General features: G+C 36.6%; 1 protein-coding gene and 1 non-coding gene across 5 annotated transcripts; one reads left to right on the top strand and one right to left on the bottom strand.

Annotated features, from left to right (window-relative positions):
• Nucleotides 1-19,676: 19,676 nt before the first annotated feature.
• On the bottom strand, nt 19,677-102,100 carry Cep162 (centrosomal protein 162). Of its 4 annotated transcripts, none has more exons than XM_020188071.2 (27): nt 101,820-102,100; nt 100,864-100,953; nt 98,942-99,053; nt 89,944-90,090; nt 89,468-89,651; nt 87,477-87,544; nt 82,484-82,602; nt 80,771-80,801; nt 80,152-80,268; nt 75,537-75,728; nt 74,900-74,981; nt 71,230-71,503; nt 69,699-69,960; nt 64,149-64,282; nt 63,564-63,791; nt 62,910-63,050; nt 60,890-61,002; nt 58,902-59,007; nt 54,431-54,557; nt 52,755-52,918; nt 51,909-52,013; nt 46,597-46,809; nt 42,254-42,909; nt 39,688-39,829; nt 37,346-37,444; nt 21,832-21,966; nt 19,677-21,263 (listed from the first exon to the last, which is right to left on the bottom strand). In XM_020188071.2, exons 2-27 carry the CDS (start codon nt 100,918-100,920, stop codon nt 21,054-21,056), a joined length of 4,218 nt encoding a protein of 1,405 aa, XP_020043660.2. In that variant the 5' UTR covers nt 100,921-100,953; nt 101,820-102,100; the 3' UTR covers nt 19,677-21,053. The 4 variants fall into 4 exon arrangements, with proteins under 4 accessions (XP_020043660.2, XP_073934768.1, XP_073934748.1 ...); XM_074078647.1 differs by having other exon boundaries at nt 19,678-21,263; nt 75,537-75,731; nt 100,864-100,971; XM_074078639.1 differs by having other exon boundaries at nt 19,678-21,263; nt 75,537-75,731.
• Nucleotides 102,101-111,773: 9,673 nt separating this feature from the next.
• On the top strand, nt 111,774-111,880 carry LOC141416160 (U6 spliceosomal RNA). The gene has a single exon (XR_012441009.1). It is a non-coding gene; the product is annotated as a U6 spliceosomal RNA (small nuclear RNA).
• Nucleotides 111,881-127,598: the final 15,718 nt, after the last annotated feature.

Raw genomic sequence — 127,598 nt, 5'->3', positions numbered from 1 at the left:
ATGTCTGTATTTCTAAGTCTGTTCATGATGACTTAGGCATTCCCAAGATACGTGCTTTTTCTACCACACTTACCATTTCCATCTAAGTGCTGAGAATCATTAATCTCCATACTTTTTTATTTTCAGTTTTTTCTTTATTGTGCTGGGTGGGGGTACATTGTGGCATTTATAAAGGTTGTTACAATGTATCAAATATGTCATACTTGAATTCACTGTCCACTGCTCCCTTTCTCCCCCATTTCCCCATTCCTGGCACTGGTTCAATAGTTATCATTTTTGCATTTACATACATGTGTACACATTATTTATGCTGTATTTATCCTCCTACCCACTTTCCGCAACCCCTCTCCCCTTGCAGGACTTGTTCCACCCTCCTGTTCTCCGATTTTGTAGAAGAAAAAAGATAAAAAGAAAAACATGATGTATTTGCTACTTGGAGATAAAGATAGCTACACAGGGAGTTTCCTTATGTTGTTTACGTGCATATATTTATTACAACCCTAATTGTTCATCTCCTCCAGTCCTCTTCACTCCTCCCTAATCTTCCCATGGTGGCCCCAGCCAGTTGGAGATTTCTATATTCATTCCTGTACAGAAAGCACATCAACCACATTTAAGTTTTTGGTTTCCTTCCCTTGCCCTATTCCTCCTTGTGCAACCTCCCTTTAGTGTGACCAGCATCCCATAATATTGCTGCATTTATTTTAGGTTTGTATTCCACATATGAGAGAGAACATGTGGCTTTTGGTCTTCTGAGCCTGGCTACATCCATACTTCAGCAGACTGAGGGTCTGCTTCATGCAATGTAGGGAGTTTCTGTTATGTGCCGCCAGCCTTTGCCTTTTGCCCAATCCCAAATTTTTTTGGTATTTGTTACAGTAACTATAGGAAATGAATATTGTTGCTTTTTGCCTCAAGTGGAGGTGGGGCTCAGGTGGATGCTGTGCACACGGTGAGTTGGCATCACAGCTGAGGAGACTTGAGGCAACCCCATGTCTTAGTAATGGGCTGCAAGTGAATATGCCTGAACTTTGCTCCAGCAGACGTTGCCTTTTTCATTCTGGACAGTAAGCAAGCCTGCCCTCTGCTCCAGAGAGAAATGAGATCTCCATATTCCAAGGCTGGTGCCTTGCAAAACATCATTGAATAGGCAGCTGAGACAAAAGCTTTCTGTGTCTCTGCTCACAAGACAGAGGTTCCTGGAGAACTGTCTTCCAACTTAAAATGATCAAAGAGTGTATCATGTAAGTCATCTGTGATCTTTTTTTAAAGAGACAACTTCAAACAAATTCCAAAAATAATTTAAGGTGATTTTTAAAATGCCTAAATTTCTCTTTTTGAGGCGTACAGTCACCTTAGGTTACATTAGGTGGAGTTTTCAACTGAACTAAACAGAACTTTTTCAAAGGAAGAAATCCAGATGGCCAAAAAACACATGAAAAAATGCTCACCATCTCTGGCCATAAAGGAAATGCAAATCAAAACCACACTAAGATTCCTTCTCACCGCTGTTAGAATGGCTATCATCAAAAACACCACCAACAACAAATGTTGGCGAGGATGTAGGGAAAAAAGAACCCTCAACACTGCTGGTGGGAATGCAAGCTAGTACAACCACTCTGGAAAACAATATGGACTCTTCTTAAAAAACTAAACATAGATCTGCCATATGATCCAGAAATTCCACTCCTAGGGATATAACCCAAAGGAATGCAACTCAGGTTACTCCAAAGGTACCTGCACACCCATGTTTACTGCAGTGCTATTCACAATAGCCAAGTTATGGAAACAGCCAAGATGCCCCACTACTGATGAATGGAACAAGAAAATGTGGTATTTATACACAATGCAATTTTACTCAGCCATGAAGAAGAATGAAATCTTGTCATTTGCAAGTAAATGGATGGAACTAGAGAACATCATCTTAAGCGAAGTTAGCCAGGCTCAGAAGGCCAAAAATCGTATGTTCTTCCTCATATGCAGACTTTAGACCTAAAACAAATGCAGTAGTATTATTGGACATGGGTCACATGCTAAAGAGGGGGCACATACAGGAGGAATAGGGAAAGGTAGGAAACCCAAAACTTGAAAGTGTTTTACGTGCCCACTGCAGAGGAGCTAATACAGAAACCTTAAAACAACAGAGGCCATTATGGAAAGGTGACCGGGAAGCAATGAAGAGGTCTGCAGAGATGAATCAATTCGGGTTGTAATACACATGTGCATGGAAGCAATGCTAGGAATCTCTCTGTATAGCTATCCTTATTTCAAACTAGCAAAAACACTATGTATTTCTTACTATTGTTTATGCTTTCTCTGCAATAAAATTGGAGAAGAAGGCAGAACAGGTTCTGCCTCAAAGCGAGGGTGGTAGGGGAGAGAGGGAGAAGACAGGGGGTAGGGGGGGAGAAATGGCTTAAACAATGTATGCATATATGAATAAATAAAAAAATTGGTGGATTTTTGAGCATAGCTCAGTGGTATAGCACTTACCTAGCATGTGCTAGGCCCTGGTTCAATCCCCAGCACTTTGAGAAAAAAATTTTTTCCCTTATGAAGTTGCCAAGATTACCAAAACATACATTATATATGAGAACTGTTTTATTACTGCTGAAGTACAGTCTTATGGATAGGACAATAATCCATCAAGCCATCTGGAAATGGTGTAGAGGAGTATCCGAGTCTTTATGTCTAGATCAGACTTTTAGGTATCTTGAGAGAGCTGTCCTCAGGCGGCCTACAGTCAATCACTGCTGATTCTTGAGGCAGACATGTTTGAGGTATGCAGAGAATATTCCTGTCCTTTTAGAATTTGGGGATTTTGAAAAAATTTTGCTGTAAACTTGGGGTCTTAGGGTAAGGGCAAGACTTGACAAGTTAATTTACAACAGTATAGCTAATGAGAAAACTTCAGAGAAGTATGCCTGACTTGGGAGTCATGTGTTTGCATGGAAATAAGTTCCATGACCTTGAGACATCTGTAGATCACAACGTTCAGAGATCCTGGGGAGAGATGTATTTATACCTCCAGGAGGCTTCCCATCTGCTCTCAATGAAGCAAAGGCTTGTCTTCTATTCTGCATCTTTCTCCTGTACATAAGCAGAGAAATGACTTTTCTCCATTCCCCACCAAGGATACAGGTTTTGTAGGTGTGGATGATTTTGCCCTACTTTCATTGTGTTTCCTGAGGGTAATGACTGGGATGTAGGGGCCATGTGGCTATGGTTTGCTTTTTAAAGAAGAATGAGAATCTGATCTGACCCAGGCCACTGCCATCACAAGAGAGTCAGCTCTCCCAATAACTGTTATGCAGGGAGTCTTAGATCACCTTAGGTGCATTCAAAGTAAAATTAAGAAAGATGAATATGGAAACTTCAACAGTGCTATATTTCATTGCACAAAAATCTCTTTGGATAGAATAGTGTCAAGTGTCATTGTAGAAAAGTTTGTACACAACAGTTTGCTTGGATAACATCCTCAGAGCTTAAGAGCTGTCAAAGTGAGGTTGGAGGCAGCAGACTTTGGCTTTAAGTGACATGTGTGAGGAGAAACTGCATGGTCAAAAGAGAATTACGGTAACAATGTCTTAGGTCAGGTTTCACAGAAGCAGAGCCTGAGATGAGAATTCTTAGTGAATTGATTTGCTGGGAGGGAACTATCAGAAAGGGAGGCAGGGAGGCAACCTAGGTGTGTGTGTGTGTGTGTGTGTGTGTGTGTGTGTGTGTGTGTGTAAAACTAGCAAAAAATCATCTCAGCTGTGATCTCCACTCATTCTGATCTCACAGGACACTCTGCAGCATAAATTGCACCACACTGTCAGAACCCTCTTGTGGCCAGGGGCATGCCTTTCTGTCATGGTAAACTAGGTTCAGCTTTGACCTAGGGCAACTCTGAGAGAAGGGAACACTAGACATCACCCCCCAGCAACTGGGAATGGGCATGGGCTAGTAAAGGAATCTGGGTGGGGCACAGCAAACAGTGGGTGACATACAATGACCTTAAAGCCCTATGTGATCCATGTCTCCCCATGTCTCCATTACAGGAGATGGAGATGTGGCCTCTCCAATAACTTATGCAGGGAGTCTCAGTAAACCAAGAGAATCTACATTTGGGATGAGCCATTTTTCCATTAGGGAACAGTGGGATTAACTCATGAACTTGGCATTCTGGCTTTAAGTTTCCTCTGTTGATACTACACCTGATGTTATCTTCCATGAAAGAAGTCTCCCTGTTCTTTCGTTGGCACATAGTGTGAGAAGCTAATCGTCTCACTCCAATCAGGCATTGAGGTGGGTGATGTCTGAATTTTGCTTTTTAAAACAACTTTGAGGTATTCTTCACAAAGTAATTTTTATATATTTAAAGTATACAATTTAATACATTTCGTCAGAGGTATATACTCAAGAAACCAACCATCATATCACAATCAAGACAATGAACATATCTATCACCCATAAAAATTACCTAATATTCTTCCCTTGAAACCATGGTTCTGCTTCCTGGCACTATATGTTGGTTTGTATTTGAAGCTATTTGTATGAAAGAATCATACAATATCTAATAAGTTTTACCTTGCTTCTTTTGTGCAGCATAATTATTTTGAGACTGATCCATGCTGTCTTGTGTAATAGTAGTTAATTCCTTTTTAGTAATATTTCATTCTATGGATATATGTAATTTGTTTATTCATATATTTGTTGATGGACATATAGGTTATTTATAATTTTGGCTATTATAAATTGAAACTGCTATGAATATTTATTTATAAGTTTTTGTATAAACATATGATTTTATTTTTTATGTAACTAGAAAAGCAATGCCTTGGTCACATGGTAGACAGGTGTTTACCTTTTGAAGAAACTTCTAAACAATTTACCATAATGGCTGCACCATTTTAAATTCCTCAGTGTATATGGATTCTGGTTGCTGTCCTTCCTTGTCTTCCTGGTGTAGGAGAATCTCGTGTGGTTTTCAACTGTTTCTCTAATAACTAATGGTATTCAGCATCTTTTCCTATTTTTCATCTGTGTATCTTTGGTGAAGTGCAGTTTCAAGTCTTTGGAACACTGTATTATTGGATGTTTGTTTTGTTGACCTTCTGGAGCTCTTTATATTCTGGTTATAAGTCCTATCAGATATATAATATACAAATAGTTTCCCTCAATTTTTGGTTTGTCTTTTCACTTGTTTAATAGTGTCTTTGAACAGCAAAAGTTTTTCATTTTGGTGAAGTCCAACCCATAATTTTTAAAAGAAGGCCAGGTTTTCAGTGTCTTATCAAAGAAAATTTTTATGAACCCAAGTCCATAAAGGTATAAAGTTTATGATCCATTCATCTTTCTCTATATGTATCTATATAGTTACATATATCTTACCTATGTCTATCTACTAACAAGAGGTCAAAGGTCATTATTTTTGCATATGGAGATCTAAGTGTTCCAACATATTTGTTGAAAAGATCTTTCTCTACTGAATTGCCTTTGCCTCTTCATTGAAAATCAGTTGCCCATATATGTGTTGGTCTGTTTTTGGACATTGTATTCTCTTCCATTGCTCTCTACTCATTTTATAATTTGACACTTCTTGATTACTGTGGCTTTATAAGTTTTCTAACTTTGATCTTTTTATTTAAAAGTCTTGGCTATGTGGCATCCTTTCCATTTCTCTGTGAGTTTCAGATCAATTTTTATTTTCTTCCTAACATTCTTTTCTGCCCAAGTTCCACCCATTTCTTTTTTTTTTATTATTCATATGTGCATACAAGGATTGAGTCATTTCTCCCCCCTGCCCCCACCCCCTCCCTTACCACCCACTCCACCCCCTCCCTCTCCCCCCCACCCCTCAATACCCAGCAGAAACTATTTTGCCCTTATTTCTAATTTTGTTGTAGAGAGAGTATAAGCAATAATAGGAAGGACCAAGGGTTTTTGCTGGTTGAGATAAGGATAGCTATACAGGGCATTGACTCACATTGATTTCCTGTGCGTGTTACCTTCTAGGTTCATTCTTTTTGATCTAACCTTTTCTCTAGTTCCTGGTCCCCTTTTCCTATTGGCCTCAGTTGCTTTTAAGGTATCTACTTTAGTTTCTCTGTGTTAAGGGCAACAAATGCTAGCTAGTTTTTTAGGTGTCTTACCTATCCTCACCCCTCCCTTGTATGCTCTGGCTTTTATCATGTGATCAAAGTCCAATCCCCTTGTTGTGTTTGCCCTTGATCTAATGTCCACATATGAGGAAGAACATACAATTTTTGGTCTTTTGGGCCAGGCTAACCTCACTCAGAATGATGTTCTCCAATTCCATCCATTTACCAGCGAATGATAACATTTCGTTCTTCTTCATGGCTGCATAAAGTTCCATTGTGTATAGATACCACATTTTCTTAATCCATTCGTCAGTGGTGGGGCATCTTGGCTGTTTCCATAACTTGGCTATTGTGAATAATGCCGCAATAAACATGGGTGTGCAGGTGCCTCTGGAGTCATCTGTGTCACAGTCTTTTGGGTATATCCCCAAGAGTGGTATTGCTGGATCAAATGGTAGATCAATGTCTAGCTTTTTAAGTAGCCTCCAATTTTTTTTCCAGATTCACCCATTTCTTAAGCTCCAACTCCAAAGTTGCACCTCTCGTCCTCAAGATCCAGGTAAAATGAACTGAATTTCTTTCTTCTGTACTGTGTTCATACTTCATAATATTCTTATTGTATTTATTCATATTTTACAATGTATGCATGTCTGATCTTTTCTACCATATAATAAACCTTTCAAGATTAGAAATCTTCACCTACTTCCTCTCTCGTCTAGAAAAACCTAGTTTTATACTTTGTTGTAGTGGCCTTGTACTAGTAGAAGACAGCTAGCTCATTTCCTGCATAACAGACTTAGAATTGCTTAATCTATTGTTTGATATAGCCAGGGTCTCTTGGTCTTCATTATTTCTATTGCTACTACTGCGCTTTCAAAGAATAATGCATTATTTCCTAAATATCAAAACATACTTGAATTGACTTCTGATGATAATTATATGCAGCTGTGTCTCAACAATCTCTTTGTGGTTGACATCCTTTCTCATCATGTACTCTTAGGGGAATGTCATATCAATGACATTTGGCTACCATGGCAACAGTACATCAACTTAGGGCTACTATATTTCCAGCCCTATTCTAACCCTCCTTTTTAGGCACCTATTTTTGTGCCCATGCTCTCTACAAACCTGCTATCCTCAGGAAGAGTCCCTGAAGGGAAGCCCTGTGGATGCAATTGCCTTATGACTTTGTGGACAGACCTAGTGGGTGAATTAGTCAGGGCTATTGAGAGTATTAGAACCAACAGAATATATGTAGATATGGACAGATTTGTTGCAGGAATTGGATCACATGGTTATGAAAGCTGAGAAGTCCTATGATACACCATTTGTAAGCTGGAGAACCAGGAAAACCAATGACATAGTTCAGACCAATTCCTAAGGCTTGAGACACAGAAGGGCTGCTGGTGCAGGTCCTAGAGTCCACAGGCCAAAGAACTAAGGTTCTTATGTAGTAACAGGAGAAGGTGGCTGTCTCAGTTCCCATAAAGAGTTAATTTGCTTTTTTTCTGCCTTTTTGTTCTATCAGGGCCTTCCTTAACCACTGGGATGGTGCACTCCCAAAATGGGTAAAGATGGATCTTTCTTGCTCAGTCCACTGATTGAAATACCAGTCTCTTCTGAAAATAACTTCATGAACATTCCCAGAAATAATTCTTTACCAACTATATGGGTATTGCTTAACTCAAAGTGACACCTGGTATTAATCATTAAAGTCGACCTCTCATCAACTTGGCACCCATATGCATTTCCTTATATCGTATCTCATCTCCAAATAATTACAATAGTCAGGTCATAGTTCCAGAAGACATGATATAATTATCCTGTGTAAAACCAAAAATATACTAACCTCATCCCCAGAGAGGAGGTAAAGAGAGGACATGAAGAGAATTATGTTTACTTTTTCAATATCCTAGAACTTCAAAACTGAGATGCAAAATTAACAATACTTAATACTGATATATCATATGTTACATGCTAAGAAATAAGATATGAGGAGGATCCAAGATGGTGACTAGAGGGAGGAAGCAGATAGCATGAGCTCCATAAATCAAAAATCTTGCTGAGACACTGGAGCCATACTTGGCAAAAAAAAAAACCACCAAGAAGAAAAACTCCGACACCCTGAACCCCCAGCCCGTACAAAGCTTCTCCATGCCATGTTACACTGAGAAAACAGGAGGGCTTCTGTGCTGCCAGATGCTGGCTCCAAGCCTGCTGGGAGACACAGACCAACAGGTGAGCAAATAAGCAGCACATGGTATTTCCACAGCTACACGTGAGATAAACTAGCATAGGTCCCCTTGGATAGACAGACCTCCGTCCCACAGAACCCCCCCCAAAACTTGATAATAAACAAGGAACTGAAAAGGACACCTAGCAGAGGGGGCAGGGTGCACTTAGCACACTGGAGAAGGAGGGAAAGGCAAGGAGCTGAACTTCACACGAACTTTCAGTAAACAAAGCCTAGAAAGGCAGACAGGCTGACAATAGGCAGGTGATGAACTGCTGCCTGAAATAGGGCAGATAGCAGTCCACAAAGCTATCTTCTGACCCAACCACCTGGTGAGACTATGACAGAGCTACTGATTAAATACCAACACCAGGACTGGATGCTGAAGGAGTAAAACCAGAACTAATAAGACTGAAATTCTATTGTTCCTGAACCTGTAATTTTTTTTTTGTTCTCTCTAAGTGTTTGTCTTCTTCACTGTTTGTTTGTCCACCATCTCTCCCTGTTGATTTCTTTGGTTCTTTATTTTTTTTTCTCTTTCATTCCTGGTTTCATTAGTTTTCCTATTGTAAGTTAGCTAATACTAAATTACACACAGACCAGGTACAAAAACAGCATCAAGTGGAATGATAGAAAGACAAAAAAGGGACGGAAACCATTGTCCCCTCAAAAATAAGTTAGTACAGGATTCAGAGGGAAATGAAGAAAACAGATACCCAGTTCCAGACTCCAACAAAACAAAGATAGACTATCCCAAGGAACCCAACGAAGCCCACAAGAACACACTGAAAGAAGAAATCCTGCAAGAAATCACTGAGAATATCATGGAGATGTTACTAGACAAGGTCAACCAAAACATACAGGAGGCACTCAAGAAATTCCAAGACAATAAAAATAAAGAATATGAGAAGACACAAAAACAAATAAATGAACTCATAGGAGTCCTAAATAAATACCAAAGTGAAACAGAGAACACCATAAATAGAGAGATAAGTGAATTAAGGATGAAAATTACAATATTAAAGAGGAAGTGACCCATGATATGGAAAACCTCAGAAAAAAGAATGAAACAGAAATACAAAATACAATGGAAGGCCACTCCAGCAGACTAGAATAAGCAGAAGTAAGAATCTCAGAACTTGAAGATGAAATGGAAATTAAAGGAAAAACTGAAGTACTATTACTCAAATAAATAATTCAAAATCTGTGAAAGGAATATGCAAGAACTCACTGACTCCCCTCAAAAGACCAAAACAGAATCACAGGCATTGAAGGAGAAGAAGTGCAAGCAAAAAGAATGCGTAATATATTCAACAAAATAATAACAGAAAACTATGCCCATTCAGGTACAGGAAGCCTTCAGGACACCAAACAGTCTTGACCAAAATAGAATTACCTCATGACATATTATCATTAAAACAAGCACTGAGAATAGAGAAAGAATATTGAAGGCTATGTAAGAGAGAAAAACCAAATAACATACAAAGGTAAACCCATCAAAATCACAGCAGATTTCTCAATGGAAACATTAAAAGCAAGAAGAGCATGGAGTGAGGTATTCTGGGCACTGAATGAAAATAACTTCAATCCTAGGATACTCTACCCAGCAAAACTATCATTCAAAATAGATGGAGCAATAAAGCTCTTCCATGATAAGCAGAAACTAAAACAATATATGACCACAAAGCCACCACTACAAAAGATTCTTCAAGGAATTCTGCACACAGAAAATGAAAGCAAACAAAACCATGAAAGGACAGGCAGTATCAAACCACAGGAGAAGAAAAGGCAAGAAAGTGGAGAGTAACATTGATTCAGTTACACACAATCAAACCCTTAAACAACAAAGACAATCAAATGACAGGAATCACCACATACCTATCAATACTAGCACTGAATGTTAACAGACTTAATTCTCCCATCAAAAGACACCATTTGGCAAACTGGATTAAAAAGGAAGATCCAACAATCTGTTGCCTACAGGAGACACATCTAATTGACAGAAACAAGCACTGGCTGAATGTGGAAGGCTGGAAGAAGATTTACCAAGCCAATGGTCCCCAAAACAGGCAATACTTATCTCGGACAAAGTAGACTTCAAACCTACATTGATCAAATGAGATAAAGAAGGACATTCCATACTAATAAAAGGGGAAATACACCAAAAGGAAATAACAATTATCAACCTATATGCACCCAACATCAATGCACCCAATTTCATCAAACATACTCTGAAGGTCCTAAAAACATATATAAACTCCAACACAATGGTAGTGAGAGACTTTAATACCTCCCTATCACCAATAGGTAGGTCATCCAAATAAAAAATCAATAAAGAAATCCTAGATCTAAATCACACCATAGATCATATGGACCTACCTGATGTCTACAGAATATTTCACCCAATCCTGCACAATACACATTCTTCTCAGCAGCCCATGGAACCTTCTCCAAAATTGGTCACATCTTAGGGCACAAAGCAAGCCTCAGCAAATATAAGAAAATAGAAATAATACCATGCAACCTATCTGATCACAATGTATTATAACTAAAACTCAACAACAAAAATAATAGCAAAAAACATGCAAACAGTTGGAAGCTGAAGAACAAATTGTTCAATGAACAAAATGTTCATTGATGAAATAAAAGAGGAAATTAAAAGGTTCCTGGAAGTAAATGAAAATGAAAACATGATCTACCAGAACCTATGGGACACAGCAACAGCAGTCCTAAGAGGAAAGTTTATAGCCATGACTGCATATATTAAAAGGACAGAAAGATCTCAAATCAATGACTTAATGCTTCATCTCAAACTCCTACAAAAACAAGAACAAGCAAATCCCCAAACAAGCAGAAGGACAGAAATAATAAAAATAAGGGCTGAAATCAATGAAATAGAAACAACAACAACAAAAAACCACACACACAAAGAATCAATGAAACAAAAAGTTGGTTCTTTGAAAAAATAAGTAAGATTGACAGACCCCTGGCAAATCTGATTAAAACAAGGAGAGAAAAAAACCCAAATCAGTAAAATCAGATATGCAAAAGGGGAGACAACAACAAAAACCATGGAAATCCAGGAAATCATCAGAGACTACTTTGAGAACCTATATTCTAATAAATTTGAATATCTTGAAGAAATAGACAGATTTCTAGATACTTATGACCATCCAAATTTGAACAAAGAGGACATTAATCACCTGAATAGATCTATAACACAAAATGAAATTGAAGCAGCAGTAGTGTCCCAAAAAAGAAAAGTCTAGGACCTGATGGTTTCTCTTCTAAATTCTATCAGACCTTTAAAGAAGAACTAATACCAACCCTTGTTAAACTGTTCCACAAAATAGAAAGGGAAGGAACACTGCCTAACTCATTTTATGAAGCCAGTATTACACTCATCCCAAAATCAGGCAAAGACACCTCCCAAAAGGAGAACTATAGGCCAATTTCCTTAATGAACATTGATGCAAAAATCCTCAAAAAAATAATGGCAAACCAAATTCAACAACACATCAAAAAGGTCATTCACCACGACCAAGTAGGCTTCATCCCAGGAATGCAGGGGTGGTTCAACATACAAAAATCAATAAATGTAATACACCACATTAACAGAAGCAAAGACAAAAACCACTTGATCATCTCAATAGATGCAGAAAAAGCCTCTGATAAGATTCAACACCACTTCATGATAAAAGCTCTAAGAAAACTAGGAATAGAAGGAAAGTTACTCAACATTATAAAAGCTATATATGCCAAACCTACAGCCAACATCATACTTAATGGTGAAAAACTGAAACCATTTCCCCTAAAATCAGGAATGAGACAAGGGTGCCCACTATCCCCACTCCTATTCAATATAGTACTAGAATTCCTAGACACAGCAGTTAGGCAAGAACAAGAAATAAAAGGAATATAAATAGGTAAAGACACTGCAAAGAAACTGTCAAAATATCCCTATTTGTAGACAGTATGATCCTATACCTTAATGACCCAAAAAACTCTACCCCAAAACTCCTAGACACCATAGACAGCTACAGCAAGGTGGCAGGATACAAAATCAACTTACAGAAATTATTACCTTTTCTATACACTAATAACAAACAAACTGAGAAAGAATACATGGAAACAATTCCATTTACACTAGCCTAAAAATAATCAAAGACCTAGAAGTAAACTTAACAAAGGATGTGAATGACCTCTACAAGGAGAACTACAAACTCCTGAAGAAAGAGATCAAGGAAGACTACAGAAGGTGGAGAGATCTCCTGTGCTCATGGATTGGTAGAATCAACATAGTAAATATGGTTATACTACCAAAAGCAATCTACATGTTTAATGCAGTTCCCATCAAAATACCAATGACATTCATCACAGAGTTGAAAAATCTACCCTTAAGTTCATTTGGAAACACAAGAGACCTCGAATAGCCAAGGCAGTACTCAGCAAAAAGAGCAATGCTGGAGATATCACAATACCCAACTTCAAACTATATTACAAAGCAATAGCAATAAAAACAGCATGGTACTGGCACAAAAACAGACATGAAGACCAGTGGAACAGAATACAGGACCTGGATATGAACCCACACAACTATGCTCATCTTATTTTTGACAAAGGCACGAAAAATATATGATGGAGAAAAGACAGCCTCTTAAACAAATGTTGGGAAAAGTAGTTATCCGTCTGCAAAAAACTGAAACTAGACCAATGTTTATCACCCTGTACTAGTATCAACTCAAAATGGATCAAGGACCTTAATATCAGACCAGAAACTCTGAAGTTGGTACAGGAAAGAGCAGGAAACACTCTGGAAGTAATAGGTATAGGCAAAGACTTCCTCAATAGAACCCCAGCAGCTCAGCAACTAAAAGAAATGATGGACAAATGGGACTCCATAAAACTAAAAAGCTTCTGCACAAAAAAAACAAATGATCTCTAAACTGAAGAGACCACCCACAGAGTGGGAGAAAATATTTGCCAGCTACACATCAGACAAAGGACTGATAACCAGAATATACAGGGAAATTAAAAAACTAAACTTTCCTCAAATCAATGAACCAATAAAGAAATGGGCAAGTGAACTAAACAGAACTTTCTCAAAAGAAGAAATTCAAATGGCCAAAAAACACATGAAAAAATGCTCACCATCTCTGGCCATAAAGGAAATGCAAATCAAAACCACACTAAGATTCCATCTCACCCCTGTTAGAATAGCTATCATCAAAAACACCACCAACAATAGGTGTTGGCGAGCATGTGGGGAAAAAGGAACCCTAATCCACTGCTGCTGGGAATGCAAGCTGGTGCAACCACTCTGGAAAAAAATTTGGAGACTTCTTAAAAATCAAAACATAGACCTGCCATATGATCCAGCAATCCCACTCCTGGGGATATACCCAAAGGAATGCAACACAGGTTACTCCAGAGGCACCTGCACACCCATGTTTATTGCAGCACTATTTACAATAGCCAAGTTATGGAAACAACCAAGATGCCCCACTACTGATGAATGGATTAAGAAAATGTGGTATTTATACACAATGGAATTTTACTCATCCATGAAGAAGAATGAAATCTTATCATTTGCAGGTAAATGGATGGAATTGGAGAAAATCATCCTGAGTGAGGTTAGCCAGGCTCAGAAGACAAAAATCGTATGTTCTCCCTCATATGCGGACTTTAGATCTAGGGCAAATACAGCATTGTTGTTAGACTTACGTCACATGACAAGGGGAGAGCACATATGGGAGGTATCGGGGTAAGTAAGAAACTCAAAACATGAAAGTATTTAATGTCCCCACTGCAGAGGAACTAATACAGAAACCTTAAAGCGACAGAGGTCAATAAGAGAAGGGGATCAGGAACTAGAGAAAAGGTCAGTTAGAGATGAATCAACTTGAGTTGTAACACATTTGCACATGGAAGCAATGCTAGGAACCTCCCTGTATAGCTACCCTTAACTCAAGTAGCAAAAATGCTTTGTCTTTCTTATTATTGCTTATGTTTTCTCTTCAACAAAATTAGAGATAAGGGCAGAACAGGCTCTGCCTGGAAGCAAGGGGGGGTGAGGGGGAGAGGATGGGGCTGGGGTCAGGGGGGAGAAATGGCCCAAACAATCTATGTACATGTGAATAAGTGAATTAAAAAAAAGAAATAAGATGAGAAAAAAGATATTTAATTTAATACATGTACATAGACACACATTTGTAATAAAATAGTGAGGTAATGCTCTGTAATCAATCGTGTGGTCACAGCCAGTACTTAGAACCACCTCCTACTGCCCATTTGTTTTACCTTTGCTTTTAGCAAGCACCTCAGCTGGCAATGGTTCTTACCTGGTAGGAAACCCAAATCTTCATTCCTATAGGGTCAGGGCCATTTGTAGCCCTTCTGTATTGGGTTGTAATTTCCCATTAACCTTAATCCCTTGGCATGGTAATTTTGAGGGAGTCCTGAAGGAATCTCTTGTATCCCAGACAGATTCACCATATTTCCTGTATGGAGTAATCCAATTCTCCTTGGTAGTTAGAATCAATCACCTCAGTCAACACCATGACTACTTAGCCTGTTGACTCAGAGGAGGAATTGTCATTGTTGTGTCTCCTGGTAGAAATATTCCTGCCTCTGGAACTAAGGTCTCTAAGCTGCTACCAGTAGGGTTGAGAAAGTCACTTCTGACAAAAAAGGCTCATCAGAAGACCAACTGGGCTGTGTACAGCTGTAATCCCTGCACCTGAGAAGCTGAAGCAGGAGTATAGCAAGTTTGAGGACAACCTGGGCTACACAGGGAGACCCTGTAAAACTAAAAAGGGATGGGGATAAAACTTACTAATAGAGTACTTGGCTAGCATGCATGAGACCTGGGTTCAATTTTCAGCACTTTCAAGAAAAAAATAAAAAAACGAGGGAGAGAGAGGGCAAGAGAGAGAAGGGCTATTCAGGATTTAGGAGCTCAGGGACCCTAGCTTCATCAGTGTCTTCTCACATACTCCCATCCCTAATGACAGGATTTCATTCTTTCCAGAGTAATATCTGCATTCTGATTTTAAATTAACAATAATTGTATATATTTATGGGGGTACAATGTGATGTTTATATACATATAATGGAATGACAAAGTTAAACTAATTAGTATCCCTCACCTCAATTATATTTTGGGGTGAGATATTTGAAATTTACTCTTTGTGATTTTGCAATATATTTGAGTATAAGTCAGCATGCTTTGCAATAGGATAATGTTATCAAAGTTTGCCCTTGGTGCAAATACCACAATTATCTTTTTAATTGTTTATGCATTGTTTATGCATACATTTCCTTTATCCATTTGTTACTGTACATGCAAGATCTTTTGATTCACTGACAGTGGAAATGAAATCAAACCAGAGTATGAATGCTTTATGTGAAAGTTTAACTGGAGGTTAGATTCAGGGAACAGGAAGTAGGGACAGCACTGATGAATAGACATCAGGTTGGACCCACAGACAAGAGAGTGGAGTTTTCATTTTTTTGTACAGGGTTTGGGAAGTGTGGCTTAAGTTCTGTTAAATTTTTTAGCCACGGCCACCAGTATTTTTAAATTAGCATATAACAGTTGTACAGAGGGGTATATTGTGATACTTACAAAAGTGCTTACAATACATCTTAGACTTACCCCCTCCATCTTTCTCCTTTAACCCTTCTCCTCCTCCTTTGTAGAACAATTTTGACATGTTTCATTGTTCTATTTTCATAATGAACACAAAATACTTTCACCATATTCACCCTCTCCTTATGTGCTCTTCCCCTCCCATTGGTACTCACCCCAGGACATGACCTGCTTTACTTTGCTACCCTTTTTTTTTTTTTTGGTTATACTTGAACTCAGGGCCTCACACTTGCTAGGGAAGGTGCTCTACAAGCTACTCCACCAGCCTCTGTTCCCACCCTCCTTTTTTGGAAGTTTAAGCAAGGATTTATTTTAGTATAATAAGATAAAGCATTGACAAAGGGGTGGGGAAGAAAAGAGAGGGAAATATTTCCTGTTCCCCATGAAGGAAATGGGAGCAAAGATTCCCCCCATATTTAAACTTTTTTTGATAGTTTATGGTAATTTTACAGGGGGGTTCATTGTGATGTTTCCATATACCCATGTATTATATTCTGCTGTAGCTATTAATAAAATGCATGATGGGGGAATGACAAAAACACACACAATTTGCTTTTAACAATAAAGGGTTTAAGGGGCCTGGTGTACTTATTACAGGATCCTTAAATCTCATTCTCTCATTTAGTTTAATTTTGGAGACACTGAGTTGGAGGCATCCTCATTTTATTGGTGCACTTTTTTCTGGTGATACTGGAGTTTGAACTTAACACTTGCTAGGCAAGCACTCTACCGCTTGAGCCACACCCCTAGCCCCTTTTTACTTTATTTAGTGTGGGGCCGGACTCAGACTGGAATCCTCCTACCTCTGCCTCCTGCATAGTTGGGATTACAGATGTGCGCCACCATGCCTGGCCCTTGTACTGGTAAGATTGCTTAGGAGAATGAAGAGGCAAGAAAGAACATTCATTTTTTAAAGTAGGAAATAGGCAATGGTCTAAGGCACGATTGTGTGGGGGAAGTGAGGGGATAAGAAAAAGCACATACCACAGTTTTAATGGATAAAAGGTTTTGAGTTGAGGCTTTTGGGCCTACATGTGCCCTTGTCCCCACGAAGGTCCCTGCCTGGTTCACATTTTTATCCATTGGTAGACACTTAAGTACTACTGTGAACAGTGCTGCAATGATCATGGGAGTGCAGGTATCTCTTCCACAGACTGGTTTTATTTCCTTTGGATATATATTTGTAGTGACATTGCTGGCTCATCTGGTATTTCTATTTTTGGTTTTTTGAGGAACCCCTACACCACTTTCAATAATAGCTATACTAGTTTATATTGCCACCAACAGTGAGTGTATTGAGTTTCCTTTTCTTCACATCCTCCTCAACACTTGTTTCATCTTTTTGGTAACTGTCATTCTGGGTGTGAGGCAGTAATTCAGTTTTAATTTGATGATTAGTGATGTTGAACATTTTCTTGTGAACCTGTTGGCCATCTATGTCCTCTTTTGAGAAATGTCTATTCCTGTGCTTTGCCCACTTTAAAAAAAACATAGGTTTTCTTGCTCTTGAATGGAGTTCCTTGTATATTGGGTCAGATGCATGTACTGCAAGTACTTCCTCTTATTTTGTGGGCTGCTCTTCGTTCTGTGGTTTCCATGATATACAAAGAAGCTTTTAGTTTGATGCATGTCTGTTTTCTTTTGTTGCTTGTGTTTGAGGTCATTTCTTTCCCCTTCCCCTGCAAAAAATTATTGTCTAGGCCAATGTTATGAAGCTCTTTCTTCTATTTTCTTTAGCAATTTTAGCTTCAGTTTTTACATCTGAGTTGATTATTGTTTATGAGATGAGGCCCTCATTTCGTTCTCATTACTAAGGCCCTCATTAGTTATCATGTGTAGATAACTACTTTTCTATGTCCTATTTACTGAAAAGACTTTACTTCTCCATTATGTGTTCTTGGCACCTTTACTGAAATTTATTATTATATTTGGCTCAGCACTGGGGTTTGATTTCAGGGCCTCACACTTGTTAAACAGGCACTCTTACCACTTGAGCCTCTCCACTGGTTTTTTTTTTTTTTTTTGTGATGGGTTTTTTTCTTAAGAATAAGAGTCATGGGAACTATTTGTCCAAGGCTGGCTTCAAACCACCATCCTGCTGGTCTCTGCCTCCTGAGTAACTAGGATTACAAGCATGAGCCACTGGTGCCTGACCCTTCATTGAAGATTATTAAAGCTAGGTTTAATTTTTGAACACAGTCTTGTTTCATTGGTCAGTTTATTTTTATGCAAATACTATGCTGTTTTGTTAATTATAGCTGTGTAGTATAGATAGTGGGATGCCTTCAACTTTGTTTTTTTAACTCAAGATTTCTTTGGCTCTTTGGGGTCTTTTCTGGTTCCATTCAAATTTAGGATTGCCTTTTGTATTTCTGTGAGAAAATGTCATTGAGATTTTAACAGGGATTGCATTAACTCTGTAGATGCCTTTGGGTAATGTGGACATTTTACCAGTATTCTCCCAACTCATGCAGTTTATCTTTCCATTTATGTTTTCTTTCATTTCTTTTATCAGTTTTACAGTTTTAAGTATATGAAGCTTTGGCCTTGGCTAAATTTACATACTAGCTATTATTGCACTTTTGGTTGCTATTGCTCAATGCTTCTCTTTAACAATAGATACTCTTTGAGGCTGGGAGTTCAATTTTTTTTTGTAATTCAGCTAATTCTATGATGAGAACTTGTGTTTGTTTTCACCAGTTTCAGCCTTGTGGTTACAGGAATCAGGATTCTCCCTCTGGGTACACCTAGAAGCCCTCAGGTTATTTACGGAGTGCTTTAGTTAGGAATTCAAATCCTTAGCTCATCCTTTTATTATTTTTACTAGCAACATTAGAAGCAACCGCCATTATATTCTATCAGTCAGTATGTTACTTGCCTCCTGTACATGGATGATCAGTAGTATTCAATGAAGATATTTTATATAGCTCTGTAAAGAGTTCATACCCTGGCTATTAAGACCTCAGTACTACTGTAAATAGTCTTTAGCCTTTTTAAATATAATCAGATTAGGTATCAAATTCCAGAAACCCCAATACTAATTCAAAAAACCCATGCTGAAGATAATCCCATTAGAACCACTCACAGCACCCAGACTTGTATTTCTCAGGGTTCTCCAGAGGAACAGACTAATAGAAGATAGATAGGTAGGAAGACAGGAGGGTATTATGGAGGCCATATCCCATGATTGGCTCTCTGTGAGCTAGAGAATCAAGGAATTCACTGGCTTACTCTAAGTCAAGGGCCTAAGATTTAGGCCTGAGAAACTGGGTAGCTGCTAGTGTAAGTACTGGAGTTTGAAGGCCCAAGAATCTGGGTTCTGATGACCAAGGGCAGAAAATGGCTGTCCTAGCTCCAGAGTAGATTTGCCTGTTCTCTGCCTTTACCCTCTATCTGGACCCTTCTCAACCATTTGGATGGTCCTCTCCCACACTGGGTGAGGGCAGATCTTTCTTAGTTCACTGATTTAAATGCCAATCTCTTCCTGAAACATTAAAGACAAACTTAGAAGTAACCGATCTGGATATAGCTTAACCCAGTAAAGTCAACACCTAAAATAAGTCATCAGATTTGTAGAGGAGTAACAATTTTTTGAGCTTAAATTTCCACAAAATCTTCCTATTCAAAAAGCTTTATGAATTCATCTGTGTTCTCATCCCACCCCTTCCATTCCACCCAAAGCAATGACTAAGGAATGAGATATAATTTCTGGGATTTTTAGTTATAACAAACATTTCTGATAGTACTTATGGATCTTTAATCTGTAGATAGAACTAAAGATCTGCCATGTGTATAGGTTATTCCAAAATAGAATATAGAATCCTCATCAAAATTGGCTATCTCATTTCTGTTAATAAACATTTGATTCTGCACTCATCTCCATGTTTTAGAACCAGCTATGGTTATGCTTAGAAGGAATGGCTCACAAACAGTCAAAAACACAAATGGAAGGACAGGTACAGCTATATATTTAAAGGTGTAGATAAGACACACAAAATCACAAATAATAAGTTATTTGTATTATAACTTAAAATTTTCACATTAAAAAAATAGCAAACTACATTTTTGCTGTCATCTTAGGAAGGATACATTAAAAATATTGGACATTAAGACAATAAAGCTTTCTTATACTTAACAACTTCCATTCCTCACATCTATTGCCCAGTTTCATTAAGAACTAGTTCACCTGTCCCTTCCAAGGTGTTTTGCCGTGTAATTACTACTCTAGAATTGCACTTACTGGGATGTGGTGATTGAGCACCTGGAATGTGGCTAGTCCAAATAGAGATGTGCTATAAATACAAAATATGTTTTGAAGACTTAGTATGAAAAAAATGTAAAAACTCAATTTTCATAGTTTCTTTTTACTTTTTTAAATGTGGCTGCTATAAATTTAATTTTTTTCTAATGGGTACATATTACTTTTTCAATAGAAAACACAAAACATATTCCGTTTATAATTTGAATTGCTGAAAATTAGGACTGTTATTTAAGAGATAAAGCCTAAAACAGTGGCTGTATTAAATTCCCTTATTATTTATGAAGTGTATTTTTCACCTTCTCCCTAGAGGAAGGAGTGGAGATTTCCTAGAGAAGTGACAATTCTCCTCCAAATTACTGAGGAAGTGTTATAAGTCAGCTGATGGTTGATGAACTTGTCCACACCACTGGGCTCATATTCTACCCATCTCCATGAGAAAGAGACCCTTTTCCTGTCACAAAGAAAATTAAGAGTACACATTTGGTCAATACTAATGTGGCTGAATCTTGTGCAATTTTCTTTTCTTTTCATTCTAGCGTACAAGTTAGATTCTTTGCAAAAAATCTTACTAGCTATAATTACCTGACATTAAGGAACCTATCTGTAAATCATTTAAAATGTGACTAGTTAATGGTTTTCAGTAAAGTACGTCAGGATGCTTCTTTTTCCTTGTTAAGAAAAATTTATTTTGAAGTGTTGCTTTGGTGTTTGCTTCTGGCAAGCCACATTGGAACACTTATTTTTCAAAAGCTGTCCTTCTGATAATGGCACAATTTCATCCATCTCTAGGCCTTTCTATGAGGTCATGCAAAATCCCAGTTTCTAGTAAAACTCTGGTGCATTTACTCCATCTGTAAAAGTAATGGGCACAACCACCCCCTGCCGGTGCAGCTCCCGAAGAACATCTAATATGGAATCCAGTTCTGTGCGGAACTTGTCCAGCTCACGATTCTTTAACTGTGCAAGTCTTTTCCATTTCTCAATTTCCTTGTTTTGCTCAGTTTCTACTACTTGGTGTGTTTGCTGTATTATCTGCAAATACAAAAACTCAACATTACTGTTGTAGTTCAGTGGGAACAAATTAACATTTAACCATCTCCAAGAGCTAAAGTGGAGCATGCTAATGGGGAACTCAGTCAACCATAAGGCTCTGTTATATGTAGCATTTTCTGTTTTCAAAGGGTATATAAATTCACACTGTTTGTTATGGGCTAAATGTTTATATTCCCCCCAAATTAGTATGCTGAAGCCCTAACCCTAATTAAATGTAGGAAACACATGATCATCTTTTAACATATTTTGTATTGGAATGAACAGAATATGGAACATCGTTCTCAAAGCCCTGTTCCAGGGTGAGATGTAAAACTTGGGCACCAATCGTTAATTAAAAATAAGGTACAAGCCTTTTCTCTCTAAATGTAAGGGAAACCAATGTATTCAAGATTTAAAGTCATTTAAAAGCTATAAGTTGATTTTTTAACAAGATCAAAATGTAATAGGAATAATCTAAGACATAACTTCTGATAGAGATATCAAAATTATAGCAAATTAAAGGCACTAAAGAACTGTGAAAATATGTAAATGTGCTCTTTTACTTTACCTGTTGAAGTTCCTGCTCTCTTTGTTTATGTCTCATTTCCATCTGTTTAATTTTCTGTTCTAATCCCATGAAATGTTTCATCTCTGGTGTATGGTTTTCTTTGGCCTCTCTCAATTCTTCCAAGAGTTTTGAAATCTAAAATTGAAGTATGAATTAAAAAACTGTAATAAATAATAAAGTAGTTTTTTTTAAATAGGTAATCTTGAAAAACCAAGAACATTTGTATAAAATTTCTCTAGATAAGTAGCATCTGGCTTGAGTCATTGCTTCCATCACTATATCCAGGAAGTAAAGGCTCATCTTAGCTCTGAGCTGACCTAGCTGACCTTGCATTCTAAGGGGTTCTGGATGACTAGATCACCTCCTTCCTCCCAAAACGAAGTTTGGCTACAAGGTATTTGTTAATAAAGTGATTACTTTTATGATTAAAAACTACACTTAACATCTAACACAGTACAGTGGTCCAATGCTATATAGAGTTCAATGAATATATATCCCTCTTTTAAAAAAATCCATTTGGTTAGCCTATATGTCACGTGGTGAATTTAATCCAATAATAATTAAAGTTATTACTGACAGGTTATTTTGGTAATTTTCTGCTTGTTTTGTACATTGTTCCTCTCTACCTCTCATTTATCTTTGTAATTTGGAAGTTTCTGTCATGATAAAGTTTGATTCTCTTTTGTGTTATCTGTCCACCTAGTACAGTTTTGTACATTTGTGTGTTTCACGTTTGTGGTTATTATCCTTTTGTTGTTTTTGTGCAGAACACCCTTAAGCATTTTTTGTAGGGCTTGTCTAGTGATAATGAATTTCCCCAGTTTCCCTTATTTGGAAAGACTCTTTCTCCTTCATTCTGAAGGATAGTTGTGTTGGGTATAGTATTCTTGGTTGACAGTTTTTTTTCTTTTGGGATGTCAAATATATCAACCCACTGTCTTCTGAGAAATCTGTTATAAGTATAATGGGCCTTCCCTTACTTGTGACATGATGTTTTTTCTCTTGCTGTTTTTCTTTGAATTTTCTCTTTGGTACTTTTTAATATGCCTTAGTAAAGATTTGTTGTTGCTGAATCCAGTAGGGGGCTTTGAAGTTCTCCTATGTGGATGTCAATTCTCTTAGAAGTCTTTAGCTTAATAATTCATAAAATGGGTTTTAATACCTTTAATCTTATGTAATTTCCATAATGTGAACATTGGTTCTAACTTAATGGTGGTATCCAGTATGTCTCGTAGGCTTTCTTCATTCCTTTTAATCTTTCTTCCTTTCTCCCTTTTTGGTATGCCTGGGTTGAATCAAGACTCATCCTCAAATTTACAGATCCTTTTTTTCTGCCTGTTATACTGTCTGCTGTAAACACACCTAATTAATTTTAATTCATTGAAGTCTTTAGCTCCAAAACTTCTCATTGGTTCTTTATTTTTATTTCTTTGGTGAATTTCTCATTCTTTGTACTGTCTTCTCTTGCATCTTACCGAGTTTCCTTAGCATCATTAGTCTGAATTCTGTTTTAGACATTTCATAGATTTGCTTCAAACTGAGATCTATTTCTGGAGAATTACTACATTCCTTTAGAGGTATAACATCTCATGTTTCTAACATCCCCACATTGATGTCTGTACATGTGGTATAGTAGTTGTCTCTCCCAATTTTACAGAGTAGCTTTTGTAGATAGAGTTTTTTTTTTTTTATTTGAATGGGATGTAGGGTGTCAGTTGGGTAGATGCTTTGACTTTGGTTATAGGCAACCTAAAAATTGTAGCCATTGTGATTTCTTTGGCTGTAACTATTTTAGCAGTGTCTAAGAGTCCCTTAATAGTGTAGACTACAGAGGTTCATGAAAGTAGTTGTACACCTCTGCAGTAGGTAATGTGTCCTCATACTTCAGAGATGAACAACAGTGGCACTGGGGCTTGTGATGGCAGCAGCCGTGGGGTGGGATATGTAGAAGACTGTCCCATGGAGCAAGCACCGGTGACAAAAAGCATTGTAGCACCATCCTGGAGCCACAGATGTGAAAAGGGATCTTACCCAGGTCCCTCAGGTTGAATGTGGGAGGTACCTAAGCCTGCAAAATCTGCAGCTAGAGTTCTGGTGCTGCAAGATGAGAAGGGACCTTCCCCAGGTCTATCAGGTGGGTGATGCTGAAGTTTGTGAAACTGGTAACCACAGACTTGAGGTTGTGAGATGCAAGGGGACCTTCCCTGAGTCCCATGGGAGCAATTGTGGGTAGTGCTGGGGCTTGTGGCACTGTTAGCTGTGAAACCCAAATGGGACCTTCTCCCATTTGAAGAGACAAGTGTACATGATACTGAGGCTTTTAGTACCAGTAGCTGTGGTCTCAAGGCTGTGAAGGAGGCCTTCCATCAGTTCAGTGGGTGAATGTAAGTTCTGCTGGGACTTGTGGCTTTGGTTTCCACAGTTCTGGAGATACAGGATAAGGATGGAAATGTTCCCAGCACTACAGGAAAGTGCTGATGGGTTGGCACTTGTGATGTTGGTAGTTATATTCTTGGAGCTGTGGGACATGGGTGGGACCGAAGGTTGTGGGTTGCGGAAGAGACCTCTTCTAGTTCCAGTGGGGTGAGTATAGGTGATGCTGGGGTTTGGGCACTGGTTGCTAATTTCCTGGAGTTGGGGCTGGTGGCAGGGCCTCTTGTATCAGCAGCAACAGTTCCAAGGCAGTGGGCTGGAACTCGTAGAGAGATCTTCCCTAGTTCTGGTATGGAGAGTGCAGGTGGTACCATTGGTTGGGGACATGGTAGTCAAATTCTAAATGCTGCAGGACATGGTTGAAACTTTCCCCAGCTCCTGAGAGTCAGACACAGTTGGTGCCTGTGCTTTTTGTACCATAAGCAGCGATCCCAAGGCTGTGGACTGGGAAGAACAGCTTCCCTAGTTACCATGAGGCAAGCAGGTGGTAGGGCCCACAATGCTGGCTCTGGCAGCCTCTGGTCCTGAAACTATAGGACACCGAGGTTCTCTGTCCTATGCAGCATGTACTGCCACTGAGCTTCTGGCAGGGTCAGGGGGGTTGGATGCTGGCCCCTAAGGCAGGATAGTGTTGAACAGTGGTTGTTGTAGTAGTCTGGCTTCTTGGGGTACAGGGAGTGCCACTACGAATTCCTTCTTTGAAGTATAGCACTTCTTAGACGAGTTAGCTCTCCAAACTGGACCTAAATCTTGTGAGGACAGTGTAATTCTCCAGCATAGGGTCTGTGGCTAGATGGGGGCCATCTATATTTTCCCATTTACCTTCTTCTGCCATTATGGAAATCCCCCTTGGCCTAGAAGCCAGGGTTGAACTTGTAATCTGCTTTGTGCTCTGGGCTTTTCCCATCACTTCTTTGCTTATTTCCAGAGTTCTCTCCCCTTCCACACACTGAAACACGGATTTTCCTTTGTTGCCCTGTTTCTTCTCTGTGGCAGAGTTGTAGGCAGAGCACCTGTACTAAGCCATTTTGTGGTGGAAACTTTAAGAGGTGGAGCCTAGTGGGAGGTCTATGAGTTACTGTGGGGTATTGCCTTTGAAGGGGACTCCAGTCTCTTCCTTTCTTTCTTTTTGCTTCCCAGCCATAAGGACAGCAGCTTTGCTCTACCACATGTTCCCATCATGATGTGTGGCCTCGTCACTTACATAAGCAGTGGGGCCAAGTGATCATGGACTCAGGCCTCTCAAACTGAGTCAAAATAATCTTTTTCTCTTGATAAGCTGACCAGGTCGTAGTTATAGTAAGAATAGCTATAGTCAAGAATTTAAATCCAGACCTTACCATGAAACCCACTCATGCCACTGTTTGATCATAAAATGAAAGCAGTTGAGTGTTGGAGCCAGCAGTGGCATCTGACCTTGTAAGAAAGCTCCAAGGAACTGGGGCAAAAGTTTCAGACCAGACCTTGCCTGTGTTGAGTTGGTATCTGGCCTTGTGAGAAAGCCAGACATCCAGAAAAACAGTATTCAAGGTTCCCAGATGGCTTTGTGTCCCTCAGATGTAAATAAGAAAGTTACGTTGACTGTGTGCTTTTCCTGCTTCTCTGTTCCCGTTTTAAAGGAGACATAACAAAGAGTTAAAGTTAACTGTGCTTCCTTGTACTAATGTAACCTTGACATGTAATACTTGGCATGCTTTTTCTGACCAAATGCTCTCTGTGTAAAAGGAGTTTATAAAAAGCAGTGTATACTTCATTAAAGCAGTTATTGAGCAGGACTCAGTAGTTCCCTCATCTTTTTACAGCTTTGGTCACCCAGGTTCTGCTGGTAAACGGCATACAGTTGAGTACAGAATATTTGAGATGAGTTATAAGAATTGTGATACTTTTTCTGAGTGAGCCATGTTAGATGTCAGTCTTGAATGGTTTCTAAAGCTTTTGTTAAATATTTATATAGATTAAAAGTAAATAAAATCCCACAAATAAAAAAAGAACTAGTAAAACGCATACACTAACTGCAAAATACAAAAATAATTATGGCATCAATCCTCTCAGCTGTATTTAGAGAGTCTACACATATTCATGTCCTTTCCCTGTAACTTCAGGGTGAGAAGAAATAAATGAACTGATGCTTTTTGCAGTCAAGTAGGAGTGCAAAAACAAGAAGACTGATAATCTACAATGAATGCTTAAATTTTCTGGTTAGAGTATTACAAACCCTGAATGATCTGGAGAATGCATGTCTCAGTTTGTAGCAATTGACTAGAGGCCCACTAGAGGCTAACTAAGTCTTCACCCCATTGCAGCAGACGATTTTAAATGGTTATGTCTTGAAAACATTAGAGGAAACAAACGCCTGAAACAAAATGCAGAGTCTAGAAAATTTATTCCTTACTTCCATAATTAATGTATTAAGTGGGAGCTGGATCACTTCCCAATGACATTGAAAGTATTTGCTTCAACTATGCTGAAAACAAAGTCACACTGCTCTGTTTTCCAACAGTTCTGTAAGTTATTTTAAGAGCACACAAGCAGCTAAACAATGCAACAGAATTCATCAGTTAAAAATCTATTGTGTGTTTGCATTTGTGGACATGTAGTGAAAAGGTACAGGGGTTTTTGGTCCTTCTTTCAACAAACTAGAAGACAAGATAAAATGCATGAAATAGTTATTTTCACACACAGGTTAGATAACTACAGGACTGTTATTCCTGAAAGAAGGGAGTTCTAAAACTGCCCAGTTTGGTTTGTTTGTTTTTTCCTGGAAACAGTTTTGAAGTCAATAGAATATAGTCTGCCCAATTCTTGGAGCTTACTAGGGAATGGGAATAATTCACATTCCCATTAGCCTAAGAAGGAATGTCTCATAATATACAAGACATCAGGGAGAGTCCACAGGTGGTTAGCATTAGTAGGAATAAATTACCCTTGTTAAAGTAGTGATTATAGTGTGTACAGTAGTAATTAATTCCATTAAAGGCAGGTTTTCAAACCAATAGGCAGTATCCTTACCTTTTTTTCAAGATATGGTGCTTTAGTTTTACAGTAACAAGGCTTAAAAATCATGTGTTGCAGCTATTTGCTTTGAATGGATTAGTGCTGCTATTTCATGTGTAGCTTAGATATTTTGAGAGTGGGCTGGTATAAAAGCAAACTTGACCCTCTTTGTCTTACCTTTCCACCTTCTGACATGGATAATCGGCATGAAGGTCTGCACCAGATACAGGCACCATGCTCTTGGACTTCTCAGCCTCTAGGACTGAGTCAAATAGATTCACGTTCTTTCAAGATTGTCCTGTCTCAGCTATGCTGTTACAGCAGCAGTAAACAGACCAAGCAGCTTTTCTATTTTCAAGTATCTTGGTTACCCACTAAGAACTCTCTTATAGCTTATTGTTAAATTAACCTTGATTTTTATCCTGCAAACATGAACACATACTTCTTTTTATTGCTTGTCTTAAAAACTTTACTTCTGGCCTTTCAACCACTAGACGAAGATTTTAAAAACTGATGGCTGCTTAATTATAGAGTGGTTTTACACTGATCTTTTCATAATGAAATTAACTGTTTATTGGTATGATTTAATAAGTCATTGAGTAATAATAAATGGTGCATGCTCTTTAAAGAATAGTATGCACAAGTTTACTGGTTTTCATATAGACCTATTTCTTATAATGAGGATCCAGCATGACTGTCATAGCTGCTTTATTTCTTAATCAAATTAAATAGTATTGAAGGAAACTAAAATACACCTGTTTGACACTTCTTAACTGAAGGCAACTAAGTATCAAAAAGAAGAAATGCTCTATCTTCCACCTTTTTCTGGCTAAATACAGGCTATAAATTCTCTTTTGCTGTAGACAACCTGATTTTTATCAAACGTGAGAAGGCACCAGAGGAATCTGAAAGCAAATCCAACTCTATTAGTTTCTTCCTATATGTTTACCTTCCACCAGGGTTCCTCACCTTTAAAACCTTAAAACTGATTTCCTTTATTCTACATTTTCTATACAAATTTATTCTTCATTGAAAATACTATATAAGCCACAGTTCTAAAGCCACTGCTAGAGCTGCTTTTCTCTTATTAACCTGACATTTGTTACAGGAGCCTGAACTAACCAAAAAGACATGGAGTGGAGAAAAAAATTTTTCTTTGCCCTCCTTGACATTTTCTGGAAGCCCAGATATGACTTACTGGAAAACCTCACTCTCTATTGAGCCAGTAAAAATTGGCAGAAGTTGGTAAAATGTAACAATTCTCACCAAAGTCAGATCTCTCTCAAGGAAGGCAAATGTTTTCCTTGTCCCTTCCTTTCCAAGTTCAGATTGGAAGGAGGAAAAAAATAATGTAAAAATTAGTTGGTTTATACTGTCTCTAGATGATTTGGTATTGGGTGGTTATTGATCATTAGCATCCCAGAGAGGGTCACTGTTTTATCTTTTTTGTCATTTGTCACTAGAATCATAGCATAGAACACAAGACACACAGGTCTTATAAGCCTGCTGAATTTATAGTTTAGACCAACTGGCAAAAGAAAAAGAAACTGCAAAAGGTTATGTTGTGAGAACATGGCTGCTGTGACCAGTGAGGACACTCTGGTCTCAAAACAAAATACTTTAACTTCCCTTTCCCTGAAAGATTTACAAAAAAGCACACCAGCCTGATCCTTAGGACAGAGTTATACAAATTTCTTGTGTAAGTGCTTACAATTATGAAACAAATCTATAGGTAAAATCAGATGAGAAATAATGATGTGTCTTCCTAGCCTGCCTCTGCTTTTAAAGTTCCAATCTGACATTCGTTTCAGCAAAGCACACTTTAAAAAAGAGCCTAGTTATTCACTAGTTTTTATTGTTTTTATATTGAGAATCAAGCCAAGTTTAATGAGAGTAGGTTTATTTTTTAAAACAAATTGGTTAGTCAGGCACTGGTGGCTCACATCTATAATCCTAGATACTTAGGAGGCAGAGATCAGGAGGACTGTAGTTCAAAGCCAGTCTGTGCAAGTAGTTCACGAGATTCTATCTTTAAAACACCCAACACAAAGAAGGGCTGGTGGAGTGGCTCAAGGTGTAGGCCTTGAGTACTCCAAACCCCAGTACAGTACCACAAAAAAAAAAAAAAAAAAAAAAGGTTGACTACAGAAATGGTGAAAAGAGAATCAGTAGGAAATTATAAAATACCCTTGTGGGTATCAGATTCTAGTTCTCCAGTCTTTAAGGTTTTGCTATTTACCAGTGCCATGGCCTGGATACTAAATTCTAGTTTCCTCCAATATCAGTGTATAATTCACCAACCTCTTATTTCCAAATTAGTTTTTACCCTTTTGGTTTGAAATCACTGAAAATTAGCTTTTCCCTTTTCCTGAAGCCTTATCACACTGAAACTAAATGGCTTGATATAAACTCTGAACAACCACAACTCACATTTGGACAACCTTCATGTCTTTTGCTGTGGGGTCACATGGATGTTGGGAACCAAAGCCACAGTCTGACAAGGTCATTGTGGCTTAGCAGAATTCCAACAAGGTTGGAATCTGCAGGTGCACCATGTCTCTATTACAGTGGAAAGGAACGCTAAATGGTTTCCCTTGACTGAAAAGAAGTTTATACTTAGTCAGGGACACTGGCAGTAAGAATGCAGGGTGGCCAAAACAGAAAGGTTGTAACTAGGTCAGGGTGTTTTTGATGTTTAAGTCTCTTCCTCTTTTGTATAAAGCTTGCTGAGAAAAATGAAAATTTGCCAGCTGGTCATCAGCCTTCTGCCCCTCTCAATATGTGTCTTGTCTGTTCATTCCTTCCCTGAGCCTGTTCAGGTCAAGGACCTCTGCAATCCTGGCAGGTGGCACCCAAACAGGGACCCGAACAGAGGCTTAAGGTAAGGAAGGCTCTGGAGGTGCAGGCAAACATAATTTCAGTTTCATTTTCAAGGATACGGAGCAACATCGATAGAGAAATGGGCCAACAAGAAAGTAAGGAGAGAGTTCTCTTTACAGAAAGTTTATGTTCAGTGTTGTGAGTAGAGGTTATAAAGTGTCTAAAAGTCAATGATAGAGGTTTTTGTCTTATGTTCAAAATGTGTGTCCTTGGTTTCCTGATGAGGGAACTGTTAACTTGAAAACATGGGAGAGGGCAGAGTAGCGGATAAAAGATCATTATAGTGCAGAGGGACCTACTTGAGTCCCGTAGATGCCTTCTCTTTATGGAACCTGATTAGAGATTGTGTTGACCTGCTGCCCGAGGTCACCACTATTCCACTGCTGAGAGGCGACTGGAAGGAGATTCCAAAGAGAGAAACTGAAATACACACTTCCCCCTTTGTTTCTCCTTCGGACCTAAATTTGTACCTCCTGAGAAGCCCCTTGGTTGTCCTCCGGAGAATGATTTTGATCCTGACTCTGACATCTTGTCCCTGGAGAAAGAGGCTGAATTTATGGAAGAGGAGGCTGCGCAGTATCATGATTTTCCTACTATAATGTATGTACCTCCTTAAAAAATTATCTGTCTCCAAGGCCCCCAAAGTAGTTTCTTTTAAGCCACCTCATAATGGCCCTGTGATAAGTGGCTGTGAGACTTTTGATCTTTCCCCTTTGCAAAAGGCTATACAGGAGGCTAGGCAACAGGGAAAAGATATGAGGGAGTTCCATTGCTTCCCTATTCAGTTACAGGGAAATCTGAGAATCTATGAGGCTTTGCCCTTTCAAATTTTAAAGGATCTGAAAGTGGCAGTGATGCAGTATGGAGCTACTGCACCTTTCACTCTGGAAATAGATGAAACATTGGTGAGCGAGCCTTTGCCTTCCGCGGATTGCAAAGCCATAGCCAAGGCCTGTCTTTCAGGAGGTGATTATCTGCTATAGAGATCTGAGTTTCAAGATAGATGCTTTCATCAAGCTGATAGGAATTGGGGCACCCAGGTCCCCTTTACTGCCAATCAACTGGCAGGGAAAGGCCGATGGGGAAGTGTACAGCAACAGATGAACTTCCCCAAGGAATATTATAGGCAGGTAAATACTTTGGCTGAGCAGGCCTGAAGGTGACTTCCTTCTTCAGGTTTAAAGATGGAGGAGCTAAGTAAAATCAGGTAAGGGCCAGATGAACCCTATCAGGATTTGTTTCCCATTTGTTGCACAATGTAGAAAGGTTGGTGGTAGAAAGAGAAGCAGGAATGATCCTAGTAAAGCAACTAGCTTTTGAAAATGCTAATGCTGCTTGCCATTTGGCCCTATTAGAAAAAGGGAACTTTGGCAGATGATATTAGATTGTGCACTGATATAGGACCTTCCTATTTGCAAGGTGTGGCTATGGTTGCTGCAATGAGGGGAATGATGCCACCACAGGTATGGAAAAACAATTCATCAATCTGGCAATTGGTGTCGAGGAAACTGTTTTAATTGTGGAAAACCTGGACATTTGGCTAAGCAGTGTCCTCAAAAGTCAGGAGGTACCTCCAAACCTATTTCTTCTGAAGCTGGAGGACAGATGGTGCTTCCTCCTGCACTTTGTCTGAGATGCCAGAGAGGACGACATTGAGCAAATCAGTGTTGCTCTTGGTATACTGCTGAGGCCAGCCCATCGCACCTACTCAATTTAATGCACAGTAGGGAAACTCCCTCAGGGGTCCGGCTGCCCGGGCATCTTCAAACAACAACAGCAATAATTCAAACCAGTTCAGAATCTAAACGGAGGATTTCAGATCTTCAATGAGCAACCCCTGGAAGTGGGGGACTAGACCTAGCCCTGCCTCCAGAGTCATATTAACTCCTGAAATGGGCACTGAAGCCATTCCTTCAGGGATTTATAGGCCATTGCCAGCAGGTAGTGTTGATTTGCTTTTAGGACAAGGTGGTATGACCATGAAGGGACTTCATGTCTTTCCAGGGGTAATTGATTCCAACTTTCAGGGGGAAATTAAAGTCATGGTCCATACTCTCTCTACCACTGTTACCCTCACTCCCAAGCAAAAATTGGCGCAACTAATTTTAATTCCTTATCTTTTGGGTTCAGATAGGGTATTAACCGATCAACATTAGGGGACAAAATGGTTTGGGTCCTCTGATAAAGCTTAATGGATTCAAGAGATCAGAGACTCTTGTCCAGAGTTAGAGCTTAAAATTAATGGTAAAAAATTTAAAGGGTTAATTGATACTGGAGCAGATGTTTCAGTACTTGCTTTGTTTCATTGGCCTGACGCCTGGCCAATGCAGCCTGCTATAACTCAGCTTTGGGCATTGGGCAGAGCCAGTCTCCTTATCAAAGTTCTTCACTTCTTCAGTGGGATGATCCAGAGGGAAATACTAGTTACTTTCAGCCATATATCCTATCACATCTCCCTATTAATTTATGGGGATGTGATATACTAAAGGATATGGGGCTATTACTAGTTAGTCCTAATACCTAAGTTACTCAAATGATGTTAAATCAAGGTTCTGATCCATGGGCAGGACTGGGTGTCACCCATCAGGGTGTAACTCAGCCCAGTGAGCCCCTCCAAAAAAATAATCGACATGGTTTGGGTTTTAAACATTTTTTGCAGGGGCCCTGATGACTCCTCCACTACAGACTGCTGATGTAATTAGCAGGTTGTCAGACAAGCCTGTCTGGGTGGATCAGTGGCCCCTTACTAAGGAGAAATTAGTTGCCACTCAACAGTTAGTGCAGAAACAGTTACAGGAAGGGCATACTGAACCTACTACTAGCCCCTGAAATACTCCCATATTTGCAATAAAAAAGAAGTCAGGTAAATGGAGGCTCTTACAGATCTGTGAGGAGGCCCTACAGATGATTTCTAAAGCCCTTTGTCTGGTACAAGTCACCCAGATTGACCTCTTCACTTAATGTTAATGTCCTCTTAATGGCCACAGAACATATCCCAACTGTGCTACTGTGGCAGAAACATGGGCCCTTGGAATGGCAGCATTTACTTGTTTCTGAGTCTTGTACCCTTATACCTTTACATACTCTCATTTCTTCTCTTATTTTAAAAGGCCCGGCAGCTTTTTGGTCTTGACCCTGATATTATTGTTGTTCCATTTACTGAAACACAGGTATCCTGGCTTTTTCAATTGTCAAAAGACTGGCAGATAGCACTGGCTGATTTTCCAGGACAAATTTCTTTTAACTATCCAGCAAACAAATTAACCCATTTTTACAAAAATAATCCTTTTATTTTTCCTCAGATTATTCACAAAACTCCTGTTCTTCAGGCTAGGTTGGTATTTACTGACGGCTCTGCCAACGGAGTAGCTGCTGTTGTCACTGATGGACAAGTTCACACTAGGAACTTTCCTCCTATGTCTGCACAGCGTGTTGAACTACATGCTATTTTGCCTGCTTTTGAAATCCTTTCTAAAGATGCTTTTAATCTTTTCACAGACAGTCAGTATCTTTATCAGGTATTATGTACTACTGAAACTGCACTGATCTCCCATACTGCAGATAAAGAATTATTTCACCTGTTCCTTCAGTTACGAGCCTTTACTCATCACTGTTCTGCTCCCTGTTTTGTTGGTCACCTCTGTGCATATACTAATTTACCTGACCCCTTGACACAGGAAAATGCCATTGCAGATGCTGCTACACAGCAGGTTATTTGTTTTACAATAGGCCCAGGATTCTCATGCCCTTCATCACCAAAATGCTGACGCACTCAAAAAACAATTTGGTCTTTCCAGGGAAGCAGCACGCCAGATTGTTCACAGCTGCACTTCATGCCTACAGCATTTTTCTGTTCCAACTTTTGGCATCCATCCTTGAGGTTTGTTACCTGGCCATTTATGGCAGATGGATGTTACTCATATCCCTGAGTTTGGCCAACTGCAATTTGTACATGTTATCATAGATACCTTTTCTCACTTCCTTATAGCTACTGCACGAACCGGAGAGGCTGTCAAGGATGTTGTAGCCCATGGTCTTCATGCTTTCTCTATTTTAGGAATTCCAAAATGCATAAAACCAGATAATGTTCCTGCCTATACCTCCAAATCTTTCTTTTCTTTTTGTTTACGTTTTGCTATTAATCTTAAAACAGGCATTCCCTATAATCCTCAAGGTCAAGGTATTGTTGAGCATACACACCAAACACTTAAAGCTCAATTACTTAAAAAAAGGGAGAACAGAGTATGCCACTCCTGCTAATAGACTTAATCACACTCTTTTTGTTTTAAATTTTTTCAATGTAGATAAACAGGGACTGTCAGCAGCAGAAAGATTTTGGGGCCCTTCTAAATAGACTCATCCTCTGGTCATGTGGAAGGATCCACTGACAGATCAATGGATGGGCCCTGACCCTGTGTTAATGTGGGGTAGAGGCTTTCTTTGTATTTTCCTCAGGGATGCTGAGTCTCCTCGATGGATTCCAGAAAGATTGATGAGACATCATGAGTTCTCCAGTGATACTCAAAGTGGTGGGCAAGATCAACCAAGGAGTAAAAAGGATAAAAATAACTCAGAGATTGCCTTCCCGTCCAGTAAAGAAGGCATGTAACACCCATGCTCCTCCTCTGCCTACCTGGGGTCAAATCACAAAGTTGGCTGCAGAGGGCAAGGAGTTGCTGTGATGTACATCACAACATCAGACATCAGAGGCCTTGTTTTTGACAATGGTTGCCATACTCTCCTGTCAGGTGTGTGGGACTTCTAGAGAAACTTATTGGGCATACTTCCCCGATTGCCCCATTCTTCATCCTGTGCCACGGAATGACACCAGCATCAAGATTTCTACTAATGATACTTCTTTATTGGGGGGCTCTCACTCTTCCCATATTTCTTTTCAGTGGGCCTCCTTCAATTATTCTGCAAGGTCATTTTCTCCTCCTCTGTGTTCATCCTGGAATGATGGCATTGCATGTTTGGATGTTCAATTGATTACTCAAATTTCCAGTGCACTGGGCTCGCAAGACGATTTACTGAATTACATTGGCACACTATTATTAAGATGGGCTTTTCCAGTCATTATTCTCTTGATCAACAAGGGCCACCTGGGGGCCTTCCTCCTTGTCCTGATCTGGATGAGAAGTTTTATGGAATTCCTCCTTGGGTGGATTGTGCATACCCAACACCTGTTAAGCGACCCTTGGATAGGTATGGGACAAATGAACATCTTGGGACTGGTCTCAAAGACAACCTATGTCTACCCCTGAGGGGGATTGGGTCACAACTGCAGGATGGATCACTCGCATATTGGTTTTGTCTTCTGGAGAGATGCAAAAGGATATTTGGCAGTTGGTAGCAGCTATGGTTCCTGTTATAGTGTCATCAACACAGCACTATCAGATTGTATACCATAACATAATTGGTTGTATCTCTCTGCCTTATCTTTTACTAACAGGTCATGTAACGATAGCTGAACGTAGTAATAGAACCCCATACCCTCACTACAACATTACCTGTGATTTTAACTAATTGTATTAATAACTCAAGACCTTTAGAACAAAAAAGGATACTGATAGTGAAGCAGCTTGCTTTTGTTACGCTGCCTGTGCAGATAAATGGTACTTGGAATGATAATCGAGGAGTACAGGCTTTACTGCAAATTGAAAAAGCTTTAACCAGGCACAAAAGAGTCATGGCCTTATTACTGCTGGAGTATTGGCTCTGGTGTCACTCATTGCTTCTGCTGTGGCATCTACTGTAGCCTTGTCACAAAGTATCCAAACAGCTCATATGTTAATCATTTGGCTAAAAATGTGACTTTAACACTAATATCTCAAGAAGCTATTGACAAAATGATTGAGACACGACTTGATGCCTTAGAATCAGTAGTCGTGTTGCTTGGGGATGAGGTCCAAGCCATGAAAACCCGTATGTCCCTGCGCTGTCACTCATCTACCAATGGGTTTGTGTCACAGCTAAACCTCATGAGTCTCAGTGGAGCTGGGAATGTATGAAACAGCATCTGAAAGGAGTCTGGTCTCATACTAACCTGAGTTTAGACTTAGTTGCTTTGCATCAAGAAATATTAATAAACACACAAAACAGTAAGCTGCCTATCATTCAGCCCTCAGATGTGGCCACCCGCGTGTTAGATGCTTTGAAAGATTTAACATATTTAAGACACTCATTTTGGATTATGCTTAAAAAGGCTTTCCTAATTTTACTTATTCTGTGTTTATTTCCAGTCATGGCCGAATTGGCATGTACCAGCTCTTCAAATTAAAAGTGGACCATCACCATGTTCAATTAAAAAATATAAAGAGAGGACTCGGACATCACTGGAGACACTCAAAGTGTCGAAGGTGCTTGAAGCCAACACTACAAATCATCTTGGTTGGTTGGTTGCCTCCCAAATGCAAAACCTAGAGTTTACAGGCTGTTTTGACTATTGATCTTCTGTTCCCACAGGAATACCTTTTATTAAGTCACCACCTAGAGGCCGTAATGGTGAGGAAAAGCTATTTAAATGAGTGGACTTATTTTCAGGACTAAGACACTGATTTGATAAGGTATGGGACAATGTACTTATAATTATTCCTTTCTGTTTCTTTCAATCCGTGCTTTTCTCTCCTTTTGCCAGTCTCTTATCTTACAAGTTATAACCCAAATCTCTGTGAAGGTATCAACATGGAGATGTCTAAAGCACTCCTGTGAGTTATTTTTCCGTGTTTTCTTCTGTGCTGCACATGCTAATAAACTTGTTTTGTGTTTCTCTTATTAACAGGTGCTTTGTTATAGGGTCCATCCTAATAACAACTAAGAATGGTTGAAGAAAAAATTGTTTTTCTTCCCAGATAGTACTTAACATAGAAATGCCTCTGACTATCCAACTTTACCTCCTAAAAGTATCAAACAAAAGAATGAAATCTCTATCATTCTATTTCCCCACTGCCTATACAATCATGGAATACAAGTCATAAAGAATCCCCTTACTATGTACAGTTAATATACCAATAAAAACCAAATAGCCCAATAGCAAATACAAACAATGATAATATCTGAGCTTCACATGGGGAAAGCAGACTTTACACAGCAAGTTACAAATATTTTAAAAATATGATACTTCCAGGTACGTCAGTATTTACATTTAAGTTAAAAAATTATACAGAAATAAGATTTAAAAGACTTAGCCCAATACTTTATTTCTTACCTCTTTCTGCAGAATTTCTTCTCGAACTTGAGAAACCGCAAGAGACTCTTGTTTATCCTGCAGCTCATTAACTTGACTTTGGAAATGTTTTATAAGTACCTAAGAAATTGTTAGAAGTGCTGAGTTAATAAAATTCTCTGCCTTGAAAAACTTAAGAAAGCCAACTCATGACTGAAAAACTATCTTTAAAATAAACCTTAGGCAGGCATGGCGAAGCAAACCTGTAATCTCAGCACTTGGGAAACTGAGGCAGGAGGATAACGAATTCAAGGCCAGTCTGGGCTACAACAGAGAAACTCTGTTACAAAAACAAAAACCAAAAAGACCAAATAAAAACCCTCTAGAGTGGACAATATTATTGTTATACTTTGTGATTAAGTAGGTAGCTTTTATTAAAGATTTACTAACTATAGATAACACAAGCCTTAAAACACAAATGTTACCCTCATATATTTAGACAAAGAAACTGAAATATGTGAACAGAACATTTTCATCACAAGAAAATGAGAATGCGCGCAAAATTCTCTTATTTCCAGTGCTGTACTTTTATTGTTTTAATGATCAGACTATATTAACTTCCCATTTGAGTCACAATTTTAAAATATTACACTTACAACTATGGGAAAAAAACATATTTGTGGCACTATGATATAATGCCACTAATCTTCCCACTTCTCCCAGACTATTCCTCACTCAAAATCACTTGATAGGGGTTAGAAAGCTACAGAAGATCTGTACAGCTGTACGGATGTTACTTCTGAAAAGCACTACAAATGCTTTTCACTAAGTTATTTAGAACAGCCCCGTTTGAGTCATTTGAAATTAAGTTGCGTATTTTATTGTATTTCACTCCATAAATAATTCAACATACACCTCCTCTGTAATAGGGGCAATTTCTCAAAAACTACTGAACATTTTTATATCTAAGAAAATTTATAGTAATTCTCACATTTAACAGCCAGTCTCTACTGAACCTTATCCAACTCAGAGATTTGCTTTTAATTAAGATGGTATGAAATAATTAGAGGTCAGAGAGATGGTGATAAGAATTATTTCTTAAAGCTGTTCCTGTAAGCTTGTTCTATTAAAATTAAAACCTACAGAAAAGATAAATAGCAGAAAGAACATTAATATTCTTCAACTTTATTCATCAAATGCTAACAACATTTTGCCACATTTTCCTTTTCTTGGACATACTATTATTATTTTTAATTGTTTATTCATTTACTCATGTGTATGTACATTGTTTGGGCCACCTCTCCATCCTCCCCCTCTACCCTCCCTCACTTCCAGGCAGAACCTGTTCTGCCCTCTTCCCCAATTTTGTTGAAGAGAAAACCTAAGAGATAGTAAGAAAGACACAGCATTTTTGCTAGCTTGAGATAAAGACAGCTATACAGAGATTCCTAGCATTGCTTCCATGCACATATGTATTACAATCCAAATTGATTCATCTCTACCAGACCTCTTCACTATTTCCTGGTTACCTTCCCATAGTGACCTCTGTCAGTTTAAGATTACAATATTAGCTCCTCTGCAGTAAGCACATCAAACACTTTCAAGTTTTGGGTTTCCTGTCTATCCCCATTCCTCCCATATGTGCTCTCCCCTTAGTGTGTGACCCATGTTGGACACATTATTTTTAAGTAAACTGAAGATTAAAGTTCTATTTTAATGCTGTTTTTCAACCAACTATCACAGAAGATAGGCCACATAGTAGATGCTCTCAGATATTCTTAGTAAATATACCTATTATCCTATTATCTTAGTAAGTACACCTATTTCCTTGAGTAACTGTATTTTATTCAAGGAAAATGCTGAGTAGTAGTCAGTAATCCCTGTCATAGTTCTCTGAAAATTGTCCTTCTTATGGCTAAAGCTGTGAGCATCTCTGTGTTCATTATTTTATCCCCAGTGTCTGAAGTTCATACACCTGAATCATTATTTGTTCAATGAATGATAAGTAACGGGCAGGGAGAGTACCTGAGGATAATCATTTGTCATTGGGACCTGGGGTGAGGAAGGAAGTGTAATGCTCAAGTACTAAGGTCTCGGTCATGCTTGACATACACCTCAACCACCTGTTAAAACCTGTCTGGAGGAAAATTTATCTGAGAAATGTAAAGAAAAAACTGTAAAAACATTTATAGGGTATAACTTTAAAATAAAGAAGTTAGATATATGACAATGGTATATCCTCTTCTACATAAAAAAGTCAAGCCAGTAATAATTTCTCATTTCTATTATCAACTTGAAAAGGTGAAATTAAAACACTTCGAATTAATTTTCTGAAAAATGTCATATTAAAGTCTAAGAAAGACCAAGACAGATCTGTCACTTACCTCTTGAGTTGCTATTTTACGATTCAGTTCAGCAACTTTGGAAGAGGAATTTTCTACTGCATTTTGGCAAAGGAGTTTCTCTATTTCCCTCTGATGAGATGCTTTGAGTGATGCAATATGTGCTGCAGTATCTTCCTTGACCCTATGGAGCAAGTGAGAGAAAGTCACATAAAAGTGGCTTCAGCCTCTAATTCAGAGTCAGCATGAAAATAGTGTTAGAAGGCTGAAAATGAAAGAAACAGGAGAGAGGGCATCCAACATTAACTACCCTCTGCTAGGCACTTTATACATTTTTGAAAATTCTTCTGAATTTAGCAGTACTGGAATTTGAACTCAGGGCCTCGTGTTTGCTAGGCAGACACTCTACCACTTGAGTCACTTCACCAGCCCACATTGTATATTTTTATCTATTAGTTCTTACAATCACTCTATGAGCTTACTATTTATTACTTACTGGATTTTATAAGGGCAAACTTGAGTTCTGGAAAAGGAATATATCTAAGGTCCAGATCAGTAAATTGTAGTGCTAGGGTTCAAGTTCAGCAGAGTTGGTCTTTTAAAATCTGGGCCTTCCACTCTAACCCCAAACTAAGGTTATATTCTCTGAGAGAATCTGAGGTTCTAAAATATCTACTTAAAGTATCATGTCTGACATTCTACCTTTTAAAGTACTTTCAAGATTCTTCCTCAGATTCTTGTTTGGATAATCACAGCTGCTCCCTGTGATTCTTCTTCAATGCTTTGTGTCGAGGCAGCATTCACCAATTTTTGGTACATGCTATGAGAATAAAATGATCTCTTTGGAATTCTCAGGACATAAGGGCAATCTGCATTTAATTAGTTTGGACTATAAACCTGAGAGACTGTTCATTTCTTACAAGATACATGTGTTCAAAAGTGGTTAAGTAAATGGTAAGTTATTAATCACTACTGACATGTACTAATACAGCAAATTATCCGTTGTTTACTTCACTATATGACTATTTCTTCATGAAAACAGTATGGTTAGGCTTCTAGGAAAAAAAAGATAAAAAAAAAAATCCTAAATCTGGGACAAGGAAGGAAAGTTTACTCCTTAGGCTCAGAACTGAGAAAAAGATTGAATACACTCAAAAATTTTGAAAGGAAAATTTATAGGAAAAACCAGATCCTTAAATTATTTCCAGGAAAGAATGTGATTCTCAAAATAGCTTCATACTAGTATATTCAGGACTGAAGAAATAAGGTTTCAATTTGGAGCAGTATGGTTGCCATGACTCAATCACTAATAGCCTGCCAAGCAGTCAATAAGCAGTTAGGTGCTTCCCATGTTCATTCTGCAGGTACACTAGGTTGCTGTGGGGATGCAAAAGAAGCGTAACTTCATACCTATTCTCCAGGAGCCTCAAGTTTGTGGATGGACATTGGGCTATTTAAAGAACATTAAAGTTTTTTAAGCAGATGACTGGGGGAGGAAGAAACAAAGGGTGATCAGGATGAGAAAACTATAGTAAGCCAAGTATAATGCACTGGTTTACTACACTAAGGAAGAAAGCAGAAAGAGGGATATTTATAAGGAAGCATACTCTAGACCATGAACCCAAGGAATAAAGAGGGTAAAAGTGGGCCTGGTAATAGGAATTATCATAGCCAGGGATAGGGATGGGGAGCTTGGAAGGAGGAGTTAGTTTATAGGCAAAAAAGAGAAAGTACTGTTGATTCTAAGAGAAGCAATTTAATAAAGAGTTGTAGGTTAACATCTGAGAACAAGCCTTGAAAAGTAAATTCAGGAATCATTTTCACAATAACCCTAAGAATAGATAAGTTTAGCAATGGAGAAAGAACAGAGAATAAACTGAAAGCCAAGGACTGAACTTGGGTGAAATCTCTTATTTTGGGGGAAGGGAAGGAGGTAGACTAAGAAGTTAGAGAGTGATAGAGTGAGTAATACTGAAATACACTGCATCTGTGTATAAAGACAGTGTAATGAAATGCACTGTAAGCTGCTGAATAATAGGGAAGCAGAGCAATAGAGAAAGAGTAAGTAATAGGGGGGGTTAATCTGATTAAAGTACGATATATAAGTGTGTGAAATACCAAGGCGAAACCCTCTTGAACAAGCAATATACACTTAAAAAAATGAAGGACAAGGAAGTCAAACAGGTCCTTACCTGTGTTTATTTTTTGGAGGAAGGGTTGTTTTGCTAATATTTTGCCTGGGCTGGTCTCGAACCTCGATCCTCCTATCTCTGCTTCCTATGTAGCTTGGATTACAGGCAGGCACTACTAAGCCTGGCCTCAAACACTTTTAACAACAGCTGTTTCCTGACAGCAGTCTGAACCATCAATCATCAATGATGACAAATTCCTTTGGCAAGAAATGTTGATGTGGTTTAGGTTCATTGCAATCTGGCCTCTGGCAGTAGAGAATTCTATATTAAAGCAGACTTATGCTCAGCAAAGTAATAACTTTCTTCAAATCTAGTTATGAATCTGCTTCAGAACTTAACTAATTATCCAGAGAAAATATATCTTACTTAAAAAATCTTTTATGGTCCCATATTTTGTAAACAATTTAACATTTTACCTTTTCATGGAGTTTTCAAATTGGCTCACTGCTGATTCAGATTCCATCTTCAGCTTATTTCTCTCCAAAATCAATCCCTCTAGCTCATTTTTCAGCCTGTAGTTTTCTTGTAAAACTTCTGACATATGGGAATCAGTAAAAGTGTGTGGTTGGTATGGCTTGTCATTCAGGGATCCAGTGAGGGAGTTTGCATTTCCTTTATTTGGGGGAAAAACCTCTTTCTTCCCCCTTTTGGCAGTCATTTCCTCTCTGCCCTTCAAGTTCTGATTAGACAGCATCATTCTCCTCTCCTTCTGAAGCCTCTCCACAGTTCTTGAAAGGTCCTGTATTTCTCTTCCTTTTGCAGCCAGTTCTTCATTGAGTCTCGCCAGCTTTGCTTTGGCATGGGCCTGTTCTACCTGAAATTCTATGGACTGGAAATCTTCATGGCCACCTTTGCCATTTCTCTGGTGTTCTAATTCAGCATTCTGATGTCTGAGAACATCTATTTCAGCTTCAAGGTTTCTCACAGTGTTCTGATGGGCTTCTTTAAGGTCCCTGAGCTCTGTCTCTAGTGTTTTAACCCTGGATGAACTGTCACGTTGGTTCTGGGGTGCTTCCTTCAATTTGTGGGCAAGCAGCTGCTCCTGCTCCTCTAGTGTCTTTTCATACTGAATCTGAAGAAAGAATCCATGTAATATTAAACCCTTTATCATTTCATTAGTTATGGAAGCCCTGAATTCTACTTGGTCCTTCCTAGTCCTCCACTCAGGCACTCACTACATGTTCTGATGTCTCCAACTCTCTTTGTGAGTGAGTCAAATGTATTAAAGTCCTACTCTGCAAAGGTCATTACATTACATATTCTTGATATGTTATATAATTTCATAATTGATATGCTGCTTTATATATATACGTATATATATTTTAAATCACACGTGCTTAAATGCCCAATATTTGAAACTTAAAAATAAATTTAACATTTATTAGATGAATATCAATAATTAACATTTAATCAGTAAGTTAATATTAACCTACCATGCACCCTTGTCCATGCAAACTGTCAAGCACACTCTTTAAGGATAAATATGTAAAACATCAGGGTAAGTCCTGAAGTGTTTGAGAAAAAGCACATTCTCAACCTTGTAACATCAATCCATTAATCTCACAGGGAGCATGACAGCTTGGACTTTGTAACTGCAGCGTTAGTATACGGAAATACATGAAATGCATGGAAGAAGCAGCTTGCTCTATGGAGCGAGGCACCACTAATGTTTTGTGTATCTGTCTGGATTGTGGTATTATTGAGCTACAACTTCATGCCAGGGACTGTGCTTCATTTTAGAGATAAAGCAGATTCAGTTCCTGACTTCAAATAGTTCACAGCTTGGTAAAGAAAGCAACATGCATTAGCTACAATGTCTTATGACACTTGCAGTAATAGGCCTATGAACATGGTACAGATACAGTCAGTCAGCCTTGGCTGCCTGGAGGCCTTGGCAAGTAGGGAGACAGCCCATTTAAATTTGGTCCTGAGGGGTGAATATAACTTTGAGGATAAGTGGATGCAAGGACATCTTAGAAGTAGGAGAAAGATACGCAAAGGTGATTGAATACTTGGTGTATACTGAGCATCAGAAATGAAAGGAGGCAGGCAGTGAGCAGGGGCACGAGAATGGTGGACTATGTGATTGTAAAAAGGGAAAAGTTAGGGTGGGTAGATTTAGATACACAAAAATAAGGCAGGAAATTGGAGTTAATGCCTAATAGCCCCTATTTGGTCAGTGAAATATTAACAGTAATTATAAATATTTATTTATTGTTTGCTGTACTCCAGGCATAGTATTGGGGCTTTGCATGGCACTCAATCCTATCAATATCCTATGATTTAGGGATTAATTAAAATGTTTACTGAATGTTTACTCTGTGCCAATATATTGCTGAATGATGGAACAGAATGGTGATCAAGGACAAAATGGTCCAAAGCCATCATGGAGTTCAAAATCTAGGAGAGCAGAGAGAAAGACCACTAACAACCCAATCCAAGTGATTACAGTAATGGTGAATGCCATGAAGGAGAGGTGAATGGGGTTGAGAGTGCCTACAGAGGGAGTTCATCTACCAGGGAATCCTGTGAGGTTTTCTCTAGGAAAGCAGTGTTTGGGTTGAGTTCTGATGGACAAGAAAGAGGAGGAACAGAGCATGCTGGTCAGTGGCAACAGAGCATATGAATTTCTTTGGCTTTAATAAATGGCAAAGAGAGACAGGCCAGTATGATCAGATGGAAATAACATGCTATAAGAAAACACTGGGAGTAAGGGTAGGCTTGTCATTTGTGGGTAAATGCTATTTATTTATCCCAAGTGCAATAGGAAGTTGTTCAAGGGGTATCAACAAAGAGGTGTGAGCACAGGGCTGGGTTATAGATCACTGGTAGAGCACTTGCCTATCAGCTGCAAGACCCTAGTTCTATACCCAGCAACACACACATAAACACACAAAGTGTGGGTGTGTACATGTGTGTTTATGTGTATAGAAAACAAGGAGATAAGAAAATATAATTTTGGCTTTAGTGTCAAGTATTAGGTGATGAGGGAAAGTGGGTATGTATACAATATGGATATGTACATAGTATTGGTTACTGCAATAATCCAGGCCATTTGTTTCACTAATGATTATAGCACAGGAGTGAAAGTGGATAAATGTTTCACTTATGTTTTTGCATATATGAGAAGACTAAAGCTCAGAGCACTTAAGTTATTAGTATATGTGTGGACTGGGCCTAGAATGAACATCAGTCTGACTTTAATGTATGTTTCCACTATGCTACAGTTTCTGTCTATATAGAGGGCAAGGTCTATTAAAAGTAGAACAGGGGGTGGGGGCAAGATGAATTTGACACAGGTTGAAGTGAATGATTAGAAAAATGGAAGAAGGAACAAATTAGCCACATTCATTAGGCTTGCCAAGTAGCACTGAAGAATTAAGAAGACTTGACACTCACATAGCTGGGATAATCCTACTCTCACAACTGAAGTCTTCTTTAGACACACAAGGCAGTATGAGTGGAGAAGAGATGGGGTGAAATGGGGGCAAAAGGCTCCAGGGAGGTTAAGGTATTGAAACCTAGGTAGTAAGGGCGTATACATTAAAATGAAGGATAGCAAGAAGAAAGTAAACCAGGCAGGGACTGAGAGATTTGAAAAAGGGTGTGGGATAAAGGACACTCAGCATCCTTGGTGTGACCTTAATTTCCAGACTACTGTATTCCCAGTTGTCAACTTTTTACTGCTCTGGAATGTAATTTTTGTTGTTGTTATTATTTGCCAGGATAGAAATCTGTGGGAAATGAGATCAGCTTCCTAGAAGCTGTGACACATGATTTGGGGACAGAGACCTATGTGCTACCCAGCAGAAGTGGAATCTTAGGAAGATGGTTAAGTTGTAAACATCTCAGTTTCCTCATCTGCAAAACAGTGTAACAGTATCTTCTTCTCACTTATGATTGGAAGGATTATGCAAGAGGAACCTAGATGTATGTGAATATATACTGCATGGATTTCTGGTAAGAATGATAAGCTCAACAAATTTCTAGAAGTAAATGAGAACTGGCACATGTCTGCAATCCCAGCACTCAGGAGGCAGGAGAATTACAAGTCTGAGGCCAGCCTGAGCTACATAGTAAGATCCTGTAGGCATGAAACACTCAGAAAGTAAGAAACTTCTGAGAGACCCAGGTATGGCAGCATACATCTATAATCCCTGCTACTCAGGAGGCAGATGCAGGAGGATCTCGAGTTCAAGGCCAGCATGGAAAAATACCCTGTCTCCCCAAATAAAATAAAAACAAAAGGGCTAGTGGGTATAGCCAAGTGGAAGAGCACTTGCCTAGCATACACATGCCCTGATTTCAATCTCCAATGCTACCAAAAAAGAAAAAAAAAAAAGAAATTTCTGAGAGATGATGCCAAACCCCTTCCCTGGTCCCAGCCCCCAAAATGTGTATTTCTGTCTCATTCCCTCACCCCATCTCAATAAATTTCAGTGAAAATATTTTCAACTACTGTAACTTTTTTCATTTTATACTGAATACATTTCAGGGGCATTTTAATTTTTTGTGACTTAATTTCCACTAACATTGAGAGGGACAATGTATAGGTTATTCTGTGCTTGATTATTCTGTCCAAAATAAAAAGAAGATGATGAAAGAAGACAGCAAGACAGGATGTCTCTAAATCTCTTTTGCTACTACTGACATGGTTTAATGGGCAAGGATATTTATAGAGTTTGTTAAAATGAGATGGTGCAAACCCTGTCCCTACAGTCACCTCTAAGCTCTATCTACGTGACTACTTTGACCTTACCTTCATTTTCTGAAACTGCTGTTCCATGACCCGAAGGCTTTTCTTTGCATCTTCATCTCTGCCCTCTAGATCAGCCTCTAGCTTTTTAATCCTTTTTTCCAAAAATTCCACTGTATTTCTATCTACTGTATCGCCAGCTGCTGAGGCAGCCAGTATTAAAGCAGGTAGAGAGTTGGGGTATCTTCTCTTCAGAATTCCTTCCATTTCTTTAACCTATCAAAATATTTTTGAATATATGTTAAAATTACAAATACATGTAAAAATGAAGCAGTTTAATGTATAAACTGAGATTATGTACATCAGTTATGTTCGAAATGTTTATAGCATGTCTCCGGGACAAATCAAAGGCACAGTGTGCAAAGTAATTTCAAAAGATTATGTAATTTAAAAACCTTCTACTTTAACATCTAATTAACTACTGGTTAGTTTACAGAAATCCTTACAGTCATTCAAAGCACACCTTTGGCCTTTCTGTTATATTAATATCAGTCTTCTTTAGTACCAAGCTCTTCCCTCATTTTTTTCTACAGGCCTCGTCATACAACAGTGCTTGTACAATCTATGGGCTGAAAAATTACTTACATGTACATGAACATACAAACATTTTGCGATAACCAGAGCTTCCTAAGCACTTGCCCTTGTCACAGCACTCTCCCTTCCTCCCTCCCTAACCGTTCGCACAAAGGCCACTTCCAAATAAGCTTAATCTCATTTAAAATGACTTTTTTAAATAGGGAAACAAGGAGAATTAGATGACATATAACGAAATCTTCACCAAAGACCAAACAATTTTCAGTTTCTCTATAAAACACTGACATATTTTATAGCCTTTCTGTAAGAGAGAACTGTACCAGAGTGCACAGAAATCAGTGTGGTATTGCATATGTATATGTGCTTCTCAAAAGGTATTATGGTTACATAATAATAGTATCGAAAAATATTAATTTAGATGCTAACTTCTTTGTTGAACAGTTTTCTAGCCTATGAGCATGCAACAAAATGCAGCAAAAGGCAGTACAGTGCAATGGTTAAGAGCATGCTTGGTTTCACTGAGCTGCCAGCTTCAGCACCTCCTTGGGTCCGCTCCTCCTTGGGTCCGCTCCTCCATCCAAATCCTACCTTATGGGTAGTGCTGATGCTAACAGTATCAACTCATGGGGTAGATGCCACTAAATGAGAGTCACTTTTATCTTGATAAACACTTAGCAGAATACCCAGCATATAGCGAGGACTTGATAAATGTTGGTTTTTAATTATGCTTTCGCTTAAAAAGCCATCTTTCCTATGACAAGATGGGGTGTGGAGTTCAAAATCCTGCTTAGACAACAGTACTCATACTAGGCAATTAAGGATCACACCATTTGAGGAGCTGACAGTAAATATTTCATTCCTGGAAACTGCTTGCAAATTTATTGATGAGCCATAAATTGGTATATATCAAGATACAAAAATAATTTGTTTCACCTGAAAATTTTCAAAGCTTTGTTTCTTTGGTATTGAAAAACCTAGTTATTTGAGTGAACTATAAGCATTTGGAGGCACATATATATATATACACACCATATACATTAAAAAGAAAACTAGATTTTTAAAAAAAATGAGTTTAACTTATAATAGACTTACTCAATTTAAGAAATATTTTCAGTCTAGTTTTGGTATCTTGAAATATATATTACTTTTAGGGGAGAGGGAATTAAATTTTATTTGTACTTTATTTGATTTTGTAACTAAATATTATTCTTTGGTCCATGATACCAGTGTAACTGGTGTGGGGAACATATGTTAAAAAAAAAGCTCTCACTGAAAATTATACTATGAAATATTCCATTAAATAAAAGCATGAAGAGACCCAACATGAAATTTTCATTACAAAATACATCTGGTTAGCCCCATTTTTAGCTTATGAAATTTTTCTAAGAAATAATTTAGAAAAAATATTTTATTTACAATTAATCTTAGAATATGGCTCCAAAATGACTCTGAATATATTGTGATTATAAAAATACATACTCAAGTCTGAAATCAATAGGATAGAAAGGCTGAAGGAAACAGAGTAACATCTAAAATGTACATGCAGCAATCCAATTACACAAAATATTAAATTATGAATATCTTACAAAGATGTAATCTAAGGTGATTAACCAATAACTGTTTAGTGAAAGTGTTAATGAAAGAGGTTACTTGGACTGGGGGTGTAGCTAAAGTGGTGGAGTGCTGTGCCTGCCTAGCAAATGGAAGGCTCCAAATTCAAACTCTAGTATTGCAATACCCACCCCCCCAAAAAGAGGAAATTTTTTTCCTTTTCCAACATGAATCATCATTTGAACTCTTAATTTTTTATCTTAAGCACACTTTATATCTTCACTCTCACATATTTAGTTCTACCGGATTTCCCTTTGAAAAGTCATCTAATTTAATGGACTAGATCTTTTGGTCTATTTTCTCTCACAGTTCTGGAGAAATTTTTCCATGTTGGCTAATTTAACTCTTAAGCATGGAAGACCATCTAAGTCTTCCATGACTATACTTACTTTGTAATATTTTTAGCTCTTCATACCACTTTTGTCCTATTCCTTTCTTGACCCCTGAACCAAACTACTAAGTTCCATCTTTCAACATAAGAAAATATCCTGTAAAAGTAATGAAGTTAATTTTTTGCTCGGTTTTCTTCCTTTTCTTAATACTCAGTGCAGTGATGACCTCACAGTTTTGGATTTGTGATGGAATAATACCCTATGTTAAGTATCACAGCTTGATTAGAGAATTATTTCTCTTATGAATAAGGCTGTCATTTCTTATTCATTTGACTATTTAGTTTTAAAAACAGGAGGAAAAGCTAATTATAATTCTGCCTCTCCCCAAAACTATTTTTTTAAAAAAATTATTAGCATATACTAGTTGTACAGGGGGATACACTGTGATATTTACATATGTGCTTACAATATATCTTAGATTTACCCCTCCATCATTTTCCCTCATCCCTCTCCCCGTTCTCAGAACAATTTCAACAGGTTTCATTCTTCTGTTTTCATATATGGATACAAAATACATTCACCATACTCACTCTCATCCATCCTTTCCAGCAGGAGTACACTCCCACTAGTACTCACCTCCAGAAAAGACCTATTTTACCCAATTGCCTTCATATATATATATATATATATATATATTTTTTTTTTTTTTTTTTTTTTTTTTTTTGGTTAAGCGTATATTGATAGTTCAAGGGAGTTTCACCTTGGCACTTAGGCACTTATATATTGTGCTTTAATCAAATTATCCCCTCTGCCTATTACTTTCTCATTCTCTATCACCAAACGGCTTACAGTGAAGTACATTATATTCTTATATAGATGGGTTGTTTCAGTATTTTTCATTCTCTAACATTTTTTTCCCTGTCCTACCTCCCAGTCCCCTCAGATAACTCATTCCACTCAATTTTGTTCTTTCTCTCATTATATATATACATATATATATGTGTGTGTATAGATACATATTATATATGTATACATGTATATAAATCTAACTTATAGGTATAGCTTCCACATATGAAGGAAAACATGTGACCTTTAACTTTTTGAGCCTGGCTTACTTTGCTTAACATGAAGTTCTTCAGTTCCACCCATTTACCTGAAAACAATTTCATTCTTCTTTTTGGCTGAATAAAACTCTATTGTGTATATACCACATTTTCTTCATTCATTAGTTGTGGGACATCTGGGCTGTTTCCAAAGCTTGGCTATTTTTAAATAGTGCTGCAACAAACGTGGGCATGCAAGTGGCTCTATAGTATCCTGGAGCACATTCCTTTGGATATATGCCCAGGAATGGTATCACTGGCTCGTATAATCTATTTTCAGTTTTTTGAGAACATCCACATTGCTTTTTGTAGTGTGCTGCACTAATTTACACTCCCATCAACAGTGTAGAAGTGTTCCCTTTTCCCCGTACCCTTACATGACATCATTTGCTGTTCTTTGTATTATTGATGACATTTTGACTGGGGTGAGGAGAAATCTCAATGTAGTTTTGATTTGATTTGTACTTCTTTTATGCTAAAGATGGTCAGCATTTCTTCCTATGTTTATTGGCCATTGTATTTCTTTTGAGAATTGTTCAGTTCATTTGCCCATTTATTCAGTGGGTTGTTGATTCTTTCAGAGGTTAGATTTTAGCTCTGTGTATGTTCTTCTTATTAATTCCTTGACAGATGTATAGCAGGCAAAGATTTTCTCCCATTCTGTAGGTGGTCTCTTTGGTCTGGTGATAATTTCCTCTGCTGTACAGAAGCTTTTTAGTTTCATGAAGGTTCCATTTGTCAATACTTTCTCTTAATTGCTGAATTATTGGAGTTCTATTCATAAAGTTATTACCTATGCCTATGTGATCCAATGTGTTCCCTGTTTTTTCCTGGATTAATTTCACTATTTCAGATCTTACATTAAGACTGTTCATTGTTTGTGTATAGAAATGCTTGTGATTTTTGTGTATTGATTTTGTATCCTGCTACATTGCTGAACGTATTTATGAGATCTAAGAGTTATTTGGTTGAGTTTTTTTCAGGTATGGGATCGTATCATTTGCAAATAGGGACAACTTGACTCCTTCCTTCTCTATTTGAATCCCTTGTATTTCCCAAAACTACTTCAATGAAACCATCTTTATAAGCTTCATTTTCCTGGTCATAGTAACCATAAATGCATATTTCAAAGCCTAAGTAGTGAGCAATAGTTGAATATTATGACCAGCTCATTGGGAGGCTGAATATTCTGTCAACAGGGGGTTTGGTAACATTTCCCAAGCACTATTCACATGTTCCCAACTCGAAGATCTTTCTTCCAGGACTCCTCTCTCACCTACCATTGGTCAGGAGGACTCATTCTCATTCTTAAAAAAAAAAAACAAAACAGGGAGACAGGGTCTTGCTATGTTGTGCTATGCTGCCCAGGATGGAACTGAACTCTTGGGTTCAAGTATCCTACTGCCTCAGCCTCCAGAGTAACTGAGACTACAGGTGTGTGCCAGCTTAGGAGAATTCTAACTATATCCAGCTTCAAATTTCTGCTTCCTTCTTCCAAGATGTCAAATAGAGCTCAGATGCCAAATAACCCTGTATCATTAGGTCTCCATCTTATAATTGAGGAACATTAGTCTAAAAATTATTTATAAAGCCATAGATTATATAAAATGCTTGTTTTATTAATGTTATTTTAAAACAAGAATTTCCCAGCTAATAACATCCTGTGTGAAATGATAAAACAAAAGTGCACTGTAAGTAAAAAATACCTTAGTAAAAATCTACCCTCAACACATACTTGTCGCTCTAAATCCTGAATTTTTTTGGCATCAAGTGCTCTATCTTTTGAACGTAACTTCTGCTGAGGGGATGCAGTCCCAGATTCAGCTTTCAATTTCTCAATCTGTCAAAAAAGAAAGAAAATGTTAAGAAGCCTATTTAAAACAGAAAAGCACCAAGGGAAGCATAACGTTAGTCAGTTAATTATTCATTAATTCTTCAGCAAATACTGATTGAGCTCTTCCCTAGTTCCAGATACAGAATAAGGTGGCTGGAGATAGGGAGGGCAAGCAAGACAAACTAGGTCTCTGCTCTCATGTTGCATATGCACCACTGAAGAGAGACAGTTCTGAAGCTCGTAAGTAAATCAATAAGTAAATTACTTCAGAGAGTGACATGCATTATGAAGAAAACAAAAGAATGAAAGGATAGGAAACAAAGTGCTTGAAGGGGTGGGATTGGCATCTACAATCGATAAGAGAGCCAGGAAAGGTTTTTCTGGGAGTAGGAATTTGAGCTGACATTTGAAGGAGGAGGAGTGAGACATGGGAAAAAGCTAGGCAGGAGTATTCCAGGCCAACGCAAGTAGAATGAGCTTGGTACCATCAAGAATCAGAGGAGCTCTGGTGTGGCTGGCGGAGAGTGACTCAGTAAGAATAATTCCTGAGAGGCAAACAAGGTTGAGACCACAAAGGTACCTGAGAGGTCGTGGTAAGGAGCTGGCATTTATTCAGTCTAATTTATAGAAAAGACTATATTCTATACACAAACCAAAACTCAAACCTTAAATTCAGTGGTATAACATAGATTGGTAATGAGGAAAACTGGGCTCATCAACAGAAATACATTCTAAAATGATCTATACCTCACGTTTTAGCTTTTCAATTTCCTCATTTGCTTCTTTAAGACGGACTGTATCTTTATCCAGGAGTTCCTGATTTTCGGCATACCACTGTAATCTCTTTTGCAGACGACTGATTTCTTGTTTATGTGTTTCTTCTAAAATTTTTATTTCATATAGTTTTTCACCTGTAAAATGAAGTAACTCAATAACCTGATTGTAATTATGTATGTATGTAAATAAATAAAATTATAAGATTTTGAATGAAAAGCAATGCTGTTCATTGAAAACATTATGAGTAAGAGGCATGAAACAACTGATATATACTGATAATTACTAATACCTGTGTATTAGTAATGAAACAAGAGATAAGTGTGCATAATCCCTATCTTCAACTTCATTCTAGCTAGCAAGTTAGCTAGCTAGAAATTTTTGATAAATTATTTCCCACTGACTTTCATTATAAAAGTGAAGTTGTTTCCATGTGAACAGATTTGAGATAATAAAATGAAGAATGCTTACATTTATAGTAAAAAAGAGCAATGGCAAACATTCATGAGTGCTTACCGTGTACTGTTTTATTTGCTACAAGAAACTTATATGAAAAAAGTTCAAACTTTTAAAAAAGTTTAAAAAAACCTCTTAATATTATTCTATTTTATAGATGAGGAAAATGAATGCCATTTCTTTCTTTCTTTCTTTTTTTTTTTAACAAACAGTTAGGAATGGATTTCTATGTACACACCTTACACTGAAGATGAAGATACTGTAAAGGACAGATCCTTACTTTGGCAAACAGGGCTCCTCTGATCTTTCTAGCTCCATGTTCTGACATCCTAAGTTCCAACCCATAGCTGCACTCAATAACGTGCTCACAGGACACTTGAGCAGCCTACCCTCCCACCTTCACTTTTGAATCCTACTATTAGTCAAGGCCCAGCTCAAATGTCATTCTTTTCTGAACTCTGATTTAGCACCCCATCTCCTCTTATGTTTATTTGTAATTTTTTTCTGATGCTAAAGTTCTCTGCATTATCTGACTCACTTTTGTTTTTCCTGGTGGGGACCATGTATGCCACATTTATTTTTGCATTCTCTATAAAACACAGTGCAGTGTTATGTGTTCACCTGGCAAATACTTAGATCATATGTTTTAGACCCAGGGATAAAATGACAGACCTTTCCCTCAGAAAGTTTACAGTCTTGTTTGGGATCACAGATATGCAAACAACTAAGTATAAAATGCCATAAATTAAAAATAATCCTTGATTGTCTTTGTTCTTGCAAGTATTCAGCTAAAATCAATAGAAGTTACATATCTTTTAATACCAACTTTAAAAATGTTTCTAAGAGTACAATATAGTTCAAGGAATAGCATTTTATCTGTACCATTCATTTTGTGTTACTTAACTTGAAGACAAGAACAATTAGCCAGGCAGTGGCAGTTCACTCCTATAATCCCAGCTACTCAGGAGGCAAATATTGGGAGGATCATGATTCAAGGGCAGCCAGGGAAAATAGTCTACGAGACCCCAATTCCAAAATAACCAGAGCAAAATGGACTGGAGGTGTGGCTCAAGTGATGAGCAACTGCTTTGCAAGTGTGGATCCCCAAGTTCAAATCCCAGTCCCACCAAGATAAATAAATAAAAATTAGAACAATTATGAGTATAAAGGGAAATTGTGTTAGTTCATTTTACCTGTGGCATAAGCAATCTGATCTTTGGCTTGGTCTCTCTCTTTCTTCATTTTTTCCAAGTCTACTTCAAGAGCTTGTTTGTCTTGCTTCAATCTTTTAATGTCTTCCAACAAACTGATTTTTTCTTTCTTAAAATTGAAAGAAAGACAAAAGTAACTTACTTTCAAATGCAATAAATTGTGGTACAGTTTCTCCTTCACTCAAGCCATCAAAAATGCTTCTACCCTCTGCCATTACAGTAGCTAGAAGAATTGCTATAGTCAGTTAGTATCATTCCTCCATATGAAACTCTGGTGGCTCTTAGAGTAACCCAAAGACCTCAGTCATGACCTTCGATGTCATATAATCTAGCCTTGATCATGGCTGACCACAGCTACTGTAAATCTTCCCCCTTTATTCCATTCCAGCCCCAGAGACCTCCTTGTTGTTTTTTGAGCACCCCTAGAACATTCATACTTCAAGGGGTTTGCACTTACTGCCTCCTCTGTCTGCAGCACTCTACCTCAAGATAGCCAGGTAGCTCGCTCCTTTCGCTTTTAGGATTTCTGTTCAAATGAAGCCCCAGGAAGACCTTTCCTGCTTACTCTAAAAGAGCAAACCTTCTCCTGGCTTCCATGTACACTGTCTTATTTTTTTCTCACGGCACTCTTCACTCACTACCTACTATCTATTTATCTGAAAGCAGAATTTTGTTTTGCTAGCCCTTCTATCAAAAATACGTAGTTTGGGGTGTTTAAAAAAAGCTAAATGAATTCTTAATATGCCCTATATTCTGCACTACTCTCAATACTTGAAGCACTGAGCCCCACTCCTCTTTATAGCTCACATTCAGCTAACTATTCCTGATGATTTCTTCTTCTGTGCTATAGTATAACACTCTGACTTTCTTTTTCATATAATTCTGGCTTGTGCTCATGCCCCTTCACAGGCTGAACACTCTGTGAGGACCATGATTGTGAGTTACTGTTACCTGTTTTACTTTATGGTACTAAGCACATGGCATGTACTCAATAAATATACACTGAACCAAACTTAAGAATGCTGAAGAAACTCTTGACTCATGGCAGTGTACTTAGTAACAAAATAACAAACTATCACAAATCCTATATCACACTACCTTACAATTTAAAATTAAGTCTTACGAAGAAAATAAGTATTCATAAAGCACTATATAATCTTGGTTTCTAGTAACATCACAGATTTAACTGCATCATTCCATTGTTTAGTCTTTTATGTGCTCTGTGGATGTCTTTCCAGGAGCATTGGTCTTCAAGTTTTTGTCCACTTACATCTTTCTGGAAATTGGAAATATGTATTTTTTTAATGTTTCAATAAATTTTGAAATGCTTGCTAGCAGTACCTAGTTCATGGAATTCAGAATTTCAAAATTCAAAGGTTTTAAACATCTTGGGTTTGATCATGCAGTCACTGCTTAAATGGATGTTCACTTGAGGCTTGCATATATCCAAGGGCAAGAGACTGCCTATCTTTAAAAGAGCCAATATGCCCCTTATCAATCAATCCTTTGCCTGGCAAGTAGTGCTTTCCCTCCCTTGTAAGTGACTGGGCAGACATTCAGAGAGGTCTTAATCTTCCACTATTCTCTCCCCATCCACTTTGAGTCTTGGAAGGTACCAAATTCATTCCTAACTCAGGACTTCTGCATTTGCTCCTCCCCCTTGCTGAAGACTTGTCTTCAGATTTCAACTTGAATGTTTCTCAGTGAGAACTTCCTTACATTATTAAGTGCGGCTTTACCTCTATCTTGCCTCCCCATTTTGATTTTTTTCAAAGCACTTACTTCTGCAATTATTTGTTTACTACTGTTTATCTTCTCCACTCGAATATAAGTTCCTAGGGTGATGTATGACTGTCTCATTTGCCCACTATCTTTCCAATGCTTGAATGAATGGCTGGAGCATGGCAGGCGCTCAGTGAAGACTGACTTACTGAATCTTTAGTGTCCTAACTCTGGGATCATAAAAGAAAAAGGCTCAGGACCTTAGCTTTTATAGCATTCCATCCATACTTTATAAAGAACCAGCTATCATTTTAAGAATACACTAATTGGTACTAATTTTTAAAGCATAAATTAAACTGTACAAAAATACTTCATATGAACACTATTACATTACAGTAGGAACAGTTTTTGCTCTAAAGCTATTTAAATTCAAAATATCCAACTATTTAAATTCAAAATATTAAACTAAATGAAAATAAAGATACATTTACACTTCATCTTTTAGTATCTGCATAAAAAAATCCCCAAATAATTTTTATTAAAAGTATTGAACAAATTGTCTTTTTAAAAAATTTTATTTAGGTTTTCCCTTGTCTGGCAGCTTTACCATCATGAACTTAGATCATGGAGTTGCAACACTTACAATGAATAATAAAGCACATGTACTGAACAGACAAGATGTTTTGCTCCCTCATTACCCAGAGGCTGAATTGAGACAGAAAAGCTGTTTTGATAACCTAGATTTTTCATATTATACTATTTTATTGAGAGATGTGGTCCACTGAAGGTGTCATGTCTATACTGTATAAGTTGCTACTACCAAAGTGAAATTGTCTTGTAAGTCTCAGACAAAATTAAGAGTCAGAACACAATGGCCAGAACTCAAGCTTGTCTGTTTGAGATGTTTGCTGCAAGGACTTTTTAAAAAAAAACTCACAAGAAATTCTACCTTCTATGTGTACCTGCCACGCTTTTGCAAGCTTCATATATATTCACATATTTCTGTAACAAAGTCTAACATTCTTTAAGACTATAAGGTACTCTCAACAGAACAACCTGCCCAGCAATGGCACTTCTGCCAGTAAGCTGCTGCCAATTCCTGCCCTGAGTCTCCAAGACCAATGAACTCTGTATCCAAGTAGCTTACATGAATTTTTACCTTTATGCCTTTAACCCTTTGCCTCAATCTCGCTAAAGATACACATAGTTACTTCAAGGCAAGCAGATCTCCTTTGCAATGCTATTCCCAAATGATCAGTTCTCAAATTAATCATTAGAGAATCTCTCTCAATGTTCTTTAGGCTGACAATATTTTGCTATTACCAGTTAGGCTTTCTGGTTACTGAACTGGTGGCATAAAGGGCAGATGCTTACTGTTATGCTTTTATTCCTCATTGTTTTTATTCTCTGGCCTCTAGAAGTTTCCCTTACTTTCTTTCGAGCTTAGTAATCATTTACAAGATGTTTATTATATTTTATTGAGTATTTTTGGTATTTTTAGTGGAAATTTTCTATTTGTCAGAAAATCATGTTCAAAACCAAATTTTTAAAAGGGCACTAATAAGAACTCTTGAATGAATCCAGTGCTGTGCTTGAACTCCTACTACATTCTTACAAGCCTTCATAAATTATGGCAGAGTTAATTTGTTTCAACTTGCAAATTTTTGAGGTTCACTAATGGAGGTGTCCATTCATTCATTCTTTTCACCTATGTACCTACCTATCTATATATCTAATTATTCTACACACATGTACATGTACCTAAAGAAAGCTCCCTAATGGATTCATTTGTGCAGTTGCATTTTATAGACTATCGAAACCTGTTAAACATCAGCTATTACACTACAGTATGTTTAGATTTCTATGTAATTTAACTGTGTAGGAAATTTATTAAAAATTGGTATGTAATTAGAATTTTCCTAAATTACACAATCACTCAAACAGATTGGAAAGGCTTTTGAGTTTAGTATTGTGGTTCTTAATGCAGGAGTGGGGAAGAGGATGTGTGGAAATATGGAAGAGTGGTTTGATGGTCACAAAGATTGTTATGGCTATGAAGATAGAGTTCCTGAGGATGAGGTCATAACAACCATGTTATGTATGGAATACTACTACTTAAGATAGAATTAACTTGTTCAAAATTCTAAAACTTCTCCCATTAATCCACATTGCTTTAGAAAATTTTAGGTCATGTCTTTTATAATACAGTCTAACAAAAATAAAGAAAAAAGTTATGGAACAGCATTGCATTTCATTTTTATCTCAGCTATCTTGATATAAATACTTTCAAGCTATATCTCTGCTGTCTAGAAATGCACTGAGCACTTTGGAAGACAGGTAAAAAAGCCAATTCATTTTTTAAGGGGAATAATTACCTCCAAATTTTACTATTTTAGCTATATACTCATGTGTTCCAATAAGGAATTTGTTTGAAATAAAGTATATAGGTCCTAAAAAGGTTGTATCTCTTGATATGGCTCCATGTGATAAATGCCTGAGTTACAAAGAGGTAATACTGGTACAATTTAAACCAATATTGCAATGTTTTCTTCTATATCAAGGTTACATGAATACTAACTGCTAAACTTAGATACTTCTTAATACTTAAATGGTGTAAGATTTAAAATAAATCTTAGTTATATATGCATTACAAAAACAGACTTTTTACACATATGGAGATTTTAATAATAATTTTATTACCCCTAATGGTTGAAATCTTCATGCAGCTTACCTGTGCTGTCCGCAGGTCTGCCAATAGATCTGTAAAACTCTGGTTTCTGGTGGGTGCTGAATCTTCAGTTACTTGAGATAGGAAATGACTTTTATGCATCTGTTCCCTGATTTATGTTGAAAATTTTAAAAAAGACTTTTTAAAGCAAGGTATTCCTTTCAATACCATATAGTCTTAAAAATTAAAAACTAATGAATGCTAGAACTAGATGAATCACTGAAGATAAAAATCTTATTTAGTCTAAAGATTAAAATATTAGCATACTATATACTTTAAGGGAGATGCATATAGTTTTAATTTAAAAAAATAGAAACTTTAAGATTATTGGCTTATTTATAAAATAAAAGTATTTCCTCTTAATTCTCAAAGAAATAAACATTAATGCAAAAAAAATGTGCTGGCTGTATTTTCCTTGCGGTATTAATAAACTCTTTGTCCTACTGCACTCTTTTCTAAGAAACACAAACTGCCAATTTTACACATGGAAACTAGCAAACAAAACTAAACACTCTTTGGATCTCAGATTTAATTTTTTTTTTGGCAGAGGTATTATGCAGAGTTTAGGAATCTGTATTAAGACCATCTAGCCATACTGTACTAAATAAAACATTTATTTCATTGTGGAAGTTCATTTAGAACTTCAGTTTGGGATCCTGGAATAATTCTTTTTAGAAGCCAGGTAGTAAAAGATGTGATATTTGATAATGCACTATGGAAGCATCTGGAAAGCAGATGTAAATATTTCTATGCACCACATCAAGATACTTGGCCTGGCATTACATCTACCAGGAGAAAGGAGGTTTTTTTTTTTTCTTTTTAATCACAAAAAGGTGCCCTCTGCTTGCCAAGCTGTATAGCTGCTAGCTCTGTCTACTACAGAGTGTCTTCCTATTTTGCATGAAAAAAGTCAGTCTGAGCTAACAGTTATACTTCTTATGCAGTAAGTTATCTAGCATCTCCCTCTGCTCACCCCACCAAAAAAGGAACAAGCCTGTCAATAAACATGGTAACATTCATGACATTCATGGTGAAGGAAAGTTCTCCTGATAACAGTTCTATCTAAATGATTAGGCATTTATGTGAAATGATGCACAAATAGTAGTTAAATGATGCACAAATAGTAGTTATTTCCAAAAAGATTGTACCCTAGTTTGTCCATGTTTGTAGGTTTGGCATTTTTACTTAGTATGTTAAAGCTGGAAGCAGTAATAGCCCAAAGACTCTGCAATCTGAAATATGGGGTGTTTGTGCTCTGCTGCATGCTGTGGCAAGTGTTGGGTGCAACAACTCACTGGTGTCTCCTTCTCTAGAGAAATGCCCTCAGCCAAACCTTAGTTCCTGGCCTGGAAGACATCCCCACTCCTTTCCCAGGTACATGCCTGCCAGTGACTAGGGCCGCCCCTTGCCTCAAGTGGATAACAACTCTGTGGTATGATCTGTTCTCCGGGGCTTTTTGGTGGGAACAGAATGGAGCCAGGCTCTAGCTGAGACTACACTCTTACTTTCTCTCTCCTCCCTCACCCATCTTGCTTCCCTGTCTCCTTTTCTTGAGAGTTATCCTACAGGATATCACCTCCACAAAGATCTCTAGCTCAGGTTTTGGAGAAGGAAAACCGAAGACCAAAATGATACTGTATGTTTTTTTTTTAACTATTAATTATGTGGTTCTTTAGGAAATGGTTAAGAATCTCGGGCTTAATGAGTGATCAAGATGAATATATATCAATACTATATATTGAATTACCTGAATGCGATATCAAACTCAAATATAACTATGTTGGAAATATTAAAATATATATTAGTTATCTAACACCAAAAGAAAAATCCTCTGAATATTCAACATGTAAAAGTTATCAAACTGGAAATCAGTATACATAAAAAAAAAGTTTACTATTTCTAAGTAAAAATAACTATTAGTAACATAACAATAAAATGTTTAGAAACAGAGTCTAAGTATATTTGATTGTAAGAATTCCAAAAGTACTTACTTTAAAGAAGCCAACTCACTGAATAAACTCTGGTTTTCCTTAAACATTCGCTCTTCGTTTTTCTTGTTTTGTTCTTGGAGCTCTTTTACTTGATTATACAATCTTTCATTTTCCTTGTTAAAAGTAGAAAGATGAATCTAAATTTAAAGTCAGCAGCACTTATATAACATAAAATGCTTGTAATAGGTAAATCTTTTTTTTTTTTTTGCAAGCATGCCAGGCTGGGTCATCATCCCTTTTATTTTTTTTATTTCTTTTATTCATATGTGCATACAATGCTTGGGTCATTTATCCTCCCTTAGGTAAATCTTTTAAATATTTTAAAGTCTTTTAAATTTCTTCAGTTTTAAGTATACAAAATCTTTTTCAAACTTTTTTTTCAAGAGGCTTAACATAATTTTTTTATGTTAAAATGTACACAGTTCTTTTGAAAGTATTTGCTAGAAAGGGGAAAAAAAAAGATATTATATACAAGGAGAGGAAGGGAAGTCAACAGGCCAGAAGCACATAACATGGAGAAATAGTCTTTTTCAAACTTTGTACATTATCTTAGATGAAAACTTGTTATTTAAAAGTAATTATTTCCAAAACACTTAAAACGCTTACTTGATAAAAAAAAGTTGCAAAAATTCTAAAGCTTAAGAGCCCAATGTCATTATGACACCCTGCATTTCACAAGGGTAGATGGGAAAGTGGTTGAAGGTATCACCACCTCCAACTGGGTGGGCCAAGGGTGGGAAGGCCCAGGGACTTCATACACTCTTTTATTTCTGGCCTAAGAGGACAAAATCATGACTTGAGGGAGATTCTGGAAACCTGGCTTCCAATGGTGAAGTAATTAGTTGTAGCCATAATGGGCATTCCTGCTTGTATCTGAAACTGTGAGCTGGGAGTTAAAGACTGAGTGTTTCTGAAAGTTGCCAGGGTAAGGCAGAGTGGAGAACAGACCCAGGTTAGGTTTGAGCTAATAAGTGAGTCAAACTAGCTGAGATAGAGAAAGGGGGTGGTACCAATCTATGTTTAGATGCTCTTATTAACCTCTTTTAAATTGAGAATTTGATGAAAAATAAGGGCCTTTTGAGCATCTAATGAAAACTCATGGATTATCTTACCACGTGTGGGATAGTGACTGGCAGATGGCATTTAAACATACAGAATTAATGATCTTCCCCAAATACCTTGTTACAAAAATTTAGTATTACCTTCAGGGGGAAAGGATGATTGTGAAATCTTAAAATTCCTCTCTATATGTCAAAATCAGAGAAATGGTCTGAAGGATTCTAACTCAAGGGCATGGTGTCCAGTAAAATCAGGCTATTTCTTTAGAACAAATCATGTTATCATTGGCATAATAATACTTTCTCTGAATGCCCCTGGGTGATAATGCATGGCTCAAATCTCAGGCCATGGTCGTCAAAAGAGAAGAATGTAAAGAAAGAAGGGGAGAGGACTAAGAAAGGAGGGAGGCAGGTAGCAATGATAAAGATTTGTGAGATCACTAAGTCTGTCCTGGCTGGAAATAGCTGCCTCTATAAACAAACAGATCTTCTCATATTAAATTTAAAAATTGTTCACCCTCAGAGTGATCAAATACTTGACTTCAGATTCATATTTCTGAATATATTAGAAAACTAGCCAATACTATCTATTACAAAACATTATAGAAAACTAAAGAGAAACAGGGTATTTTCTAAGAATTGCTGCTATTAAAACTAATAACAAGCAAAGTTCATTGATGTCTACACAGCAGGTGGTACAGCTGAGACTGAGAACCAGGTTCTTTAAATACAGAACCCATGCCACTTTGATTTCACCAATGAGAAATGTGCAGATAATCAAATTATTACCTTCCTCATATTTGTCTGTTAAATGAGCATGGATATTTTAATATTTATATTTTAATAGTACATGCTACATTGTATAGTAATAAGTAATATATTATTTTAATATACTTAATATATTACTTTTTATAATTAAAGGATCAAAACCAAATTCATTATGTACTGAAGAATTGCCACACCTGTTGATATCCTTGAAGAAGTGTCTCTTGTTCCTGTATTTCTTTTTGGATTTGTTTCAACTTTTCTTCAGTGACAGGATCAGTTGTTTCTCCAAAATGTAACCATCTTTGTTTTCTGTTTGTTTCTTCAAAACTACTTAACTTTAAGAAAATACACAAATTGTTTTATATGTAGAGGGAAATGATGAAGTGAGAGGTAAGGAAGAAAGAGAAAATTCAAGGTGTTCAAATCCAAAATGTCTTAGAACACTGACCACATTGGATGGTCTGAAACAGTGTTCTGTGCTGATGGTTTTGGTGAGCTGAAGAACTCTGTGATGTTACCATGACATTCTCTGAGTATAGACCTTCTATAGCAGCTCTTGCTCCAACTTCAATTTCTCTGAAGGTCACAATGAACTAACTGGTTTGGTTTGCTTTAAAAAGAACTGCTACCAGAGGAGAATCACTGAAAAGAGCCAATTTAGATTGCCCCCCACAGGGGTTCAATTTAGTCTCATATTAGAAGGCACTCTCCAGAACCATGACCATATTTTATACAGCAAACAGATCAAGTCAAACAGTTGCAGAAGCCCAGGATGACAATGCATTTAGCAGGGAGAACACATAGTTTTTAATAAATAAAAAGAAAAAATGGAACAATGTGCTTAGTACCTTGGCTTGAAGAATATAATTTTCTTGATTCAATTTGAGGAGTTCTTTTTCCTGTTGTTTCTTTAGGTCTTCCAATTTATTTTCCAGCTCTTTCTCTTTTTCTGTGAATGCGACTTTAATTTGCTCAATTAGGGCTTGTGCACCCCTCCATTTTTCCTCTGCTACTTGAACTCTTTTAAGCATAAATAATTCTTTCTCCTTGTTCCCACCAGAATATTCTGATGAATCCTTTTAAGGAAAAGCATTAGTTCATTATGCTAGCTGTATAGATAACACTCGAATATAAGTAGTTAGAAAAAAAAATAAAGGACACAAAATAAAAATAAGATGGTTCATAATGTCCTATTGGAAAGAAAATCAGTATGAGTGACTTAGGAAATCTTTTCTTGAAGGAAAGAAATTTCATGTTTATTATTTATTTTATATATGCTTGTATTAACATATCACTTGTACACATTAATGAGATTCATTGATATTACATGTGTATGCAATGTGCAATGATCATATATTTTGTTATTTACAAAGTTTTAATGCAATTTTAGAATATAAAACATTATGAATACCAATGTGAAATTTAATACCTACAGTCTGAAATTGAATGCAAGACTCAGTTGCTATAGGATCGTCAGACTTCTTAAGAGTAGCCAGGCAACTTTCATTTTTGGAAACTGGTTTACTCAAAGCTGCAGGCTTGATGAGTTTTGTTCCAGACAAGATTTCTAAATATTGCAAACAATGGATGAAAGAAACACAAATACAAAGTTGAATGTGGATCTAACAACTATGTAACAAAATAAGTATGAAAGCAGTGTGAAAACTGAGATAAAATGATGACTTCCACATAGGCTGATGTATACCTTTCAGCACAGCTGTTCACTACGGTAACTGCACCACTACCACCACAGTCACATTCTACCCACTTTGACACACATGGCTAATTGACCCAAGACTCCTGGCAAATGACAAATGGAGCTAAATTAATGTGATGAAATTGAGTGGGATAACTTCAGGCTTTATTATTTTTAAATAATTCTTCTAGATGTTCACAGTAGTAAGAATTTCTAAATGATGAATCAAAGAACAGCTGATAACTTTCTGAAGCATTTTCATTCAGATAAGTAAGCCTTCAAAGCACACTTTTTTTTAAGCAATGTATAACAACACATTATATTATCAATGATGTAATTATATCATTGATGTAAATTACACAGAGGACTTTAAGAGCTAACCTAAATTTGATTTTAAGAGATTAAAAATGTTGCTATAATACCACAGTAACATATGTTAAACTAGAAAAATGTAATTAATGGGTATTCTAGTCCAATTTTCCATTTTAAGGTAACTTAGAAAACTCTAAAGAGTAGAAATAATTCTTAAGCCAATACATTATTCAGTTAGTAATAAACAACATTTAGGAGAAATATCTAGAAGGGATCCTAAAACCCATACTAAAATATTACAGGTCTCGTGGGTGGAGTGCACAAGGTCAAAAAGGGTGGAGAGGCTTCTCGGTCCGATCTCAGTATCCCGAAGGATCTACATAGCCAAGAAGAAATGGTGACATTTTTTTGATGCTGTTCTCACCAGTACTGAGAAACAGCATGAACAGCTGCACAGGCAATCGCCTAAGCAGAAGGCCAGTTGCTGGCACCTGGCAGCCCTGACCCCCAGGAGGAGGAGTAACTTTGTGTATGTACAGAGCTACCAGGACATACAGATGTCCAGGGAGAAACTGGGAAGTGCTTCCTGGAGTTTGTGCAGGAGATACTGGAGTTCAGGGAGCTATTGGAGGTTCTGCAACATTGCTATGTCCAAATCTCCAGAGAGATGGGCACTAACATAGAGTACATTGCCCTTTAGTACTGAAGGCACAACACCTAGACAAAAAGTAGTATGCCAGCTGGTCAGCCCACAACAAAAGAGAGATGAAGATGGAACAGCAGGAACCAATGTTGCTGCTTGTGGTTGAGCCCAGTGATTGGCAGGTCAAAATTCCTGGCAGCGTCCCAGAAACCTGCTTCTGAGCCTGCCTCAGGCCACTTGGGTCCCCAGGAACTTCCCAATAGCAGAGTGACTTTCAAGAGGTGAACCTCACTGACAATGTGGTGCCAGTGTTAGGAGAAGCTGGGGTGGCTTGGCCCCCAGAGTACCCCACTGATGTGCTGCTGGAGATGCAGAACTCCCAGAAGGATGCAGGCTTGGGCAGTGACCTCTTTTTCTACCATGGTCATGAGAATGATGGGGTGTAATCATGGTCATCTGATAGATAGTCTAATCTTGGAGAAGTGGTGCAGGCACTCTGCCCCATCAGTTTCTGCTACCCAAGTTCCTGCCATTCCTTTCTAGTCTTCCTTTATATTTACCGTAACATGATCAGAACCCCTATGTTAGCAGAGGTGTAGGCTCTTTGCCATTTAGGCAAGGTCTGAGTCTTCATTTTTGGACTTCTGTTCTGGAAAATTGCCTAAAATTCATAATTATGGACTGGGCTGCCAATGCTGGGGTCAAGGGCTCTATCACCTTACCCAGAGGTGTTATTTATTTATTTACTTATTCTGAGATATGTCTTACTATGTACTCTATGGTGGCCTTTAAGTCATCTCCCAGTCTCCCAAGTTCTGAGATTACAGTCTTGTATCACCATGTGTAGCTTTGATTGGTGGTTCTTGATAGCAACTGTCGCTTGATGGATGTCCTGGCCATATTTGTTTTTCTGGCAGTACTAAGGTTTTGAATTCAGGATCTTGTGCCTACTAAGTGAGTACTGCACCATTTAAGCTATGACTCTAGACCTTTTTGCTTTATTTTTCAGATAAAATCTGATGATTTTATCCAGGATGGCCTTGAACTGTGATTCTCCTATGTATACCTCCTGCATTGATGGGATTGCAAGGCATGCTTGTTCTTTGATACAGTCTCACTACCTTCCCTGCCACCCACCCTAAGCTGGTTGCCAACCATGATCTTTCTATCTCTGCCTTTTAAGGTGTTGGGATTATAGATGTGAACCTCTGCACTGACATTTTATAATCCTCATCATTATGAAAATTTAGATGCAGAGACCTATGCAGAAAGAATAACAAATCATGGAAAACAGAAACAGGAAACTTCAGTTCTGAAAAGAGCTATGCTCCTAGTCTTCTCTATGAATAGAAGCTGCTCTTTTGCTTCTCCATCACAAGTGCTAAGGAAGAAAATGAATACCGTAAACTGGTTTGTCCCAAAGTTCACCTACAAAAAGTCTTCCAATCATTTGCAAAATGCTTGGCTTTTACACATTATTTTTAAAATAGCTACATAATTGAAAGTAGAATTGTATACTACTCTAAGAGTTCATGCTGAGTTTTGTGTGAACAGTTTAGTTGTTACAGAATGAGTATGAGAAAAGCAACCTGGAGATCAGGTTTCTAGCTTTAGTCCAGGTAATTTACTACCTAGCACTAAGAACTAAGTCCTGGAATGATCTCAGTATTCTTATCAGGATAAAGGGAAGATTATACAGATCAACAGTTCTTTACCTAAGTCCAAGGATTCCCAAAGGCCTATGAATGATTTCAGAGATTCCACAGGCTTGAATAGAAATCATTTCATATTCATTTTAGTTAATCCCTAATTAAAATGCTAATTTCATTCTGTTATGGATGTGAGTTACAAATAAATGTTAGTGGTATCTCTACCTTTATTTACCTATGCCTTTGTTCCCCTTGGAAATCATAGACATTTTCCTCTTCAAATATTTTTGTGGCATGGATATAGAGGTACAATTTTTCTCATTATATTCTGAATTTACACAGATATTATACTGGTTGCTAATCCATGGTATTTAATATATTAATTAATAAGCACATATATTGTTATGGTATGAGTATGTTATTAAAACATTTTAATAATTGCCTCTATAAAATTAGTTTTCTTTGTAATTCTCTGAATTTTATCTTATCGAGTAGAAAACATTATCCTCAGATAGGGTCGTGTCTTAGTGTGTCTTTATAGTAAAAAAAAGATGGGAACACAAAAGAATCCTTTTATTGAATAAACTACATCAGTCTCCTAATTTGTAAAGTTCAGTGACTATAGTTCTAAAATATTTACTCAAATATACCAATTGGAAATTATGTTGGAATAAAAATTAAGAATTGTACAACTAATAAAACCCATTTCTAAAATCTGAAAAAAAATAAAATAAAATATTACAGGTCTCAAACACTCCATAAACATTATCTGACTGTCTTAGAGTAAGTGAGTAACTTCCAAATGTATATTTTTAAAATAATTTCTTTAAACTGTTAACGTTTTAAATGTAGAATTTACTTTTTCATTAAAAATGTTATACATGACAGGGTTGGAAGCATGGCTCAGTGGCAGAGAGCTTGCCTAGCAAGTGTGAAGCCTTTAGTTCAAACACCTGTGCTGCTTAAAAAAAAAAAAAGTTACACATGATTATTAAATACTTGGAAAATACAGAAAAGCCAACCTTTCAATCTTCATAGGCATGCAAATGTTTTCCTTACAGAGTTATGATCATATTTAATAAGACTGTTTCATGTAGGTTTCCTGGGGAAATTCCCTAAAGCAGTCATAAAGAAATTGCTTGAATAAAGAAGCAGCATGTAATCCTTCTGCAACACTGTGGTGGTAGGGTCATCACTGTGACCAAGGTAAGGGGTCAGTTCTGATAGCTCTCCTCAGAACCAAGCAGCTAGGAACAGGTTGTTCTTCAGTTCACAGTTGTAATCTGCTAGTCATTTCACACTTTTTCCCTTCCTGAATTCTTTTGATTTCTCTCAGTGGGCCAAAATATCTTAAGTAATTATTTTCAATAATGGCAAATAAATAGTATGTTCTTTCTTTACATCTTTAAATGAAAAAACTTTTTTTTCCTCTCTTTTTGGCAGTACTCATCTAATGACATTACTATTTCCCAAGGAAAACCGAAGCAATCAGAAGAGCACTCGCATTCTCTCCTTACCACATCTACCCATCTTGCAGCATATGGTCTCCACATCTACAACACAGGAAGCATCCACGCTCTCATCCAATGCCAGTTCTTACTGTGCACCATTACAGATCTTCCACTCAAGGATGCTTCCCTGGCAATTATTCTGTTACTCTGCTGTACAGGTTTATTTTCCTCTCTTCTAAATTTCTCTTGACAGCATACACACACACTATCACTTCTCCGGTTAAAGCAAAGCAAAAAAGCTTCTCTTTACCTCACCTTCCAAGGCAGCTACTGCCCCATTTTTGGCATCTTTTTACAGTATCTTCTTCCAGGGTGTTCTATGACTTGAAGCACCAATTCCACTCCTCCTATTCCTTCCTACCCCTAGTCATTTTACATTGCACCACCACCTTTCCAATGGAAACTGCTCTTCTACTTCGTTGATGACTTCCTGATTGCTAAAACCAAAGATCAGTTCTCAGTCTTCATTTTCCTTTGCAAGAGACAGAGCAAATCCTTCTTCCTAATATACTTTCTTCATTTGATTTTCAGAATTCTCTATGCTCTGAGGTTTCCTCCAACTCCTTCTCTCCTTTGAAGTTTCCCCTTGTTTTGCCTGATCTATTAAGGTAATCATGCCTTGGGCCTCCGTTCCTGGTTGGCTTTTTTCCCCCTCTAACCATCCTTACTCTTTTGGTACTGTCAGTGACTTTCATAGTTTAAAAGCCATCTCTGTTAGTTTTTAACAGTAACTCTCAAAATGTATATGCAGTTCATACCACCCCATGAACTCTGGGCTCATATCTAGCTGTCTCTGCCATATCCACTTGCATGTCAAACTGACACTTTGAAGACTAAACTCCTGGTTTTCCCTCCAGCCCCAAATCTACTCATCTTCAGCATTCCTCATCTAGGGGACAGTAACTACATTATTCTAGTAGTTGCTTGTGCCAAAACCGTTAGCAACCCAAAACCAGTCCTCTGTGTTTTTGGTTCTATCTTCTAAATATATCCTCACCTAACCACTTTTCATCACCTCCACTACCAATAACTTGGGTCAAGGTCTATTACCTCCTATAAACTGCATGTTCCATAAAAGGAATGTAGTTCCTTAAAATTAATTCTCTTCCACAAAAGTCAAGTAATACATATTATATGCACAGAATTCTATCTTGAAAAGAGTGTATTATTACCTTTTTTCCTAGCTTGATTTGAGGTGGGACTGGATCTCAAGGTTTTGCTCTTCATAATGTCCTTTGAAGTTTTCTTTTCAAGAGTAGAAAATAACTTGAGTGGTGAACTGGGTTTGCCATAGCCTGAACTCCTAACTGATGCATATAGTCCACTCTGGGGTTTTCTTTTAAGCAAAGGAGGTGCACTTCTTGCCTTCTTATATGGTACCTGTTTACCAATCACAGCTCGTTCTGCTCCAGAATTGAGTTGAGATCTGAAAGTCTGTGCACAACAGAAACTGTTCAGTATCTAAATGAACTTCAACTATTGATGTTAAAGAATTTACGGAAGAAAAATGACAATGGTTTCCAAATAATAAAATTTGCAAATTAGTAAAGTTTTTTAGTTCATTAAAATTTAAACATTTTGAAGTACACCTTCAAAGTCAGCATTAAAAAGAACACAAATTGCTAGCAGAGTGGATCAAGCAGTACGGCACCTGCCTAGCAAGTGTGAAGCCCTGAGTTCAAACCCAGTACTGCCAAAAATAGACAAGAGAGAACAAAATTAGTAAGGCAAAATAAGCTTTCCAGAAAGCAAGATACAATGAACATAGAAGAGGGCAAAGAAGAACATCTTTTGAAATGAAATTTGAAATCTTTATTTTTTTTCATCTGGACTTAAGATGATTCAAAAATTGTATTAATACCTTGCCTTATCCTACAAAGAACTGAAATGATTTATTTAGTAAATACCTAATTCAAAATTATAAAATACAAATAGAATATTGAGACTACGAGAACTATAAGAAAAATAGGATTAAAAAGGAACGGCAGGGCTGGCGGAGTGGCTCAAGATATAAGAGTGAATAACTAGCAAGCATGGGGTCAAGTTCAAACCTCACGACCGCCACAAAAAAAAAAAAAAAAAAAAAACTGGCACCGATGGTGCATGCCTATAATCTAGCTACTCAGGAGGTAGAGATCAGGAGGATCATGATTCAAAGTCAGTCCAGGCAAATACTTCACAAGACCCTATGATGAAAAACTCATCAGAAAAAAGGCTGGTGGAGTGGCTCAAAGTAGGCCCCAAGTTCAAACCCCAGTGCTAAAAAAGAAAAACAAAGAAAAAGGAACACCAAAATGCATGAAGAATAAGTTTCTTCATGGTTGCTAATAATATTCTTTATTACAAAATGCCGACAGTGCAAACTACTGGAAAGACTAAGCAATGAGCACTACAGTGATGAATAAACTTTGTTTTCTTGAATTATTCAAATTCTGGACTATATGTGCTATAAGAAAAAAGAAAAAAAAAGGAAAAGAGGAGAAAAGAAGGTATAAAGAATGGCCTCTAAAAGAAAGCTAATGTTGAATTTGGGCCTGGAGGTGTGGTAATAAGTATCACCCGCGAATATCCAGGATGTATAGTGAAGGTCAGTATGTAATCAATTCCACTAATGAAGAGGTATGCACTTATTTACAGTACTTATATACTTTCCATCACTTCACTCTTCAATGTAGCAAATCAATTTAGATTATAAACACTTACTTCATTAATTTTGTCATCCTGAGGTGGTAATGAAGAATTAACAGATATTTTTTTCCTCAAAATATCAAGGCACATTTTATCAACATGTTCTTCCACAACTGTTGGACAGCTACTTTCCATACTCCCATGTGTTTTCTTTTGTAAAACTGCATTATCATTTTTTTCAAAAAATTGGTTCACATGTCTCAGGTCTTGAGACGCAGCATTTGCATTCATCTTAAGGGGTAAAGAGGTAATATATTCACTTTCTTTACTATCAGCCACTTTCTTAGAACTATAAAACAAAACAGGACACAAAGGATAAATTTTACACAGTATGTTTCTTCAATTATCAGTCATATACATACATATACATATTATACAAATGTATGTATACATATATTCATGTGTGTGTATATATATACACATGTGTATATATACACATACACATGTTACAAATTTGTATAACATATACATGTCATAAATGTTACATAATTGTTTTAATTTCAGATAATTTTAATGTGGTATAATAATAGATTATATAGTATAATCTAAAAGTGACTTTGAGACCTTTTAGAAAGGCCAAACCAAACAAAACCGAGGCTGCTTTTATATAATAAAAATAAAATATAAATTTCTTTTATATAGTTTATTCATAGTTTAAGTCAATATGCACTTGAAGCAAGAAAAAACACAAGCAAGGTTAAGTCAGGCTCAAAAGTCAAAGGTCACATTTTTTCCTCAAATGTGGAAGCTTGACCTGTAAGCTAAATGTATCTATAAACACATATACGATCATATATATGTGTGTGTATATTTACATATATATGTAAACAAATATGTAAACATATATGTGTATATATATATATATATAGTGAGAGAACATGATTACATTAGTGAGCATGTCTGAGGGGACTATAGGAGGTGGGAGAGGGAAAGAAAATGTTAGAGAATGAAAAAATATTGACACTTTCCATCTATGTATGAATATAATATAACATTATGCACTGTAAGCTGTTGAATATTAGGAGAGCATGGTGATAGAGAAAGAGTAAGTAATGGAAGAATTAATTTCATTAAAGCACAATATATACAGGCCTGAAGTGCCAAGGTGAACACCCTTGAATTATTAATATACACTTTAAAAAAATGAAGGACAGGAGGGTAAAACAGGTCTTTTCTGGGGGTGGATACCAGCAAGAGTGGGGTGGGCATAGGAAAGGTTGAATGAGAGTGCATGTGGTAGATGTACTTTGTATTCATATGTGAAAATAAAAGAATGAGACCTGTTGAAATTGTTCTAAGTAGGAGGGGAGGAGGGAGAAGGATGGAGAGGATAAATCTAAAATATATTGTAAGCACATATGTAAATATCACAATGTATCCCCCTGTACAACTATTATATGCTAATAAAAAATTTAAAAAGGAGAAAAACACTTATATATTTCTGGAAGAAACTAAAGAAGTGACAATTTATGTTAAGGAGGCATACAGTATAAATACCAAAAAGCACAAATGTAATCATAGTATGAGATTTTGAAAGTTTTGAAAGTAAAAAGAGAAAATTCACTAGGATTTTAAAATCATTTCTGTGGTTTAAACTACTTAAATGAAATAAAACAATTCAGACAATTAGATATTTAACATCTGGAAAATACATCTTAAATTTGATTAAATACCAGCAAACTATAGGTAATCCAAAAATATGAGAATTGTTATTCTTGAATTATTTAATCATGGTCTATTAAGTCATTTGATTTTATGATCTATAAAATAAAATTAAGAACACTTTAAGAGGCTACCATTTTCATATTAGGTACACTGGCTTCTCTGTAACTAATGGAAACTCCTAGAATAGCTGGAATCATCAGAAATATAACAGTTTTTTTCCTTCTTCACAAGCAGAATTTGGCTACATGTTAATCAAAACTGCTTCCCATTCTTGCCATTTTGCATCTAGATGGGGTCATTTACTAGTTCTTGCCTTTAGAATTTGAGTACTAGCATGACAAAAACTGAACACGTGTCACTGGCTTAGTGGCCAGGCTTTGGGCAGCAGGGAACTGATAACAAAGACTGGAAAGATGGCAACCTATGTTTTACACTGCAAAACATTTGATAAACCGTCTTCTACAAGAGCTTAGAAGGTAGACCATACACATGCTGAACCTGGAGTAGTAAGAGAAATAAACAACTGGAGAGAATAGAGTTATTAAGTGCTGGCTACTATTGGCTGCTTTCAACAAGACATTATAAAAATACCAGATGTCTAAGGATAGAACAGACTGGTCTGTACATAGAATTGAAAGGGAATAGAAAAGTCATGAAAGTCAGGGTTCTATGACTAGACCTAATCAATAAGACTCGACATGGAAAAATGCCATTAGAAAGATTTCATGAGCCTTCTTAGTTGAAAAGAGTGATTCAGTCCCTTGGCAAAGGTCATACCAAGGGTGTCTTCTTCATGCTTAAGATTATTGTTCCCCCAAATATCCAGATTACTGCAAATAAATTGAGAGAAAAAAACCTCCAGAGGGCCAAGGAATCAAAGACCAAAAGCAGATTTAAACCTCTGTCTAGCAAAGAACTTTAATTGTGGTTATTGGCACATGGAACTGACTAGAACCAAACAGATCAGAAGGCTACTGAACTTTCTGAAGGCTTACACTCTATTTAAAAGTAAAGCAAAGCAAAACAAATGAACCCCCCCAAAACCTAGAAGCCTTAAACTACTTGCAGGAAGGAAGTAGTCTGAGAAAGGATCATATCCCTAAAAGATGCTGTCATATCCTCCTCACAAACACTTTGGTTATTATCAAGCAAGACAAATAGATTCCCCAAGTAATGGAACCAGGGGTTATATAGCGTACAATATTTGTAAGACATTTCTTTTAAGGTGTAGAGTTAATAGCTTTATCAAGAGAAATCCTATCCCTAAGGTAGGAATCTTTACGGGATCTTTTCTGTGTTTTCAAAGTTGCAACACTGCTGTACTTTCCTTTCTCAAAGGCAGTATTTATTGTAGTTCATCACTATACATTGGGTGGGGCTATGGAGGTATGTAACTTGTCTTTTTTTGAGGATAAAGATGCCTGTCTTGCATGTTATGAGGATCATATGAGACACTGAATGTAACACTGTAAGTATTACATAAATGCAAAGTTGTCTAGAACAAGGTTACTGTGATTACTACTCTGTATTCAAGAATGACAGACACATGCAGTAAACTATATTGAAGCTGGAGGATTTTCATGAAGCCCATTTCTCTTATAACCACAGAATTTACCCTGTGAGACAATGAGCAGTTGGTGACTAAATTAAAACTGGTTTATAAAGGAGCAAAGCTATGATTCATTTTCCCACTCATCGTGAATCAACTATCCCTGTGCTATTTAAAACTGAAAAGATCATATATTTCAGTGAGAAGTTTAGGACAAATTGATGGTAGCAACTTTTTTTAGCAGCATTTGTTTTTTTCTTTTAGCATTAAAAGAATTTTGATGAATTGAAAACAAATATAAGGAGACAGTTAGTGACTCACACTTAGATACACATAGGCCAATATTAGCTATTAATCATTCACTAGGCATGATTACATAGAACAAAAGACTATAACATTTCTAATGACAAAACAGTAAGAAAACAAAAACTCAACAAAGCAACCTACATGATAATTCCAAAACACTCATACCTGACAGGGTGTAAATCAAAACCACTGACCCCAAAGGAATCTATTCTGATAGGTTTCATCAATTCCTCTACTGTGGGCAGATCTAAGAGAAAAAAGTTAAAGTAGAAACCAAAAATGTTATCTACATGGCTTAATTTACACATTTAACATCACCAAATGACATTTTCTCTAATAGTTAACAAAACATCATGTGCAATAAATGAAGCCTCCCAGGATGAACTTGTTTGTAACAGGAAAGTATCCTGTGATATTTACCATGAAATCAAGCATATCAAATACATTTCTCAAATATCAATAATAAATATATACTTACACCTACAACATACACATATTTGCTAAGTACGTAGTTAGTTGATCTCAAAGTCTATTCTCTGCATACTGAAAGAGTGAAAAAAGGTCAACATTTGCTGATTTGGTCAAGTTTTATTAGAAAAAAGAACTGAAATTTTATTCTGGGTTCAGCTCTGACTTTACATTTGAATCAGTGATTCCCAGACTTCATTTGAAAAAACCCTAATTAAGTTTGAGACTAAAAATGAGCTCCACTGTAAACTGAATTCAAAATACACTCTACTAGAAACTGTTTAAGAATGTCTCAAACTAGTTTAAAACTTTGATGTATCTGTCAGCTTTTTACCAGATTCAGGAGTAGAGATATTTTTTGAAGACTCTTCATTTTCTTGAGGATGATCTTTCACTGAGCTTCTGATATCTTCCATGGTCTTACTCTCAATTCTTTGTTCATCTGTATCTCCCAAGGAATGGGCTACATGACAATAAGCCTGATGTAGGGCTTCAATGTCACTAGTACTTTGTCGGGAAGAAATACCTGCTGAAATAAATGCCATTACATAGTAAACAGGAGAAATAAAACACTAACATCGTTCCTTAATTTTAGGAACAGTGAACAAGGCTGTAGGATAGTAACATTATAAAAGCAGAGTCAAATAGAAAGCTCTATAATTCATGGCTGGATTATAGATCTCATAGCAGGCTTGGTAACTAATACTTTTTAGCAAATTGCGAAGCGTTGTGACATGGCAACTATCAAGTCTGACCTCACTGGTTATTGCTCTCTCACCCTATTATCCTTAACCAATCTTGACATTGGATAAAACTATTCGTAAATTTCCCACACTAACACATTATTTTGAAGGAGTCTATCGTTCCCTCAGCACTATCACTCTCTTGTTCTCTGTTATCCTGTACCATTTTGTAGTCTGTAGTTTTTTAAATTACAATTCACTCCACTAACTTTGCAATACACTATGTGTTTCAACATCCTGTCAAAGCTCCTATAATTCAAAATAATTTTCTCAGTTCTTTTCAACCTATGAGATATTTTACATGGTCATTTTTCTGGTAACTGTTTCTTCTACATCTTTTCTTCTCCTTGTTACACCTATCACACCAATGGCTATTTCTCCATTTCTTATGGTCAATGGCTCATTCTGGTGCCTTATCTCTAGCCCTCTTTTTTAACCTTCCCACTTTATACTCAAATGTTCATTACTTCCAAATCTGTCTTTTGTCCTTTTTTCTTTTCTGAGTATGGAACTTTCTAACAAATATTTAGATTGTCCTATAAATAAATCACATCTAATATTCTTCAACAAAACTTGTGCTACTACCAGTATTTCCTAGTTTAGCTAATGGCATTACTATTTACTTGGTCACCAAGTAGAAATGTTGATATCATTATTTATTCTTCCTTCTCTATTAACTGTCTCCTTTTACCAGCTGACAAATTTCAGAAAAAGTGATTCAAAGAAACTAATGACAGTAATGATCTCAGGTATTTGAGTACCTACTCAGTCATTTAAAAAATTTTCACTCCTTACAGAATTTTCAAAATTAAAGAATGAGTCATACAAGAATGGAAAAAAAAGACAAACAGGGGGACCGGTCTCCTTTCCCCTTGATATCCATGGTTAATTAATGCTTAAGAACAAAACAGTATATATAGCTTCATCTTCTATACACACTGTAAATTGTACAAAAACCAACTCTTAAGGGACTATTTTTAACTATAAAGGTAAGAGATAGTCGAGTGCCACATGTAAGTGTAAGAGTGCCATACAATGTGATTTCTTTTTAGCCAGTGTTTCATGTTACCAGGGCTATTTGGAACACAAGCAATAAATAACAAATATGCTTACAAAAATTAAGAACAAAAAAGTAGAGGATACTGGTAGAGTACAATTAACAATACTTAAGGGACAGGGATTCTCCAAGAACACCTGAAGAAAAATGTCTTGTCTGTTAAGGTGAGCCTAATTTTTTTCTCCAAACTACCAGCCAGACTCAGGGTAGCATGACCAAAGGAAAGAGATAATTTCTATGAAAAGAGGCACAAGGTGTTTTCTTTCCTCCATAAAAATAAAAGGACATTTAAGTGTCTGCTGAGTATACATAAAAGAAATAGTAAACAGTCTAGCAACAATGAAGGCTCATATCTCATTCAATAGGCACAAGATTATCAGAAAGTAGCTCCCACGTTTTAAAGCAACAAAAGCAGAAAAATAACCTAAAGGTTAGGAATTAGAGATGGGGGATAAAAAAGGTATTAGAACCTTTTCAGAAAAGATAGTAGAGAAACATCCTTTTGTCCTAACTGGAGTCATTAACTCAAGTTATATTAAAAATAATTCCATGATTATGTAAATTAACTATTTTCATGCATTCTATCATAAGGGCTTACTTATCTGTCTTTACATTAAAAATGAAAGGATTCTGTGCAGTTACTCTATTACTGTACATCCAAAGTTCCCTATATTTTTCAATTTTAGAACTCTGAGAAGTGTCAAATACTATTTTGCAGAGGACAGGGCAAAGTTTCATGAAGCAAGTGTCATCCTGTGCCTACTCCCACATATAGTCTTGGCATAAAATGGTACCTGCCTAGAAGAGAAAAGAAAATAAAAGGCTAGCTCTATTTAGCCTTTCTAGCCTCAATGTTAGGAAAACCTCATTTTTATATTTACTAGCCTCTTTAATACAGCATAACACAAAGAATTTCACAAATGATATTATTAAGAAAAGACAATCATTGACGACACTTTATCTATACAGCATAATTATTACTTAGGAAAACCATGGTAAAAACAAAACCAAACAACAACAAAAACAAAAAAATACCATTGAATTTTCAGTTCTTATACCATGTCCAAATACTCTTTTGAAGACTTCCAAATGTGCTCTAGGGTAAATTCAATACCCCACAATCAGAAAGTGTTTATACTATATGTTGTCAGGTTCTTTCTTATAGCTTCAACTATTAATGGAAGGTTATAAATAATGCTAATAACCATACAATTGCTAGAAAAAGAAGAAAAAAAAATTGCTGCTTAATGCTTGCTGAATCTTAACACTGTACTACTATGCACTATCATGATCAGTTGACATTAAAAGGCCTCATTTGAATGAGGAGGAAAGGGTTAGAGGCATTAATTGTTCCATGTCACATAGCAAAGTTGGAAATATGAATCCAACTCCATATGACAATAATTCATACTCTACCACCTTCTAATTACTGACCAGATTATTTAATATTTAAGAACAAGACCCAAAACTATAGCTTTTACACATCGTGGATCATCTTAGAATTTTTACTTTGAGCAATATACTTTTGATTTGATTTCTGAGTTTTTCTTATAACCTACACCAGTGATTTTCCTACTGTATCTCATAAAATTATAATTCTTCATAGACTCTAAAGATATCTAACTGAAATTCCACTTCAAACCATGTTCTATAACTTAAAATTTGTAATAAAATCCAACCTGCACACTCAAATGTGCCACATCCACAATTGTAGCATTTTGAAGACATTATGTAGTGCAATATTTTTTATTACTTTTTGCCTTCTCTTTTACTTGTTTTGATGCACAACTTAACATTTCTCTGGCCATCCTGCACACATATTACCTTCCTATAGTACATTGCTGCTTAGAAAAGCTGCAGCTCTGTTAGTCTTTTGAAAGAATTCATGTCTGCTTACCAAAAACTATTCAAGTGGGCAGACTATCATAGCATATGTGACATGGTTATTTAAATAAGTAAGGAACATGTGCTCTGCACATGTTCATTATGGTAGAACAACCAGTTGGGCAACTAGTGAGTAACATGTCTTGATGGCAAAATTCTGTGTCACCAGATAATTTTTGTTTGTTTTGAAACAGGGTGTCACTCTGTATCCCAGGATGGCCTCAAACTTGCTATCCTCATGCCTCAGCCTCCCCAGTGCTGAGATTAGAGGTGTGTGCCACTGCACCCACCTTAGATTGTTTTTTTTTTTACTTTAATATTTATATTTGAAGATAAAAGTGTATGAAACAAGTTTATATAGTGATGACTTCTGGAAGGACAGTGACAAGAAATAAAGGATTTGACAAGATGTTTGGGACTTTTGCTTTTTGATTTGGTTGCTGTGTTCAGTATTTAAAGATGTATCAAGCTATACCACTGTGACACATGAGGTTTTCTGTAGATATACTACAAAAGAGAGTAAGAATAAAAAGTAAAATAAAAATAAAATGCAAGCTGATGCTTAAAGTTGGTTAGTGATTTCCTTTGCTCTTTTATCTGCCTGGATCAGTTTAGCTGACTAGTAAGTATCCTGAGACTATAAAGCAAGTTGATTAAAAGTTTCCATTTGTAAACAATAATGTGACAAATTTAGGGTAATTTATACTATACAACATAACAAAATATACTGTCTGACACAATGTCATTTTTACCTGTATAGAGACTTCTAGGTAAGATTACAATTGGAGATAAGTGCTCCATTGCATTAAGAAGTTTAAAAGGCACTGTCTCAAAGACCTTTACAAGCTTAAAGAAAGCCCAGTTGTCTTGGACAGTTCAGAATTTGGGAGTGTAACCTAGCTTCTTCCTAAAAATGGGGAAACTATGAAAAAGTACAACTAAGACCCAGTCCCATTTCTCCTACATATGGCAAATTAAACCAAATATTCTGATGGATCACAGCAAATTAGTTAATATTCCTCTATAGTGCTACATTTTGTATTAACAGCATTCATTTGTAAGTATTTAAAATCACACTTGAGTTGGCCTATTAGTATTGTCACTATTAGTAATGTCTTATTAGATTGTTAGATATGATGGAAAAATATGAGCTTTAAGGTTTTCATTGTCAATGGGGTTATTTTATGTGTTTTCCTAGAAATGAAGTCAATTAGTTATAAAGTATTCCATACTTAGAGAATAGCTAATTTCTAAAATACTTTTACCTGTTCCTGTCATTTCTTTATCACTCATTTCTGGGAGGGCCTTAGGTTTAGGTGTTGCTTCATCTTGTCCATTAAGGTTCACCTCTTCAACAGAGTCAAATGAGTCAAGCAGCACAACTGGAAGAAGATAAAAGAAAAACTATAGGGAATGCAGAAAAACTTGTGTGGTTTTTTTGTCCTAAAAAAATTAATCATAAGGAATGCCTAAAAATAAATGTTTAGATGTAAGTGGTATACAATCTTATATGTATACACATATATGTATACATACACACATATACTAGCATAATTTTCTTCCTACATATGAAAGCATAGACATATACAACAAAAACATTAATAAACAATAATACACAACAAATGTGCTCTAATGCAGATTTACATGTGGAGGGCAAAGATCTTGAGGAAAATAACAAAATGGAAACATTCTCAAATATAACAGATGGATTCATGATAGACATAAAAGACATACTACTGAGAAAAGCTACAAATGTTAATTCCTTAGAATTAACATTTAAAAATATTTAAAAACAAAGAGTGATTTATTCAGAATTATTTAGATGAAACTTTGAGCAGACTAATTGTATGTCCATAAAAATCTATAAATAAACATAATATTTACCATTAGCCAGCATGCCAGTTTTCTCTTCTTCCTAAATTAAAGGAAATTATTATATGTTTTAAAACCAAAATTACATAAAATGAGCACAAAATGAGCAATTACAAACTTGAAAACCAGTGCTTTACTCCACTATGAGGAGATCAGGAACTGATCAGGAACTTGTTTCCTAGGTTTCATCAGTAACTCCTCAAGCCCAGAGAGTCTATAGCTCTCAAAACACTTCTGAACCTTGGCAATTACCAAAATTATTTTAGGCCTTAAAAATTCTTGCCTAAAATAGCTAGGTGCCACCTCCTCATCTATTTTGCTTAAAAATTCTGTTTTTTTTTTTTTTTAAACATCAATGTAAAAGGGCTACTTCACATAAGAGTCTGCAATTACAATACTGTCAAACAATTTTCCCTTTATTGTTCAAAATTAATGACCAAATATCTGTTTGGTCTACCTTTTGAAAGATGTAACTTTTAGAAAGGCAGGCAACCAAATGGCAAGACAGATGAAGTTCTTCAACATTATAGGTTCCCTCAGAGTAATTTTTATAATTAGTATCACCTTTATTCCCCGCTTGCCTAGGCAGCAGGCAGGGTCCTCCCATAGTAACAGAGCTTTAATTTCTTCTTCTTTTGACTCTTACTCATGCGGCTTTCTACGAGGCTACCATATTTAGGTTGACATATATTTATGCATGGTATACTTTCTTAATATACCACATTATCATGCCTTCTTTTGACCTATTAATGTTTTCATACAATACTGTTAACTGCCATATTCCAACTACGAATCCCATTAAATTTCTAAGGATACTCATCAGGTCACATGAACTTTTGTATTATTTCTAAAATCATCTTCTCTCCCAACCCACCAAACTGAGTGACATATATATTTTTTTTTCAAGGAAAAGTACCAAATAAAATTTAAAAATTAGACAATTTATGTATACCCTCAAAATAAGACTATTTAAGTATACCCCACCAACAAATACATATACTGACATATATACATATGAAAAGCATCATGTAAATTAAAAAGTAAGAATACTTATATATACCCTGAAGTGTTTCTTCTATTTAGTCATTAGTTTCACTCAAGTTCAAAACATCTAATCCTAGTGTACTGTTCCAAAAAGACTGTATTCAGGTGAAGACAAAAATAACAAACAGGAATTATTCTACTAGTTACTACTACCTATTTTCAACGATAAGGCTATTCTGCAGGCAATATGTAGCAAAAGCCTGGAACGAGTCTTAGTAAGATCTGGGAATAGAGAGAATTAGAATATATCACCACTGAATGTGAATGGAATAATGTAAGCCTCATCTTAACTGACTATGTTTCAGATACTAATGTTATCTAGCGTAAGTACTGAGGAGGGGCATTTATACAGTTCACAAAGATATGTCCTATCACAGAGGGTAACAAAATACCAGCTTAAAAATTAGTTTTAAAATTTCAATTGTTTTCAAATTCTAAAGCTTAACTTGAGGAAATTATCTGACAAAAGCTATCTCTCATAAAATCATCAATTGTCATGACTTTTTTTTTAAAATTTATGTTAAACAGACATCCTAAGTTAAGAAAATGTTAAACCAAATGTGAAGAAACTCATACAACAATGGGCAACACTATGAACTTCTTATTCTGATATCTTCACAAGGCAAATAGCCAAACTGATGAAAGAAGTCACAAACCACAGAATACAAAACTGATATATACCTGCTTGGGTTCATTTATCTTTTCTAATTTGGGATTTTCTTCACAATGAGTCTCTTCATCTTTAGTAAGCAAAGGTGCATCAATATCCTCTGCATCTTCAAAATCATCACTGTAATTTTCTGAGGGAAATAATTTAAAAAAGTGTAAGGATCACACTGCCAAAAAAAGTCAAATTCCAGGAAAAGACTGGTGATATCCAAAAGGAGTAAGTGTGTATAAGAATAATTTATTGAGATATTAATAAAAAGGTACATTAAGAGATTGCATTTTCTGTAAAGATTTACTGAATTCAATTTTTAAGACCATCAGAGATTTATTTCATTTTTATACTTTCAAAGAGTTCTAAGAGCCTTATATTTTTGTCTTTTATATTAGCCAACTAAAAATTTCTAGAGCTGTCCAACAATTTTTACATTTTCTTTAAAACTTTAGGACTTGTTTTTTGCCAAGACATAAACCTTCTATTTCTTACTTATAAAAGGCAGCACTTTGAGAACTCCTGACACTTTAAAAAAAAAAAAAAAAGGTTGGATTTTGCTTATTTCAAGTTGCTTTTTTTGGTCTTCGCAGGTATCGTTGGTGTAAGCATTAAACAGTACTTCTGAAAGATCAATCTCTGATCCATTCCTTAGGAAAACATTGAACCTACATGACTTTTGCTGTTTCCTGACTCCAAGTACTTCTGGGTTAAAGCCTCTAAGTTATATTGGAATGACTTTGGAGCAGAAGGAAAAGATATCTACCAGTTAACTGATGCCATCAGTCTACTTATGAAGGTGGTGCAGGGGTTATTTGAGCTGTATCTGCTCAATTTTCAAGTTGCTTTTGGCTCTTAAAAGCACTGACTGAAATCTGTGAGCTGAAGGAAGGTGAACAGATTTTTCAGAGTGGTTCTGATCACTTTTGAAACAAGTATCTTATTTGTATTTGAAAAGATTACGTTACAGTGAAAAAAACAGGATGAGCTGATGGGAAAAAGACTACATGAATACTAATGTGCCTGCTTCTGGAATCGTCTTTTCTCTTACAATGGAGGGGACAACTTAAGAAGTTTGAGAATGAGTTTGAAAGGGCTTAGCAGTTACATAGGGATATGCTCCCAGTGAAATCGGGCTACAGAAACACCTCCATTTCTGCTATAAAAATATGAATTTGGAACAGCATAGGTGCTGGAATTTGTGCAGACAAGCTAGATGAGTTGGTTAACTACATCACAGAAACATTTGTTCCTCTTCTGCATGAGAAAGAACACTGGGATTTTCTAAGTATCAGTGGATATAATCAAATTTGCAAAACAGTAAAGAGTAATTACATTGTATTAGATGTACTTCTAGGTAGTAGGCCCAATATAAAATGATTAAAAATTTACTATTCTAGGTGGAGGCTACCGAAATTTAAGTAATTAAATTACTGAAGTTAGATTAGAGTTACTTAACACAAGATGAATAAGAAGACAGGAGCTATGGGAATGTATGACACTGAACTCAAAGAAGTTCTTAGGACTTGGGAATCAGAGGAAGGGGTTGCAGTGTGTGTGACAACAAAGAAGGGTAACAAACAGTTCAGGGAGAGTAGCACAGTGCTTTGCTGCTTTACCTGAAGCCAGAAGGCCTAGATTCAATTCCTTGTTCTACTATTTTCAGCTACAGAATTGATTTCTTGGCCTCATTTTTTCCATCTGTTATGTGGGGATAAAAATAGTACTTATCTTGAGGGATTGCTGAGAAGATTAGAAGTTAAAATGTTGAGAATAGCAGTTTTTTTTTGCTGTGGTGCTAGGGATTGAACCCAGTCTCACTCTACCATTGAGCTATAACCTTGAGCCCTGAAAATACTATTTCTAATTGCCAAATTGCTAATCTCATGTGCATTATTCCAAACTATATTCTAGTATTTTCATTGAGTAACTGAATAACTTACAGGCAAGTATTAACTTATAACCTATGAATGACAAAACCTCCTCCCCAGGAATCTGTCATAAATAAAGTAGGTCTGAAATAAGAAAGAAATGTTATTGAGAAAAAGAGAGAGAGAATGAGACACAGGAAATAATGGTAAGGAAAAAATATGTCAAGAGATTTCTGAAACAAACATCAAAGCCAATTCAGTTACATAAAAATGAAAAAGCAAAATGAAATGGAAGTGATTTTTATGGAAAATTATCATCGTTAATACTCAGCATCTTCCATATTATTTGGGAAAAAAGCTCTAGAAATCTGCATTGTTATCCCTTTCACTTTTTTTTTTCACTTATTACTAAATGCTAAGCTGCTAATGTGTACATTTAGCCAAGAACAGCTATGAATCTGTAGGTTGGACAATTCTGAGTTCACACAGGACAAGGGAGACATTCAAGCTCAAACCTGCTTGACTAGAAGGTCCTCACTGATCACTACGGGCCATTGGTACAAACCTTGGAAGGCCATGCCTTAGTAATAGGGTTAAACAATACCTATAGTGGCTACTTCCCCTAATGAAAATAAGAAAAGCCTTGAAAGGATCAAGTGGCAGGAACAACTAGATACCAGAAAAAAGCTCAACATTTTCAAAAGGAGAAACAAATCCTGACACTCAATGACATAAAATCCACAATATCCAGTATCTAATAAAATATCCAATATCCAAAAGAAAAAATACAATGAGAAAAAGCAGAAAGATACCCAGAACTGAAATGTTGTCATCTGTAAAATATGCTTTGTATTAAGTACTTGAAAAAAATGAACATAATGAGGAAACAAAACAGATTTTAAAAAAAATACAAAGGAACTTTTTAAAGAAAAAAAATAATGGGTGGAATTAGCAGCAGATTAAAGAAAAGATCAGTGAATGTGAAGGCATAGCAATATAAACTGAAGCAAAGAAAGGAAAAAAAGTCCATAAAAGAATCTTTGGTGACATACAGGGCAAAACTTGGTGTTTTACGAGATACCTGTAATTAAGAACAGGACCAGGGAACAAAAAGCAGAAATAGTATTTGAAGAATTAATGGCCAAACAATTTTTCATTTTGATGCAAACTATAAATTCACAGATCAATGATGGCCAATCAACTTCAAACAGGATAAATATAAGAAAGGTATACTAAGATACATCTTAATCATACTGCCAAAGTATAAGGATAAAGCCAAAACCTTGAAAATAGGGAAAAAAGACATAACAGTCCCTCTGTTCTATTAGGTTCTATTCAACCAACAGTGGATTAAAAATGTTTTGAAAAAAAAAATTGTGTCTGGATTGAACATGTATGGACTTTTGTTCCTTGTCATTGTTCCATAAACAATACAGTATAACAACTATTTACATAGCATTTATACTGTATTGGTACTATAAGTAAAGAAGAGGTGACTGAGAGTACATGGGAAGATGTGCATAGGAATAAGCAAATACCGTACCATTTTACGTAAGGAACTTAAGCATTTACAAACTTTGGTATCTGTGGCAAATTCTGAAACAAATCTCCCCCAGATACCAAGGGATGACAATAATGACTTTTCATGAGAAATATGATAAAAAGTCAATAGAACAGAATCAAAGTGCTCAAAGAAAAAAATAAACTACCTAAAAATTCTATACTCAGCAAAAGTATCTTCAAAATTGAAGGCAAACAAATGAAAGCCGTCCAGCGGGGTGTCGGTGGCTCATGCCAGTAATCCTAGAGGCAAAGATCAGGAGGATGTTGGTTTGAAGCCAGCCCAGGCAAATAGTTTGCGAGATTGTATCTCGAAAAAACCCATCACTAAAAAGGGCTGATGGAGTGGCTCAAGGTGTAGGCCCTGAGTTTAAACCCCAATACCACACACACACACACACACACACACACACACACACAAACTAAATAAATAAAAATTTAAAAAATCACATCTATGCAAAGAAATACAAAGCATTGGGAATGTTAAGCACATGAATAAATACAAATATTTATGTAATAAACATTTTGTTTTTAAAATATTTTAAGGTGACAATAGATTATTTTAACAACAATATTATCAACGTGTTGTGGAGTTTTAAGATGTAGTAAAAAAGTTTATGACAAAAAAAGCAAAATGGCGAGGTGGGTTTACTACTGTTAAAGTGAATATAAAGTGACGTATTTTTTCAAAATAGACTCAAATAAAGGTAAAGATATATTCGCTAGTCATAGGGCAACTAAAAAAATACAACAAAAAAGTATAACTAAAAAGCCAAAAAGAGAAAGAAGATGGAATGCTATAAACAATCCAATAGCATGTGGGACAAAAGCAACAAAAAAGATGGAAGGATAGAAAACAATGGCAAAGCTATCAATAAAAAATCCACCTGTATGTCCTCTAATAAGAAAACCACTTTAAATATAAAAATAAAGACACTTTAAGTCAAAAGATGGAAAAAAGAATGACCTCCTCACCCACCATGCTTTGGAGGTCTTTGTCCTGTCTTCAGAGATTCTCACAATGCTGACACAAAGCTCATTCTCCTGTCTTACTGATTGGTGAACTGCCACTCTCAACAAATGAGGCAGCAATTCACTTTCAGTATCTTAGTAGCTCAGAGTATAACACAGCAACCCCACTTTACTTGTTCAAAGCTCTTGCTAAGACAATTATTTTCCTTCTCATTATTTTTCTCTCATCAATGTCTTTATTAAAAGCTATATGATCTTGGGCAGGAATGGTAGCACACACCTGCGACCCCAGCTACGTGGGAAGTGGCGACTGGGATGACACTGTTTTGAGGCCAGCATGGGCAAAAGTTAGAGACCTCATTTCAACAAATAAACTGAGCATGGACTATGGTCCCAGCCCTAGCTATATATAAGACATTGAAAATAGAACGAATGCAGTCTAGATCTGTCCCTGGTAAAAATGCCAGACCCTATTTTAAAATATCAAAGCAAAAGGGCTGAAGGCATCACTCAAGTGGCAGATATGCCTAGCTCTGAGTTCAAAACTCCAGTATCACAAAAAAGGCTATACTGTCTTTTCAGATATTATGAATTTTACAACCAATGAAATTACCTGGCAGTAATTCATGTTTTGATTCACTCTCTAGTTCATCTTCAGTGAGTTCTATATCAGCATGATCACTGGAAAAATAAGATGTCGTTTAACATGTTAATATATCTTCATATAATCCTTTGCCTAATTATTAAAATAAAATCTAAAATTGTATGTCTTCTCAAGTACTCTTATGCTGTAAGAAAAATGTTTTAAAAATAAAAATCATTGAAGTCTGAGACTAATTGTACCTATACAAATCATCAAAGAAACGTCACTTTTCTTAAAACTTCTACACAAATATACACAATTTTATTATATAAAAGGATGTGCATTCACATTATCTTACCCAGATATCCCCTTTTCACTATGGGTTAGGAATTGACCACAAGCTAGTGAACCAGTGAAGTATGAAATGCAAAGATCAGCACTCACATGCTAATAAGCAATGCAACTCTTGAGATGGAAACTGAAAACTCAGTAAGAGGACAAGGAAGCTTGAGTGTGTTTTAATTATTATGGAAATATTAGTTCACACACCACTTTCTTTCAAACCAAGGAAATCAGTTATACCTTTTTCAGTCCATTAGCCCCGTTTTTAGTGAGATTATGAGCACATCTGAGAAACCATAAGACATGATAACAATAGCAGCAAACAACTAATATTGTATAAATAATGTATGCTGTGCTTTGACCAGCCTATTCTACAAGTTAAGAATATTGCTAAGAAATAAAAGTTAAAGAATATTGCAAAGGGGAAAAAATTGTGACCAACAAATCTATGCACGCTTAATCTGTACTGTCAATGTTGGGACAGCCAGTTGCTACGGGCCCTGAGTACTCTGCATGTTCCTTCTGGATATCCCAGTAAGGCAAGGTCCTGACCATCCTTTACAAAGCTATTTTTCAGGGCTGTGCTTGTAGCAAGCAGTCTTGAGATGGGAGGTAATGTTTCTACCCAAAGATCAGGATTACTGGTACTTATTATATAAACAACAGGTTTCCCTAGCTCAGTATTCCTCTCCAGTAATGCAATCTACTGCATGTGCAGACATGGATCCTTTGTCTCACACCATAACTCGTGGGACATGGGGAACCAGTATGAATACACATGACAGAGTATTGCTTTTGTTGTGAGAAATAAGGCCCTTTGCTTATGACTGAGGAATTTGGTGTTTCTTGCCAACATCCACAAAATTGAAAGGCTAAATTCTTCACTTGCAGGTAGTACACAGGTCTCAGACTGCACAGTTCATGCTAGCAAATGTACTGATTTGTCCAGTCTACAAGAGACTAATCAACTTGAGACTAAGCACTCTAATAATCCTAGGTTATGATTCTCCTAATTATACTTTTGTGTTCTTAAAATCCTAAATCGTAATTTGATAATTTGATTTCCTTTTATAACAAAAATAATTACACAGAAAACTAAACTGAGGAAATACAAGATCTCAGGTCTCACAAAGGTCATGAGAATGCAATGGTTTACTGTACTTAAGAGAGTATCAGCTCATTCAGTTTGTAGTATTCCTAGGGCAAATTAGGTTCTCTGATAACCAATAGATCCAACCACACATAGAGTTAAAACTAGACCAAACTTGTGTTGGCTCCCTGGTTTCTGTATCCTCTGTTCCTTTTTTCTTAGTAACTGGGACTCCATTTGAGTTTATTGGGGAAAATCATTTCATCAATTTCTTTCCTAATAAGGACTTGACAAATATACCATTAGTTTCAACAGTTTCTTGGGTATGAAATTTCAGGTGTCTGGAAGCAGAGTAGGCTTTCAACTTCAAATCAACTATTCTGTCCATATATAAGAAAAATCCTTGCAATAATAATAAGCAGAGACTAGAGTTCAAAACTGAGATTTAATTATATCTGTTATGTTTGAGTTTATACCTAAAGATACTTTAATCTAAAAATTTGTATAAAAGTCTGTATAAAAAAATCTACATTATAAAACTACAGAATAACACAAAAATCAGTTAGAAGTTTATTTGTATTCACTTTACCTATGTAATGCTTTAAATTGTGTGGAGTCCTTAGAATCCAGTTCCTTATTTAGTCTTGAATAATCAATGGAAGATGTTAAGCCTTTCTCCAGCCTGGTAAAAAACTGCTCTTTCTCCTCTTGTTCTTCTAATGTGTCCAATCCCATTCCAAGAATACTATGATTGAGCTCAGAAACTACTAGCTCTAAATAGAAGGCACGAATATATTAATACACAGAATTTTGATGAAATTTAGATTATACATTTATTGATACTACATAGTAAATTAAGCAAGTTTACAAATATGTAATAGATTCATAATCAAAATCAATTTGTAAGGTTTAAGGCTTCTCTAGAGTTGAAATTCTAGACTTCTAGGAAGATATTAAATCTGTGTATGTGCTTCAGTAAAAGAGGCTCTCAGACAGCTATGATTTAATTTTTATAAAAATTCTGAATGTAGTAATAATTTAATTCACAGCCCTCTCATTTCTTACCATTTGTTTCTAAGCTGTCAACACTTAAAATAGAGGTTCCACTGCTCTTAAGAAACTGAATTTTTTCAGCAGATTCTTCTTCTGTTTCTATAACAGGCTGAGAAGTCTTCTTTGTTTTCAAATAGCTTACATTTGTTCCAAGCAGTCCTAGGAATACAATTGTTGGCTATTTATGTTCAGAGAACTGTTTTGATCACTATGCCAACACAATAATACTGTTATATTAATTTTATGCATAGCATCTCTAAAATAAACCCACTCTATTAAATAAAAATTCATCAGACCCAGAACTCATAAAAGAAAACTGTAATTTTATTTGATTTCCGTGTATCTTATTAAACAAAACATTTAAAAATTTGCATAAGACTTCTAAAATATATTTTGAAGCATAACTAGTCAATATACTATGCCACATCACTTTTCTTCTGCCTTATTTCCCTGTTCTTTATTTAGAGTTTTTGTTGCTTGACTCCTAACATTTTGCAAATAGATTGTACATAACATGAAACAGCATTCAAAACACAATGGGGGAATAACAGGTACAAGGGCAATTACAGGGGTCAGAGAAAACCCTCTGTGAGTATAAATATCACTTCCAGAAAATAGATGGACATATTAAGAGATCTTTAAAGTCATCATTTCCAAAACATTGGAAATAGTGACTCACCGGAGGAGTCTTACACCAGTATATTAGTACATTGTTGGGGGAGAGGAGGCTATCAAAATTTCTCACAGCATTTTGGAATGTGAAACTTTCTCCAAAATTAATATATATTAAACATATTAAAAGTCTTTTATGACTGATTAGATATTAGATGATATTAAGGAAATCTTATTGTAGCTTTTGGATAATATTATGGTTATATTTTAAAAGACAACACCACCATAAACTATTAAAAAGGAGGGGGGAAGAGAGAGAGTGGTCAGGAAAGAGTAAGTAGATGAAGTGAATTTGATCAAAATATATTACATGTATATTGCAAGTATCACAATGAAACTCCATTATATGATTATTTTAGACTAATAAAAATTATTTTAAAAAGAGATACTTTGAAATATCTGTGGATAGAGTGATATGGTGCTGGAGATTTTTTTTCAGTGTAATATGGTGGAAGGGAAATAGAGAAAGAGAGGGGATTATGGGAGAAATATGACTGGCCATGAGTTAATGATTACTGTTATCAAGACAATGGGTACATGAGTGTACATTCTACTTCTAAGTGTTTGAAATTTTTTATAGTAAGAAGTTTAAAAAAATTTCATGACTCCTAGGCAAGAAAGTATAAATTTATGTTTATGCAGAAAAAGTTTAGAACATTATTCACTCAAATTTTTCTACAAATTAAGTGCCTAGAACAGTGCTAATGCTGGCCATACAATAAAGACCCTTGCCACCATGAAAATTACTCTAACAGGAGGAGCAGATAATCAACAGCAAATAACTTATGGTTGCCTTCTACATCTGATCATTGTACTAAATGCTTAGGATTTATAAGTCAATAAAGTTGTTAAAAAACTCCTGCCTCCACTATTCACAATGGCCAAGTTATGGAAACAGACAAGATGCCCCACTACTGATGAATGGATTAAGAACATGTGGCATTTATACACAGTGGAATTTTACTCAGCCATGAAGAAGAATGAAATCTTATCATTTGCAAGTAAATGGATGGAACTGGAGAACAGCATCTTAAGTAAAGTTAGTCAGGCTCAGAAGACCAAAAATCGTATGTCCTTCCTCATACGCGGACTTTAGATCTAGGGCAAATGCAGCAATGTTGATGGACTTGGGTCACATGCTAAGGGGAGAGCATATATGGGAGGAATGGGGATAGACAGGAAACCCAAAACATGAAAGTGTTTGATTGTCCACTGCAGAGAAGCTAATACAGTAACCTTAAAATGACAGAGGTCAATATGGGAAGGTGACCAGGAAGCAGGGAAGAGATCAGGTAGAGATGAATCAATTTGGGGTATAATACACTTGTGCATGGAAGCAATGTTAGGAATCTCTCTGTATAGGTATCCTTATTTCAACTAGCAAAAACGCTATGTCTTTCTTATTATTGCTTATGTCTACTCTTCAATAAAATTGGAGAAAAGTGCAGAACAGGTCCTGCCTGGAACCAAGGGGGGTGGGGGAAGAGGGGGAGGAAGTGGGGGGCAGAAGGGGAGAAATGGCCCAAACAACGTATGCACATATGAATAAACAAACAACAAAAAAGCTCCTGCTCCTTTGAAGCTTATATTCATGCAAACAGGGCAGGCAATAAGTAAAATAAGTACATTACAAATAAATAGTACATTAAAAATTGGTAAGTGCAAAGAAAACTACAAGAAAGAGTGATAGGGACTGCAGGAGAAAGAGCACTGAAAATTTAAATAGGGTGGGCAAGAATGCCTTCACAGCTCAGACAGAAGCAAAGGATCAATCAATGTGAATACTTCAGAGAAAGAATGTTTAAGGAAGAGGACACCTCCAAGGTGGGAGAAGGCCAGGCACATGTGAAGAGTAAGGAGGCCAGTGAAGCTGCCGTGGCATGTGCAAGGGAAAGGCAGTGTGAGCTAATATGCAGATCACTGGCTTTTATGATGAGTGACATGAGAAGCTATCACAAGGAGGAGGGGGTGATGATATGCACAATGAGACTTCCGGTGTAAAGAAGTTCAAGAACTCAGAACTCAGATTACTGGAGGGTTCAGCCACATGGTAAAAATGCAGTAGAATTGGAGATCACAGTAAAACAGAAGCTAAAATCTATGAGGAATAACCTGGTCACTGGCAGAAGAAGACAAGAAGATACAGTGGATGGTCTAATGACACAATTCATAGGAAACCGGAGAGGAAGCAGCAGGTATAATGGAAAGAAAACAGTAACCACTGGAGATGATTGCTAGAGAAGCAGCAGGAAATCAATAACATATTAATGGGGAGGAGAGCCCTATCAAAACTGGAGAATCCAAGAATATTTCTTCAAGGAAGTAATAATACTGCTATGACATGAATGAAGAGTAGGAAATAACTGGGTGAAGTGGGAAAGGGAGACAACTGCAGACAGGTACAAAGGATGGACCATGGGAAGAGCAAGAAACGTTTGAGGATGCAAAAAAGTTAATGAGGTTGAATCCACAGAGTAAGGGTGAATATGGGAGAAAACAATCCTATAACAGGAAGACCATGGTCATACCACACTTGTCCTCATAGGCCAAGGGTAGAACCATGCTCTTTAGTCAGAGAACACTAGAAAACATTGAAAAAGTCACACAATATCAAAATTTTATACAAGCCCTTTGTGTTTCCACATTTATGAATTTAACCAACTAAAGATCAAAAGTCTCTGGAAAAAAGTGTCTGTATTAAATATGTACAGGTGCTTTATTTTCTTGTTATTCCTTAAAGAATACAACCTAACATTTATTTCCATAACACTTACATTGTACCAGGTACTATAAGTAATCTAGAGGTGACTTAAAGTATATGGGTGGATATACTTACGTTATATGCAAATACTATGTCATTTTACATAGGGGATTTGAATATCCATGGATTTTGGTACTGGTGGCTCTGGAACCAATCCCCTACAGATTTGGAGGGATCACTGTATATTTGTTTTAAAAAACTGACATATGGAAAAGGTAAATAAATACAATATGCAATATAAACATTAAGATTAGGAGCAATCTCAGCTACTTGGGAGATAAGAGATTAGGATTGTGATCCAACCCTGCCTGTGCAAAAACTGTGAGATGCCACCTGAAAAATAATTAAATTAAAAAAGGGCTGGAGGTGTGGTTCAAATGGTAGAACACTTGCCCACGACAGCAAAAAAAAAAAGAAAGAAAGAAAGAAAGAAAGAAAGAAACAATATCACTTTGGGTTAGAAGACAGGCTGATTAAGAGGTCACAAATTGTGACATGAATTTCCTAATTAGTATGCTCTTGGAAAAAGTTATAATGGTTTTACTGGATCAAACAGTAACTTCCATACAGCTAAAGAAAGTAAATGGCCCAGATCAAGCAAGCTCACCAGAGACAAATACAACAGAAACCAAGATCTAGTTTAGTTATTTATACTGAAGAATGTAATTAGCAAAAGGATTAGTTAACTCCCCAGCCAGAACACTTTATCCTTATGGCAACTGAAAGAAAAAGAAATTCTAACACAGAAGTTATTCAGTTTTAATGTTTAATGGCATTTACTCAAAACTAGGAATATATTCCTCTCAAGAGTGCTATTCATGTACTCAGGAATCACATCTAGACTTACACAACAGTGTCTAGTATTCAGAATGTAATATCAACTCCATAAATGCTTATGATTAAACCAGGGACCAGGCTATGCTCTGTGGCAAAAAACAAAACGAAAACCTCTCTCCTGTGTTTAAGCAGAGACTGTTAAAAAGTTTGTTTCTAGATGATCTTTCTTTTACTAATTGAATCTATTTTAGATATACACATTCTTTAAAAACAGTTCCTTTAGTCAGGTTGCAACCCAAGAGTTACTTTTTCTCTTTAGAGTCAATTGTCATAGTTCTACTCTGATTCATTATCTTCAGTGCTAAATCTTTGCCAATGATTTCAAGAATACTTTATTCTATATCTTTTTCAAGCATTAATAGGAGAAATGATTCTTAAAAATAATTCTTCACATGCAGTTTCAGCACTGTTATATAGTTTGGGGATTTATGAAAAACTGTACTAGATTTTTCAATGAGGCACTTCATTAACACTATGGTATTATAGTACTAAGAAAAACTAAGATGTGAACAAGAAGAAAAATCTCTAAATATTCATTTACAAAAACATGTTATTTACAGTTTTGAGAGTCAAGGGATACAAGGAAAAGAAAAGCAGTGTTTCCTGCCCACACAAAGCTTTTAAACCCAAAAGTAGGCCTGAAAGTTACAACCATCAACACAATCTGAATATGCTATTATGGTGTTCTGACCTCAAAGAAAGGAAAACGTAACTGTTAACATGGAGCAAAAAGAGAGTTACAACAGGACTGCAAAGAGTGGTGCTGCCTTACTGGACAAGGAAGATGAGAGGGAGGCACTGACATGGCAGGGAACCACAGACCACAGTACAGAGGTTAGGAGCCAATGGCATTTCCAGGAGAGACGGAGTAACCTAGTGTGGCTGGAGCATGTGAGGAAAACAGGAGGACTCCAGTCAGATTATATAGCACCTCAACTGTCACCCAAGGAATTCAGGCTCAATTTTATGGGAAAAAAAGCAAAAACTACCTGAAGTATTTAACTTGAGGAAAATATAAATTATTTCATCGTAAAATAACCTGTTAATGTAAAAACACAGTATGGAGGCTCCTTGAAAAACTAAAAATAGAACTGCCATGTGATCCAGCAATTCCACTCCTAGGGATATATCTGATAGAACGTAAGTCAAGTTACAACAAAGGCACCTGCACATCAATGTTTTTTGCAGCATTTTTCACAGTAGATAAGCTATGGAAACAGTCCAGATGTTCTACTACTGATGAATGGGTTAAGAAAATATGGCATTTACATACAACGGAATTTTATTCAGCCACAAAGAAGAATGAAATTTTCTCATTTGCAGGTAAATGGATGGAAATGGAGAACATCATCTTAAGGGAAGTTAGCCAAGTTCAGAAGTCCAAAAGCCACATGTTTTCTCTCATCTGTGGAATATAGACCTAATATAAATATAGCAATAATATGAAAAACAGGTTATGCTAACGGAAGGTCACATACGAGAGGGGGAGGGTAAAAGAAGGAAGTTAAGATTAATATGGTTGATGTGTTCTCTGTACAAGAATGAATATAGTTTTTAAACAAGGTGAAACTACTATAAGAAAGGGACTAAGGTAGAAAGAAGAAGGGATGAACCAAATCAGGCTATAAAATGTATATAAATGTAAGTGTCACAAGGAAATACCCTGTGTAGTTATCTTAAATAAGCAACAATGTCATAGTAAAACTTAACAAAGGATGTGAACAACCTCTACAAGAAGAACTACAAACTCTGAAGAAAGAGACTGAGGAAGAGTACAGAAGGTGGAAAAATCTGCTATGCTCATGGAATGGTAGAATCAACATAGTAAAAATGGTTATACTATCAAAAGCAATCTACATGTTCAATGCAATTCCCATCAAAATCCCAATGACATTCATCACAGAGATTGAAAAATCAACCCTAAAGTTCATTTGGAAATACAAGAGACCACAAATAGGCAAGGCAATAGTCAGAAAAAAGAGCAATGCTAGAGGTATCATAATACCTGACTGCAAACTGTTTCACAGAGCCATCGCAATAAAAATAGCATGGTTCTGGCACAAAAACAGATATGAAGATCAGTGGAACAGAACAGAGGACCTGGATATGAATCCACACAGCTATGCCCACCTTATTTTTGACAAAGACACCAAAAACCATATGATGGAGAATAGACAGCCTCTTCAACAAATGTTGTTGGGAAAAGTGGTTATCTGCTTGCAGAAAACTGGAACTAGATCCATGTCTATTATTCTCTACAAGTATTAACTCAAAGTGGATTAAAGACCTTAATATCAGACCCAAAACTCTGAAGTTAGTACAGGAAAGACCAGGGAATACTCTGGAAGCAATAGGTACAGGCAAGGACTTCCTCAATAGAACCCCAGCAGCTTGGCAACTAAGAGAAAGGATGGACAAATGGGACTACATGAAATTAAAAAGCTTCTGCACAACAAAAGAAATGACATGGTCTCTAAACTGAAGAGATCACCCACAGAGTGGGAGAAAATATTTGCTGGCTATACATCAGACAAAGGACTGATAACCAGAATATACAGGGAGCTCAAAAAAACTAAACTTCCCTAAAATCAATGAACCAATAAAGAAGTGGACAACTGAACTAAACAGAACTTTTTCAAAGGAAGAAATCCAAATGGCCAAAACACATTAAAAAATGCTCACCATCCCTGGCCATAAAGGAAATGCAAATCAAAACAACACTAAGATTCCACCTCACTCCTGTTAGAATAGCTATCATCAAGAACACCACCACCAACAAATGTTGGTGAGGATACAGGGAAAAAGGAACCCTCATACACTGCTGGTGAGAATGTAAATTAGTACAACCACGTTGGAAAACAACATGGAGGCTTCTTAAAAAAAGTAAACATAATCTACCATATGATCCAGCAATACAACTCCTAGGTATATACCAAAGGAATGTGACTCAGGTTATTCCAAAGGCACCTGCACACCCATGTTTACTGCAGCACTAGTCACAATAGCAAAGTTATGGAAACAGCCAAGATGCTACACTACCAACGAATGGGTTAAGAAAAAGTGGTATTTATACACAATGGAATTTCACTCAGTCACAAAGAAGAATGAAATTTTGTCATTGGCAAGTAAATTGATGGAACTGGAGAACATCATCTTAAGCGAAGTTAGCCAGGCTCACAAGGCCAAAAATCATGTTTTTCCTCATATGCAAACTTTAGACTTAAAACAAATGCAGTAATTTTATTGGACTTGGGTCACATGCTGAAGGGGAGAACATATACAGAAAGAATAGGGAAAGGGAAGGAAACCTAAAACCTGAAAGTGTTTGATGTGTGTGAGGAGCAGATTACGAGAGGCCTATGAGAACTTGACATAAGCACAGTTGTGCTCAATGATCTGCAGGCTGAGTTTGGCATGGCCCCAGCCACAGAAGAGAGTGAGAGGCAAAATGCAGCACAGCTGCTTTTCCTAAGTTGTTTAAGTTCAGAGAAGTAGACAGAAGGTTTCTCTTGTTACAATATCATGCCCCTCCCTGAGAACTGTTGCTCCACCTCCTTGTTTATCACTGGTTATAAAAGAACCAGCTGAAGAAGGAAGAGGGGTTTTTTTTAATGGAGGATTGAAGGATTTTGATTGGCTGGTGGCAGGTTGTTTATGAGGGTGCCCCTGACGCTGCTGCTGCTGCTGGTTGTTGTGTGTCTTCACCAGAGCATCTTTCTGCACTGAGAACTTTATACATAGGCTTTAGAAAAGCTAAGCTAAAGAAAAGCTAAAGAGAACATGGGACAGTGCAAGTCTGGGGGGCAAAGACTTTAAGAGAGATTAAAGGGAACATGGGACAGTGCATGTCTGAGGGACAAGACTTTAAGAGAGATTAAAGAAAACATGGGACAGAGCGAGTCTAAGTAAAGAGACTTTAAAGAATAGAAAAGATGACTTCACAAGTAAGGTTTTAAAGACTAGAGAAAAGAGGCAAGTAAAAAGAAGAGAATAATAGAGAAAAGAAGTAACGAGGCTGTTGTGCATCTCCATCTCAGCACCCAACACACCTGGCCCCAGCTTTGTCTTCTATCTTTTGTCCTTTCTGCATCTCTAGTTGCCCCCAGTAAGGTCAGTAAAACAAGAGCTCAGGAGAAAGCTCTCAAGAGATGTGCTCACTGCAGAGGAGTGAATAAAGTTATCTTAAAATGACAGAGGCTACTATGGGAAGGTGACCTGGTAGTAGTGAAGAGGTGTGGTAGAGATGAACCAATTTGGGTTGTGATATACATGTGCATGGAAGCAATGCTAGGAATCTCTCTGCATAGCTATCTTTATCTCAAGCTAGCAAAAACACTATGTCTTTCTTATTATCTCTTATGTATTCTCTTCAACAAAACTGGAGAAGAGGGCAGAACAGGTTCTGCCTGAAAGCGAGGTGGGGAAGGGGAGGGGGGGAGGGCAGCAGAGAGATGACCTAAACAATGTATGCACATATGAATAAATGAATAAGCAATAAAAAAAAAGAACTTTTGTAAATGCCACAATGTACTCCCACCCAGCACAATAAAAAAACCTCTCAATTACATAATAAATATGTAATAAAGTAAGGTAATATGAAAATCAATTCAAACTTCAAAAATGCACATTATTAGTATTATTCTGTTTTTATGTTTATATTATTGGAACAAAATCCAGAATTAAACATCTTGACTGACCTCTTGTGGTCAAATAAATGGAAACAAAAAATAGCATATTTACCACCATCTTCAAAATCATCTTCAGTTATCCACCAAGGCACTGTATCATTCTTCATTTCTTTTTTAGGTGGTCGTGGTGTATTGTTTGAAGTTCCAAAAGAATCATCTGAAAGCTAAATTAGATACAAATTATTAAATTTTAAAATATATTTTAAGTTAGAGAATTCTAGATTTATCACTAAAATGTTTCCTTTAATTCTCTCACATTTCAGTTATCACATAAACAATATTCTCAACAATTAATATACCAATTCATATCTGTAAATGTTTTTCCTCTCAGAAGAGTCAATTCCATCCTCTGCTCCCAATAGAACATGCAGAAGGGTACTTCTTTTCTCCAGTTTCTTCCAGGAGACTTAGACTAGGAGGATTTCAGTCCAGGTCAGCCTGGGCAAAAAGTTAAGTTCATATCTCCAAAATAACCATAGCAAAAAGGGCTAGAGGAGTGACTCAAGTGGTAGATTGCTTGCCTTCCATGTAAAGCCCTAAGTTCAAACTCTAGTACCACACAAAACAAGTCAAACTGCTCACCCACAAAAATATATAAACTATATAACTGAGCAAACTGAACAAAATTTATTAAAAAGACCAAGGTAGGTAGCAAGATTCTTAAAACCACAGTTTGCATTATTAAAACAAAATAAAAATAAAAACCAAAACATGGCTTTACCCAAATTTTTGTAACGTAAGACAAAAGCTTTTATGATTTGAGGATGGATGTGAGAAGGAGACAGGAAAGGGTTAGGATGTTGGAGAGAGAGAACGTTTCTTGGAAAGGTGGTAAATGGAATAGAAGAAAAACATTTTCTAAAAGGCCTGTATGATACTACTATACTATTTTAAAATGAAAATGCTTCATATAAGTTTAATCTTTAAAATGCGTGCATATTTGAAATATAAAAACCAGTCTTTCAAATGGGAAGAGAGACTCATTTTGAGTGTCCACTACATTCTGGCAATTGATAGATCCTGTTTTAAATGCTTAAAACAATTCTATATAGTAGGCATTACTGTTTCTGTTAGATAATGAAACTCAGATACTTTCCACATCAAATTCCCTTTATAAACAAGAATGTTAGTGTAATAGGCTAAAAGGTGACTCTCGTAAATGCTCTACAAGCCTCCTTCATTTATGAAAAGACATAGGATATGGTATACTTTTTAATATATCATTCAGTAGACATTTAGTAAGTATCTATTAGGTCCTATATATATAGTAATGAACTCACAGCCATCTTTGTCATAGATCATATGTCTTAGAATAGGAAGTAGACAATAGAGTCACACAAGAAAAGTAACAAATGGGGCTAAGTACTATAAAAAGAATTAAATACATGATATACTAAGAAGTGACTTAGTTACTTCTAACTGGGTTAATAGAAAAAGCCTCTGTGAAGCAGTGAAGAATAGGAAAACAGCATTGTTGTTGGTGGGAAGAGGTAGTGCAAAGCCTCAAAGGTGAAATGAGCTTGACATATCTAGGGAATAAAAAGGGGAGGGGAGGATAAACAGAATGGATGAGTGAAAGAGTGATATGTCAGTAAGGCAATCATAAGCAAAATCATAAAGGATTTCTAAGCCACTGTTTGGATTTTATTCTATATATAATGGAAAAACCAGTAGCATTTTATGCTGAGGATGAAAAGAGTAACAGCCCATCTGGCTTCAGTGTGGTACAAGAAATGCTAGGACACTAGTTGGGAACAGCTGCAGTAGGCCAGGTGAGATGATAATGGTATTGAACTAGCAGGTGCCAGCATGTGAAATAGGAAAATAGGAGAGAATTTAAGGGGTGCTGGGTATATTCTGGAGGTGGAGTTGACAGCATTGTTGAGGGACTGATAATATTTTAGAGGTGAAAGAACTGAAGAATGAGTCTTATGAGACAAATTTTTAATACAGTTTTTAAAAACATGAACTTACCTCTTTCATAAACTGTTCAAATTCCTCATCCAGCTCTTCTTTGGAATAGTGAGCCATACTCAATAAATTTCATTTCCCGAAGCAAACATTCTGAAAGCATTTACAACACTAAATAACAAAAGCCACAAACATCTTTTTGAGGAAATTCTTCACATCATGCATACAATCCAACTCAAACTTCAGAATTCTTTACGACTTCGTATATACGCACAATTATGAGCAGTAAGCTGGTCAAGATAGCCCTCATTCATTAAGCAAACTGATTTGGAAAAGAACTTTGGACACCCGAATTACATTTTCATCTGCTAACATCCAATTATTAAAAACCAGTTTACTTTAGATATTTTTCCAATCCACATTAAAGTTTGCAAAGTACACTTTCCAGATGTGGGGATGCTTCCACATACAAGGCGAATTTATTAGAAGCCTCAGAATTCTTAATAAAGCATAGTTAATGGAGCATACAAATCACCATGAATTTTTTTTGGTGAAACAATGTAAGGCCAACAAAAACGATGCACCGAACCCCTTATGTGGGATCCAGTGACGTGCAACGCAAAGCTCTCCCCTTTCCCTGAATAAGCCCAACTTCGGATCTGCCCGAGATTCTGGACTGTAACTCCTCCAAGCAGCACAAAGGCCAGCTTTCTTTTGCAGGTGGGAGGGGAAGGGGCTGAGGCACCGGGAAGGGGTTGAGGCACGGGGAATAACTGCCCCAACCTGCAGAATAACACCCGCTCCCTTTATTAGCGCTTTCATCAGTTTTGGGGTGCGGACCCTACCAAAAGGTCCTCAGCCTCGCGGCCTCTGGGCTCCGGGAATTGGCGGGAAGACAAAGACGTACTTGGGGGCGGAGTCGGGGAGGGGAAAAGGGCTGCAGGATGCCGAAATCCCCGAGGACCGCGACAGCTGGCCACGAGGGCCCAGGCGGACAAGCCGCGTTCAGCCTCACCTACCTGGACTCTAAATCCCGCGCTTTCCCGGAAGGTCCGTGCGGCCCGGTGTTGTCAGGGTAACAGACGCGAGCTGCTGGGCGCCGGGGATCACGTGGTTCGTAGTCCAGCGCACAGGCTAGTTTCTCAGGGACCTTGCAAGCAAGGTTGGAACCCGGGCTCAGCGGGACACCGCGGCCTGTGAGCGCCGTCGCTGTAGCGCCCGTACGCGCTCTCGCTCCCTGCGCTCCTGGACTCGGTGGCAGCCGCGGTTCCGGGAGATCCGCGACGTAGGTGTACGGGGCGCCCGTTCGCCCGGGGCCTCCTGGGAGATGTAGTTTTTAGCTGGCAGAGTGCGGGTTTCCTCGAGCATCTCCTCTTCAGAGGTTGCTCCGGCAGCCTTTGAACGCTCTGTTTTCCCAGCTAAACTCGTAAAGACATTTAATTGAATTTCCTTCACTTGCCAAGCTCTGTGTGGGAGTCGTGAGAGAAAACCAAACTTGTGAGAAAAAATTCTGTTAGAATAGGGACTCCGTTCCACCACCTAGTGGACGAGAAGCTGAAACTACACAAGCACCGAGATTCTTGTATGTGGTTTCCTGATACTTTACCTCATTTATAGCGGCCGGTACAGCAGACAATTGCTTATTTGGGTTGTCTTCCCTTCTTCCCTTCTTCCCGCCCCTCTCTCCCTTCCTTCCTTGCTACATTAAGAGTACAGCATTTAGGAGAGTGAAAGTAAAATTGACAGGGAGTTTAGGGTTTTGCTTCTGGCAGACATAATTCAGGACCTCTCCTCTAGCCGAGCTTTTCATTCAACAAGTGTTTATTCAATGCAAATACGTACAAGGCAGAGAAATATATAATATATATATAATATATAATATAAACAATATTAGGGACCTTTTAACTACCATTTTTGAGCATTTGATGGATGCTTCAAATGCATTATTTAACTTTAAATGTACAAGTCAATTTAATTAAATTGAATTTTTTACTTCCAATATGTGCTGAATGAACAAGTCAGTCATGGTCTCTGCCCTAATAGAATCTTTGGTCTATTGGAACAGACAGGCAGACCAGACAATTGTTTAGGGGTTACAGTGAAAAATTATTCTGACACTTAATGTACCATGAACTAAGAACATTTTGGAACCTTTCCACCTGAGACAAAATTTATGGTCTGATTTCAGTATTAGTCCATATATGGTTATGCTATGAATTCATGGTCACCAACATCAGCTGGTCATTTAACACTAGCAATCTGAACTCTTTACTAGTAAGTTCTGCTCCTACTCTATACAAAAAGTATTTTGCTTAGATTCTAAAATGAGCAACCACTACTCTGTTACCAAGACCTTCCTAGTTTTTTTTTTTTTAACTACAAGTCACGAGTTATAGGAACTTTTTTGGTCCATACAAACTGGAAAAGATGGTTCACTCTACCCCATTTCTTTCTTTAGTTAATGCCCCCTTCCCTTGACATCACACATCCATTATGAGCAGATGGCCATTAAAAGAAATAGACCCCACAAGATTGGAATTTTCATCCTTTTCTCACTAAATCTATGCTCTGTGTCTGCGTCTGTGTCCATCCTAATCTGTCTTATTTCATGTTCCAATGGAGGAAGTGTACCATCTTCTATTAAAGAGCTAGTACACCGTATATGATCTGGAGCCTTTACTCATTCTTCTTCTCATTATTCTTGTTCCAGTAGTCATTTCTTTTTTGTCCTATATCTCCAACCCTGATGTATGTTGGAGTCTTCCTTGCAGCATTCAAACAAACCCTGAGACTCTCCACTATCACAGCACTTTCAAAACACTCTCCTCATTGCATATTTCCCTCTGATTGAATTTATCTCTCTCCTCCTTGCCTACCAGTATTTCCTGGGGAGTTATTTCCACTTCACTTCCCTTTTTATCAGATTTTCTAATCCACCTTACACTCATTCAACCAGGCAATTAAAACCATTTTTGGTAGTATCACCAATGTTATCTACATTGCTTGATTAAAGGGAAAAAAAGACATCTAAGATAATTATTTTACTTGATCTCCCAGCACTATGTGATGCAGTTGTTCACTTTCTCTTTCTTGGTTTTTCTTTTTCTTTTGTGATTGTCTCCTCAGGGTCTTTCACTGTTCTTCTATTTATTCTTCCTGACCTTTAAATGTTAGAATTTCTTAGGGGTCATTTCTGGATTCCTTTACATCTCCTTATCTTTTACATTCTTTTCCTAGGCAATCTGATCCTCATGGCTTTAAATATCATATTTTACTTATAACTATCAAATATATACCTCCAATTCTAAAACTTTCTTTTGTAGTGTCCTATATCCAAATTACCCAATCATATATCCACTTGATATACCACAAGCAACTTTAACTCAATGGAAACCTTGCTTTTCTGCCCTCATCCACTGATTTCTTTCTCTTCCAATACTTCCTATCACTCTATGTAGTACTTCCACTCATCCAGTCACTCAGCAGAAATCTGGGACTTCTCTCTTCTCTTTATCCACCACTCAGACTTGTCAATTCTATGTGCAAAGTATGTCTCCATTCAGTTCACCTCTTTACATCTTAATTGATAATATTCTAATCCAAGACATTATTTTCTCTTGCCTGAACTACTTCAATAACTTCCTATAAGCTTCCCTACTTCTACTTTTGTCTTCTTCTATGCCATTAGCTAGATAATAAAAAGGTTATCATTTGAAAATGTAAATCAGGTTACTCCATTGCTTTTAATCCTTCAATTATTTCTCATTGAATTTAAGCTAAAATCCAAACATCTATAAGGCATTGTATGATGTTTGGGACTACTTACCTTTGTATTCTCATCTCATCCCTCACCAAGGCTTACAGAATTATTTGCAGTTTGGCTACAGTATTTAGTACTTTGTTCCTACAGAGGTTATAATTACAGCTTTGATATAAGAGTTGTAGAATGGATGTTACTGTGTCTAAAAAGTGAATGTTCATTGTTTTGTATCAATGTATACAAGGTACATACTGAATTGTGCTAGCACAGTCACTAAATTTTTGTTACATAGTTTGTTATCAAATTTTTAAGAATACTAGTCATCTCTAATATTTTTTAGAATTTACTCTGCGATGGACACTGTTCTATGCACTTTTGTGTTGTTCAATTTTCCTAACTATATTTTAGAGTAGATACCATAATCTTCATCTTGAAGAATCTAAGATTTACAGAGTAATTTTCTTAAGTTCAAATAACTAAGAAGTGGTAGATCCAGGATTCCAACTGTGATATGTTGACCTCATAACCCCTGATTTTAAATACTGCATAATACTAACTCTCATGATGATATACATCTAGCTAATATGTCAATGAAATGGCAAAATAAACTGGGTAGTTCAGTGATTACCACTTTGGAAAGGATCAAAGATTTCCATTTTGAGAGTTCTGCATAACTGTTAAAGGTTTTTTTATGGATTTTTACAATTCCTGGACCAATATAAACTTCAGTTTCCGTTTTGTGTTTGTCCATTTCCCCAGTGAGGATCTAGAGAGTGAGAACCGTACTTCAGCTTTATTGTGTTTTCTCATAGCAAAGAGTACAGTGTGGGAACTTGGTCAGTAGCCAAAACCTGCAGTGTCAAATGGGATGTAAGACCAGGGGATCCTGGGATTTAATTAAGGAGGTAAACTGGATCAGATTCAGTTACACGAAAGTTCAATTCAGCAAAATCCTGCTGCTTTACCTCTTTTTTTCAGATGTTGGGGATTCTCTTTGCTGCTGTAGATAATAAGGAAGATGCTGAAGGAATTATGTTATTCTGGTCATAAAATAATTAAATTTAATGTCTTATATTGTACTGGGTTTTGTTTGCTATTGTTTACTTTTCTCTATTTCTCCATATCCTTACTGTTTGTATTTTAATTAGCTAAATTTGTCTTAATTCTTTTGTATATGAAATATAGTCTTCAAAGTTTTAGCTGGTGTTATAATTTTCCCTAAGAAAAATAAGAATAATTATCTATAATAGAATATTGAGAAATTATGCACTCAGCTTTGTAAAGATTTAAATGTTTTTGAAACATGGGCAGATGCCCTTTCCCTAGGCTATTCAGTGCTGCCAGTTTACAATTATATCATGAAGACATGGACAGTGATTTAGGTTATAAAACTTTTTAAAAAAATAACTCTCCAATAATCCAGCAAATGGTCACTTGGGATAAGTATATAATCATAACAATTTAGCTCTACTCCTAAATAAGATAATTAGCAAAATAGTTTATATTTATAATTTAAAGGCAAAACTACAAAAAATCAATAAATTGAGCTTCATAAAATTAAATAAGAAGTGTTATTCTATGAAAGACCCAGAAAGCAAATGAAAAGGCAAGCTAAAGTTCAAGATAAAATATTTGAATATTAGAATGTATAAATAACTTTAAAAATTCTATAACAAAAAAGCAATATAATTAGAAAATGTAGGAAAGACCTCAACAGACATTTCTCCAAAGATGATGTGAAATGGACAAATAGGCACATGGAAAGAGGCTCAACATTACTGTTAGGGAAATGCAAATTAAAACCACAGTTAAATATTACTGGGTTAGTGTAGATATGAAGAGATAGCATGGAAAATCTGAGTGGTGATGGGATAGTTCCGTATCTTGATTGAGGTAGCAGTTATAACAAGTTACATACATAATAAAATTGCATAGAACTGCACACATGTATATATGTACACATCCACAAGTAAGCGTATGTAAAATTGACAAGATCTGAATAACTTTTGTACTCGTTTTCCTCAGTTTTCTGTGAATGTATTACTATTTAAAAATAAAAGAGTAAAGAATAAATTGCAAAATACTATAATGGAGGGCCTGTGCTTCTTCAATTAAAAGCGAAAAAAAAAAAAGCCAGGTGCTGGTGGCTCATGTCTGTAATCCCAGCTACCCCATCTCAAGCAAGGTACAGTGTCACGCACCTGTCATTCCAGGTTACATGGGAGGCTGAGATGGGGTGTGTGTGTCACGGTTTCAGGTAGACTGGGCAAAAAAGTTTGTGAGACCCCATCTTAACAGAAAAAAGCTGGGTATGGTGGGTACACACCTGCCATTCCAGCTGGGAATGCTGGGATTGAGGTCCAGGTCAGCCTGGGCAAAAAGCAAAACCCTATCTCCAAAATAACCAGAGCAAAAAGGGCTGGAAGTGTGGCTCGAACCCACCAGTGCTGCCAAGAAAGTAAAAAAGTAGTCTTTAATTATTATCCACAAGGATTTACCCATTTTTGTGCAAAGTTTGATATAATGAAATGTTAAAGAGAAATGAAACTTAAATGTTTACAACTCTTAGAAGGCATTTTACTAACTTTGTTTTGTAGACTGTGCTTGAGCTAAAGGTACCATTCAAGCAATGAATGACTATATAGTTTCCATTAACTCTTTGGAGAGATTACCTTTCTAAAGTATATCTGATTGTTATTTGTGATCTTTAATTAATGCTTTCTTAAGACATGCAGGTAGTGTATGTATGTGAATATCATGGTGTTTTCATCCTTGCTCCGTGCAGGTACAAGATAATGATAGATTTCAGTCCTGTTGTTGCCAGTTAAGTTATTTTCCCATCCATCTGTATTAGTAGGCTTTTTGCAAATTAGGTCTCCTCCACATCAGTTTGGGCAATCTTATAAGAAGTACAATATATAAAACAGATAAAAACAGAACTGCTATGAGTGGAACGCAGGTGAGAGGTGGTTTGAAACCCTCTACCTTCCCTTTTTTGGTGGTCTCTATGGAACCTCCTTGGAACTACTAAGTGCTGTCTTAAACTGCTATTTTAGGTCATAATTCTAAATCCAGAGCTAGATGATAATATAATTTATATATTAATTCTATATTATTATATAACTGTAATATACATGAATTTACTAGCTAGTTAAGAAAATAGTTAAGTATGAATATGTATTTTTGTAGACATACAAAATTGTGATTTCGGGTACATCTACATACGGATTGAGCTCATCTAATTATTGACAAAATTATCAATCTATACCTATGTAACAATGCTAATCTAAAGTTCCCTTTTTCTTTTTGAGTCTTCAAAGTGGCTTTCATATACTTCAGGTGGTGAGCAGGATGATCCATTGGATGCAAGAAGAAAATATTAAAACATCTTTTCAATGTTATTGCTACCTAAAAATTAATAAATTAAATTTGACTAATTGCTGTAAATGTATTGAGTCATAATAATATAAATAAATTGAGGGTGTTTGCCTCCAAACATTTTTCTGATGGGTATGTGTAACACCACTGGTTTATTGAATTAAATTCAGATTTCTTAGGTTTACTGCATTTAAATGTTCTGGCAAAGTAGAATTCTGAAATTGTCTTTATTATTTTTTTAAGTTAAATGCTTTGGATTTTAAAAATAGCACTATTTTGATGTGTTAGGAGGCTCTAATGAAGACAAGTGTTAGTTCAGTCATAATCTGTAGTTGAAGCACTCCTATACCACTTATGGAATCATTTCCTAACTCATGCTATTTTATTAGTATGAATTCTGATGCTTGATATTTCATTTTTCTTTTGAGCCATCTTGCACATCACATTCAGATTTCCTTGGCCTCAGTTTTTACTCTGAGTCTAATCCACTCAGACTTTGACTTTATGCAAGTTTAGGTCACCTGTGTGCCTGCCTCAAACCAGTACATGGACCTCTTGTTTTCTGTTCCCCTGGGCTTCTCTGCTTCTCGGGGAATCCAAACGACATTCAACAACACTTTAACCTTAAAAATGTGGGGATCTAAACATCTGTGGGAACATCCTTGACCAGTGGAGGTGGAGCTAATGAATAAATACTTCTCCCTTTTGGTCCTGGGGTAGACGGTATTGATAAGTGTCTGTAAGACATTTTAGTGTGATTCAGAACCAGTTGTTCACTGCGATGCCTTGATAACACATTCTTGCACTGGTTTTACTACCCTCTATGTCTCTTTCCTTATTCAGTACTTCTGCTACTTGGCAACCTGTTCTCAAATAAATTTCTTTTGTTCAATAGTATGCCTCATGTTCTGCTTTCAGGGGAATTCAGGTAAGGGTAGATAGTATTAGGATTAGGTCTACAAAGCACATTATTAAAATAAGACCTAAGAACTAGATAGCTCCCCATTTATATGGCAATGAAGATCCCACTGCTGATGGGTAATAAGTGGTGGTAACCAGTAACTTGCAATTACTTGAGATCATTGCATGAGATGTTGGACAGAGGTACAGGTAGAAGGTGAAGTGCTAACATGCACTTACTATTACATTTGAATGGTATAGTGAAAAGGGTAACTATAAGGCTTGTAGAGTGGGTATATTTTACTAACTGCTGTTAATACCTTGAAATAATGAAAATGGCTGAGTTGAGTCAGCCAAAATCATCTCAAGGAACACCATAAAAGCTGCCAGCCTCTATCAATATTTGAGGACATCATATTCTTCAACTGCAGGAGAATCTGTGGTGAAATTCAGGTCCAGAATCAAATTGTAAGAGAGGCACAGCTGCAAAGGAGAGTGAAGGCATGGTCTCTTTTGGTGTCCTAAGTTGGGGTCCGGCAGAAAACAGTAGAACTCTGAACCTGAAATATGGACATTTGACAGAATGAGTCTGGGAATCTTGAACTCTCAGATTTCTCTGAACTTTACACACTGTCCCATTCTCCATGCTAAAGGAGACCTCAAAAAGACCTAAAGAACCTGTATGTGAAAGAAATTCCAGACCAATCCACCATTCATTGACTCCACACCAGTAATTCCAGTCAGATCTCCACACCAGTAATTCCAGTAATTCCTGATCAAGAACATTTAGTTTTTTCTCTAGGAATTACAGGTCCCAGGTACACACATCAAAAGTTCCAGGGGAATACATGTGGGAGTAGATTTTGAGAGTATTAGCTGTTAGGGGGACTGCATTAGGGGTGCATTGGACAGGATTTATTGACATGGGAATTCTTGGCTTGAAATTCAATGTCCTATTAAGGATACATGGAGCTGGTCCTAATATTTGGTTGGGATGTTTCTTTGAAGTCGGCAAATGATAATGGCCAAGAGGAAAATAAGGCAGAAATACTGAAATTGATTTGGCCTAAGATTAAGGAAGACATAAAAAGACTCACAGAGATGGAAATGTAAGAGTTGATTTGTAATGTGGTGTTTAGAACTGATAACTTGATTTTGTTCCTTTGGAGGACTTCAAGGACATTATTCTCAGTAAGGCAAAAATGAATTTACTCGTGAGGAGTATATCAGCATCTGTGAAAAACTTAGTAATGTCTGTCCTTCACGTGCCAGTTTTTAACAGGAAATGCTTCTATGGAACTAGTCAACCTAAGATCAGTAGAATTTGAGGAATCCTGGGTGGCACAGCCCATATAGCAATACTGAAGTGTCAGAGGCAAGATATATAATTACTAACAATCACGCTAACTTGACCTGTAGGAATTTATGGCAAATTTTGCGGGATGAAACAGATGGACAACTGGTTGAGTGATTACTTACGTAATCACATGCAAAAAAAATATGGTGAGCAGAATACTAACATCAGCTATCACAATGGAAAATCCAGGTTTGGTGCTCAATTTATAGATTTATATAATTTCATAGACCCAGATATCAGTGGTTGAAGGGGAGGATGAATGCCCTTGAGTAAGGACCCTGTAGTATCACAAGAATAATTACAAGAATTCTCCCTATCTTTTCAGAAGGGGTCCTATAGCCATTTACTAGGATAACACTACACTGAGGAAAGAATAATAGACTTTTTGAGGACTGTTAGTAAGGATTATGAGCTGATGCAAAATACCACAGGACATGAAAAGTCACTGTGGTCCTCTAATTAGAGTGGGGCATATGGAGGATGGGTTAAAATTAGAGTTCTAGACCACAAATGCCTCATGGAAGTTACAATGGGTCTCTGATTCATTCTGTGACTATTTTCCTTAATCCCCAAGTGAATAGTTAGAATATATAAAATTCATAAGTATACTTTGTAACTGGAAGAACTCTTACTTGTTCTTGGATCTGTAGAGCTATTATAGTAGGAAGAGCTAAGCAGAGGCCCCAAAATGCTCCATCACCATACAAGTGAATGTGTTTGTGCCAGGTGATGATTATGATGGGCAAGTACAGTAACTGTGATCTGATAAGGCCAAAGCAACCCTAGAGAAGGAAGGGCTGGGTCACTAGATATGGGTCATTAGGTCAGGTGAGATGCAGGGCAAGGGTGAGAGGAGTCAGAGGACATAGTGAGTGAGAGAGATGATGACTACCAGAAAGGTCTTAGAACCAGCTGCAGCAGCAGGTATGGAAGCTCGTTACACAAACTTCTTGCAGAGGTTGGGACTGGCTACCTTCTTAAGGGGAACTGTATGGCATATTGGATGTAATGAGCAGAATAGATGGATTGGAGAAGTGCAAAGGATGTATGGTATCAAATACCACTCTGTGCTTCACTCTAACTCCTCTTGGCCCCGTAGCTTAATCCCAGTCACTATTTCAACAGCCATTTCTCACAGACTTTGGCCAGCTCCCCTCAAGTGCATTTGGAAAGTCTTTCACCTCTGGCCAGAGTATGAGCCTCTCACTTCCTTCCCTGGAACTTTTTTGACATTGAACTGCCACTCATAATCAACTGATAAATAGTAGTCAAAGTGGTAGTCTAAGTCCCACAGAGAAATGATGCTCTTTTATCCCCCATACATTTTTTTGCAACTTTTCCCTCTTTCCTATTTTTCACTCTTCCCTATTCAGTATTCCTGTGGCTGGGATCATATTCTCAGATAAATTAAATGTGGGGAAGCTTCTTTGGGAGAAATTCAGACCTGGACAGCAATACTATTAGCTAAGTTGAAATAATAAACTTGAGTAATTCAGATTTGAATCTGCGTTTATGCTTTCCAAATACAGAGATTTGGAAAGAGTGATGATTTTATAAATTAAAAAAATAATTGTTTCAGTTCTCACTTCGGCAGCACATATATTAAAATTGGAACGATACAGAGAAGATTAGCATGGCCCCTGTGCAGGGATGACATGCAAATTTGTGAAGCATTCCATTAAAGAAAGAAAAAAATGGTTCAAGTTATCTAAACTTTATTATTTCCTTAATTTACATTTGAGAGCCATTAGTCATAATAAGTAATAAGTCACTAGGTGGCTAAAATGTTCATTCCACTGTATAAAGTGCACACAGAGATTTACAGTCTGTGAATAAGAGGACTTCCTTTACACTCTAAAGTAGTATGAAATTGCTCAATATTACTTCTAGATGACTGAATAACCAGTACTACTACATTCTCAAGGTGGATAAATATGAAAACAAGGGAAAGTTTCTTCCATTAAGAAGGTAAATGAGGTGAATGGAATTTGTGGTACTTTTTGTTGGTATTTATAATGTCAGTTTACACTTTCACCATCAGAGGTCATGAAAGGACAATGTAGAACAGAAAATTTGAGCTTGCTGAAAATAAACCTAAGTTCCAATGGGAACTGTAACTTCTTAGAAGGCTTGAAAAGAAAGAAAAAGCATGACCCATTTAATGTCACTTATAAATGAAGAAAGATAATTTTTAGGAATAAGATCATAGTTGGTTGCAAGAACATCAGCTATTCTTTGACTTTATACCCTCAAGTTTTATCTTAAGAATAAAATTTGGCACATAAAATAGTAGCAAACACTTGCCTTTGAAATATAAATATAGTAATTTAACTCCAGTTGGGTTTTGTAGCCTTAATGGACAAAAGTATTCTTTATTCAAAAATGGTAACTAAGAAGTTAAAACTTGGAAGCATTGTGGAATTTATTTCACAGTGAACATAGCATGTACTTCATAAAAGCATAGTAAAATGTGCCTCAAATTTTTCATCTAACATGGTAGTGATGCAAAATTTGTCAATTATCTTATTCATAGTAATAAATAGTATTTTAAATACTCTTGTAGATATTTTGGTTCATTCATGGGTAGCCTGTATTTTTTTCTGGTGGTAATGGGATTTGAATTCAGGGTCTTGAACTTGCTAAGCAAGAACTCTATTACTTGAGCCATGCTTCCAGTCCTTTTTGAACTTAGGTTATTTTTCATATACGGTCTCACACTTTTTGCCTGGACTAGCCTACGACCTCAATCCTCATACCTATGTCCCTACATACCGGGGACCATAGGAATATGCTACCATACCTAGTTTATTTATTAAGATGGGATCTCACTAACTTTTTGTGGGGGCTGGCCTTGAACAACAATCCTGCAGATTTACACCTCCCTAGGAACTGGGATTACTTGTGTGAGCCACTGTGCCCGGTCTAGGTAGCATGTATTGATCTCAAACTTCTCTTGCTCTTGACAAATTATTAGAAATGCAAAAGCCAAGTTTCTTTAAATAATTTTCATTTATGTTTTTTAAAAGCACAAAGTCATCCATTGTCACTGCTGGTTTTATACAATCATTTAATACCTTATACAATTATTATTATTTTTGTATGAGTATTTATTATGGCTTCAAAAAACCATAGTATATGGACAAATATTTGTTACAGAGACAAATATTGTGGGATTCTATTTGTATGAGGTATTTAGAGTAATGAAATTCATAGAGACAGAAAGTCCAATGGGGTTTTGGGGATCGGGGTTAGAGTGTGGAGTTTTTATTTAATGAGCGTAGAGTTTTACATTTGCAAGATTAAAAGACTTCTAGAAGTTGATAGCATAGCCATGTGCACTAAACTGTGAAATTAAAAATGGCTAAGATGGCAGACTTTATTTACATGTATTTTCCCATAAGTTTTTAAATGGGGATTTAAAAAATGGGGTGACACATGAGTTGACATTGGACAATCAAAATCCTTACAACTGGAGTTGGTAGGCTACATTTCCAGCACCTCTGATCTGCCTGTGCCATCTCTTTACAGCACTGGCTCTTGCCAGGTGAGATCTACCCAACCCAAGAAGCCACCAAATTAGGAAAGGAACCCCTGTAGATCAGGGGCCTAATTGAGAGAAATGATATTTGACTTATGTAAAATGTTTAGATTAAAATGTGAGACTGCCTATTCCAAATTCCTTATTGATTCAACAAGTGCACAACACCATGGTGTTGTGAGGTTTAAATGAATGGATTAAGACGTGTAAAAATTTGAACATAATAATGATCTATACACAATAGTTATTACATTGCTGTTCTCTGTGAAGTATATGTGGTAGACAATGATTTAGTATCTGTTACTATTACTACTATTACCATAATCACATGTAGCTTTCTTCCAATATGGGGTATCAAAACATTTTTTGTTTATCTCTTGGAGCTTCAAGAGGAATCACAGGCATGAAAAAGTCTTAAAAAATTAAAAAAACTCACAACTCTAAGACTACATAGGAATCCATTTGTATGGATTTCTTATTTAAATAGTCAAAAGTTAAACATCACATTGTCCCTGTGGCTATCCATGCTCTTTTTTGAGTCAGCCCTGTCTTGTGCTCACTGAGCTTGCTCTCTAATCTAGTGGTTCTCAGTTCTAGGGATTCTCATTGATCCTAGGTGAGGACTGCTTACCTGCAATGACCAAGGGGCATGGACTGAAGTTGGGGGTGGGGCTCAGGATCTAGAATTTGAGAAATCCTCACCAGAGATTTTATTATTTTATTTAATGCTCCTTTCTTGATAGCAATAACTATTTGAAAGTAATTCTTTGGGTTTTAAAAATAGTTTGGGGCCTGTGTTGCTTACACAGTCAATCAATTTTTACATGAAAATATGCAATTTAGACAAGAAAGGAGGTTCTGCTACCTGTGCCAATACTGTTGTAACAATACTGTTGTATTGTTAGTTGAAAACCATCTTACTCAGTTTTTTGTTTGATTTTAGTAATGCAATCAATTTTAATAGGAAAAATTATAAATTAATATTTAATATAAAATGGGAAAAAATGTTAACTTTTTCCATGAAGTCCTTCTTTGAAGAACTCTACCTAGAAAGTTAAAGCACACATGCATTTTCTAGTCAGCATATAAATCTCAATGATGAAAAAACAAGGTTTCTTTGACAGAAAAAGAAAATAAAAAGAGACTGTTTCTACAATTCTACCAAACCTTTCACCAATGCTTCTAACAAGTTCCAAAATGAATTTCATCTCCATCCCCTCCCTTGTTTGCCCTCTACAGGAGGTTTTAATGAACAAGAACTAGTTCTGAGGGAGAGCCAAAGGAAGAAAAATCCTGAATAATCCAACACCTGCATTATTCCACACTCAAGAATCAGGAATATTGAAAGTAGCATTAGTTCTGTAGCATCACTGCCTTATTAAAGGAATCCATTAAAGTATGGGAAAACTGCAGAAGGAGAAAAAGAACAGTTCAATTCAGGTTTGTTTCATGCTCACACCCACGTCCTCAATGATAATTCAAGTTGGAAGTGGTAGAAATTACTTCTTTTTAAGATTTTATATATTTATTTATTTAATGTCTGTTCTTTCTCCTTTTCATACCAGATCATAACCTTTTTGAGGGTTGGCATTTGTTACTATTTTTTGTATCACACCAATGTTCTTCACAAAATAGGTAGTTGTCAAAACTATCAACTTTATTGTCTTTGGTCTAATTTTATTAGCTAATACTTGAAGTTATAAGTTAAAACTTTTGTACATGTGAGTATGTTTTGAATGTATTATGTGTATGAGGTGATGCTTCCCATTTTCCGTCTCCCACTGCCATCCTCTATCCTCTCTATGTCCTAGGTATAGACCTCGTTCTTTGATCTGAGCATGACAACCACATTATTTCTAAGCAGTTACAACTACATTTAGATCCATTACTACTCTAATTTTATTTTATTTATTTATTTTTTTTTCATTTTTCTTTTATTATTCATATGTGCATACAAGGCTTGGTTCATTTCTCCCCCCTGCCCCCACACCCTCCCTTACCACCCACTCCGCCCCCTTCCTCTCCCCCCCCTCAATACCCAGCAGAAACTATTTTGCCCTTATTTCTAATTTTGTTGTTACTCTCTCTAATTTTAATAACAATACTAACCAACTGACTAAAACAGTGCAGTGAGAGAAGTGGGGGTTGTAGAATCTCTTCCATCCACTCAGCAGTTGATCAGAATCAATTGGTGTGGTTTCTTTCTCCCAGAGTCTTGAAAATGGATGAATAAGGATTCTTTTAATCTGGATAAATGTTGCATCAATGGAAAAATTCTTTAATTTTGGGTCTCAATTATGAAGTCCATAGAAAAAGTAAAAAAAAAAAAATCTTATTAATTGCCTAATGCTCCAGAATAGGGTTCCTTAGAGTAGAGTGTAGATGGCTATTAGTGATGACCTTTGGGATAAGGTACCTGTCCTCATATCTTTGAAGAATTTTTGCTCTTTACCACAGTTTTCTCATGAGTGAATGTAATCTGAGCTAAAATAACTTTCTTCAGCAGTTTCATTTCCTTCCTCCCACCACAATAAGTACATTTGTGCAATGCACCTGCTCTGAAAAGCTATTTTGTAATACATAGGTAAAACTGCAGGATTTATGCTCCTCTCTCCATTTTCCCTTGAGGAAGAGGGATATTAGTGCTGCATTGTTCTTTTAAAAAAAGAGAGAGGATAAAATCCATAAGATCCTGATTTCTGTATTTAGGAGTACTTTCTGAGTCTTTCAAAGGAGATAAACAATTTAACTTTAGCTGAAATTGAGGTTTTTTTCATTTAAAAATGTATAAAGAGAATACTGCAAGAAAAAGAAAAAATAAAATCACATATTAACATTATGAACTTGAACCCTGGGTTTTTAGACACACTTTTGTGTAAATCTAAGAAGAGGCCATAGGCTGATCCAGGGGTAAAGTCTCTCAAGAGACAGACCTGCTATGATTTAACTGTGGTAATGGACCTCATTTTATAGAGCTTGGAAATGTCACCATCGTGAATCTGTTTTGTTTGAACCTGAATATCTAGTGGGTTGGTTTTGATACCAGGAATATGGCAGACAAGCGACCAGAGATGTTAATAGTCATGGAGGATTAAGTTGCAAGGTCTGAGAGCTCCCAGCCCTGTCTTCAGTGGAGCCAGAGCCCAGTGAATCATGGGGGTGGGAGGCAACTTTGGCAGAAGCTAGCAGGAAATGGAATGAAAACCAATTAGGAACAGGCTACTGGGAACAGTAGGATCTGAGCATTAGAAGAAAATTGTATACTTTTGGCTCAGATCAACAGTCTTTTAAGGTCTGGATAACACAACCAGAATTTAGTATTAATCTGAGTTTGTTTTACATTTTTAGTTTTGGCAACTTTTCAAGAACAAAAAGCTAATTTCTTTATTTGAGATGTTCCCCAATCTTTAAAGAATAAAATTTTAGAATATGATAGAATTTCAAATATCAAATTTAGAATTGCAATTCAAATTTTGTCAAGTGCTTACATATAATCTTAGAAAAATACAAAGGCCATATAGCAAAATTATCCAGGATGGGGAACCATATTTGATTTATTTTATTTTTATTTCATATTATCTCCATTGAATATAAAATCTTTTTAAAGTTTGAAACTGTGAAAGTACTAAGGTTAACATATGAAACACCAATGCACATATCATTCTTCCTTACAATTTTTTATTTTTGCTTGAGATTTCTTTTTGAAAAACTAAATTATTATAGATACAATTAAAGTTCTCTACGTTATTTTTACTGTAAAATACACTTATAATCAGAAAAACAGTAAAACTTAATTTTCTGAGAAATTATCAATAATAACTCTTAATGTGAGAATTTTATATTTTTAAAAGTCCAGAGTAAGGAATAATTAGCAAACTTACAATGACATTTACAGAGTGCATGAGAATAAAATACGTTATTCATGTTTGTAATAAGGACTTCATGTTGTAGAAGTCCAAATGAATAATACTCTTATAGTAAAATAAATATCAACAAAAGATGGCAGAGATGCAAATTAAGACTTGTAACAAAATTCCTCCTTCCATTGTTGTTTCTTTAGCGACGTCACAGTGAACCAAAATGTTTCTTCCTAAGACGGTGTTTTATTTGTTTTTAGTGTTCTGGGACAAATTCAGGATCCATGGGTGAAGATGAGCATCCAATTTAGAGATAGAATAAAGAAAGGCATTAGATTAATCATTAATGTACTCGGGTAAAGAGTGCACTTTAGTAATTGCACACCTGTGTCAGCAGGACATAACAGAACTCAAATAAGACTATGTGGAATATAAAGTTTTTCAAAAACCCAGGTTTAAAAATTCTATCTAAATAAACTGAGGTGTCAGTGTCAAAGCTTTCCAGGAACACTGATGAAAACTGTGAACTGCGATAAAACTATGAGTTTTTGTGTTTAAAAGTGAGATATTGCTGACTCTTATGACAAAGCAATTACATTTTCCCCTGAATGTAGACATAATTATAGCTCACACAATTTTCTCATTTCAACTCTTGTATCATTTCTTTTTCCAAAGTGAGTTGTTTCAGTTTGATTTCCTTTCAACAAGTTTGATACATGTGTAAGAACCGTGCTCACCACCTCTGCAATGCCCAGAGGCAAGAAGTAGTCGGCTGACAACAAACCACCATGCTAGTTGAAGAATCATATTGCTTTAAAAATCTCACCCCGACAGAATGGAGTGGTACATGCTTATAATCCCAGCATTTGGGAGGCTGAGGCAGATGGATAGTGAGTTCAAGACCAGCCTAGGCTACATAGCAAGATCCAGGCAACACTGGGCTACAAACAAAAAGCAAAGCAAAACAAAACAAACCTTATCCCTAAGATCAATGAAAATTATTCACAAATACTGTTAACTCTTGGTTAATATTAATAATATAAAATAATAATATGCTATTTTTTATTGATCAAAAATTCAATACTTAGGCAATTTATTATCTTTAGAAATTTGATAGCCGTAATACATGCTGAAAATAATCATACCTTTATGTCTTTATAGTAACATATTGTGGAATAGTGTTTTAAAGAGTTCAAAATTTGCTCTCATTTTTACTATGAAATCTGGGTAGAGACAATGGACTGTACTGTCTTTATAGTGGAAGGAGGATAATTTACATTTACTCTGTCATAAGAGTATTATCCAATAGTGTTTTAGTACTCTTGAAATTGCTTTAAACATCATCTGTGGAAGAATGGAAAACTTTTCACAAGATTGCTACACTACTCACCTAGTAACTAGTTTAGGCAATAAAATAACTCCACTTGGGCTGGGATGTAGCTTGGTGGTACAGCGCCTGCCTAGCATGCATGAGGCCTTGGGTTCGATCCCAGCACCAAAAAAGAAAAGAAAAGACCAAAAAAAAAAAAAACTTCTCCCCAAAATAACTCCACTTAAGCTTTGGTGTAGATGTAATATTAACAGTATGGCAAAGGCCATAGGATAATGAATATTACACTGAGAATGGAGTTGAATGATGCTGATTATGAGGCTGAGGGCAATGTTCATGCCAGTAGTGTCTTCTAGCTTACAATTATCTGGGAACATCAGTCCCTGTCACTGGGCAAAAGGAAGACAGTGCCTCTGCTATGACAGTAGAGGCCAGTGCTTTTAGGGGTCACCCACAGACTGCAATACATTTTTCCAAGGAGAACCACAAAAATTATTCACCAGACTTTACTGAGGCCATATTTTGTGTCAGGAACCATGGGTGGCTCTGAGGGCACAGAGATTAAAAACATAGTTTCTGCCAAGAGTAACTCACTATTGAGATGGGAAATATTGTGAAATGGCATAAAAATTACAATATGCTGTAAACAACGCTTCAATCAAGTGTTGTGACCACCAAAAAGAGAGGCACTTGTTCTGTCCAGAGACACCAACCAGTGCTGCATAAAAGAGGAATACTTAGACTAGGGATAGAAAATAGCAAGCTATTTTTTTCATGTTTAAGGAGGCAAAGGGAGTCTGTCTTCTTAGGAGAAAATTGCATAGCCAAAGTAGCTGATGCATTGGTTGATTTTGGTGTTATCCAGCATCTGATTCCACTTTTTTATGACCAGCCTCTCTCTATGCAGCTGAAATATCTCCCTTTTAGTTTTTGCAAACCCTATACTTCCTCTTTCTAGGCAAAGAATGGACTCGTAACATCATCTGTGTTAGTCTAATGGGGCAAGAGAAGCAGAAAAACTCTCTGTGTTGAAACTCTTCTGGTGTTCACAGCATCAGTGGGTTGCAGTTTCCAGCAGCAAGAGTACTAGGGAGCCACTAGTGACTGAAGTCCAGAGATGGCAGTAATGGTGGTACCAATATACAGAACCATTGTTGTATGGTGGCAGCAATGGTGGTCTTAACTGGTTTGGTTCTATAGTCTACTTTTGACTGTGGCTTTTCTGCCTAGTCTTGTTTTCTGAATTGGTTGTCAACCTTCCCAAGAGTTCTAGTTGCTATTCAATATATATTCTCATAAATTCATTCCCCATGTTTTTGGCAGTACTTCATGCAATTAACAAATCTGTCTAAGTAAATAGATGTTCATGTTTGAGTTAGAAAAGTTAGGAAAGAAGTGTGAAGGGTCTCATACTCCACACTAAACCTTTTTTCATATTGAAAGTTCTAAAATAGAAGAATGACATGGTTATATTAGTTATAAGAAAATAATTCTATTATCTGTGTTGAGATTGTATAGGGAGGAGGAAACTGATAAGTCCAGGTAGGAGACTATCATGGTGGTTGGTCAAGAGATAATGAAGGTTTTAAAAGAATGGGGTAATGAGGATGACAGAAAGATAATTTAAGAGCTTCTTCCGGAAATGCATTGGTCTGGGTGACCTGTGGGGTGGGATATAGAAAGAAATTGATGAAAACTTTCAGTTTTTTAGCTCAGATACGTGAAAGATAGATGGATGGGTGGGTGGATAGACGGATGGACAGTTGGATGATGTAGCCATTGTCCAAGTGACCTAAAGAGATTTTTGAATATATTGAGTTATTGAATTTAAGTTGGGTTGGAGATGTTTAAGTATATTTGTGAAACTGAATTTAAGAGAGAAGTAAGGAATGGGAAGAGATGGATTGCATTTTAGTTGGTCAGAATAGATAAAGTAACTATAAGCATTATAGATAGACAGATAACTAGCTAAAGAAAAAAATACTCAGGACTATTACAGCAACTGTTTTCAAAGCCACTCTAGAATATTTTTTATCCATTACTGGTTATTTTGTTGTATAACTTGTGAAAATGTATTCAGAATCAATTTTAATTGGAAAAAAGAGAAGTACTGTGGTTTAGTTTTCTCATTTACATTTTAAAGCAACAGATTTTACTTTTCAAATGACATGTTGCATGGGTCCCCAATTTATAAAACATTTGAAAATAGAGGTACTGTAGCAGAAACAGACATAGAGTGCTATAGACATGTATGGAAAAATCACACTAAGCCTCACTAGTATGTACATATTAATATATGTTAGTAAAAGTATTTTTAAAAGAAAAAGAAACTGGCATGGAGGCCCAGAGTATATCTGGTGAGTCTCCACCTTAGTTCACCAGATAGCCCTTGAGGTACCTTCACAAAATCATAAGGCTACAGGTTTCTATCTATCTATCTATCTATCTATCTATCTATCTATCTATATCTATCATCTATTTATCTATCATCTATGTATCTATCCAGTAGATCCACCAGCCATCCTCCAATATATTCCCCAGTTCTTTATCTGTGTCACCAATGGAGCTGTTTTGTTCCTCCTCTGCTGCCCTGGCTTCCATTTTTCTCTAGGAGCTGTTTGCAAAACCATATGTAGCAGGTCCACAGCTGCCATTACCCATCACAAAAACACCAATGTCCACTGTATTCTGAAAGCTTCCTAACATGGGATGCCAGAACTGTGCTGGGTTCCCAGCACAGATAGGCATAAGGTCCTTCTCTTCCACACTCTGACACACTTTTCTCCATAGCCCAAAGTACATTTGAACATTTCCATATGCCTATGATCATCACCCTCTGAATAAACCCAGTCTGTGATTTCAGATGGGAATTATACCATATTGTCCCCTACATCTACATTTTTTTTATATTTTCTCTCCAATAACTGGAGTCAAATATGCATGTTTGTAAAAGTGTGTTTGTGTGTATATGCATATGTTTGATGGGGGAGTGGATGCAGGGGCTAAACCAGCACTGTCTAGTTAAAGATGCCCTGCTAAACAAAGAACACAGTTTACAAAGTACTGGCCCATTATGTAAACAATGTCTCTGTTGCCAGAACAAGGTTAAAATCTTATTTATATTATTTATAATTGTGTGGCTGAGGTTTTAAATCATGTCACCCCTGAAGCATTCAATTATTTGTAATATGGGAGTAACAATAATATTTGCCTCTCAGAACTGTTAAAGTACAATATAGTATTGCTAAGCTACTTGGTATTACTAGGTTGGCAGAAAGTTAATAAACTAGTGTGATCTGTTTTCCTAGATACTGAAAGTTGTTCTACTTCATGTATGTTTTTAAAGTATCCTTTCACATTCTCTATCTTTTACATTCAAAATCAACTTCTAGTGTGTATGTGCACTTATGTTGTACAGAAAAGATGTGTATGTACTCATAGAAGAGAAATTTTGAATATGTGAATTTGTTTACTATAAAAAAGATCTGTATCTTTTCTTTATTATGGAGATAAAACATTTAAATTTTTAAAAATTCTTTAAAAGGTCCCATTTCAAAATGACTTGAGCTGCATGAAATATTTTCAAAATATTCCTAACTAGCAATCTATGAGCAACTATAGATCTATAGAAATATTTTTGCAAAATTGTTTGTGCTTTCTGTTCCCAAACAGCTAGCATGGTTGAAACAAACTGTTATGCTTTTAAATTTTTTTAAGCAAAACAAGTTTTGGTATGAAAATAAGCAGTAGAGCTACTGAAACAGGCAAAATAATGGAAATACTGATCATTTATATTTTTTTAAATTTTGTAATTGCTGTGGCCTTTTTATAGCATGTAATCTCCTCTTTATCCCACTTTATATCACATATGGAAAGTTCCTCAGAGATTTCTTGGTCCTCCATAATCTAGTCATCCTTTCTTTCTTTTAAACACAAAAATTTTCCTGGACCAACTATTTAATAGCAGAGAGATTCAGTTTCTCAGACACTTTCTTAAAATTTCTTTAAGAAAGAAAGAAAATTAACTTTTCTTTGCAAAGTTTTCAATTGGGAAGATTAATGAGAAGTAAAGTAAAATGTTAATGCTAACAAAAAGTTTGCATATTTTTCATATTTATCCATTGAAAATATCACTGGAAATGAGGCCCTATCTACTGGGGATGTTCATCTATTCACTTCTTCATTCATTTCTTTAACAAATATTTTGTGAATACCTATTGTGTGTCAACACCTGACAAATCCTGGAGGAAAGCTATGGCAAGAGATCTTCTTTGCCCTAATGCAAAATTGGGAAAATGTTTACAAAACCACATAAAGAACATAGATTCTCTACCAATGGTACTGTGGATCCAAAGTGGAAGCTCAAAAGATGTTGGAAATTATACCCTCATTATTTTTGTGCCCTGGCATTTTTGCTTGTTCTCCTATCCTCCACTTAAGTCAGTGTTATTATTCTGACTTACGATTGGGACTTAGCTCAGATAGGGAAGCACTTTGTCTGTCAAACTTGATGTTTGAACTCATTATTTATATTTATATGTTTATTTATGTATAGTAGTATATAATACATATATTTGTGTTATATTTACAGTGACTTATTAAATTTTCCAGGTTGCATGTCAGTGCTTTCCAGTAACAATAATGCTTTTTAGTATTATCCTGGAGAGTCTTTTATCTTTTATTATTGCTTAGTTTTGCAAAACAGGATTATTACTGTGAAGATGACCAAGAAAGAGTTTGAACAAAGTTCTTAATTCAACACTGTTTGTTTGCTTTTAATTCAGTCTGAAATTGTTAACCTTTACAAAAAAGACAACTAGGAATATGACTAAATATTTATTTTCATAATCTCTGGTTTCACATATTTGTAAGTTCAGAACTGAAATCCTATATCTCCTCTGATGCCCTGGCAGTTAATGGTACAAACTCCTTTTTTGAACTTTTCCCCCTAACTTAGTCTCTTTAATTTTTATGGCTCTTAAAAATAAAACATAAAAAAGCAAAACCAGATATGTTTTATCTTTCATGTATGACAGATGTTCCCTTACCCATGTTTCATGGGCATAATCCATCTTTAGAAAACATAGAGACGGAAGTTTCTGCCAGCAGAGCCTCATGAAAGGAAGGCTGTTTGTCTTGATTAGCAAATGCTTCATAATGAGTCTTAGGAACACACACTGCTCAAGTTTCTGCGTGAGATTATACGTTGAATAGTAAGAATTAGCTGAGACTAAAATGGAGAAAGTGACTCAACATTCAGATAGAACAAACTGATTGTATTGGTACTATTTAAAAAACTTTAAAAATATATTAGATGTACAGAGGCAACGGCCAACATAACTCAAGGATAATTTAATCTCAAAGATGGCCATGAAACATAGGTGCTAATATTGATGCAAAAATAAGAAGAAAATATACTAAATTTGAACATGAAGCGAACTGAAACTAGCCAACAAATTTGTATCAGATACAAGCGTACTTTAATTGTCCCAGAAGAACAGAGACATACTCTCTTTTGGTTAAGTGTAAACCTATTGCCTTATAATGCTGGCAGATAGAGCAGCTTTGCCTTTCAAATTTTCACCCAGTTATTTTTAGTTCTTCTGAAGCCTGGGAAATAAGAAATATAACCTCCTTGAAAAGTCCAAGTGGGCCAACCATAGCAGGGCCTCTGAATCTGATTAGATAAAACAACAAAGAAGTTCTGTTGGGGCAGAGGCAGGAAGAGCCAAGGTGGGTGGCAATCTATGCTTAACTCAGGGGAAATGGAGCCTCAAAGCATTCAAAGTGGGTGAAAAAAATAACATAAGCAATAGACAACTTTCCCACATCTCAGGTCACTCTCTAAATACAGCTAGAAAAATTTTCCCCACACTAAACTTTTTTTTTAATTTCTGAAGTATAATAAACAGTATGTGAATGTATGTTTATCCTAAGCACCACACTGAGAGAGAGAGAAATAGAAAGAGAGAGAGAGAGAGAGAGAGAGAGAGAGAGAGAGAGAGATTGAGATTTGCTCACTAGTAGCATTATTAACTAGTTTTCAATTCTCTTATGAGCTTAGAAGGGGCATCAGGACACACTTTAAAAGGTGAAAGATTTATGCGATCATAAGAGAAACCAGAGTATAGGACACACTTTAAGTTATAAAAATGGATATCTGATTAAAAATTCTTAATACAATACTGGAGTAACCTACAACAGGCATTTTTCTCAGTTGTTAAAATGGAAGAGAGTCATGAGAGTAATTGTGTGGGTGGACAGTCCCCCCTCCCTCTGAAGGGATTTGGGGGATTAGTGTACCTGGTTTTAAACTGGAAAATATCAGGCGAAGTCCAACCAGGAAGGTGGAGATGGTTGATGTTCTGACAGTTGTCATCAGCTGCATTTGACTGAGCTGGAATAAGTGACATTATATATCCTCGCATCACCACATTGTAAAAGAAAACAAATAAAAAAGGGACCAGTACTGAAATACAAGATAGGGGACACCTGGCATCTTCAATGTTTTGGAGGTCACTAAAGTATCGTGCACTTCAGTTTCACTGTTTAAAATGTGGGGATTGTGTTCCATTTCACATTCATTTGATAACTTGAGAATTACTACAGAACCTTAGCCGTTTCCTCTACATTGCCAATGCCCACGGTTAAAGACAGAGAAGCTACAAAGAGGTAAATGATAATAAGGCATTGAAGTTTTTTCTTAGGAATGAGTAAAGCCAATCCTGCTACACTTCCTTCCTGTTTGCTCTCGGAGGTTTTCAAAATCTCTCTTCACTTACATATGCCCCAATTCTTTAACCTGTCACAAGCAACTGAGGGGTGCTGGGCAGATGTGAAAAACGGTTTTAGTGGAAGCCGGAGAGTGTGCTTGAGCCAGAAGAATCCTATAGTCTATGTAGAGCAATGGAGGTATTCCCAGCTTACATGAGGAAGAGTGGAACAGTGTGTTGGGCTCAGCTGACACCCTAATGTGTAATGGGACTCTACCAAATTCTACTCTCTAGACAGGTCTCTTTGACCTGATGCCTATATACAGTCCCAGGTTCTATGACAGTTGAGGGTTCTTTGTGGTATCCAGAAGGAATGAATGGTGATTTCACTTTCATTCCTACAAACCTGTGAGCACCACTGATAGTAATCAGAATGTGAAATGTAAGACAAGGAGGCAAAGATTCTTCCCTGCCCTGGGTGCATAGAGCACCTGGTCTGGGACCAAACCGGTTTAACAGGGCTGTCTCTCTCCTGGGCTCCCTATGTGAGGCCATGTGGGAAGTGGATTTTGGTTCTCAATACCATGGTGACTCTGTTGGTCCAGGGATCCTTGCAGTTATATGTAGAAGTTGGATAGCTCCACTTTGGGCAGCTACCTATGCTTTTCTGCTTTTTTGGACTATAGTTGCTGCTAGACAAAGACATTGAGAAACTTCTGGAATTAAAATATTACACAACATCTTACATCATACTCTCATTTTTACTCAAGGAGAACATCTTGGTAAAATGTGTTTACGTACACACATCTTGTGAAATGCATAATACTGGCTGCACGAATGCCCACATGGAAGTATTTCTATGACCAACAATCTTTTTGTTAGAAGTATCATCATGTATTGCTGACAAGATCAACTATTTGCACTAAGTCTTGAATTTCTAATTGAAAATAGTACATTCAAAATTGAAATCATGGAATACGTGAACTCATTCCAAACCATATAGGAACTTTGTGATGAAAACATTACACGAAAGCATTAACACTGATTATGCAACAATTGACCCAAAGTATAATAAGAAATCATAACTTTTTAGTTCATAGGTTCTCCCTACCTACCAAATAAAATACATTTCTTTGTTAGGGAGAATTTTTCAGTGGCTTCAGATACTGTCTTTTTGATACTCTAAGAAGCTTGGTCTAGATGGTTTATAAGCCACACCCACCCTCAGCTTTAAACTTCTGTAATTCTGTGGTTATACTTTTCTTAAGGGATGCAGACTGGAAGGTGGTTTCTCATAACAAAAACAATAGATCAGACCAGCCCTAGGCAGCACAGTGACATATGAATGGGCTTCATAAAGTCCTGGTATCTTTAGATAGCACTCTTAAAATCACCATGTGGTGCTCAGGCTTTTCTGTTTAAAGGGTCAGAGACTCATCATCGGCAGGTTCTGAAGTGGAGGAGACAGTCTGTTAGTGCCCTGGGAGCCAGAGCAGCTGAGCATTTGAAGTCAGGCAGCCACCCACATAGTGCCAAATTCACGACCATGCAACTAGCCATGCAAAAACCAAACAAGTACAAAGAATATGACACCTGTCCTTCCGTTTATTCCCTTTCTTTAAGCATCTTTTTCACTAATCACTTCTTAACTGCAGTCACTTCAAGAAATAAACATTGACAGAGACAAGTCTCCAACAGAGCACTCAAAAACTCTCTCCAAAGTGTGCCTTGGAAATAATACCCAAATTAAGTGCTCAAACCAGGCTGTTCTCTTTGTGTTTGCAAGCTTTTTGAAAGTGGGGATTTCCTTAATGTGATAAGAAACTGAAACATTTTCAAAGAAACAGGAATTTTGGTGTGTATTTATCAGGATCAATATAATCTCTGCTAGTATTTTAGGGAATATTTTCATGGCAAGACATTCTCTCAAGTTTTTCGTTATGATTTAGAAAGTAATTTAATTTA

The sequence above is a fragment of the Castor canadensis genome, chromosome 1 (genome assembly GCF_047511655.1).
Source record: "Castor canadensis chromosome 1, mCasCan1.hap1v2, whole genome shotgun sequence".
Taxonomy (NCBI): Eukaryota; Metazoa; Chordata; class Mammalia; order Rodentia; family Castoridae; genus Castor; species Castor canadensis.
Note: the sequence above shows the minus strand (reverse complement) of the source record. Positions and strands in the feature narration are given on the sequence as shown.

Excerpts from the sequence above, each read along its gene's own strand:
- Cep162 (XM_074078647.1), bottom strand. The coding sequence starts at position 100,920 with ATGGCTCACTATTCCAAAGAAGAGCTGGATGAGGAATTTGAACAGTTT. Across the intron at positions 52,919-54,430 it reads TCAGATTGCTTATGCCACAG|GTGAAAAACTATATGAAATA; the intron begins GTAAAATGAACT and ends TTCATTTTACAG. Across the intron at positions 42,910-46,596 it reads AGCAGTTTCAGAAAATGAAG|ATTCAGTATGAAAAGACACT; the intron begins GTAAGGTCAAAG and ends TTCTTTCTTCAG.